This window comes from Barbus barbus, assembly GCF_936440315.1.
Source record: "Barbus barbus genome assembly, chromosome: 4".
Classification (NCBI taxonomy): Eukaryota; Metazoa; Chordata; class Actinopteri; order Cypriniformes; family Cyprinidae; genus Barbus; species Barbus barbus.
The window spans coordinates 33,467,570-33,589,465 of NC_136732.1; the positions used below are offsets into that span (position 1 = coordinate 33,467,570).

At 38.0% G+C, this 121,896-nt stretch overlaps 8 protein-coding genes across 14 annotated transcripts; 5 read left to right on the forward strand and 3 right to left on the reverse strand.

Moving 5' to 3' along the window:
* Positions 1-27,023: 27,023 nt before the first annotated feature.
* Positions 27,024-27,882, reverse strand: LOC306868755 (nuclear protein 1-like). Its single transcript, XM_079415087.1, has 3 exons — positions 27,748-27,882; positions 27,391-27,528; positions 27,024-27,311 (listed from the first exon to the last, which is right to left on the reverse strand). Exons 1-2 carry the CDS (start codon positions 27,845-27,847, stop codon positions 27,401-27,403), a joined length of 228 nt encoding a protein of 75 aa, XP_079271213.1. The 5' UTR covers positions 27,848-27,882; the 3' UTR covers positions 27,024-27,311; positions 27,391-27,400.
* On the forward strand, positions 27,540-38,816 carry LOC306868754 (SAGA-associated factor 29-like). Of its 3 annotated transcripts, none has more exons than XM_079415084.1 (10): positions 27,540-28,065; positions 31,887-31,966; positions 32,080-32,155; positions 33,653-33,725; positions 36,413-36,477; positions 36,566-36,695; positions 36,811-36,957; positions 37,065-37,100; positions 37,576-37,738; positions 37,988-38,816. In XM_079415084.1, the coding sequence occupies exons 1-10, from the start codon at positions 28,062-28,064 to the stop codon at positions 38,102-38,104; spliced, it is 891 nt and encodes a 296-aa protein (XP_079271210.1). In that variant the 5' UTR covers positions 27,540-28,061; the 3' UTR covers positions 38,105-38,816. The 3 variants fall into 3 exon arrangements, with proteins under 3 accessions (XP_079271210.1, XP_079271211.1, XP_079271212.1); XM_079415085.1 differs by lacking the exon at positions 27,540-28,065 and adding an exon at positions 31,399-31,580; XM_079415086.1 differs by lacking the exon at positions 27,540-28,065 and adding an exon at positions 31,611-31,664.
* A 4,648-nt stretch (positions 38,817-43,464) lies between these two features.
* LOC306866342 (NFATC2-interacting protein-like) lies at positions 43,465-47,055 on the forward strand. The gene is made up of 9 exons (XM_079411481.1): positions 43,465-43,510; positions 44,084-44,197; positions 44,348-44,402; positions 44,765-44,876; positions 45,075-45,158; positions 45,382-45,628; positions 45,790-45,934; positions 46,191-46,300; positions 46,377-47,055. Exons 1-9 carry the CDS (start codon positions 43,499-43,501, stop codon positions 46,536-46,538), a joined length of 1,041 nt encoding a protein of 346 aa, XP_079267607.1. The 5' UTR covers positions 43,465-43,498; the 3' UTR covers positions 46,539-47,055.
* A 2,055-nt stretch (positions 47,056-49,110) lies between these two features.
* Positions 49,111-65,077, forward strand: LOC306861997 (protein spinster homolog 1-like). Its single transcript, XM_079404563.1, has 13 exons — positions 49,111-49,360; positions 51,097-51,306; positions 52,751-52,816; positions 52,916-53,052; positions 53,248-53,399; positions 54,175-54,241; positions 54,443-54,585; positions 55,393-55,545; positions 56,280-56,469; positions 56,604-56,669; positions 57,383-57,481; positions 57,578-57,746; positions 64,074-65,077. Exons 2-13 carry the CDS (start codon positions 51,099-51,101, stop codon positions 64,142-64,144), a joined length of 1,521 nt encoding a protein of 506 aa, XP_079260689.1. The 5' UTR covers positions 49,111-49,360; positions 51,097-51,098; the 3' UTR covers positions 64,145-65,077.
* Positions 65,078-66,572: 1,495 nt separating this feature from the next.
* LOC306862023 (uncharacterized protein) lies at positions 66,573-81,968 on the forward strand. The gene is made up of 12 exons (XM_079404605.1): positions 66,573-66,938; positions 69,482-69,586; positions 77,139-77,181; positions 77,319-77,353; positions 78,647-78,692; positions 78,774-78,832; positions 79,175-79,262; positions 79,379-79,446; positions 79,555-79,602; positions 79,699-79,755; positions 81,421-81,502; positions 81,606-81,968. Exons 2-11 carry the CDS (start codon positions 69,484-69,486, stop codon positions 81,495-81,497), a joined length of 624 nt encoding a protein of 207 aa, XP_079260731.1. The 5' UTR covers positions 66,573-66,938; positions 69,482-69,483; the 3' UTR covers positions 81,498-81,502; positions 81,606-81,968.
* A 108-nt stretch (positions 81,969-82,076) lies between these two features.
* Positions 82,077-98,062, reverse strand: LOC306862006 (ataxin-2-like protein). 3 transcript variants are annotated; one of them, XM_079404575.1, is made up of 24 exons: positions 97,755-98,062; positions 97,418-97,515; positions 96,345-96,384; positions 94,680-94,736; positions 94,254-94,325; positions 93,803-93,974; positions 93,600-93,718; positions 93,366-93,457; positions 92,095-92,322; positions 91,653-92,008; positions 91,480-91,566; positions 90,230-90,340; positions 90,079-90,147; positions 89,931-89,992; positions 87,467-87,828; positions 87,292-87,361; positions 87,051-87,200; positions 86,884-86,947; positions 83,979-84,139; positions 83,734-83,863; positions 83,524-83,633; positions 83,165-83,347; positions 82,727-82,901; positions 82,077-82,498 (listed from the first exon to the last, which is right to left on the reverse strand). In XM_079404575.1, the coding sequence occupies exons 1-24, from the start codon at positions 97,773-97,775 to the stop codon at positions 82,437-82,439; spliced, it is 3,051 nt and encodes a 1,016-aa protein (XP_079260701.1). In that variant the 5' UTR covers positions 97,776-98,062; the 3' UTR covers positions 82,077-82,436. The 3 variants fall into 3 exon arrangements, with proteins under 3 accessions (XP_079260701.1, XP_079260702.1, XP_079260703.1); XM_079404576.1 differs by lacking the exons at positions 97,418-97,515; positions 97,755-98,062 and adding an exon at positions 96,979-97,104; XM_079404577.1 differs by lacking the exons at positions 97,418-97,515; positions 97,755-98,062 and adding an exon at positions 96,554-96,666.
* Positions 98,063-98,282: 220 nt separating this feature from the next.
* Positions 98,283-114,468, reverse strand: LOC306862032 (uncharacterized protein). Of its 3 annotated transcripts, XM_079404618.1 has the most exons (12): positions 114,115-114,455; positions 113,826-113,866; positions 113,049-113,206; positions 110,845-112,882; positions 110,088-110,189; positions 109,515-109,606; positions 109,193-109,278; positions 108,764-108,916; positions 104,494-104,705; positions 104,059-104,233; positions 101,724-101,814; positions 98,283-100,212 (listed from the first exon to the last, which is right to left on the reverse strand). In XM_079404618.1, the coding sequence occupies exons 4-12, from the start codon at positions 112,516-112,518 to the stop codon at positions 100,191-100,193; spliced, it is 2,607 nt and encodes an 868-aa protein (XP_079260744.1). In that variant the 5' UTR covers positions 112,519-112,882; positions 113,049-113,206; positions 113,826-113,866; positions 114,115-114,455; the 3' UTR covers positions 98,283-100,190. The 3 variants fall into 3 exon arrangements, with proteins under 3 accessions (XP_079260744.1, XP_079260745.1, XP_079260743.1); XM_079404619.1 differs by lacking the exon at positions 113,049-113,206 and having other exon boundaries at positions 108,818-108,916; positions 114,115-114,468; XM_079404617.1 differs by lacking the exon at positions 113,049-113,206 and having other exon boundaries at positions 114,115-114,468.
* A 4,796-nt stretch (positions 114,469-119,264) lies between these two features.
* LOC306866307 (heat shock 70 kDa protein-like) lies at positions 119,265-121,196 on the forward strand (the record flags this gene model as incomplete). The annotated part of the gene is made up of 1 exon (XM_079411407.1): positions 119,265-121,196. The coding sequence occupies one exon, from the start codon at positions 119,265-119,267 to the stop codon at positions 121,194-121,196; it is 1,932 nt and encodes a 643-aa protein (XP_079267533.1).
* Between the last annotated feature and the right edge of the window lie 700 nt (positions 121,197-121,896).

The following is a 121,896-nucleotide window of genomic DNA, read 5'->3' on the forward strand; positions in this document are numbered from 1 at the left end:
GTATAAGCGATTTGTGTGTATTTCTGTATGCTAGTGTGTGTGTGTATGCATGCTGTGTTTCTGTGGTCTTAGCTGCTGTCCGTGCAGTGTGCTGCTGTGGTGTAAGGGTTCTCACTATAGTTACATGTGCCAAGGGCAGCATCTGTCTCTCTCCTTCCATATAATTTGCTCTAATGATGCCTAATGATACATGCGTGAGAACACACTCCTACACACACAATACAATATCAGAACACACACGCACCACATTATCAGAACACGCATTGTAAAGTCAGAACACACACTTCCTCAAAAGATTTTATTTTTTGAAGAGGACTCACTGATCTTATTCCATCTTAACTCTGTCTAACTCTCTGGCTCTGGGGGGATTAAAGAGGGTCTGTAGCATGAGCAGTCCTTCATTTGTGCGTTTTTCCTCATTAAAAATCTCTCCTGGCTTGATCCCTTTCTTTTTCTATGCGTTCCACCCTTTTCTCTTCCCACTCCCACTCCTCTGTCTCCCCCCTATTCTTTCTATCTCCTTCCGAAGGATTTTTGTGTCTTTCTCTGGCATGCTTAAATATATGCGATTGAGACAGAGAGAATGAGAATATTTTTGTGCGTTATGATCCTTCTCTTTCTTTTGTATCACCTTGGCTTGTCCACCTCTTTGGCAGGTGTGTGGCATATTATATTGGCTGCTTGTGAAATTGCTCGTGTTGTGCCCCTCTCTTAATACAACTCTTTTTAGGATGCTGTCACGCTGATCAGAGAGGCTCTGCGGCCCAGATGTAATGAAAGCCGAGCTGATCGTACACGGTGAAGAAAGCCTCCTGCTACTGCGCTGGCCTACCATCCCAATTAACCAGACTCATGCTACCGATCAGCCCCACAGCCTCAGTACATGATCTTTTTATCTGAGAACGCACTGCTGTTAACATACTCAGATCAATGTCTAATTGAACTGCTCTAATTAGGTTCTATTCATTTATTGTAAGCCGTAGAGGTAAAGTGGTAGAGTTGCGGCAGCACTCGATCAGAAAAGGCGTGGGGTAGTTTCTCATTGTGGAGAACTAGAGTTGCTATTAAGAAGAATTAAATTAGTGGAGTTCAAAAGCTGGCCACGTAGACAGCATGGGTTTTGTTGCGTTGGTCATGATTCATATTTCATAACTTGCAGCGTGCGGATATTACATGATCACTATCACAGGATAGACCTTATCTGTTAATGTAATCATTAAAACCGGCACAAAATATTAAGCAATATGTTGTTGCTCCTTTAAGAACTGTTCTGACGTAGTTGAGTTTTGTGATGTCTCACATTTTGGACTTAAAATAAGGGTTTGGTGTGTATTTCTCTGCACACTGAATCAAAGAGGCCTAGTTTTTATAGGTTTTTTTTTATTATAAAATTTTTTTCAAGACCTGGTGCATACTAAAAAAGGACATGTGCTTTTCAGAAATGCCAAATGTTTGTGGGTTTGAGTGTGACTTCAAAATTTCTTTCTAAATTTTATAGAAATACAACAGTGGAAACTGTCCTTGCACAGTAAAGCTACTGATTTTAATGTCCTCTGTAACGGCTTCGGGTATTAATGCATGTTTTCACCTTTTGTGGACAATTAGTGTAACATGTCCAAAAGTGCATTAGTGCCTAACCCTAACCCTAAACCTTAATTGCAATGTGTGTGTGTATATGTGACCTTGGACCACAAAACCAGTCTTAAGTCGCTGGGGTATATTTTTAGCAATAGCCAAAAATACATTGTATGGGTCAAAATTATCCATTTTTCTTTTATGCCAAAAATCATTAGGATATTAAGTAAAGGTCATGTTCCATGAAGATATTTAGTGAATTTCCTACCGTAAATATATCAAAACTTTATTTTTGATCAGTAATTTGCATTGCTAAAAAATACTTCATTTAGACAACTTTAAACGTGATTTTCTCAGTATTTAGATTTTTTTGCATGCTCAGATTACATATTTTCAAATAGTTGTATCTCGGCCAAATATTTATTCAGCTTTCAAATGATGTAGAAATCTCAGTTTCAAAAAATGGACACTTACGACAGTGGTCCAGGGTCACGTATGTGTGTGTGTGTGTGTATACTGTGGGGGAAAAAATTATTAAAATATTATTTGATCCCCTGCTGATTTGATTTTGTATGTTTGCCCACTGAAAAAGAAATGACCAGTCTATCATTTCAATGGTATGTTTATTTGAACAGCGAGAGACAGAATGACGACAGAAAAATCCAGAAAAATGCATTTCAAAAAAGTTATAAATTGATTTGCATTTTAATGAGTCAAAATACTATTTGATCCCTATCAATCAGTTAGATTTCTGGCTCCCAGGTATCTTTTATACAGGTAAGAAAAAGCATCGCCATGCAGCTTGGTGCGATTATTCGCAAATGGAAGAAACACAAAATAACTGTCAATCTCCCTCAGAGTGGGGCTCCTTTCAAGATCTCACCTCGTGGAGTTTCAATGATCATGAGAACGGTGAGGAATCAGCCCAGAACTACACGGGAGGATCTTGTCAATGATCTCAAGGCAGCTGGGAGTCTGGAACCATAGTCACCAAGAAAACAATTGGTAACACACTAATCCTGCAGCGCCCGCAAGGTCCCCCAGCTCAAGAAAGCACATACACAGGCCCGTTTTGAAGTTTGCCAATGATTCAGAGGATAATGAAAATATCTTATATAGAAATACTTATTTGACTCATTAAAATGCAAATCAATTTATAACTTTTTTGAAATGCATTTTTCTGGATTTTTTTGTTGTCATTCTGTCTCTCACTGTTAAAATAAACGTACCATTAAAATGATATACTGATCATTTCTTTGACAGTGGGCAAACTTACAAAATCAGCAAGGGATTAAATAATTTTTTTCCCCATTTTATACACACACACACACACGTTGGTTTTTGTGGTTTATGGGGACTCTCCATAGGCGTAATGGTTTTTATCCTGAACAAACTGTGTGTGCTATTTCCCTACACCAACCCTACACCTAAACTTAGCCCTCACAGGAGACTTTGTGCATTTTTAGATTTTCAAAAAAACACCATTTAGTATGTTTTTAAGCCTTTTGAATTACGGGGACATAGGCAGTGTCTTCATAAACCACCTTCATATTGTAATACCTCTGTCATACCCATGTCATTATACATGGGTATAATTTTATACCCATGAGGTATTTTATGAGGTTTATGAGGAAATTTGTGTCCTCATAAACCACATAAACATGCACACACACTCACACACACACGTATATATTTAAGAAAAAAAAAAAATATATATATTTCTTAAATATATGCATGCATGTTTGTGTGTGTGTATGCATATATATACAGTCATGGCCAAAAATATTGGCACCCTTGGTAAATATGATCAAAGAAGGCTGTGAAAATTAATTTTATTTAAAAAATAAAAAAATAATTTGATAAGAATTTAAAATGGGGGGAAATATCATTATGAAATTAATGTTTTTCTCTAATACACACTGACCACAATTAACGGTACCCTTTTATTCAATACTATTTGAAACCTCCATTTGCCAGTTTAACAGCTCTAATTTTTCTCCTATAAAGCCTGACGAGGTTAGAGAACACCTGACAAGAAATCAGAGACCATTCCTTCATCCAGAATCACTCCAGACCCTTTAGATTCACAGCTCCATGTTGGGTACTTTTTATCCCTGTGTTCACCAAACCCATCTTGAGTGTTTGCTGCTAAAAAGCTAATTTTTTAGTTTCATCTGACCATAGAAGCCAGTCCCATTTGAAGCTCCAGTCGTGTCTGACAACTGAATATGCTGGAGTTTGTTTTTGGATTAGTGAGGAGAATTTTTCTTGAAACCCTCCCAAACAACATGTGGTGATGTAGGGGCTGTTTGACAATTTTTTTAAAAGGTTTTCTGACCCCAAGACTCAACTAATTTCTTCAATTCTCCAGCTGTGGTCTTTGGAGAGTCTTTAGCCACTCAAACTCTCCTCATCACCGTGCATTAGGATGATATAGTGTAGTAAATTAGCTCAAGGGGGAATATTAATAATTAATCATAACTCTTTATAATTAAGTTAATAGAATTAGCTTGATAAAGCAGAATTTACAGTACAATCAATTGACCAGGTCGTCTAATGAACCCTCAGTATTGATTATTTATAAATTCAAAGAAATCTTAATTTCCAGGGTAAGAGAAATACCTTTTTTAAGGTACAGTACTACTCAGAGCATGTAACAAGATCAAAATCGTTAAATTGACTTTGTTGCAAGCAGGGAATCAAAAACAAATACTCATATGTATTGTGCAAAGTTGTATTAACTAAATCACAAACACATACATATACACACACACACACACACACACACACACAACACATACATGGTACATGGCAGTGGTGTAGTCCTAAAGAAAAAAGTGGTTTACTATTACCCAGTCGCCCCCCAACCCCCCGTCCCACCACCACCACCACCAATATACATATATATGTTTTTTATTGTTGTTGGTTTATTAGTAATTTATATAGTAATTTAGTCATATCAATACAGTGCACTCTAAAATTGGTCGATAGATTATTTTTCAAGTAGTTTACAGCATGACTTTCTGTTTGTTCCAGCCCACGTGTCGACTGCATTATTACAGTTCTATATAAACATGTTTCTTTGGAATTATATTCATTGGGAAAAGTGCTTCACAGATACATCTGAATTTAATGTTTTATTTTATGCATTTATACACTGATTGTATTAATTAGGAAGGGAATTATACTTCCTGCAAGGGGATTTTGCGTGTAGGCAGGGCTGGATTGGGGATCAAATTTGGCCCTGGACATATCCGGCCCACGAGTTCCCCCATGAATGCTTTTCTGGGTTATAGAGCCTTCAATTGGAGTAAATAAATAAATAAATAAAACAGGACAGAAACAAATAATGATGGATATTACTGAATTCAAAGCAAATGCATTTTTGTCAGATACAGTGGGGATCGAAAGTTTGGGAATCCCTTGCAGAATCTGTGAAAATGTGGATTCAGGGACTCAAACACAACAATTAAAAAAGGTTCAAACATTCACCGATGTTCCTGAAGGAAACACGATGCATTAAGAGCCGGGGGTGAAAACTTTTTGAATTTGAAGATCAAGGTACATTGTACTTCATTTGTCTTCCAGGAAACATGCAAGTATCTTCTGTCGCGTCACAAGGGCAGTACTAAATGGAAAAATATGATATTTCAACAAAATAAGAAAAATTTGGACATCTTCATCCTGTTCAAAAGTTTTCACCCCCCGGCTCTTAATGCATCGTGTTTCCTTCTGGAGCATCAATGAATGTTTGAACCTTTTTTTAATTGTTGTGTTTGAGTCCCTCAATCATCCTCAGTGTGAAAAGGTGGATCTCAAAATCATACAGTTACTGCTGGAAAGGGTTAAAATATGCAAAAGATGCTGGAAAACTGAAGATTCTGCAGGACCTGGAGGATTTTTCTGAAGAACAGTGCTCAGTTTAACTGTTCAGAACAAACAAGGGACTCATGAACAACCATCACAAAAAAACAGTCGTAGATCATCCAGGTAACCACACATTATTAAGAACCAAGGGTTCCCAAACTTTTGAATGTGGTTATTTTAATAATTTCAGCTATTGTTTTGTCTTGTGGACTATATGTAAACATCTTTTATGGAAAATATCTTACTCAGGACAGTACTAAATAAAAAATAACATGCATTTTGTATGATCTCTCTTATTTTGGTAAAATTATCCACATTTTCACAGATTCTGCAAGGGGTTCCCAAACCTCCGCATGCCACTGTAGACTTGACAATAAAGCAATGATTTTGAGCTAGAATGCAGAACATTTAGGTCTACTTCTAATAAATTCTGTCATCCTTTCCTCACCCTCTGTGTGACTTACTTTCTTCTGTGGAATACAAAAGATGACATTTTGTAGAAAGTTACCAAACCATTTTGCTTACCCCACTGTATGTACAAAATGTCTTGAATTTCTCAAATGATCTTCTTTTTTTATGTTCCACAGTAGAAAGAAATTCATACAGGTTTGGAATGACATGATGTTGAGTAAATTATCATTTTTATATTTGGGTGAACTATCCGTTTAAGAACTTTAATATTTGTAAATAATACACACCTAATTTATATAAGACACTGATATTCATCTTTAATCGTGCTCTTAATGAATCAACATTTTACTTCTATTAAAATTAATTAGAACTAAACATCTAAAGAGAGAAGTTCTTGCTTATAATTAGTATTAGTAAGATGGTGGTCACAAGAAGTAAAACCATGGTAAATTACTATGGTGCTGAATTGAGAAGCCTATGTATTGGGGTTTTCCAGTTTACCTCTTCATGCAGTTTACATTGTCGTGGCTGTTTTCAGCCAGCATCAATACAGAACCTTTAATGTTCTCATATATCACACGAATATAGTAACAATAATTCTGTGTCACATCTGAATGGATGAAGCGACTTGCGCTGTTTATCACTTTATATTGCGCGCAGCTGGCAGATGCATTGCCTTGCGCCGATTCACACTTTTGAAACCGGACAGAAACAGGGGAAATGAGGCTGAGTTGACCATCTGAAAGAACCATCAGTCTCTAATTCAAAGCACAGTATACGATAGCTTACAACAAACCTCTGTGTGGTGAAAGGAACGATACTTGCATTTGACTTGGCTATGGAACAAGAGTCTCGTGAAGCTTATGAAGAAGGTCTGGATGGTTCCATTCGATGACCGAAGTTTCAATCTCTTGAAACTCCGAGGTTGTTCATGACTCTATTGGGGTTGAGAGAGTCCTCTCGCCTAAGTAAGCACATGTCTGGGTGTAAAATGGGGCCTGCTGGCCCTGTGGGCCGCAGTGGAACTGCAGGCCGCAATCCAGAGAGGAAGATGCAGAGACTGCCGGGAGCGGGGAGAGAGAAATGTCTGAGCGAGGGCATTTCCATGATGGTGAATTCCAAGGTTGAGTGAAGATGAACTCCAGTGGTATTAGTCTGACTCTTTGTAGTCAAGAGCTATTTCCCCAGGCTGGGGAGACCGCACACGGCTCTATGTTGGCGCCCGCACTGGCTGGAAGTAGCCATCAGAAGATGGGTACACTGTAGTCATAAAGGGATGGACATGGCCAGCAACAATACTCAGGTAGGCTGTGGGGTTTAAACAATGCTCAATTGGTACTAAGGGGCCCAAAGTGTGCAATTGTCCAATTTTGGTGAGTCTGTGCGAATTGTAGCATCCGTTTCCTGTTCTTAGCTGACAGGAGCGGCACCCGGTGTGGTCTTCTGCTGCTGTAGCCCATCTGTTTCAGGGTTCGACGTGTTGTGCGTTCAGAGATGATATTCTGCATACCTTGGTTGTAACGAGTGGTTATTTGACTGTTGCCTTTCTACCGTGGGGAAGTCGTGGCCTAATGGTTAGAGAGTCGGACTCATAATCCAAAGGAGATTCGAGTCTCGGGCCGGCAGGGATTGTAGGTGGGGGGAGTGAATGTCCAGCGCTCTCTCCACCCTCAATACCACGACTGAGGTGAGACCCTTGAGCAAGGCACCGAACCCCCAACTGCTCCCTGGGCGCTGCAGCGCTGCCCACTGCTCCGGTTGTGTGTTCACGGTGTGTGTGTGTGTGTGTTCACTGCTGTGTGTGTGCACGTTGGATGGGTTAAATGCAGAGCACAAATTCCGAGCATGGGTCACCATACTTGGCAGTATGTCACTTCACTTCACTTCATCATCTCTAACCAGTCTGCCCATTCTCCTCTGACCTCTAACATCAACAAGGCATTCTCGTCCACACAACTGCCGCTCACTGGATATTTTCTCTTTTTCAGACCATTCTCTGTAAAGATGGTTGTGTGTGAAAATCCCAGTAGATCAGCAGTTTTTGAAATACTCAGACCAGCACGTCTGGCACCAACAACCATTCCACGTTGAAAGTCACTTAAATCCCCTTTCTTCTCCTTTCTGATGCTCGGTTTGAACTTCAGCAAGTCGTCTTCACAACATCTAGATGCCTAAATACACTGAGTTGCTGCCATGTGATTGGCTGATTAGCAATTTGTGTTACCAAGCAATTGAACAGGTGTACCTAATAAAGTGGCTGGTGAGTGTATATATATATACACTCACCATATATATATATATATATATATATATATATATATATACTGTTTGTATATATACATATATATTTATACACACATATATACATGCAACGTAAACACACGTTTTGTAAGCATAAACTTTTATTTTGGATACGATTAATTGCAATTAATTGATTTCACAGCACTAGTTAAAATAGAAATTAGTCTTAAAATATATAGAAAAATGTAGCTATATAAGGCTGAAAACACCCTTTTTCACTTTTTGCTGAGTCCCAAGCGGTTGCTGACATTTACAGAATAACTAGTTTGACTGCCTCATGTTATGTGATACTTGTGCCATTTTATACATTTTTATTTATGTAGAAGAGACTGGGAATTGTTATAATCATCTGTGTAACCAATGAGAAATGATCATATAATAGCATAACTCTCCTGAAGTCAACTTTAATGTATGAAGTAAAATTTCACAACTGGTTTATAATATTTATAATGATTGCAAATAATAATTATTTGCAAGAAAGAAATGTTGGCACACATTTATAGCTCTAAAAGCAGAATTTTTTTTATAGGATTTTCTGACCACAATGTGTTGAACAATTTGACTCTTCATCAGACAATGTAATCAGACAAAATAATAATTTGCTGTCATGTTATGGATGTTAAATTACATATCTGGTATCACCAGAATCAGCTGGTTCTCAGATAGTATAACATATCAAGCATTTCATGTAAAAAACTAAACAAAAAAAAAATAGAAATATCATGGCTGAGAAGAATGGAGCACTCTGTATTAATCTACACAAATTAGGGATAACTTTAGTTCACTTTAAGCAATATGGGAATATTATATCAAAGCTTGAGATGTGGCGCAAAAAAACACATTTACAGACATTTAAACAAAATGTTAACATAATTCCTTTCAAATTCAAATGAGTTTTCTGAAGTGCAATTGATTCCACAACACTTTTTTTTTTATTATTTGTGTCTTTGTTTCAAAACAAAGATGGAGACACACACACTCGGCACATTAGGGTTGATTTTCTTCACGGTTTACTTGTGAATGAGAACGTGACTGAATGAAATTAAAAGAGGAGTCGACTTAAGCTTTCAGTGATGCACAGAAGAAAACAAAGAAAGGACAGAAGAGAGATATAGAGGAGAGCCGCTGTTTCTTTTGAGTGACAGTGACATTGACACTAACAGACATCAAAGCGATGATGTCATGTCCCCTAAACCCGACCTGGCTGTCACCATGGTAATGAGTGGCGGCACAACATTACCAGTTGTTACTGAAGTGCACTAGAATACATGCCATTCTCTTCACTTTCTCACATTCCTATTTTAGTCAAACGAAACTCAAATTGAGAGTTAATTGGACTCTGTATCTGAATTCCTGACTTGTGAGATAGCAGAGGAGAGAAAAACATCTTCAAACGGGGATGCGTTAGATCAGGAGAGGGGGGGGTGGTATTGAGAGGGGGGGAGAAGGAAAGGAGGGTCTAAGAGCTTTCCACATTAATGTGTATGAAATTAAAACTGGATTGTTATCCTCTCAATTAATTAAAGGCCATTAGAGACTAATAGGGCCGAGTCTCGTTATTTCAGCCTAGCACTGTTTACCAGCTGCTTACTGAGCAGAAAGAAAACAAGTTACAGGTTATGATGGAGAGAGAAAGAAATTGATGGATAATTGGTTTGGTACAAATAACATGTGAGAAACAGCACCAGGATAAGAGAAGTAAGGTATGGGAAGACCAGAGCCAGAAGGTGAACAGAAAACAGCAAGCAGATTGGAATGACTAAGTGCCATTAAAGCACTAAAAAATAAACACATATTACTTGTGAATGTTTTTTTCAATATCAGGGTTGACTGGGAATACATTAGCTTGAGCTACAGTCTATAACAGCATGTGTAGTTCAATACATGTACAGTTTATTGTCTTAAAGTATAAAATCAAAAGTTGACATATGTGTGTATAAGAATAAAAGGTAACACTTTATTTTAGGGTCTCTTAACTAGTTGCTTACTAGCATGCATATTACTAGAATATTAGCCATTTTTTAGTTGTAATTAAGCACATATTAATGCCTTATTCTAGATGACCTTATTCAACATCCCTAATCCTACACAATACCTAAACTTAACAACAACTAACTTATTAACTATTAATAAGCAGCAAATCAGGAATTTATTCAGGGAAAAGTCGTAGATAATAAAGGGGGAAAAAAAGGGGAAAGGGAAGTGGTGTGTGGCCAAGTATGGTGACCCATACTCTGAATTTGTGCTCTGCATTTAACCCATCCATGTATAATAAGTGTTTAATAAGTGTTCCCTATTCTAAAGTGTTACTATATAAAATTGTGTGTATGAATTAAAAACAATATGCAAATGATAGAATTTTTATAAATACAATTATATTTTTGAGTACAATATATATTTCTAGAAAATGGAATCAAAATGACATATTTTTAATAGTTTCTCATACATGAGAAACATATAATACAGGCAATATATGTGTATAATTTGACTTTCAAGCGATTATTAAAAACAAAATTAATTACTTACATGATGTGCCGATTAAATGAAGAGCAAATTCATAACACATCAATTTGGGATGAGACATTACCCCCCAAAATTTTTTAATTCATTTGTTGTGTTAAATGAGAATAACATGTAATAGATGAGAAAAAAGTTATTTCAACCTAGAAAAAATTTACTATTTAATTTTTTTTTTATTAAATGATTTATAAATATGAAACTAATATGAAACATGCTGTGCCGTTGCACAACAGGCATCCCTAGTTTGAATCCTGACTTAAAAACCTTTCCCGATCACGCCCCCTGTCTCTCTCCCACGTCACTTCCTGTCAGCTCTGATATATAGACAACAGCTTCCTGGTGGTTATCTATACATATATATAGAGAGAGAGAGAGAGAGAGAGAGAGAGAGAGAGAGATAACCGCCAGTAGGTGGCAGCAATTCACACTTGAGTGAGTCATTCAGTCAGTTTTTCAGTCGATTAACGATTCTGATGATTCTGATTGGTCCTGATTCATTTAGAAACTAAGCAAATTAATCTTTATGCATGGTTCACTGAATCACTCGATTCATTCAAAAACGTGAATTCACTCTGTAACGAAACACAGCTCTGTGTTGTTTAGAGACACAAAAACAGACTAAATTTTATCTAAAATGTAACACAATATTGAAATAAAAATCAAAATCACATTTGCAATCGTGCAGATATTTGGGAACAACAGCACTCCTCTACAATGTAATGTAGAGGCTAATACAAAAACAATGGTGAGGAGTGGACACACTCTTTCACATGTGAGTCACACACACGCACACACACAAAGGAAGACTAACAGGCATGACCATTTAATGAGAAATATGGTGACAGGCACATTAGCACATTGACCTTGTGTGCTGATAGGGAGGGATCATGTCAAAGTGTGCCATGTCTAAACACGTAGGCTACTCTCATAAACACAAGAGATGACCCAAGTGGTCTCATGAATGATTACATACACATACACTCTCACACCAGTTGACAGTCGCACGGCCTCTACCGCACATTCTTACTGAAACAGCAGGGGCCTACCAGATGTTCAAATCAAAGAGACATTCATACAAATGCACGAACAAGCACATGAACACACACTGGTGCATCTGCATGTCTGACATACAGAGCAGAGTTTCTGACTCTACGCGCACACTTTGCCCCCATCCGTCTTCACTCACGCACACACACACAAACACACACACACATGCACACACACACATGCACCATGAGGAGAGGTAGACTATGGTCTCTGTGGTCTCTTTTGGAATTTCCAAAGGCTTGTTGCTAGGCAACAAGAGGAGCTTCTTTACCCGTAGTGATACGATGAGGGGAAAGGATTGAGAGACGAAGGGGGTGAACACAATACTTTAAATGTAATTTTAACTACTCCACGAAGTTACTGATACTCTGTTACGTTTACATCTATTTTTAATACAGTTAATCTATTTTGATTCATTCATTTGCCATTGCCATTGCCAAGTCCAGTGCCAAATGTATTAAAGTAATAGTTGATCCAAAAATGAACATTTTCTGAACATTTACTCGCTTTACTTATTTATACATTCATAATGTAATATGTATTTAATTCTTCATTGGAGCAGATTTGGAGAAATTTAGCATTACATCACTTGCTCACCAATGAATCCTCTGCAGTGAATGGGTGCCGTCAAAATGAGTTCAAAACATCACATAAAGACATAACAATAATCCACAAGACTACAGTCCATCAATTAACATCTTGTGAAGTGAAAAGCTGCATGTTTGTAAGAAAAAATCTAACATTAAAAATCGTTGCTTCTGGCCAAAACGTTTATAATCCATAATAATGCTTCCTCTAGTAAAAAAAAATGAACACAGATTTGTTTAGAACTGTTTTCTCTTTTAAACAGTGCTTGATCTGTGCATGTTTCTCTCTTGATTCAGATGAAACAACTTTTTTCACTAAAGAAAGCAATATTTTGGATCAAGGATATTTAAGATGGAAGCAATTTGAAGATAAAAAAAGCCTTTATGATGAATTTTCTTATTACAAACATACAGATTTGTTTTCACTTCACATGATGTTAATTGATGCACAGGAGTTCTGAGGATACTTGTGAATTACTGTGATGGTCTTTTTTCTGCTGTTTGGATCCTGACGGCACCCATTCACTGCAGAGGATCCATTGGTGAGCAAGTGATGTAATGCTAAATTTCTCCAAATCTGTTCTGATGAAGAAACTAACTCATCTACATCTTGGACAGTGTTGGGGAGTAACTAGTTACATGTAACAGAATTGTTTATGCTTTATTTTTTAAGATGAACTGTTTTTCCAAGGCATTGTTAAATTACAGTGTTTTTTGTCATTTATAGCTAAGATTTGATTTCAAACCAAAGCTATTAAACTATTTCTTGTTAGACTTAATTTGCATGTTAACATATTTGCATGAAAATGTCTTACCATTATGTACTTGTTTGTTCTGGTGATTATGGGAAAAGAAGAAAAACGGATTGCAGTGCTGCAGTGTGTCGGAGAATGACATAAATGGATTATCTTGTGTTTTGGTACAAGCAAAGTGCAAGGGGGAGGTGTAGAGGAAACAATTTCTTTCCTTCCACTGCATGTGTATATAGCAAGATGAATAAGAAGTTGTATAACTGTGAGTTGTATAAATATGAGTATAATTTCTATCCCTCGCAAAATTAAGTGTTTCAGACAGTCATGTTATCTTAGTGATTACTATTTACTGAGTGCTGCTAGTTCAAAGGTCTTGTGAGACACAAGATATTTCAAGATTTCGATATGTTGCGTAATAATCTTGCATTTTTTTCCTTATTGTTCTATGTTTTTTTATATCCTAGCTACAGTAAACCTCTCTGAGCCTTTAGGCTGCAGATAGCAGCTCTTTACTCTTGACCTTCACGTGGTGATATAATTCAAAGCACATTTGGAAAGAGAAAATCTGATCAACCTACAGATTCCTGTGGCCTACTGACTGATTAAGTTTTAATCTAATGCTTTAGTTCTGTGTGCATATCTCTAAATGTTATATTAGCCTAATATAGATCTTTCAACATTTATGGACTCCATTTAAAAGTGCCTACATAACTCATCATAGGCAAAACTTATTTTTTCTATTTCGTATTCCTACAGTTCCCTATCGAAAGGGAACTCCAGTTGCGTCGTCATTCTTTATTGACGACTGCTAATAAGGAAACTCAGAATCTTCTCCTTCAGCGACGAGACCATCTCTTCTCACTTGTCTCCGCTCACGAATCACATTAAAAAAAAAAAAAAAGAAGAGAAAGGAATGGTGCAGTTACGGAGCTGAACAACCGGGTTTGAATGATCCCACGCTGGCAAGAGCCCGCATGCTTATTCTCCCCCAACACCTTTATCCACCAGTATGTGTTTTACAAGTGAGATTAGCGCCCCTCTTTCAAGATTCAAGATTCAAGAGTTTTATTTGTCACATACACAATTATACAGAGTATAACCAGCAGTGAAATGTAGGTCAGGTCCGCTCCAAGGACAGTGCAATTATAAAGTATACAAATATTAAGAGAAGAAAAGTAGAAAAAAATAAAAGAATAAAATAAAATAAAAGATAAGATAAAAAATATAAATATGCAGGTCAGTATGTTGTTGACTTAAATAGTAATAAGAGGAATGTGCAAAAATAATGTGCAAAAAAGTTGTACAGGGTATTTAAATAGCAGCAATATGAGGTAGAGAAAAATTATGAATAGCTTATTGATATGGTGATATTTACATGGAGTCAAGTGATGTTATGACACAGAGTTAGAGTTTAGGAGCCTGATGGCCTGGGGGAAGAAGCTCCTCCTAAGTCTCTCAGTTTTTGCCATCAGGCTACAGAAGCGCTTACCAGATGGAAGCAAAGTGAATAGACGGTTACCAGGGTGATTTGAGTCCTTGAAGATTTTAACAGCTCTATTTTTGCAGCGTTTGAGGTAGATGTCCTGCAGAGAGGGGAGAGCAGACCCTGAGATGCGCTCAGCTAAGCGCACAACTCTCTGTAGTGCTTTGCAGTCCTGATTGGAGCTGTTTCCATACCACACTGAGATGCACTGAGTCAATACACTTTCTATGGTCCCTGAATAGAAAGTTTTCAGGATTGCTGGTGAGACCCTGAATTTCCTCAGCTGTCGCAGATGGTACAGTCTTTGCCTGGCTTTCTTAACCTGTGTTTGGATGTGTGTAGTCCAAGTCAGGTTCTCGGAGATGTTTACACCGAGGTACTTGAAGCTGCTCACCCTCTCCACAGGGGTCCCACTGATCATAAGAGGAGTGTAGGGCTGCTGCTGTCTCTTCCTAAAGTCCATGATCAGCTCTTTAGTTTTGCTCACATTCAGAGAGAGACAGTTGTCCTGGCACCATGATGTGAGACTCTCTACCTCATCCAAGTATGCGGTCTCATCGTTGTTGGAGATGAGGCCCAGAACCACAGTATCATCAGCGAATTTGACAATAGATGTGGAGCTGTGAGAGGACACGCAGTCATGCGTGTAGAGAGAGTAGAGCAGGGGACTCAGGACACAGCCCTGTGGGGCTCCTATGTTCAGAGTGATGGAGTTTGAGGTGAACTGGCCAACTTTCATCACTTGAGGTCTGCCGGTGAGGAAGTCTTGAATCCAGTCACAGAGTGAGGAGTTTAGGCCGAGGTCTGTGAGTTTAGAAGCCAGCTTGATGGGGACTATAGTGTTGAAAGCTGAGCTATAGTCAATGAATAGCAGCCTTACATAATTCCCATTGTTGCTGTCCAAGTGTGTGAAGGAAGAGTGGAGGACGTGAGAGATGGCATCGTCAGTGGATCTGTTTGGGCGATAGGCAAACTGAAGAGGGTCCAGAGTATCAGGGATGGAGGAGCAAATGTGGCTCTTTACAAGTCTCTCAAAAACCTTCATGACTATAGATGTGAGGGCAACTGGGCGATAGTCATTCAGGCAAGAGGGTTTATTGTTCTTTGGCACAGGGATAATGATGGATTTTTTGAATGAGGTGGGAACCACAGAGGTAGCAAGGGACTCATTAAAGATAGAAGTGAACAAACCAGCCAGCTGATCTGGCAGGACCTCAGAACACGGCCGGTTATCCCATCAGGTCCGGCTGCTTTCCTGACGTTCACTCTCTTTAGCGCCCTCCGAACCTCATCCTCCGACACGGTGATTACAGGATCATCGCTGCTCTGCCTGCTGCTTCCTGACGCGCTGGACGGCAGAAACGCGCCACCGCCGTTACCATCGAAGCGGCCGTAGAAGATGTTTAACTCATCAGCCAGCGACGGATCTGCTCTCACCTCCGCGGAGGATTTGTTTCCGAAGTCACAGATGGTCCTCAGTCCCTGCCACATCCGTCGAGAGTCGTTGAGCTGGAAATGAGACTCAATTCTCTCTCTGTATCTGTGTTTGGCGGCTCTTACTGCGCGTCGGAGAGCATAGCACGATGCTTTGTACTCGCTCGTATTCCCAGACAGAAGAGCCTTATTGTAAGCGGCAGTGCGTGTGTTAACCGCGGCACGGATTGTTCTGTCCACCCACAGTTTCTGATTGGAGAATGTCCTTATCGTTATTGTTTCTGTAGCTTGCTCGGTTAGCGTGTTTACAAAACTTAATGCTACATCCGTGAACTCGCTGACGTCAGAAGAACTCGCCCGGAACATGTCCCAGTCGACGTCATCAAGCGCCGCCTGCAGCATAGTCTCTGAGTGGGAGGACCAGCGCGTCACTACTCTCTGCACCGGAGGTTCCTGAACGAGCCTTTGTTTGTATCCCGGTGTTAGAAAAATGGCGGCATGGTCCGATTTGCCAAAAGCCGGTAGCGAGCGGGCTTTGTAGGCATCCTTGAACTGAGTGTAGCAATGATCCAGTGTGTTTGGTCCTTTAGTTGGAAAGGATACATGTTGATAAAAGTTCGGCATGACCTGCTTGAGGTTGGCTTTGTTAAAGTCCCCCGCGATGATGAAGGCAGCGTCAGGATGTTTGTTAATGTAGCCGCTGAGCACATCGTGAAGCTTAGACAAAGCCAAGCTGTGGTGGAATGTACACAGCAGTAACAATGATCGATGAAAACTCCCGGGGCAGATAAAATGGGCGGCAAATAATGGAAAGATGTTCCAGATGAGGCGAGCAGGAACGTGACAGAATGGAGATATTCCTGGGATCACACCATTTCTTGTTGATCATGAAACATACTCCTCCACCCCTGGATTTACCGGCCTCTGCTGTTCTGTCCGTCCGAAAGACAGAGAAGTTATCACTTGGCATTACAGCAGTGTCCGGGACCGAGGACGAAAGCCACGTTTCTGACAAAGAAAGGATGTTACAGTCCCTTATGTCCCGTTGGAAACTAATCCTGGCTCTAAGATCGTCCATCTTATTCTCCAAGGATTGGACATTAGCGAGGAGAATGCTTGGAAGAGGAGGACTGTGAGCCCTTTTCCTGAGTCTGACTTGAATTCCAGCGCGCTTCCCACGGTGTTTCTTGATCCGTCGCCTCGGGGGGGTGTTGTTTATCTCCGCGTTCCGAAGAATCTCCAGAGGCCACGAAGGTTCATGGATAAAGTGTCCTGAAGCAGGTTGGTGTAGCGGTTTCCAATGTCCAAAAGTGTTTCTATGTTGTAGGTGATCAGTGCCGACGTGAGATGTGTAAAAAGAGAAAGTAAAACTAAGTAAAAAAGAAAGTTGAAGCAAAATCTCAGTGAAGCGACCCGAACGGCGTCCGAACACAGCGGCGCCATCTTGTTAAGATGTGTTCAGCAGGTCATCTTGTTAAGATTGAGCCCCTCGAGCGGCTCAATCTCTCTAGACGGATCAGAGTAAGAATGCTGTAACCAATATCAGTTTGCTGACAGCTTCGCATTTGTGTGTGCGTCGCTGAGGCTGCGCTCACTGAGACAGGCCGCTTTCACAGAAAAAGCGCGAGTTTGTCCCTGCACCGCTCACAGATCCCCTTCTTCAATGAAGATGGCCCCGCAACTCTCGCGCGTCAAAAAAATGGCAAACTTGTGAGTTTTGAGCGATCAGTCATGAGTGATTTATGTCGGCACAGTTCCTGCGTGTTTCACTCTTACCGCAGCACTTTGATCTGCCAGTGTATTTTATACGTGAGGATCAGCGCCCTTCACTTCATCGAGCAGCTCTGTCCTTCTAGGCGGATCGGAGTAAGGGCTGTCACTGTTCGTATGTTGAGCATACGAACATACTGTTCGAGATGGCGCCGCAGATGGCAGCTACTGTGCATTGCTCTTCAGTGTTTGTACTGTTTTTGTTTGTTTTTCCTGTTTTTTTGTTACTCAAATACGATCAGTTTTACCAGGGATGACCTGCTGAACATTCGGCAGAACACACCACAAAATCTTTTACCGGATTTTGACTACCCGCACGTTTTGCTGGACATTGTAGTTGGCGGAGCCGTAGCTCTGGTCAAACGCTTCAGGAGGATGCGCAGACGGGGAAAGCGAGCCGGCGTGCTCGTGAAGCGCGGATTTCGAATGCATTTGCCTAGCATCCATTTGGTGAATCTCCGCTCTCTACCCAACAAAACGGACGAACTCCTTCTGCTCTCCCGGACAAACAAAGATTTTTCTAACTCTGCTGCTCTGTGTTTCACGGAAACCTGTAAATGGCGACATACCGGATAGCATACTACATCTGACTAATTTCCAGCTGATCAAAGCAGATCGGGACACGGAATCAACGGGGAAATCGTTGCGGCGGCGGGCTTTTACATCAATGAGAGGTGGTGTACAGATGTAACTGTGTTAAAGAAGATGTCCTGTTCAGATCTAGAAATGCTTTTCATTAACTACAAGCCGTTCTATTCGCCGTGGGAGTTCTGCTCGTTCATTCTCGTGAGTGTCTACATTCCACCGCAAGCACACGTGAGCACAGCTTTACAGAAACTTGCTGATCTGATCACAGAGAGTGAGCAACAACACCCAGACACTGTTTTAATCATTCTCGGGGACTTTAATAAAGCAAATCTCTCCCGCGAACTACAGACAGCACATCACATGTCTAGCTGGCCCCCATCTTCACACAGATCTTCAACAGATCACTGGAGCTGTGCGAAGTCCCCTCATGCTTCAAGCGCTCCACCATCATCCCCGTCCCAAAGAAACCCAAAATTACTGGACTTAATGACTACAGACCTGTGGCTCTAACATCTGTGGCCATGAAATCTTTTGAAAGACTTATCTGAAGGACATCACTGGACCCTTACTGGACCCCCTACAGTCTGCCTACAGAGCAAACAGGTCTGTGGATGATGCTGTCAGTATGGGACTGCACTTCATCCTGCAGCATCTGTACAGACCAGGGACTTATGTGAGGATCCTGTTTGTGGACTTCAGCTCCGCTTTTAACACCATCATCACGGACACCCTTCAGAATAGACTAACACAGCTCTCCGTCCCCACCTCCATCTGTCAGTGGATCACCAGCTTTCTGACAGGCAGCAACTAGTGAGGCTGGGAAAATTCACATCCAACACCCGCACCATCAGCACTGGAGCTCCTCAGGGCTGTGTTCTCTCCCCACTGCTCTTCTCCCTCTACACCAACGACTGCACATCTAAAGACCCCTCTGTCAAGCTCCTGAAGTTTGCAGACGACACTACACCGATCGGCTTCATTCAGGATGGTGACGAGTCTGCTTACAGACAGGAGGTTAAGGAGCTGGCTGTATGGTGCAGTCTTAACAACCTGGAGCTGAACACGCTCAAAACTGGGGAGATGATCGTGGACTTCAGGAAAAAAAAACCTGCACTACCCTACTCACCATCATGAACAGCACTGTAACAACAGTGGAGTCATTCAGATTCCTGGGCACCACCATCTCTCAGGACCTGAAGTGGGACAATCACATTGACTCTACTGTGAAAAAGGCCCAGCAGAGGTTGTACTTCCTTCGCCAGCTGAGGAAGTTCAGCCTGCCACAGGAGCTGCTGAAACAATTCTACCCCACCATCATTGAATCTGTCCTCTGCACTTCAATAACTGTCTGGTTCAGCTCAGCTATCAAATCTGACCTCAGAATACTAATTCAGCCTGAGGACTGGTTTCTGTCTGTGGATCTGAAAGATGCTTACTTTCATATCTGAATAATGCCCCGTCACAGACCATTTTTGAGATTCACTTTCGAGGGAGTGGCCTATCAATACATGGTCCTTCCATTGGACTGTCTCTGGCCCACGCACTTTTACGAAGTGTGTAGACGAGGCTCTTTCCCCTCTGAGACAGATGGGAATCCACATACTGAACTACCTCGACGACTGGCTAATGCTAGCCGACTCAGAACGGCAATTGATCACTCACAGGTCGTTGTTGCTCAACCACGTAGAGCGTTTGGGGTTGAAATGCGAGCTTGGATAACACCGGAACGCTCCCTGACTATCCAACGAGTGGCGGCGTCTTTCAAGCTGGGGGCTTTGCATCCCCTCAAAGCATTTCAGAGGATGCTCGGCCTCATGGCTGCCTCCAGCTCAGGCTGAGGCACTCTGTACGAGGGCAACCCGGCGTACAGCTCCTGGTCGACCCACGAGCGATGCTTGCATATCAACTAACTCGAAATCATGGTTTCAGCCTCCTCAGTTATTCCCCTGGGCCTGCTACACAGGTGGCCCCTTCAATATTGGCTAAAAGCCCGCGTTTCGTCCCACGCATGGTGCCTGGGCTGCGCTTATGTCAAGGTAACCCATCTCTGCCTCAAAGCTGTGGCCCCTTGGACAACTCCTCGCCTGTTTCAATTAGGCGTACAGTTGGGGACGACCTCCAGAAGGAAAGTGATCACGACAGATGCTTTGGGCACAGAAAGAACTCCTCTCACTACAAGAGGTTCATATGCCGGGCAGACTGAACCAAGGAGCGGATATGTTGTCAAAGAACAATGTAGTTCCAGGGGAATGGAATCTACATCCTCAGATGGTTCGGATGATTTGGTCAGTTTTCGGCAAGGCAGAGGTCGACCTCTTTGCCTCCGGAGACAACTGTCACTTCCCAACTTATTTTTCAAAGCAGTAGGATGCTCTGGCCCACGATTGGCCCAACACCTGTCTGTATGCCTTCCCTCCGATCGCCTCCCAGGTTATCAGGTGAATCAGGGAAACAAAATGCTCTCTCCTCCTCGTGGCCCCCCTCTGGAGGAACCAAGCCTGGTTCCCAGAGATGATCCAGCTGCTATCTGCTGCACCGTGATCAAGGCCACTAAGGAGAGATCTTCTCTCGCAAGTGCAGGGCTAGATTTGGCATCCCCAGCCGGAACTGTGGAGCCTTCACGTCTGGCCACTCGACGGGAGTCTAGTCAACTTCCAGCGAGAGTCGCTAATACGATTTAAGAGGCTAGAGCTCCATCTACACGACGCCCTCAAGTGGTCAGTCTTCAGTGACTGGTGTTCAGCACGTAACCAGGATTCATGTGACATGTCCCACGTGCTAACCCTTCTGCAAGAGCTGCTGGATAAGGGGAGCACCCCTTCCACGCTCAAGGTCTATGTGGCAGCCATCGCGACGAATCATTCTCTCGAGGCTGGCCGGACTATTGGCAGAATTTAGTTGGTCATTAAGTTCCTTAGAGGCGCTCGGCGGTTGAATCCTCCTCGCCCTAAGACTATGCCAACTTGGGACTTGTCCATAGTCCTGAGGCCCCTCCATAGTCCCTATTGCAGGCGAGATATTGAAACTTTTCCTTCATGACATTATTGTCATCATGACATCCAGTGAGCGTATGACGCTTGACGTAATCGGGCGACATTTCACCGCTAATATTTTTATTTTTTTGTTTTGTTTTGCTATCACTTATATTATGGCAATTTGTCTTATAGCAGTGCCCAGTGTATACATTTATTTGTGGCGGCTTGTCACAATATCAAAACTGACCGCTACAAATAGATTTTCCAAAAGGCTTATACTTCGTTGAATAAACTGAGCACTGCGCGTTTCAAAAATAAAATGCTGCGCGGGTGTTTTTATATGAATGTATCTTTTAAAAGAACCGTCCGTTTTCTTCAGAAAAGCTTTGATGTCAATTTTCATTTGGTCTTTCCTGTAATGGCTGATAAAGTAGCGCTTATTTGATTACAGTCGTTACCGGGGAAACAGCTATATATCACGCTCCAACAGCGCCTCCTGCTGGCAGAGAATCAACTTGCATTTGCTAGTCTGTGGGAAACACTGGTGTCTGTCAGCAAACATAAACAAAAAAGCATGCTTCAGAACTGTTTTGAGAAGGTGCTTAAGTTTTGAGCCATGTATTATTACTATGAATTAGGCTACTAATACTATTACTATCTTGTGCCCTGCAATAACCATTTACGCAAACTCTCTTTTGATATAAAGGGAAAAAAAGAGAAAATCGGCCCAAAAAATCAGCATCATATATCGGCCATAGGCTGCCCTGATTTCTAAATATCGGCATTGGCCAGAGAAAAAACATTATAGGTCGACTTCTACTGCTGACACTTAAATTAATTGTTTTGCCACTTTTGCACTTGTTATTAAAGTATTTTGAATGCAAAGGTAACCTTTTTTTTTTAAATGAGTGTTTATTTGTTATATGTTATGTATGTTTATTAAAAACACATTTTGTAATAACCAATTGTTCCGGACCTTTGACACTGATGAAAATTCAGATTTGGACCTTTGAATGTAGACTTTGAGAACCCCTGTTCTACAGTTTGGAAGTCCCTGCCCTGCAGGCATGGGTGCTATCTGCTTAGTGCTACTTTCTCCCTTCGGGCCGGTAAGGCTCATGACAAGCAGTCCCCCCCACTTCTCGGATCTCTTTATAGCTTGGACTCACGAGGTCCACTCTTGAGCGTGCCTTAGCTGAGTTCGCGGGGCAGGCTTAGTTCTGCTTCTGCTTATAACACGGCGCTACTGGATGCGTTCCCCACTAGCAGTCGTCAGTAAAAAATGGCGATGCAACGGGAGTTCCCATTCGATAGGGAACGCTCTGGTTACTCGCGTAACCTCGGTTCCCTGAGATAAGGGAACGAGCATTGCGTAACTGGCTGTGCTATAACTGCACGCGAATCGATGGCTGTCGTTTCAGTCGATGATTCTGTTGAAATGGCGCGCTGGGCCGACTCCTGTAGCAGTCGGCTCCGCCCCTTCTGGCGGGCTTGAGTGCCATTGGTTTGTGCAGCTACACAAACATTAACAATTCAGGCTTCAGTAACAGAATAAACGAAGAGCGTCTCGCTGCAGCCTGCGGTGGACATCCAACCCCGCCCACATCCAAGCGTGACGTCACAAGCCACGCCTGTGTCCAAATACGTCACATACCTATTATTTTGCACCAGGAAAAAGCATCGACAAGAAGATAAGCCTAATTGTTTGCAAACCGAAGCAAAAGAAGTTTGCTGTGTTGGTAAGTAAAAAAAAAAACATCTTTTGTCTTTAGGAAGACTTAAAACGTTGACAACTTGAATGTTTGTGTGCATATGTAAACAACAGTTCAGCATGCTTATGTGTTTTGAACTGTACACAGGCACGTTATTACTTAGATATCACTAATATATATATATATATATATATATGTATGCGTGTTTGTTTGTGTGTGTGCGTGTTTGTGTGTGCGTGTGTGTGTGTGTGTGTGTGTGTGTTATCCAGCAAGAAGTGAAATGATGTGGTTCCTCAACCAAGATACTGTGGAAGGGTACCGTGATCAGTGTCATTAAAGTATAATGTGTGTGGGGAGAGATAAATACATATGTGAGAGGGATAGAGTGTGTATATGAGTAGGTAAGAGTGTTATTTAGCTATTATAAAAAAAGGGTTATTAAAAAAATTGCACATTCAGTTAGTTCATTTTATGTCACAAAAAAACAGTGCACTATATATTTATTACTGCACTGATTCTTACAACATATAATGAATGTTGAGTTAATGTGCAATTTTTTTATAACACTCATCTCACCCACTCACAGATATGTACTCCCCCCCACACACACACAAAAACAGTCACTCACATACAGATGATATTTTTAATGATATACACTGATCACAGTAACTTGGTTGAGCAACCACATCATTTCACTATGAATTGCAGGATAACTCTGTGTTTGTGACATATTATCTTTGTATTATTCTATATGAATGGAAAGATCACATAATGATTGTCAATCTTTGTCATGTTTTACAGCATTCTACACATTTGATGCAGAGCAGTTCTGCCGGGATGAGGTGTTCCTGCTGCAGTTTCACCAGTAAAGAAAGGTCTGGAGGAACGGTGGGAGCATTTCTCTAGATACTGTAGTGATTGATTTTTGTGGTTTAAAATCATAAATATTCTTGTATGCAAAATTATGAGGTAAATACTATTTAGTATGACAAATATTTAGTGGACCAACACACATGTATTCTGTATTTTTAACAGGAGTGCCAAGAGGACATAAAGTGGAAGTTTTTAAGAGACATTGGCCCAGTGTTGTGCTGGATACAGAGTCACCGTGAGTTATTCTGTGGGGAGGTGAAAGGGCCTGCCTTACTCCAGATGGATGGTAAAAATCAACAAAATGCCATCAAAGACTACCTGGGGTCGAATCAGATGAAGCAAGAGATGTCTTTTTATTAATCTCTCAGGACCTGCAGTGGGACATTCACATTCACACTCTCCAAGAACTGTACTTATCCAGAGTGAGCAAAAGGGCTGGTAAAATCACTCTGGACCCCTCACATCCAGCACACTCCCTCTTTGAACTGTTACGGTCTGGTCGACGCTACAGAGCTCTGAGCACCAGAACGACCAGACACAGGAACAGTTTCTTCCCTCAGGCCATATCTACCTCACAAACAGTTAAATGTTCTCCCCACTGTGCAATAAAACATGTGCAATACCAAACTATCCATACTTATATTTATTATACATATGTTTTTGATTTAATATATCATACATCTATCCACATTCCCTTGCATAATTTGTATATTGCACATCTGTACAATACAATATTCTTATTGTTTGAGTATCCAGAGGAGCTGGACACATTCATATCAAATTGTGTTGCTGAACAAGGCTTGAAAGTCCATGCCATGTTTCTGTGAATAATCTAACAAAGCAAGGAATCTCTCTGTGTAGTTTATGTATGCATGTGTACTGCATTTCAAGAACTGTTTATCTGATCATTCAGCTGCTCATTTATGATAGTTGAAACATATCTCTTATAGAACATATATTTTGTAAAAAAATGTATTTAGTTATTTTTGTAAAATAATAAATATAAAAATACCTAATGAATCAAGGGATGTCTGTTTATTGATCTTTAAATATGTGGAGGACCTGGACACACTTCATATGAAGTTTTGTTGATGAACAAGGCCTGAATATCAATGCCATGTTACTCGTTATAATCTATCAAAGCAAGCAATCTCTGTTCAGCAAATGTATGTGTCTCTACTGCATACTGTATGGAGAACTGTCAATCCTTTCATTCAAATGTTAACACTTGATAAGTGGAACAACACAACTTTAGAAAATTAAATGGCAATTATAAATTATAACAATGTGTTGTGACTTTTACAATAACGTCTTTATAAAATTAAACGACGATTATAAATTATAACAATGTGTTGTGACTTTTACAATAACAAAATCTAATTATCCCTTTTAAATGTGATAAATCTAAAAGGTGTCTTATGTAGTTTAAAATCGATAGTAATAAATGAGAATTTATCTCATTACAATAAGGTTGAATAAGGTAAGGTGTAGAGGTTTTTTATTACAATTAGCCTAATTTAATCAACCTTAATCATTTAATCAAATTTAAGTGTTTTACAGGCTCTTGTGATGAGAAATCAGCTCTGTACATTAGACATATTAAATATATTACATTTAAGTTGTGCCATTTTAGCCTAGACATCCTTTAAACAAATAAGAAAACGTGTATTAGTAAAACGAAAGGCAACATTATTTTATTTAGATCCCAGAAACGGCTGTAAATTACTTGGACAAAACGTTACTTCCGGGTTTCTCGGGGAATAACAAGAGGTGACGTATATTATAGGGCGTGGTTTCTGACGTAACGTTTTGACGTGGGCGTGACTGTATTGGTATGGGCGTGGCTTGTGACGTCACACTTGGATGTGGGCGGGGTTGGATGTCCACCGCAGGATGCAGCGAGCCCTACTTGGAAGAAACAGGAGTTTCCCCATTAGCAGTCGTCAATAAAAAATGACGACGCAACACTTGTTCCCTTATCTCAGGGAATCGAGGTTATGTGAGTAACCGGAGCGTTTCTTATTCAGTTCATGTTTATTGAACAGTTTTGCTTGTGAAACTGCCTGTGATTTAATGTTATGCAGCCACAATTGTGCATCCTGCAATTTAATTGTTCTTTTCAGTGCCCAATTACTGAATGCTTGATTTGAAATTAAGAATACTGTTTATGAAATATGTTATGAAATATATGTACTTTAAGAAGCTCACAATCTCTGCATAAGAAATTGTGGCAGTGTATGGTTGCATCTGTTTATTCCACTTCTCGCTCCTGTTGAAAAGGCTACTAATAAAGTCATATTTGTTTTGAACTGCTCCCTATACTGCACATGCTTTTCAAAACGCTCTTAAATGAGATACATGGTTCTTCTGGGTAATCCTCTGTGCAAAATTCATTTCCAAGTCTTATTTCAGCTCCACATCTCTTTACCGTTTCACTACTGCCCTCTTTCTGTCTCGAAATGAGAAATTGCTCTGTGAGGATTTTATGTTGCATTGACAGATCATTTTCACCTACATTGTGACTTTAATGTCAAACACATGACAGACTAAATGTGACCCTGGACCACAAAACCAGTCTTAAGTAGCACGTGTATATTTGTAGCAACAGCCAAAAATACATTGTATGGGTCAAAATTATCGATTTTTCTTTTATGCCAAAAATCATTAGGTTATTAAGTAAAAGTCATGTTCCATGAAGATATTTTATAAATTTCCTACCGTAAATGTCAAAACTTAATTTGATTAGTAATATGCATTGCTAAGAACTTAATTTGGACAACTTTAAAGACAATATTTGATGTTTTTGTACCCTCAGAGTCCAGATTTTCAAATAGTCAGCCAAATATTGTTCTATCCTGATGTGGGGTCACACTTACATTATTGTGCATCAATCAGAAAACAAGTGGTTTTAGTTAAATGTGTAAATGTTTAAATCCCACAGCATGCCACAAACAAAAACTACATATTACTAAATGATCTTCTAAATAAACTTTTTATAATTTGATAAATGCTGTTCAGTTAAGGTAATGTTTTAAAAAATGGATATGTAGTGCATGTTATTTAAATATATATCTGTTACTCAAAGTAAAAGGTCAGTGGAGGGTGTCAAAGAACTCAGGTCAAATTTTGATGGAAAAAAAGTGGTCTTTATTAAAATAACTTTTACCAAAACACCAAACGTGGTCAAAGCTATCGTTTAAAACGTGCATTCAACATCACGAGCATATCGGTTCCTCTGAACAGGTGCTCGTTCTGCAGGGCCCATCTCATACACAAGAGCGGTGCGTCTCTGACAAAACCCTGCGCTTCACGAGGCACTGTCCCGCTCAGAGGCGGATCCCGCTGCAGCTCAGCGTCCGTTTCCCGCAGAGACAGACACCTGTGGTCGCTTGCCAGTAATAGCCGTCCGATTCAATCTACAAGACAAACGTGACTGTTAAATAAACATGTTTTCCTCTCAGTTGTTAATCTGGAAAGATCGGGTGTTTCACACACCTCTTCTGTGTCACTCTTTGGACTTCTTCTCAGCATTCTGGAGCTTCTCCACGATTTTGCGCTCGTGTCCCGCAGGGCTGTGTTTGTTCGTGTTACAGCTCGCCTCCTTCTTCGTCCTGCCCTTGCGACTAGCGCACTCTGTAGTCAACACAGACAAAATAAAAACTATAGTCAGTAGGCGAACTAGACATTATGGAGAAAGTCGATAATGCACGAAAGCTCTTTAAAAAGTAATTAGTGTTGCCAAATCCACAAAAAAGCCGTCATGGCAACACCGTAGTTCTCTCAAAAATATTTTACTTTTTTAAAAATTATTTATAGAGTAGCCTAATAATAATAAAGCGTTTTAAAACTTACCGGTATAACGGTCTGTTAAGTTATAATATTCATATTCATCGTAGTAGCGGTCCTCAAAAGTGGTCGGCTCAATGTTTTTCACCTCAACGTGGTTGCTCATTTTATCAGCGATTGGCGAAACTTCTGGAGCAACAGCGGATAAACACGAGCAGAAGTTATGCAAAAATATGCAATGTTCAGTTAAAGATGTGTTTCTATAAGTCTTCTTTCTTGTCCTCGGTTCAGCTTTGTTTACGAGCCTGAAGTTGCCTGCTTTTAAAGACGTCGCTCCGCCTTGGGATGGGTCAAAACCACCAGAAGCAAAGTTGCATCAGATGCGTGAGTTAATGTTTTATCAGCAGACCTCACCTACTGCCAGACAGGATGTCCTTCAGAGCAGATGACATTGTTTTTGTTTTGGCTAACACTTTTGTTTCATATTTTCACTTGCTATGGATCTCCAAACTTAGGCCTGACTGACTGTTCATGCTGTTCTTTTTTCATTTCAAGAAGACAAAACAACACATTTTAAACGTTTCAATTAGTCTAATATTTCTGTTTTCATTAGCTAAATCTCTTTCTCCCTCAGTCTGAGTGTGTTTACTTATATCTGATAAAGGTTAGAAAGATTAGATTAATTTAGTTAATGTTTGTCTTCCTCTTTTATTTACACTTGACCAAGCATTGAGACTTCTCACGTCCCTCTGTGGACTGTGACCCACTAACCTCCTCTATTTTAAAGAAAATATTGTCTTTAGGGAGTACGAGACTCATTTCAATAGCCTTTTGTGCAACTGTCTATTTTCAGACTAAAAGGTTTGCTTATTCACTGTTGGAGATCTACTCCAGACGATTAGTTTGTCAAAACAGGGTATTATATAATTTGACCGACTATTATAGGAGATTGTCTTTGAATTGCACCTGCTGGGAAAACCAGCAGAAGAAATGCTTTGATTTTATTGTAGTGTGAGTTTAGCTACATTCAAAATGTCTTATCTATTCTAATTCAGTTTATTCTGTGTGTCAGTGCTGCTTGCGTGCGTAATAGCTGTAAAGACTCATCGAATGTGTGTGAAACCAAGCATGACAAAATGCACTACAGTGCTACTGTCATCAGCATAGAGGATCATACGATGCAATCTGCCACAACTGGCAAAATCCACATCCTCCACTGGCAAAGCGAGGCCCAATCCATCATCCAAGATTCACTGCAGTCCGGCCACAAGCTGTTTTGTTACTTGCCGACGGGCAGTCATTATTGCACCATCAAAGCAAAGACTAGCAGACGAAAGCTTCCACCCTATTGCAGTTCATAGACTAAATAACATTTTATAGGACATGTTCAAGGTTTTCTGCTAGTTAGCATGGCCCTGTTAGTCCCTGCTGATACCATATACAAGATTCAGAAGGCAAAAAGCATCTTTTCCCATTGAAAGCCATTCAAAAGGAATTTACATTTAGTCATTTAGCAGATGCTTTTATTCAAAGCGACTTACAAATGAGGACAATAGAAGCGATCAAAACCAACAAAAGAGCAACAATATGCTCAGTCTCAGTTAGCCTAGCACATGTAGCAAGTTTTTTTTTTTTTTTTTTTAAGAAAACAAAAAGAAATCTAGTGTTTTTTAAATTAATTAATTTTTTATTAATGTTAATTAATACGTTTAAATGTTCTATTCATCAAATAATCGTGAAAATTCTGTGTAGGAGTAGATTACATTTATAAATAGGCTACATTAACATTTGAAAACAGTTATTTCAGATTGTAATAATATTTCTCAATAGCTGTAAAACAATTCTAGTTTTTGATCAAATAAATGCAGTCTTAAAAAGCAATTTGCCCAAATTCACCCATATATTTTACAAGACTGACTATTTTAGTCTTTCTGCTTCAAAATGTTTAATTCAGTGTGTTATTTGCTGTTTCTTTGTAATCATTACAAATTGTTAGAAATTTCTGTGTGAAAATTGTTTCAAATCCTACACCATTTTTCTACTATGCTGTATATTTTTATAATCTCTCTCGTCTATTAATAAAGCAATAAGCCCTGTGAAGCCATGCTTTATTGTGAATTTATCATTTTAATTAGTGAATTTATAACAGCTAAGGGGCGTTGTTAGGCACGACGCAAAGCAGAGTGTTTATCTGTGTAATGTTGTTTTACTTTTTTTCTCTGCATGCTCTCATTTTGCACTCCATTGTACAAACACATATGGCCATAAAGTTCTCTACTCGCAATGGAATTTGGCAGAGGTCTGTATGATGACTGCTGTGGATATTTTTGGGTGATGTAGTTTACAGTAAGACTGCTGTGGTTCTGTGCTGTTGTAATGACAGAGTAAGAGTAGAGCACAAGAGATTCAGTTTTTCTATGCACTCAAATATTCCACGACGTATGTGTATGTGAGCGCATGAGCTATGTGAGAAATGAGGGAGGTTAGAGATTACAGAATTTATTTCTTCTTCCAGAGCCAAAAACAATCCTGAGGAAGCACATGAGTAGAACACACTACAGTGTTTTTTCTCTCTTTCTCTCTTTGTGTAGCTCTCTAACTATAGTGCTCTTAATCTGAGTTGATTCTATGTTTTCTCAAATAAAACAAAACCTTTCTTCTCTCTGACCTCTTTAATTTTGTGCTCTGCTTTGGTACAAATTCTTCTCTTTTCCTTTCCCTCTTCAGCCTTGTCTGTTTGCCTTGGCTTTCAAACTGATATCATGTGAGAGTGAGGTGTTCTGTACAGTAAATATTTACAAAGTTATTGGCAGAGCCAATATGCATTCAGCTATGAAAACATAACAAATCTCTCTGCTTTTCACCATCCTTCTTGCCCAGATCAGGATTTCTTTGCTAGATAAACCACAGCTTATCTGTCTGTTTTTTTTGTCAATGCCCTCATTAGTGTCTCTGTTGAAAATTAACTCCATATTATCTCATCATTCACAGCCTTTGGACACAGTAGAGTTCAGGTCAGATATATGAGGGCTTATTACTGTCTGAAAGATCTACTCTCTTTTCTTTCATTGTTGCTTTTCCACTCATATGGTCTCTTTATGTGCCATGCATTTAAACTTGGGCCCTTTTGCTTTCACTATATCATTGTAGAGCTTTGTCAAATTTGGTTTGGGTATTAAAACATAAATAGCACCAGCTAAGCAAGAAACAAAGAATTTTAACCCTCCACGAAACCAATTTACACATGGTTCTTGAAATAAACACTGTTAAGATAGGGCCTTTTTTTCTAAACAGAAAAATGAATCAAAAATGCACAATAGCTATAAATAAATGAATGTGAAATAATAATGACAATAGTAAACATCAAAATCTAAAGATAACCCAATCAATAACAGAAATGTATGCACCTAAACATAACCCTTAATACACTATCTAACCAAATATGTAGGTTAGTGTGGTGATAGTGACGATAATGCTAAAGATAACTCGTGATGTGATTTTGGGGCACATTGCATCTATCATTATCTTTTGATTATATAATGTGTCCTAAATATCATATAGTGGCAATATATATCATAATATAAGAGTGTGATATGTTTTAGAAAGAGGTGCATAATTTAAACCATGTGTTAGTGATTTATCTCTCTAAAAGACTGATAGCAAAGTCACCAGCATTTCTTCCACAACAAGGCGTTTTGAAAACATGCCATGAAGTTTGTCCCTTCAATGTGTCCGTACGAGGCCTAGCTCGAAAGCTAGCCAATCAATGCAAAGAGAAAACAAATCCTAAAATTGGTTTAGGAAAGCGAAACTGTAATAAATAAATGTTTTTCGTTCATAGTTCGTGCACTAATGCATAAGGTGCATCTGGAGGGCATCGCTGAACTGTGTGTTTGAGGGTGAGATTCATGCTTTTCTCGCTTATCTGTGTCGCGCGCGGAGGGTGTGATCTGAGCTCGCTCCAGTCAATGGCGCTCTGTTATGTTTGTGGATTTGAACTACATAAATTACACCTAAACCTAAATGCATTATTATTAGAACTATTGCATTATGGCACTATTACTTTAGTTTTGTGCAATGTTAGTGGTGCCGTTTAATTGGATTTCTTTTATATTTAGGGTTATTTTACATGTACATTTTAATCCCAGTCTTAATAATTGTGGTTAAAGCTAACCGAAATAACTAATATTTTTTCTTTCTTGCAGGTACAATGGCTTTAGTGTCAGCAGACACCAAAATCGCAGAGTTGCTGAATGAGTTGCATCAGCTCATAAAGCAAACTCAGGTGAGCACTACTCTGTTGACCCATGCATGATCACTGTAGTTTGGGAAAGACCTCCTTTTTGTACACTTTACCCCCATCCAGTGTTTATACCCTAATCTCTCTTAAATGCACAGGAAGAGCGATCAAGAAGTGAACACAACCTTCTGAACATCCAGAAAACACATGAAAGGATGCAAACAGAAAATAAGAGTAAGACGCGAATTCCTATTGAATTGTTTACAATGAGAAAAAGTCACATTAATATTAAGGTGGTAATTGTAATAATTGCATAAAGAGGATAAATAATGTTCAACTTTTTAATTTTTTTTATTTATTCCTTTATTTAACCAGGGGAAGTCATATTGAGACTATAGTCTCTTTTTCAAATGGTCCCTGGCCAAGAAAGGCAACACTTAAAAATAGAAATAGAGAAAGAGAAACAAACAAACAAAGCATACCACATTATACAATAACATAACAGCACCACAAAAACCATACCACAACACCTAACAAGAACAAAAATGTAATACAATAACAAACAAAAATATATATCATAATAACCAAGACATCATACAACAAGCAATATAAGAAGCCATAGGCAGAATACAAAAACAAAACCGTAACCTATATACAATCACACTTATATCTGAAGGTTTTTGTGACTTATTTAAAATCATTAAGTGTGATAAAAGTGCTTAGCTTCAACTGTTTCTGCAGAGCATTCCAGGTTGAAGGGGCTTTATAACGGAAGGCAATTTTACCAAATTCAGATTTTTCAGCAGGTATAGTAAAAAGAATGCTATTTTTAGACCTAAGATTGTACCTATTATTTTCTACAAAAGAGAAGACTGATAAATAAGAGGGCAATAATCCTATCACTGCCTTATAAATAACAATAAGCCAGTGATGCTGTCTACGAATTGAAAGTGGAGGCCAACCTGATAAACAGTATAAACTACAGTGATGTGTAGAATACTCAGCCTTAATAACAAAGCGTAAGGCAGAATGGTAAACAGAATCCAGTGAGCGTAAAACAGACTTTGCTGCATGCATATAAAGAATACCTCCATAGCCTACAACAGACAAAAAGGTAGCAGCAACAAGTTCCTTTCTTACTTTTAAATGTCTATAATAAAATCTTTTTTACCAAGTTGTCTACATGGGGTTTAAATGAGAGATTTTCATCTAATAAAAAACCCAAATAATTGTAACATGACACTCTCTCTGGTCATATAGAGTGACAATTTGAGGCAAATCCTGTATATAACTAAAGTGAGTGAATAACATAAATTTTGTCCTTAGAATTTTGTACCAATTTTAAATTAAGTAGATTTTTTTGTAAAGTTGTGAAAGCATCAATTTCTTTAATGCCTCATATGGAGACCTAGCAGTACTGTATATGATAGTATCATCCGCATAGAGGTGTACAGCCGCATCTACATTTGTACAAATATCATTTATGTAGATTGTAAACAACAAAGGCCCTAATATGGAACCTTGAGTGACTCCAACTATTAGTTCTGTCTCCCCTGACATAATGCCTTCAGAAGTGACATACTGAAATCTACTAGACAGATCGTTTTTAAACTATTCAATAGCATTAACAGACCTCCCAACATTGTCAAACTAGATCTCTCTTGTATTTATGAATTTAATTTCTTGTCTGATATTTCCGTTCCACATTAAATCTGCTTATATCTTCCTCAGCTTCTCCATATTATCGGACAAAACTGAGGGGTCTTTACACTACAGCTAAAGCTGATGCTGAGGCTGAATGTGGGTAAGTTGATGTGAAAGTTGCTGCATTTTGGCTTCCCTTTGCAACTCCTTACATCAATTCAAAGGATGCAGCTTCAGTTTAAAAAATACTTATTATAAAAGATGATTCACTAAATGATCTGTTCTTGACATTATTATTTTCATTGTTGACTATTCTGTTTTCTTTTTACAAAAAAATCTGGAAGATCTTGAACATTTTGTGGTTGTATAGCCCCATCTTGTGGAATTTTGCCCAAGGCTCTCAGATGTGTGCTGACTGGAAAGACAGACTTGAATATTATTAATCCTATAAAAGCCAATGCATCATACTTGATGCACACATTTCTAAATTATCAAAAAGATCAAAACTTTTAGCAAGTAAAAGTTCTTTTATTGCAATTCCATAAATGTCTACCATCAGGTCGTGGTACACAAGTCTTTTTGCTATGAAATCTTTACTGATTTTTATCAAATAAACTCTTAAAACATTAACTTTTATATTGTTAGCAATATTTCAAGATGCACACTTACTGGATTGAGGCAACTTAGATTTATGTTATTATCCTTACATCATTGTTATTTATTTTTTACAAAAGTCATGCTAACATGCAAGTATCAAATATAATAAATCAGGATTTTGAGGAAAAATTATTTGTACATATCCTAATCATTATTGTATTGTATTGCATTGCATTGTATGTTTTGTCACCCACAATAAAAACTGCAGACCTTTGATCATAAAACTACAGGTACATAGGTACACAAAAATGAGAATATCATGAAAAAGGTCAATATTTTTTGTCACTCATTTCAGAAAGTGAAACCCATATATTATATAGATTCATTACACAGAGTGAAATATTTCAAGCCTTTATTTCTTGAAATTTTGATGATTATGGCTTACAGATAATGAAAACCCAAAATTCAGTGTCTCAGAAAATTTGAATATTACATAAGATCAATAAAAAAAGGATATTTTAAACAGAAATGTCAGGCTTCTGAAAAGTATGTTCATTTCTATGCACTTGGTTGGGCCTCCTTTTTCATGAATTACTGCATCAATGCGGCGTGGCATGGAGGCAATCAGCCTGTGGCACTGCTCAGGTGTAATGGAAGCCCAGGTTGCTTTGATAGCGGCCTTCAGGTCATCTGCATTGTTGGGTCTGGTGTCTCTCATCTTCCTTTTGACAATACCCCAGATTCTCTATGGGGTTCAGGTCAGGCGAGTTTGCTGGCCAATCAAGCACAGTAACACCATGGTCATTGAACCAGCTTTTGGTACCTTTGGCAGTGTGGGCAGGTGCCAAGTCCCGCTGGAAAATGAAATCAGCATCTCCATAAAGCTTGTCAGCAGAAGGAAGCATGAAGTGCTCTAAAATTTCCTGGTAGATGGCTGCATTGACTGTGGACTTCAGAAAACACAGTGGACCAACACCAGCAGATGACATGGCAGCCCAAATCATCACTGACTGTGGAAACTTCACACTGGACTTCAAGCAACATGGATCTGTGCCTCTCCACTCTTCCTCCAGACTCTGGGACCTTGATTTCAAAATTAAATGCTAAATTTACTTTCATCTGAAAAGAGGACTTTGGACCACTGAGTAACAGTCCAGTTCTTTTTCTCCTTAGCCCAGGTAAGACGCTTCTGACGTTGTCTCTGGTTCAGAAGTGGCTTGATAGTCCTTTTCCTGAAGATGTCTGAGCGTGGTGACTCTTGATGCACTGACTCCAGCTTCAGTCCACTCCTTGTGAAGCTCTCCTAAGTGTTTGAATAAGCTTTGCTTGACAGTATTTTCAAGCTTGCGGTCATCCCTGTTGCTTGTGCACCTTTTCCAACCCAAATTCTTCCTTCCAGTCAACTTTGCATTTAATATGCTTTGATACAGCACTCTGTAAACAGCCACACCTTTCAGTAATGACCCTCTGTGACTTACCCTCTTTGTGGAGGGCGTCAATGATTGTCTTCTGGATCATTGCCAAGTCAGCAGTCTTCCCCATTATTGTGGTTTCAAAGAACAAGAGATACCCGGAATTTATACTGTAGGGATGGTCATTAATTGAAACTCAAATGTAAATATTCTAATATTTTGAGATACTGATTTTTGACTTTCATGAGCTGTAAGCTCTAATCATCAAAATTAAAACAAAAAACTTTTGAAATATTTTACTTTACATGCAATGAATCTGAAATACATGAAGGTTTCACTTTTTGAATTAAGTAACAAGAAAAAATGAACTTTTTCACGATATTCAAATTTTTTGAGATGTACCTGTAAGCATTTACATACCATTTTACAAAGTCATATTACTGGGAGATATAGAGTTAAATCTGATATTTATTGGCATTTTATGCAAGTAATCTGCTATACTGTTATTAAAATCTCATTGATTTACATTACAAGCTATCAGAATTTCATCATATTTTTGGACATATAAAAACTGCACCAAATCACACATTTTTGCGCACTATGGGCCTCTGAAAAAAAAGGATGTGTTTTTCTACTCCTTGAGTATGAGCTCCATATTCTTCTATGTTATACTAAATAAGCCAAATAATCCTGATATATCAAATATATTCAAAATTTGTTTTGACCCCAAAGGTTTAATAACGGTTCCATTTTAAGAGATAACATTTTTCTAACCATTACTTAATATGTCAGGTTTTACAGCATTAATTGATCAGATTTATATGCATCCCTCCCACAGTATACTTCGCCGGGCACTTGACAAGATTGCCGAAATTAAATCTCTTTTGGAGGAGAGACGGATTGGTAAGTCTTGGATATTAGTTTGTAAACATGTTCATCTGCATGTATTTGGACAAATGTGGAAGCTAATCAAACCCTTCTCTTTTTGCAGCTGCCAGGATGGCAGGAGTGTATAGTGACACCGACCCACCCAGAAAGACCATGCGCAGAGGGGTACTGATGACCCTGTTACAACAGTCAGCCATGACACTTCCTCTCTGGATTGGCAAACCTGGGGAGAGGTATTCAGAGTCTTCCACATTATACTTTCTTCATTTTAGAAATGCTTATTTAGTCGGTGAATAATGAGTCAAAATTGTTACATTTGACTAATTCATACCTGCCTTACTCCCTCAGTCCACCACCACTGTGTGGCGCTATACCAGCAAGCAGTGACTATGTGGTGAAACAGGGTGACAAGGTGGCGGCGCGCGTAAAGGCCGTGGATGGTGATGAGCAGTGGATTCTTGCGGAAGTTGTCAGCTACAATCACTCCACCAACAAGTAATCATTTACCAGTTGAGCTCCGCAATGGAGCTATTTATTTCCTTAGTTTTAGCTTTTAAACCCCATTGTGTAAAATGTAACATCATGATGATATTTTTTATCAGGTATGAAGTGGATGACATTGACGAAGAGGGTAAAGAGTAAGTACAGATCCATTATTCATGATTTTCACCCTCATATGAATTATAACACTACTGTTGAAAAGTTAATTTTTTTTAAAGAAAGTAATTTAGCACGGATGCATTAAATTGTTCAGATGTGACATTTATTCATTGCATTTTATAATGTTACAAAATATTTATACTTCAGGTAAATGTAGATTCAAAAGTTCCTGGAAAAAATATATCACTGTAACCACAAAAATATTGAGCAGCATAATTATTTCCAACATTGATTAATATTTAGATGTTTCTTGAGCATATTAAAATGATTTCTGAAGCATCATGTGACACTGAAGGCTGGAGTAATGACCATCATAGGAATAATAAACACATTACAGTTATTGTAATAATATTTCACAATGTTACTATTTTACTTATTAACTCCAAACCTTTGAACAGTAGTGTAATTCCAGGAGTGCTTTACTCAAACGCTCTCATTTTCTCACTTATTCAGGAGACACACGTTGAGTCGTAGAAGAATAATTCCTCTTCCACAGTGGAAAGCAAACCCAGAGACCGACCCAGAGGCCCTGTTCAGTAAGGATCAGCTGGTGCTGGCCCTCTATCCACAGACCACGTGCTTTTACAGAGCTCTGATCCACACACCGCCACATCGGGTGAGCCCAACAAGAATGAGTTAAAAAACTGATTGAAGTGATTAGAGGCTTCAGAGACACTTGAAGTGTTGAAGGTTTTTTATCACTCTTATTGATGCTACAGGGAGGTTTGTAGCAGTGCTTTTCTAAAGCCTTCGAAACCCTTGTTAGAATATTTTTTATTATGGGTTTTGTTGCATCACTAGACCAGGTATATATGTATATAAGAATAATTTACCTATAATTTGATACATCTTATGTCTGTTCCAGCCCCAGGATGACTACTCTGTTTTGTTTGAGGATACATCTTATGCTGATGGCTATTCTCCACCTCTCAACGTCGCTCAGCGATATGTAGTGGCCTGCAAGGAGAACAAAAAGAAGTGACAGAAAAATACAATATGGGACATTATTTGCAAAAAGATCCTGCATGATTGTTGTGATTGAAAACAGGATATTGTGCATCGATTCTGTTTTTATGTGCTTTTTCCCCCATTTTCTGTTACCATGTACATAGTATTGGTATATTTTCTACTGCATCTTTTGTTTGCTTTTGTGAATCTGAATGCAAGGGGATCCAACTGCAAGTGAATTGGGATAAAGTAATAAACCCTTTATATGTGAATTAAAGGTACACAGATTTCAAATCTATTGTCTGTATTTTCTAAAGGCCAAATAGTGCATGTTTTAAATGTTAATGTATCTTGTAAAGGGCTTGTAACCACCACAGTTATTCAGAAATACACGTTCACGTAACAGTGGTCAATAATTTCGTTTAATTTTTTAATGGTAGATTCTTTTAAGTTTTTTTTATATTCATCTTGAATATTTAATTTCGTCCTTGATCTTGAGATAAATTCAATCTTGAAAGATGAACATTACACGACCCCTTCCACAAGTGCATATAAAAAAAATTGAATATCATGAAAAGTTTTTTGTAACTTATTTCAAAAAGTTAAACTTTCATATATTCTAGATTTATTACATGTGAAGTAAAACGTTTCAAAAGTTTTTTTGTTTTAATTTTGATGATTAGGGCTTACAGCTAATGAAAGTCAAAAATCCAGTATCTCAAAATATTAGAATATTTCCTTAGATCAATTAAAAAAAAAAAAAAGGATTTTCAAAACAGAAAAGTTCAAGTTCTTTACAGTAGGTTCATTTATGCACTCAATACTTGGTCGGGGCTCCTTTAGCACAATCTCCAGCATCAGTGAGGAATGGCATGGAGGCGATCAGCCTGTGGCTCTGCTGAGGCACTATTGAGCCTTCAGCTCGTCTGGATTGTTAGATCGACTGTTTCTCATCTTTCTCTTGAAAATATCCCATAGATTACATATGGGGTTCAGGTCAGGCATGTTGGCTGGCCAATCAAGCACAGTAATATCATGGTCAGTAAAGCACTTGGAAGTGGTTTTGGCAGTGTGGACAGGTGCTAAAGTCCTGCTGGAAAAGCAAATCAGCATCTCCATAAAGCTTGTCAGCAGATGGAAGCATAAAGTGCTCCAAAATCTCCTGGTAGACAGCTGCATTAACTTTGGACTTGATAAAACACAATGGACCAACACCAGCAGACATCACGGCACCCCAAATCATCACTGACTGTGGAAACTTCACAAGCAGCTTGGATTCTGTGCCTCTCCAGTGAAGGAGTGGATGCCAATCTACAATGGCCTTCATAATAATATTATAGTAATTCTTGTGTGATTATTAATCAAGTTATAAATCAGTATTTAACCTCATAGATTGCAGTTGATTGAATAAAGTTATTAGTTACCACGTATTAGTAGTAAACACTAAGAAATGTATGTATACTGCTGTTGGAATGTGTCTGTGTCCCTCTGATGTGAAGAAGCGGTCCTCTCCATATGTTAACTTCTGTTTTCTCCTCTCCAGTTAAACAGGTCACTGACTGCCTCGGCCATAGAGGTCATTGGGGCCTTGTGTACCCGAACATTTAGGTTGTTTTATATGTCTGTATGTAAAAGAATAAGCTAAATATGGTCTGAGTCTTCTCTCCCTTTCTCTCTCAAGAGAGAGACTCACTGACTGTGTATTTTGGGAAGAGTACCTGATAAGAGAAATAAAGTAGCTACCCAACCTTGACAGAGATCAGTGTTTCTCTATGTATGTGTGTTGTTATCTGTCTGTGCAGGACCAGTTGCTACCAGTCTTCAGGGACATTCACAAACAGCATCCATGAGTAAAGACCATATGGGTATCTTCCGTCACCCTGGTGTCCAGGTGGCAGATATACGTCTTAGGAGAAGAACATTGCGTGTGACCTTTAATCACTTGTCATCTAAACAACCTTGGGAGATATGCTTTATTAACTTTATGCACATCTGTTAAGATTTTGCTTGTTTTTCTATAGTCTGACAAATCAGAATCCGTTTTACCAATGCATTGCCAGAACATGTACGCAGAGCGGCCTACAAACTCCATCGAGAGTGTTGAAGCTGACTTTTCACGATGAAGCACTATTTTCTTCAGTAATTTTTTCTTCAATTGATTGCATCTCTGACTGCTGGTCTTCATTCAAGGTCCTTGGGTTTCAACTGTAAATTCCCCTACACTAGTCTTCCTCCAGACTCCAGACCCTGATTTCCAAATGAAATGCAAAATTTGCTTTTATTTGAAAAGAGGACCACTGAGCAACAGTCCAGTTAATTTCTCTTTAGCCCAGGTAAGACGCTTCTGACGTTGTCTCTGGTTCAGAAGTGGCTTGGTAGCCCTTTTCCTGAAGACGTCTGAGCTGGTGACTCTTGATGCACTGACTCCAGCTTCAGTCCACTCCTTGTGAAGCTCTCCCAAGTGTTTGAATCAGCTTTGCTTGACAGTATTCTAAAGCGTGCGGTCATCCCTGTTGCTTGTGCACCTTTTCCAACCCAAATTCTTCCTTCCAGTCAACTTTGCATTTAATATGCTTTGATACAGCACTCTGTAAACAGCCACACCTTTCAATAATGACCCTCTGTGACTTACCCTCTTTGTGGAGGGTGTCAATGTTCGTCTTCTGGACCATTGCCAAGTCAGCAGTGTTCCCCATTATTGTGGTTTCAAGGAACAAGAAATACCCGGAATTTATACTGTAGAGATGGTCATTTAATGAAACTCAAAATTTCTAATATTTTGAGATACTGGATTTTTGACTTTCATGAGCTGTATGCTCTAATCATCAAAATTAATACCAGAGGTGGACAGTAACAAGTAAATTTACTTGAGAAAAGTACACCTTTTGAGAATCTGTACTATATATTTTTTTTTTCTGGAAACTTATGACTTTAAATTCACTACATTTGAAAGACAAATATTGTACATTTCACTCCACTACATTTCTATCAAGGTCCTCAAAATGGAAAGTCGTGACTATGTAACAGCTTTGAAAGTCAGTGGGTGATTTTTTTCTTCTCCAAAATGTGTCTTTATTTTTTTCAGACAGTTTATCAGTAATCACTCTTGTAGGGCTACATGAAGTGATTTCCCAGCATTTTTGAACACTGACCAGTTGCAAATGTGATGTTTATTTACAACAATTCAATAATAAGAAGTTAATATTGTGATATATATTAAACACAATATTGTCTGATGTTGCTACGTGAAAATATTACCTATAAAGCCACAGAAGAACTGTTGCGCATCTCCTAATAAAACACTAGCCCCCGGTTTCACAGACCAGGTTTAAGCCTAATCCTTGACTAAAATGTAAGTCTAAGCTGTTTCAACTGAAAGAAACTTGCACTGATTGATCTTAAAATATATCAGTGCCTTTGTTTAGTCTCAAGATGCACACCTGCAATGTTTTTTTTCTAAGTACGTTCATAAAAATGACTTAAATGTCCTAATTGAACTATGGCCTAATCCTGGTTTACTCTAAGCACTGTCTGTGAAACCGGGCCTAGATGTTTGACTTGAAGCAGCAGCACTGCACAGACCGTTCTGTGTGTGACAACAAAGTACAGCGAGAGCGATTAGACAGCATTTTTAATGTCAAATAATCTTGCTGTTTTGCTTTTTTTGTTAAAGCAGTGTTGCTGTTGTAAAGTTATACAGCTACAGTTGTGTTGCTGGGTTTTAAAGCAGGTTTAATTTTTTTTCCTTCCTTATAATTCTGTATTTACAGCAATTTCACTGTCCACTCTGTTCAAATGTGGATGAATGGCTACACAGATGTGTGCACACACTGTCAGAGCTGTGTGAGATCACTACCATCCTGCTTTTGTTGGGGTGGGAAAGGGTGTTAAGTAATTTTATTTTTTTTGCTCTCCCATAGGTTTTCAACATTCTTCAATAAGCTCTTTATTCCAAAGATACTACAAGCTAGTCAGTGTATTCAGTAGGTGTAATGTATTGTAAGTTGCTTCAGAGGTATTGAAAGTATTACGTACAACAATAAAAAAAACAGTGCATTGACATAAAAATAGAAAATGAACTTGTGTTACTTTACTTCTGAAAAAGCAAGTACTTCTGTACTTTTACTTAAGTAAAAATCAGTCTTTACAACTTTTACTTGTAATGGAGTAATATTTGACCAGCATTATCTGTACCCACATGGAAAGAACCTATATGAAGATATATGCGCATATATGAAACCTATATGCAGTATATATGCACATATATGATAACATATATGCTGCATATATGCGTATATATGCCACATACAGGCAAAATTGAGGTGCATATATGTGCATATAAAGGCCATATAGGTCTCCTGTATTGCTTCTTTATATCCACATATAAGCCCTATATGTACATGTAAATGTAAATTTCGACATTTTGGGCTTTTATTTATGTTGTCTAGCAGCTATGGATTTTAATAATTTTACTAATATATAGGTAAACATATAGGTGCATATATGCACACATATATATACATGCATATATGTACCTATATAGGTACATGTATGCACGTATATGTGTACATATATGTATGCATATATGTGTACATATATGTACGCATATATGTGTACATATATGTGCATATATGTACATATATGTACATATATTATAGTAAAACGGCCAATTTTATATATGTCACATATATTAAAAACATATATCAAAACCTATATTAAAACATATATGTTTATATAGGTTATTTCCGTGTGGGTACTTTCACTCAAATAATGGAGTTGTGTACTTTGTCCGCCTCTGATTAAGACAAACAAACAACAACAAAAAAAACTTTTGAAATATTTTACTTTACATGTAATGAATCTAAAATATATTAAAGTTTCACTTTTTGAAATAAGTTACAAAAAAAAAACTTTTTCACGATTTTTTTAGATGCACCTGTAGACCTTTTTCTAGTATTGTATTATAGAGTGAAGCTGTTATTAGTAATTTCTCTTCTGTTTTCTGTTTAAAATAGTTATATAAATGATCTTAGCCTAGGAAAAATTCACCTTTCACTACAACATTCACCTCATCAACGTAAGAATCAATGGAATAATAAAGTTTTTTTTAATTGCAAAAAAAAGTAACATTCAAATAATAACAATACAAAATATAAACAAATAAGAGAGAGAAATAAAAATAAAAAGATATAACTCACATTCAATTTGAACGAATAAGGATATTACAAAGTACCAGGGGGATTGAAGGGTGTGTCATGGTATTTTAAACATTTCACAGACTTTTTGTTTTTTAACAGTCTCATTGAACAAATATAAAAGTCAAAGTCAGAACAAAACAAATTTAACAATGTAGGAATAAAGTATTCCGTGAGCGAGCCTTTGTTACGTGACGTCACGCCCTCGCCGAGAGCGCGCGCGGAAACCAAACATGGCTGAAATGGTGAGATCTCGTTTATAACAGTTACACAGCGTTAACTTTAAAGAGTTGTAGCTACTCTAATTCTGCACATTTTACATGGACACGTTTGAGAAGTTATCGTCAGAAAACAATCCTGAATATGTATTACGTTATCTATAACTAGCCTATTGTGCAATATAGCACGCGGGCTAATCAGTTGTCGTTGATTAATGAACAACAACAACAGAAAACATGCTTTTGTTCAAGTAAACGTGCAAGTTATAACATTCCCCAAAGTTTTCTGTAACTCACAGAGCACCAGTTTATAGGTGAATAACGTTACGATTGTGCATGTGTTTACACTGATCAATAAACAGAACAATAACAGTCATTTTACTCCGTCTCAATTGGAGTTAATAGTCGTTTAATCGTGGTATTAGTCGTTTACAGAACGATTTCTGTTGTGATCTATCCATCAGTAAAACCTAATTTGCAATTCTGCTTAAAAGTTGCGATTGACAAGCTAGACAGCTATTAGATGTATTTTACAAATTTAATTTCAGTTTAAATCCATGAGATAATATGGGAAATTTGTTGCCTTTTTCCTTATGTCAGGTAGCAGACAGTGAGGGGGGTGTAACTGTATCAGACCCTCCAAAACAACTCCCCAAACGCCGACGCATCCTCGACGCTTCCTCCATCACAACAGTACCTGTTTACTCCAACAAGGTGAGTAGATCCCGCCTGCTTGACTTCAAAGACTTTCCTGACTGAAAAGAATATTCTTCATGACCTAATCTAAATGCATGGGGATAGATTTGTTGCAAGGTGCAAACATATGCTAAAAGATGATTCAGATGTTACATTATTGTGTTTTAGGTTAACAGCTCCTTAAATCTGAACCCAATAACCTTCAAACACGCCACTCTCACAGGTATGATATATGCTAACATTTTATTTTAGACGTATATTTTTATTCAGCAAGGATGCATTAAATAAATCGAAAGTGACCATAAAGACATTTATGATGTAAAAATTTTTTTTGATTTTTTAAAAATTAGTTTTTACTGTATTATTTTTTTTTTATCAAATAAAAGCACACTTAATGAGCATATTCTTTCAAAAACATTTGAAAATGTTCCAACCCCAAACTTTTAAATGATATCAGTGTACATCTGGCCTTAATTTTTGCTTTCTGTGAGCGAGGGTTTCTCGTCACTCTTTATTATAGATATTTATTTTTTTGTGAGTGGGATTAATCCGCACCATCCTCACTGTTTTCATTTATTGTATCAGATGAGGAAAAGGGTGGTCCTCTGTGGTCTCCTTCCCCACCTCGCACAGAGAGACGGCCAATCAGCATTGATCTGAGTGGCTCAGAGGAGGAGCCAGAACAGACTGAAGCTCAGTAAGTACACAGGCTGACTTTGTTTCACCTTGATACATAAAAAGTGCATCATTATGCACCCACAATCGATGTTATTTGTTTTTGTGACATCTGCCTCAAAAATTGCTCTTTGACATTAAAATGAATCATCTGATGATCGATTAGCCTACCCTAAGCTGTGTTCTTTCATCTAAACCATCATCTTCCTCACCTCCCTAGGCAGGTCCTCCGTTCCCCCTCTCCACCCCCTCCACCATGTAGTCCACCAGTGAAACGGAGCAGACGGGCAAACCCAAAACTACAGTCAGTGAAATAATATAATAAGACATTTCATAAAATAAGACATTTCTTGATGATCTCTCTTTTATATTGAAATTCTCATGCAGTTTTTAGTGTTTTAATGCTCTCCTGACAAACAATGATAGGAAACGGAAATTAATTATTAGATATTATATTAGAAGTAATGAAATGAAGAGCTAGCCAGAGATAAGCAGATCTGACATTCTCTCTCTCATCTCTGTCCTAGAGAAATCAACAGGAAATTGGATGCGATTGGCTCTCTGGTGTGTCTCTCGCCTGAGCCTCAGGAGCCTGTGGTTGAATACAGAAACTCTCCGTCTCCTGTGAATGACGACGATGATGACATCATCATCATTTCTTCTAACAGCAAAAAGAAACTACGTCGCCAAAATACTGAGGATAGAGACTCTGCGCGAGAAATTTCACTAAAATTTCGCTGTCGAACGGAGTTGCATAAAATCCCAATCCTGTCTGTAAGTGGAATGGAGACACTTGTTTATGACGTATTGCTCGATAAGTGGCGTATTTTTTTTGGTTGAAAAGACTATATGAATAGTTACTTTTTTAATCAAACTGGAAAATGAATGTTTACTTTTATTGACTTTTATTGTATGTATGTGCCTTTTGATTGCAGACGGCTCCTTTGAGTAAAGCTGTGGAACAGTTGGCCAACAAACTCAATGTCCGACCGAGCCAAATTCTGTTGTTAAAGAAAGATATCGATCTCCCTATTCGCTCGTCCGTCAGTGAGCTGGGTCTTGGCATAGCTGACATTATAGGTAATAGAAAGCAGTAGCGATTTTGAGCTGAATTCATTAGCATGCATCGCAGTGCACTTACACAGCGCACCAGTCGGGTTCCAGATGTAAAAGCTCCATTCATTTTCTCCACAGGGAAATGATTTTAATGCTAATTGATAAACCTTTAAAGACAGACCTGTTGTGAGTTCTGGTACATGGAAACATTTTTTTTAAATGACACATAAAATCCTGCAGCCTTCATGCAACTCCTTTTCGTCTCTGCTGACTTTCCCAGATTGTGTAGTAACAGAGAGTAAACAAGAAGAGAGCGACAAAAGTAATGTCATTACTGTGCGACTGCAAGGCAAAGAGAAAGCATCTGTGCAGGAGTATTCCCTACAAAAGGTGTGTACTGTACATCTTATGTTTCTGTGAAATTGATTTAGTACTCAACTGTTATAGTTTTTTTATTTTTTTAAAGAACGCTCCTCTAGGGTCAATCCTTTCTCAGTATGTCTCTGGGTTGAGCGCCAGTGCTGGATGGAAAGCCAAATTTGTCTTTGATGGGTCAAGGGTCTCATATAATCAGACTCCAGCTGACCTGGACATGGAGGACGGTGACGTCATTGAAGTCTGGTCCTAAACGCCCTCAAATATTGATGTTCTGTACTTTTTCGAAACCATGTTCTGTATGCAATGTAACGTGTAAAATGACATGGTTTCTGTGGTTCGTAAAAGATTTGTAGAGGAGATCAGACTTCTTTTTAGACCTTCTCATCCCTTAAAACAGACCACAGAATTTATTTTTTTAAGGTTTCATGAACGATACACATTTGATGTGTTTGAAGACATGCAAAAACAATATAAAGTTTTACATGTATATGTGTATATACAGAAGGATTTATTTAAGGTTTTTTTTAATATAAAGAGTTTACTTGATTGAAAGGATTATAATAAAATGACAAATTTGATAGTTTTTGTTGCATGTAGTACTTGTCAGTTTTCTAAAGGGCAATATTTGCTCCCTGGAGCTGGTTTTCAGAGGTATGTTTATCCTTCTGAGAGCATGTTATTTTTATTTTAAGAAACAACACGAGTTACACGACACACATTCATGTCAAGTAATTCAACTTAATCAACTGTAATAAATTATCAACTGGAACAATTATGGCTGTTACCTATAAAAATAAATCAATGCCAATTGCTAGAGTACCTGTAAACAGGATAACATTTGCCTCTCAGGTTGTAAAGACTGATGTCTATGTTGGCACCAAACTTACGATAGGCAGATTTTACTGAAAAATCTGATAAGGAAAATTAGGATAAGTAGGGTATTTTGTCACTTTCTGAGGTCCAAGGGTTATTTCTGACCCAGCTGCAGCCTAAATTGATGGCAGCAAATGTTAGCTTCACACTCGAGTGAACTCAGGTTATTGATCAGCTCTAACAATTAATCACTGCTTTACAATTAGTTTGTGCTGATAAAGCACCAGCATTAATCAGCACAAAAAGTAGAGACAAATGAAAGGCTCAGATTCACTAGTGAACATCTAGCATCTTTTGTCTTATTAAAGTAATTTTAATTTTCATAATGTACTGAAGAATACGTTAGTTTTAGACCATCCAAAACAATTTTATAGAACTGCCATACCATCCATTCACACAGTCACTGAATTACAAGCAGAGCTGGGTAGATTACTTAAAAATTGTAATCCGTTACTGATTCCAAATTACATGACAAAAATTGTAGTCGGTAACGTAATCCATTACACATTTTAGGTAATGTAATCAGATTACTTTTGACCTAACTCATTTATCACATTGATTTAAACAGGATAATCTTGTACCATGATGTAAAACTACAAAGAGTGAGAAAATATAAGATGTGGTCTATATGTTAATTAAGTTCTGACACCCCTTTGAGGTAGTTCTCTCTGACCCACATTCTACAATTGGTGACCATTTGCTCAGGATGGGATCATCCCAAATGGTCTACAAACAACATAACTGTTGACTTCCTTCTTCTCTATAATAATTAAGCCATTTTGGGAAATGAGCATGATCAAACATATTGTGGAGTCTGGGTCGAGGCTGACTATAGTTTCTTACACAATCAAAACAATTCACTTACTAAAAAATAATTATGTTTACCTGCACGCCATATGACCATAAAACAATGTCAGAGAACATGCGATACTTAATTATTAAAATATTTATTTTGTAATCTCAGGGGTCATTGATTATGGTTTCACTTTTTTAACTTTAGTTGGTGTGTAATGTTGCTGTTTGAGCATAAACAACATCTGCAAAGTTACGATGCTCAAAGTTCAGTGCAAAGGGAGATATTGTCTTTTACAGAATTACTGGTTGACCACCCCTTTAAAGTAAATATATTAGGTGAAAGAGGGTCAGATGACAAAAAGTTTGAGAATGTCTGCAAATAAGATTTAACGAGCATTTGTGCATTTTAATGAGTTTGAAAGACAAAAGCCTTTCAATAATACACATGGCTGTCACCACCTGATCTCTGTGTGAATGTCCACAAAACTGTACTTTCTGAGTGTATATAAGCGGTAGACTATTTTTGAAAGGAAAATTTAAAAGAGGAATTAGAGAGAATAAATGATCAATAATTTTGCTATTTTGTGAATAATATGTAATCATGTAATCAATAAAAAAAGTAACTGTAGTCTGATTACGAGTATTTTAAAGCGTAACTTACTCTAATTACAAGTACTTAATTTTTGGAATCTGATTATGTAATCCAGATGACATGTAATCAGTTACTATCCAGCTCTGATTACAAGCAGTGTTGGGGGTAACGCATAACAAGTTACGTAATCAGATTACTTTTCAAGTAACTAGTAAAGTAACGCATTGCTTTTTAATTTACAAGAAACATGTCTTAGTTACTTTTTCAAATAAGTAACGCCAGTTACTTTCCCCCCCATTTGTTGATTGACAGCTCTCCTGTTCCCATGTTGAGAAATCCCGAGTAAGATGTTACTGTAGTTCTAGAATAAATGTGAACATGCATTAATTCATCTTATTTACAACAAAAAACTGATTCAGTATTCCTCAAAATGAATAAAAACAGTGCAATGCACCTCAGAACGTGACGTAAACCTGCACTAACTAAATGTTAAAAAACACAAATATCCTTTATGTACTTAATTCCATTTTATTAACCAATGTCTTTGCTACTGCATGCTTTCACATGACTAGCGAGCGGAGGTACTGCGTCATTCTAATATGGCGTCGTGCTGAGCTTGTAGATCATCAACAAAACATAAAGTCGGTCCGCTGCTCAGTTCGCCTCGAGACCCTCCACTGCGATTCAAAAATGTCCACACAGGAGGTAAGGTAAAGATAGCGTCCTGAAACGTCGTGGCAACTCGGAGGGAGCCCAACAGCGTCCAGAAAAAAACTTTGAGGACGCCTCTGACTTCGCTTTGAATTTTCCAGGTAAACAACAACAGTAACGTTATAGATACGAGGACTGATTGTGGAGCAGTAAACAAAGTCTCGGGAGACAGTTCATATCTCTCTTTAACACAGGTTTCGTGGTTTGCATGTCTGCGTAAACAATGTTAAATGAAAGGCTGTTCTGTAGTTGTGAATGAATGCTGTGCACTGGGTGTGTTTTAAACAAATAACGTTATACCACCGTGGGAGCTTTCCATAATAACCACATCTAAAAAAGAAAATGCAATGTTTGTGTTTTGTTGTTGTTGTTGGCACCAGTGTCAGTGGAATATGTTGCTTAACCAGCTGCATGTCTACATAAACTAGTATTGGGTCAACATCAAGCATCACATGCTATCATCAGTCAGCAAAAACCGGTGTTGTGCCTATTTTCGACTCCCTGCCAAATTATTACCCCCCTCGTTGAAATCGCTACCTGATTGCCTAATCCTAACCCCACCCCTAATCCTAACCCCTCCCCCACACCTAACCCTAAACCTAGCTATACTAGGGGGGTAATAATCTGGCGGGGGTCAGAATTCGGCACTACACCGGGTCTCTAGTTGGATTTAACCTACAACCTGAGTTAAAGGATACAGACTACTGAAAGTAGACAGGGATATTTCTGACATGTTATCTCGCATAGCTGTTTAGGTTTGGCCACTTAAATTCATTTACTGATATGCAGAAACTCTTAATGACTGTTTTAATCAAACCTAAACATTTACATTCATATATTATTTACTCCAATCCTGCATGCACGCAGAACTTTCTGAGCCCATAGTGTAATGTCTCTTTCAGTGTTTTTTCTTCGTTACTGTATTCACATGACATTGTGGTGAGATTAATTCCCATCCCGAGAATGTGCCTACTTCCCTCTCCACGTGTTTCTTAACTCCTGACAAACTAGATTATAAATGTAATTCATTCTTTCTATCTCCGTAGAATCTATTCTAGAAAAAAGGTTTCGGTGCTTTAGAACAAAGAACTCTTTGGCAGTATTCTTATTTTTTCTATATTTTAAATGTATTATCTCACACAAAAATAAACAGTGGGGATCAAAAGTTTAAACTGTAATTTAAACCGAGAATAAATGTTTAAAATTGTATAAATTAATAATAAATTGTTAAAATAAAAACACAGAATGATTGTGACAAAATGAACAAGAAAAATGCAGATCCTGCACTATTTTGTGGTCAAGCATTTGTAATGTCTGCATTTTTTCCACTGTAAACAAAGTAATGATAATATAATTTATGAAAGAGCTTTTTATTTTAAATATGCAAATTAGATGCATTTTGGCTTTGTTTTAAAAGACTTTTGAACCCCAGTGTACATCCTCATGTGAGGATGAGATTAGCATGTGATCAATAGTCTGTTTGTAATCAGTGATAGACTTTGTTCTTTTCTTTTTTTTGTTGCTCTTAAGCATTTAATGCCCGAAACCGTGAGTCAGTCTTCAGTTTTGCTTTCCGTAAGGATCTTTGATTGTGGTAGACCAAACCATCCATGTTCTAGAGATGTTTTGTATCTTCATACATGACATGCAATATTCCATTCTCTAGGCGCAAAAAATGTGCTGGTAATGCCAAGGTCATGGGTTTGATTCCCAGGGAATGTGTGAATTGATAAAATGCAGTGTATGCCGCTTTGGATAAAAGCATCTGCATATGTAAATGTAAACTCTATACTGGCATTTTTTGTTCTTCATTAACTTCAATGTTTTTCTGCTGCAGTGATGTTAGGGACAGATGTTTCTGCAGACACCACACCCTTCTTCTCAGATGATAATGAGGGGGAGGGGCCAACCGATAATGGGGTGGGATCACCTCAGCCCGAGGAGGAGGAGTCTGCCAGCGGAGTGTCTGATAGGAGGGCTAAACTGACTGTGGCTGTACTCTGCTACATCAACCTGCTGAACTATATGGACCGATTCACTGTGGCAGGTAACCAGCGCTGTTAGATTTCTGCGCATCAGTGCTGCTGTACAATGCTGGATCCCTTTTGATTCAGATCAAATGCACAAGCAAGACACACAGCAGTAACACCCATACACGGCATGATTTATGTTCATGATATCAGATTATGCTAGCCTGAATTGTTAATTTTGAATCGGAGGGCTTTTAAATCACGAATTTTAAAAATACCAGCTAATTTTGTTTTTCTTTCATGTATTGTTGACTAATGCAGTGTTATTTTAATATTATTTATATACTATCTATTTAAAAAATATAGTGCATTTTTATATTTTCATTTGCAATTGAGGTTGTTTTAGTAATTTATGTACTTCTGTCATTTTTATGACTTTTTGTGTTTTTTTGTAATATTTCTGTTTAGCTTACATTTAATTTTTAGTTTTAGTAAGTTTATGATTTAAACTTTACACTTATTTCAATTAATTGCAACAGCAACATTTCTAATTTTGGTTTTTAAGTTTTAAAGGGATAGTTCACCCAAAAATGAAAATTCTGTCATTAATTACTCACCCTCATGTTGTTCCAAACCCGTAAGACCTTCGTTCATCTTTGGAACACAAATTAAGATATTTTTGATTATTTTTCCTGCATTGACTCCATATCCTGCGTTATTTTTGTTTTCTTTGTGCACAAAAAGTATTCTTGTAGCTTCGTAAAATTACGGTTGAACCACTGATGTCCCATGGACTGTTTTAACGATGTCCTTGCTACGTTTCTGGACCTTGATTGTGTAAGGATCCTTGCTCTCTATGGAGGGTCAGAGAGCGCTTGGATTTCATCAAAAATATCTTAATTTGTGTTCCAAAGATGAACGGAGGTCTTATGGGTTTGGAACAACATGAGGGTGAGTAATTAATGACAGAATTTTCATTTTTGGGTGAAAATTAATCCCTTTAAGTTCATCTAACATTTGTATTTTATTTCAGCTTTATTTTTTATTTAGTTTGATTTTCAGTTTGGGAAAAAGATTATTATTACTTATTTTTTTAAAGAATTATTTTTGGCGTTTTTACCTTTATTTGATAGGAAAGTACTTAGACAGGAAGCGAAGTTGGAGAGAGAAAGGGGGATGGGACTGGGTAAGGTCCACGAGCGGGACTCGAACACGGGAAGCCCTAAGCGCAACGGCACTAATATGTCGACACGCTGCCCACAAGGCTGTTAACAGGGGAAATTATATTTAATAGTTTTAGTTAACAGCAACAACACCTCTGATGAGGTTTATACACATACTTTTGCTATTAGTAATAGAGATTTTGTGGAAGGCAAAGAGATTTGTTGTTTCCAATGACTGTTTGAGATCTAAATATCTGTAGAAAGATTTCATTATTGTTTTACAAAACATATAATGCACAATGGTATTTTAATTCTTCAGTCAAAAAGCTGTGATAACCGTAAACTTCCTGTCTTGCAGGTGTACTTCCAGACATTGAGTTTTTCTTCGGCATTAGTGATGGAACATCAGGACTACTTCAGACAGGTGAGCGGATTCATACCATCTCAAATATTATTATATTATTATTATTCTTATTATTATTTATTCATTTTTCATTCACTTTGATTCTTTATTCCTTTTTAGTCTTCATCTGCAGTTACATGTTCTTGGCTCCTCTGTTTGGATACCTGGGTGACAGGTATAACAGGAAGTTGATCATGTGTGTGGGAATTTTTTTCTGGTCCCTAGTGACGTTAGCCAGTTCCTTCGTTGGAAAAGATGTAAGTCCTACATTAAACCATTCAGACTTTTAGACGAATGCATACAGGTTAATCCTACCCTTTATATTTGAATACAATTTTACACAGATACTTTCTTTATATTTCAAAGCAACAGTTTTCAGTCTTCTTTACTGACGTGTGTATTTTAAAGTGTGATACTGAGAGAGTAAGCTAATAGGATAAATCCTCTCTCAGCGTTTCTGGGCGTTTTTGTTGACGCGAGGGCTGGTGGGTGTTGGGGAGGCCAGTTACTCCACCATTGCTCCCACCATCATCGCTGACCTGTTCATCAAGGAGACGAGGACCAACATGCTGTCCATTTTCTACTTTGCAATCCCAGTGGGCAGGTGGGACAACACATCCACACATTCAAACAGAACACTGAGTGGAAATACTGGTCTTTGAGTTATTCACACTTCAGCTCTATGCACATTCATAACATGGTTCGATCCTCACACTCTGCCACATGCAGTTACATTATCAGTTTACATTATCATGTTTTTCCTTAACACCAAACAAAGTTGCATTTATATGCTTCCAGGCTGCTACTGTTGAGCGCCTCAGAGAAAGAACTAGTCACTGGATATAAAAATTTTTATGAGAATAATTAAATGCATTGACTGACATAAGGCGTACTTGGCCAGACTTTTCCAAAATCTACAGACAGCCTTATTTATGGATAAATCACTTTTTTATTTTTTCTCATGTAAATGTTGTGTAATATATGTTCATTCAAATTCAACAATTATTTGCGATTATTCTATTTGCTTTTATTAAATTATTGTAAAAACTTGTTCAAATGTTTGGTGTTGGTAAGAGTTTTATTAAAAAAATAAAAATCTTATGCTCAGCAAGGCTGCATTTATGTGATCAAAAACAGTAATATTGTGAAATACTATTACAATTAAAAACGATTTTTTATTTGAATATATTTTAATTTATTCCTGTAATTTTGAAGCTAAATGTCCAGTAGTCATTTGTGCAACAAACCAGTTTGGCTGCTTAACATGTTTGTAGAGACCATTACATTTTTTCTTTGATGAATTCTTTAAGCATAAGCTGCAGTGTGGACCAGACCTGATCCCCATTCTCATTCAAATCTGCCGGCCTTTCTTTCCTCAGTGGTCTGGGTTATATCGTGGGCTCAAAGCTGGATGATGTGGCTGGGGATTGGCACTGGGCTCTTCGGGTATGTCTGCAGCACCAAACCTCTCACTGTTTTTCTGTCTCTGGGTGGATTATAAAATACATGCTTATTGCTTTCACCACAAAATCACACTGGGAGATTAAATACAATGATAACAATTATCTGTAATTTTCTCACTTATTCTCACTTTCATTTTCTCTCTGCCTTTTTTGTTTGCTCTTTTCGTTGGTTTCTCTTTTATAGGTAACTCCTGGTCTGGGGCTGCTGGGCGTGATCCTTTTGTTCTTTGTAGTTCAGGAGCCAAAGCGGGGTGCGATCGAAGCTCATCCAGAGCACACGCTGCACAGAACCAGCTGGCTGGCGGACATAAAAGCACTCTGCAAGAAGTGAGTGTCTGAGAGCTCATGTTGCCTTTAAACCCTCATTAAGATGTCACGGCCTTTGCATTCGATTTTATGCATGGAATTTTTCAATATCAGATAATGCTGCTTGACTGGCCTGAGGTGACATCACCGCAGCCTCTATCTGAGATGATAAAGGAAATGATAAAATATCTAATCACTCACAATCACAAGTGTTTTTGTTTTTTTAGATATAAGGGTAATAACCATTGTTCTTGGTGGCTGCTGTTGTAATGCATATATATTTTTAACAATATTTCAGCAAGTTTTTGCCCATGCATTGGAAGTCAGTAGGGTCAAAAACAACAAAATATTTCATTTCAGTATTTTCCTCGGAAGAAAGTCATATGAAAGTATGATATATTAAATATTACAATTTCGAGTGCCATTTTTCTACATTATTATATATGTCATTTATGTAACTGTAAGCTTTGCTGTCACAGCAATAAATTACATTATAAAATAAATTCAAATAGATAAGTTTTTTTTTTATTTTATTTAAGTATTATTTCACAATATCACCTACATTTCACTGCTGGTTATACTCTGTATAATTGTGTATGTGACATAAAAATCTTGAATCAATATTACGGTTTTAATTTGATCAGATTTCTTTCAAAACAATTATCCTTAATTATTTCACAATTTTGACCAGTAGTGTAATATAGCATAAGCTGGATAAGTGATATATATGATTTTCCAGCTATTAGTTGTGTGGTTATTTGCAACGACTGAATGTTTCCTTTCTGAACTCAATGTCTCTCTCTGTCTCCCTCTTCATTTCTGTTTCAGTCCAAGTTTTGTTCTGTCCACGTTTGGCTTCACGACTGTGGCCTTTGTGACAGGATCACTGGCCCTGTGGGCCCCTACCTTTTTATTCAGAGCGGGCGTCTTCACTGGAGAGAAGCAGCCGTGTTTAAAAGCCCCCTGTGACAACTCTGACAGGTGTCAACCCCTCATACACACCACCTCATTCTCTCAAGATACACAACTTGACTTAGGCACACACTTTTGTGTTCTGTTGACGTCTTTGTAGTAGGCCCGTGTCCGACAGCTCATCAGAATTACCGGCCCGAGTCTGTCTTTTTTCCCCCTTCTCCCAAAACAGCTTATACTACTGTTTCAGCTATTAAAATAGTTCAGTTTTGTATGTAATGGCAAAGTGATTGTATTTCGTTTAGTTATTTTAAGTTAATTTAGAAAAACTTTTGGAGCATTTTTTTATTCGTTAAATGTAAGTTTTTGATTTTTAAAGTAACGACCAAGCGGAAGCAGCAGACAGAGTTGACCATAGCCTATGTTTGATCAATTTAGCTTTCTCAAATCATCACGACTTGTCTAAAATTAAATCTATAGTTATAAAACAGCTCCACAATGTTAGTTTAAATGCTTAACCTAGATAAATGTGCACTGACGCATATCCAGTCGTTTGTGCGGAGTGGAAGCTGAAGCACGCTTTACAGAACATGGATGCGCCAGAGTGATCACTTGCATTGGAAACATTTGCCACTGCAAGCCAGTCAGGACCCGACTGACGGGCTTGCAGACCTCTACTTTGTAGTCTTTAAAATGGTACTATTATGATTTTACAACAGTGTGTTTGCACATGCAGTGTTGTAAATATTCCTAAATTAAACACATGCACTAATAATGTTCTTCTTATTTCCTCCGCCCTGCAGTCTGATTTTTGGCGTCGTCACAGTTGTGACGGGCATCCTAGGCGTAGCGAGTGGCGTGCAAGTGAGCAAGAAGCTGAGGATCAAAACCTCTCGAGCTGATCCACTAGTCTGTGCTGCAGGACTCCTCCTCGCTGCTCCGTTTCTCTATCTGTCCATCATATTTGCTCAGGCTAGCACTGTGGCCACATATGTAAGTCACTCATTTGACCCCGTTTTATCCAAAAGACCTTTTTTTTTCCAGGAAGTGTTTCTGTTTTCAGTGTGATTGACCTCAGTGTTGAATGTAGGGCAGTTTTATGCTGACCATAATTTTGTTCCCATCAGGTCTTTATCTTTCTGGGTGAGACATTCCTGTCTATGAATTGGGCCATTGTTGCTGATATCCTTCTGGTGAGTTTCCCTTCTTTCATTTTATCCACTACCAACTCAAAAGAATATTTTATTTTTTCACTCACCCTCATGTTTTTGCCAACTTGTATGCTCTTGTTTTTTCCGTAAAACACAAAAGTAGGCTTTTTTGAAGAATTGTTATTTATTGCCATTCAACAACATGGTGTTCAGAGTGCACAGATTGTCAAACTCTAAAAAGGACAAGAAAGCACCATAAAGTAGTTAATATGACTGGCACACTATTATCAAAGTCTTTTAAAGCAGGGGTTCTCAATTAAAGGGCTTCTAATGGGGGCCACAGAATGACTTAAAATTATTTAATTATGTGTTTAAAAAAAAGTTAAAACAAGAAGCTAAAAACAGCAAAAATCAAGCTGAAAAGGATTTTTTTTTGAAAAACATAATCTAAATAAATATAACAGAATCACAAAATGAATCCTGTTTACTGAATTTTATTTCAACACTCCCAATTTCTGTTAATAAAAAAAAAAGACTAGCATTGCTATAATTGCATACCAGAGGAAATATTTTGGCTAATATGGTCTTTGAATATTGTGAAACACTGTTCTAAAGCCATTTCATATCTTTACAATGCTTTAGAAATGTCTTCTTTTGTGTCCCAGTGAAATAACAACAGCATATGATTTTGAAACAGCATGAAGCCTCTTTCTTAATGTTCTCGTTTCTCTCTCTCTCTCTCTCGCTTCTCTCAGTATGTTGTGATCCCCACACGGCGCTCCACAGCAGAAGCCTTTCAGATTGTACTCTCGCACTTGCTGGGCGACGCTATTAGCCCTTACCTCATAGGAGTGGTACGTCAATCTCACCATTGCTCACAAAAAGTTTTTCAAAATTCTTTTTAAAAAACACTTTAGGTTGCATGTCATGTGTTTTTTTCCCCCTTTAAGGTGTCAGACTCGATAAAGAAATCAGACTCGTACATGTGGGAGTTTCGTTCACTTCAGATGTCACTCCTGCTGTGCTCCTTTGTGGCCGTGGGGGGCGGAGCATTCTTCCTGGCCACGGCCCTCTTCATCGAGAAAGACCGGCATCTGGCAGAAAACTACGTGCCCTCCGGTGAGTGAGCTCACTGATGACATTACAGTCTTGTTTTAGATTTAGAGGCCATTCATATTTCCAAAGAATTTAGTCATTTCAGGACATTCTTGGAAGACTTGTTTGTTTGTTAATTTTGTTTTTTATACTTTTATGCTTATTAATATGAGTTAAATACATTTATTGAGTCTATGACCTCTTGTAGATTAATAGGCTGTTCTAAATGTTCTCTTTGCTCCAAATTAATTTTCAGAATTTTTAAACCATCTAGAAACATTAAGATATTTGAGGTATCTTCTGGAAACTCAGAAGAGTACAAATTAGAGTAATATTCTTTGAAAGTGTCATTAATTTCCTTGGGGTCCATTGTTAGTTGTTGTGCTCCGTTTCGAATCTATAGAATTATTTTAGAAGCTGACTGACATTTTATCTGATGTGCTAGTATTCGGCTTGCTTTTTCCCCATGTTCATAAAAATAATTTTTGAATAACTCTTCTGAAGGAGTTAATGAGACGTGGCTATCTATTTTTGCTATGGAATCAATGAGTTGTAATTTTGCATTCTTTAGTTTGTTGGTATATGAAGAATAAGATATGATTTCACCTCTGATGACTACTTTAAATGTTTCCCGTAAAGTTGATGGTGATACCTCTTCATATGTGTTTGTAGCCAAAGAATTATCAATTGCTGTTGATATATATGTATGAAATTTTTTTGTCTGCCAACAGAATTGGATTTATGGGGCATTGGTTACTGCAGAGAGTAAATCGTAAATCTAAAAGTAGTGGGGTGTGACCCGATATTATAATGGCAGAGTATTGAGTTTTTTCTAATGAAGGAAGTAGTGTTTTATCAATATAGAAATAATCTATTCTAGAGTAAGAAGAATGAACATGAGAGAAATAGGAAAATTCTCTTTTTTGTGGAAATAAAATTCTCCATGGATCCAAACATCCTGTTTGTGCCATAAAAGTAGAGCGAGCTACAGATAATTTAGATTGTGGCATTGGTTTTAGATTTGAACGATCGAATTTTGGGTTAACAACACAATTTAAATCTCCGCCAAAATTTTTTTGTATGTATTTAAATCTGGTAGATGTGAGATGATTTTATGAATGAAGTTAACATCGTCCCAATTTGGGGCATAAACACATACCAGGACAACAGGGACTTGAAACAGATATCCAGTCACGATAACAAAGCATCCTTGGGGATCAGAAACACATTTAGATACATAAAACTGGACTTTATTATGAATTAATTGTTGCTCCTCTTGTCTTACTGTTGAAATGGGAATGAAAAATCTGTCCAACCCATGGTTTTCTAAGTCTTACCTGATCTGCTATTTGTAAATGCATTTCTTGCAGAAACGCTATATCCGTTTTCATTTTTTTGAGATGAGCGAAAATATGGCAGTTCCCCCAGTAATCCCTCAAATTATGTTGTGTGGTGAATAAATAATGTATAATAGTGTTGTGTGTCCACGTTTATTGTGAAGTGTTCATGAAATGGATTGCCTGAGCGAAGAAACTGTTCCTGTGTCTGGTCGTTCTGGTGCTCAGAGCTCTGTAGCGTCGACCAGACGGTAACAGTTCAAAGAGGGAGTGTGCTGGATGTGAGGGGTCCAGAGTGATTTTGCCAGCCCTTTTGCTCACTCTGGATGAGTACAGTTCTTGGAGAGTGGGGAGGGTTGTACCAATGATTCGCTCAGCAGTCCGGACTACCCTCTGTAGTCTTCTGAGGTCAGATTTGGTAGCTGAGCTGAACCAGACAGTTATTGAAGTGCAGAGGACAGATTCAATTATGATGGAGTAGAACTGTTTCAGCAAGTCCTGTGGCAGGTTGAATTTCATCAGCTGGCGAAGGAAGTACAACCTCTGCTGGGCCTTTTTCACAATGGACTCAATGTGATTGTCCCACTTCAGGTCCTCAGAAATTGTGGTGCCCAGGAATCTGAATGACTCCACTCACAGTGCTGTTCATGATGGTGAGTGTGGGGAGAGCAGGGGGGTTTCTCCTGAAGTCCACGATCATCTCCACAGTTTTGAGCGTGTTAAGCTCCAGGTTGTTAAGACTGCACTAGACCGCCAGCTCTTTAACCTCCTGTCTGTAAGCAGACTCGTCACCGTCCTGAATGAGGCCGATCAGTGTGGTGTCGTCTGCAAACTTCAGGAGCTTATAAAATGCATTATGTGAATGCTTGGCTAAAGACATGTGTCTTTAATCTAGATTTAAAAGGAGAGAGTGTGTCTGAACCCCGAATGTTATCAGGAAGGCTATTCCAGAGTTTGGGAGCCAAATGTGAAAAATCTCTACCTCCTTTAGTGGACTTTGCTATCCTAGGTACTGCGAAAAGTCAAGAGTTTTGCGACCTTAGGGAGCGGGTTGGATTATAGCGTGGTAGAAGACAAGTTAGGTACGCAGGAGCTAAACCATTTAGGGCCTTATAGGCAAGTAATAATATTTTGTAAATGATACGGAACTTAATAGGTAGCCAGTGCAGAGACTGTAAAATTGGGGTAATATGATCATAATTTCTTGATCTGGTAAGAACTCTAGCCGCTGCATTTTGGACTCTCTGTAGCTTGTTTATTGAAGATGCAGGACAACCACCTAGCAGTGCGTTACAATAGTCCAGTCTAGAGGTCATGAATGCATGAACTAGCTTTTCTGCATCAGAAATGGGTAGCATGTTTCTAAGATGGAAGAATGCTGTTTTTGTAACATGGGAAATATGATTTTCAAAGGACAAGTTGCTGTCTAATATAACACCCAGATTTTTTACTTTAGAGGACGTAACAGTACATCCGTCTAGTTGCAAATTGTAATCCAAGAGATTCTGTGTACTGTTTTTTGGTCCAATAAGTAATATCTCTGTCTTATCTGAATTTAATAGGAGGAAATTATTGTTCATCCAATCTTTTACACAATCTATTATCTTAGTTTAGAAGTTTCATCTGGTCTTGTTGAGATATATAGTTGAGTATCATCAGCATAACAATGAAAACTAATCCCGTATTTTTTAATAATATTACCAAGAGGCAACATGTATATTGAAAATAGCAGAGGACCCAGGACAGATCCTTGTGGTACTTCATACTTTACTGGTGATAATTGAGATGACTCCCCATTTAAATGAACAAAGTGGTAGCGATCGGACAGGTAGGATCTAAACCATCTTAAAGCCTGCCCTTGAATACCAGTATAGTTTTGTAATCAATCTATGAGTATGTCATGGTCTATAGTGTCGAACGCAGCACTAAGATCAAGTAAAACTACATTTATTCATTTAGCAGACGCTTTTATCCAAAGCAACTTACATTGCATTCAAGTTACAGTTTTTACATTTTTATCAGCTCTTACTGATAAAACTAGCAATGAGATGCAGCCTTGGTCTGACGCAAGAAGCAAGTCATTTGTAATTTTAACAAGTGCAGTTTCTGTACTATGGTGAGACCTGAAACCTGACAGAAATTCTTCATAGAGATAATTTTTTTGAAAGGAGCACAATTGAGCAGACACAACATTTTCTAAAAATGTTTACATAAACGGAAGATTTGAAATGGGTCTGTAATTTGCCAGTTCATTAGAATATATAATATAGCACATATGTGGTTTCTTAATAAGAGGCTTAATAACCGCCAGCTTGAATGGTTTTGGGATGTGGCCTAAAGATAACGATGAGTTAATAATATTGAGAAGCGGTTCTTCTGCTACAGGTAACAACTCTTTCAGTAGTTTAGTGGGTACAGGATATAATAAACATGTTGTTGGTTTAGATGCACTGATAAGTTTATTTAGCTCTTCCTGTCCTATAGTTGTAAAGCGCTGCATTTTTTCTTTGGGTGCGATGAATGAAGCTGAAATACTAGACGCAGTAGAATCTACATTTGTTATTGTATTTCTGATGTTATCTATTTTATCAGTGAAGAAATTCATACAGTCATTAGTATTAGACTTTGAGGGAATATTTAGATCGGGCGGTGTCTGTTTATTTGTTAATCTAGCCACTGTGCTAAATAAAATCCTTGGATTGTTTTGGTTATTATCTATGAGTTTGCGGATATGCTCTGCCCTGGCAGCTTTTAGAGCCTGTCTATAGCTGGACATACTGTTTTTCCACGCAGTTCTAAAAACTTCCAAGTTAGTTTTTCTCCATTTGCGCTCAAGATTACGAGTTTCTTTCTTGAAAGAATGGGTATAACTGTTGTACCAAGAATTAAATAAAACGAATGCTTTAAAAATAACTATATCTTTTACAAGTCATCCTCGTAGATAGATTCTCCACTTAAAGATAAGTTTAGATATTCTGGTTGTCCTTAGGCATTGACCCGTTGGTCGTAGAACTGTTTCTCTGCCTGAGGTGAATTGAATATGAAAGTTTGTTCTTTGAATGTCACTCTCAAACGAGCTGGGTAAAGCAGCTGGAATCGTATTCCTTTTTGGTAAAGTGATTGTTTTATGCTGTTGTATCAAGCGTGTTTCTTCGACAGGACAGGGCAGCGCTGAGATCCAGATATATTCGGACTGCATTCCCCTTGTACTGGATCTCATGACTCCTTGACCATCGGAGTAGCCTCTCTTTGTCTTGGAACCGGTGGAAGCAAACCACAAATGGATGTGATTTTCGGCCACATGTCGGTTTTTGACCGGGTGATCGGTGAGCTCTCTCCAGTGTTGGTGGTTCATCGAAAACTTCTGCTCCCGTCACCTCCTTTAGCATTTCAGAAACGAACTTAACGAGATCTTGATTATTTTCACTCTCTTCTGAAATATTAACAATCCTCAAGTTGGATCTACGGGATCTGTTTTCCAGGTCTTCGATGCGGTCAAGCAAGGACGAGTTTTGGGTTTGCAGAGTTTTGATAACTTTTTCTGCCGCTATCAGCTTTTCAAAGTTTTCCCCCGACTCAGGATTCCATCGTCACCAAACGGCCTTGAAAGTCATCCACCGTTTCTTGTAATGCATCTATGGAACTTTGCAAAGGACCAATAAATTCTTGAATCAAACCACAAGTGTCTTCTCTGGTACTATTTCTTTGTTTTTTTTGTTCAGAAACTAATTGGTCCATGGAGACAGGTTTAATAGTCTCAGTCGCGGATTGTTTCTCTGCATTATGTTAGATGAGGTAGCCATGAGGTAGCCATGGCTGTTAATTTACCCGCTATGCTAACGGTTGATTTCTTGGTCAGCAGAGCTGAGGAGTGAGCTTGCTTTTGTTTGGAGTTGCTCATAGTTCTGCAATGTCTTAAGTAACTATTACTGTGATTATTGATCTTATTTGTCTTATAAATTTTGAAACTTAAAGGAATGGATCGGGAGCCCCCGTTCTCAAGCTGTTCACTCCTTCATTGCTATACCGGAAGTGTCCAATATGAATTAAATAAATAGATTTAGTATATTTTTATATTTAGCTTAGGTTTTAGTGTTTTTATGTTATATATTAATTAATTATATACATATATTCTAATTCTATTCTTTAAAAAAAAGCTTGCCCCTTTTAGATTTGCACTAGCTTCTGTTCTTTTTGTATTCTATCTTATTTGCTTTCTTTTTATTTATTATACAACTAACTAAAAGAAAAAGAAAAAAGGTCTCTAACACTAGCTTGCTCGATTCTTTTTCTATTCTGTTCTCTTTTAATTTATTATATTAAAAAAATAAAATAAAAATAACTTGATACGTGTAATGCGTTAAGCTAACTGAAACTTTTTATAGCACTTACATATCATTACTCTTGTTGATTTTGTTGATTGCTCTCTTGATTGCTTCCATTGTCCTCATTTGTAAGTCGCTTTGGATAAAAGCGTCTGCTAAATGTAAATGTATATTGTTCATATATATATATATATATATATATATATATATATATATATATATATATTTATTGTTTATCTTTAATTTTAATTAACTATAATTTTAAAATTAATTTATTTTTAGTACTTTACAACTCACTTCATTTAGATGTTGGTGCAACATTTCTAAACATTTTTAAGTGTATCATGATATATTTATATTTTATAATTTACTTTATTTCAATTAATTATAACCTGCTTTTAAGAAGGAATTTTAAAAGAGATATTCCTGGTTGAATACAGCTTCAGTGTCTATGAATGGCATTTTGTGGCTTGCGATCATAAGTGCATTACAATAAATGCATGCTTTTAATCAATTATTAATTTTCTTTTTAGTCTCTTCATTAAGCAATATGCTGACCGGTTATGTCATCTTTTCCATTTGTTGGTTTTGGCTAAATCTTTAAATACAATTCTCAGTCACTTAATTTGTCAGGGTCATTACAGGTACTTTAGAAATCTAATATACTGATGTGTCTCTTTATTTTTCAGATGACGCACCGATTGTTGTTCCAAAGAGAGGGAGGTCCACTAAAATATCAGTGTCGAGTGTTTTAATTTGAGATGACTCAAGGATTTGGATTGTTCGCAACACGGGGAGCAACACTGGCCTAGGCAGACAGAGCCAGTGCCATCAGCAGCCAATCCTGGAGCACTAATCACTGATTGGACTATCTCCACAATAGGGAGTTTTATAGTAATTTATTATGCTTATATTTTTGTTTATATCCTTAACACCGATATTGATTTGAGAACATTTTGAATTAACAAAAATATCAGGAACGTCTTACCTGGAAGTCCTGTGTGCCGTTGACCATTCTGCCTTCCACCCGGATGAGTCCTTTGGGAGGAGACAGAGGCACAAAGAAGGTTATATAAAAGTTTATATGTTGAAGATATTTCTTTTATCTGCTTTTAATTGAAACTCATCGAGCTGTGTTTTACAATTCATGTAAATTATATTTGAGATGTTTTTATTGGAGGGGATCTCAAGTGATTTTTCAAATTGCTGTCTATAGGTTCTTGAGTCAGTTAACTAAAACCAAGCTACTCTCCAAATGCTGTTGCATTTGTTTTCATCAAACCTGGACTGTGACTGAAAACTAGCAGAATCAGACTGAGCTTGAGCAGCACTGAAGCCTGTCTGTGATCTGCCTTTACAAACTTCAGTCTTTCCTCATGTATTACTATTTTTTTCTTCTATGCTAACATTTGAGATTATAGTCTTTTAAGAAGTACACATAAACACTAATGCTACCATGGCATGAATCACACATTAATTCATTTGATTATATCTACTTATATATTTGTTGCAAGGGCCTGGTTCAAGGCATGTTTTAATGTGCCATTTTAACTGTAAGAAACTTTTTGTTTTTAAATGAAAGCAGTTTGTTGTGCATTCCCTCTGCTGTTGTTGTTTTCTAGGCTATCCGTTTGAGTTAATTTGCAAATTGTTTTGTAACTTTTTTTAATATTAAATGAGGAATTTCATCTAATTTGTGTATTTTTGATCATGTTAAAACATGCTTTAAATCTTTAACAGCACATCGAAATAATGGCAAGTATTTTTTATTTCTGCTATATATCTTTCTCTGTCTTTTGCATGATTTGCGATCTCTCTCTCTCTCTCTCTCTCTCTCTCTCTCTCTCTCTCTCTCTCTCTCTCTCTCTCTCTCTCTGCCTCTCTCTCTGCCTCTCTCTCTGCCTCTCTCTCTGCCTCTCTCTCTGCCTCTCTCTCTCTGCCTCTCTCTCTCTGCCTCTCTCTCTCTGCCTCTCTCTCTCTCTCTCTCTCTCTCTGCCTCTCTCTCTCTCTCTCTCTCTCTGCCTCTCTCTCTCTCTCTCTCTCTCTGCCTCTCTCTCTCTCTCTCTCTCTCTCTGCCTCTCTCTCTCTCTCTCTCTCTCTGCCTCTCTCTCTCTCTCTCTGCCTCTCTCTCTCTCTCTCTCTCTCTCTCTGCCTCTCTCTCTCTCTCTCTCTCTCTCTCTCTGCCTCTCTCTCTCTCTCTCTCTCTGCCTCTCTCTCTCTCTCTCTCTCTCTCTGCCTCTCTCTCTCTCTCTCTCTCTGCCTCTCTCTCTCTCTCTCTCTGCCTCTCTCTCTCTGCCTCTCTCTGCCTCTCTCTCTCTGCCTCTCTCTGCCTCTCTCTCTGCCTCTCTCTCTCTCTGCCTCTGCAGTGGCAGGAACGATGATCATAAGGTTTTTCAGTTGCTGTGGTTTCCTGTTTGTAGGTGGGATATAGAGATGCAAGTTTGTTTGGTAAATTTGCTGTGAAAATGAGTCTCGTGAATGAATTATGAAAACCGAAGCACCTAAACATGCATTATCTTTGCAGTGGAACATTTCAGCAGATGATGTTGTGCTGTTGAGAATACAATGTACCAGTATGTCATTCCTGTAATTTGTGTTTGTGTAGGTTACAAGAACACCACAAAATACCACGAGTAGGAGGCAAGATTGAGAAATTATGACTCATTGTCCGCCATAACGAAGCAACGAATTAACACTTATAGTTCAAATCATGCAAGGTTTTTAACATGCATTTTTTAACTCCTCCTCATGAAACAGAGAAACACCTGTGTTCTGTGACACTTTATTGAGACATAATATGAAGCATGAATTATAGCTCAATTATTGGCTATGGGTTTTAAAAAAAGACCTATTAAATATTGCAATGGGACACCACAAAAGTATGATTTGTTCTAATGTGGTCATTGTAATGGTCAATGTCAAGTTAACATACTACATTTCTTAATCTATAAGGTTTAAAGCAGGTTTTACAGAAAATCATGCCTTAACGACTTTATCCTTATGAGTTTAACATCTAACAATTGATAAAATTAAGGAAAAAAAACTGAACCTTCAGGTATAAGAGATGAAACAAGAAGCGAGGTTAAATGAGCGAGAGATCAGCCAGTTACAGAGATAAAGAGAGCGAAAAAAAGATGCTGACTGGTGCAAGCGACGGAACAACTCTTTCTATGAGCCTATGAGGAGGCAGAGAACAAGTGCAGCGAGGAAAGAAACCTAAAAGTGAAGCTCTTTGCGTCAAAGGCCCTGTAGGTCAGGACACACCTCAGCGGCTCATATGAAATAGTAAAACTTAGGGAATTAACTTCAGCAGATATGAGCATATTAAGCAACTGATACTGGGATTGCTTAAGTTTGGGTTGGGAGGTGAACTAAAGGGGAGAAATTGAGGAAGGAGGAGGGAGGAAGAAGAAAAATGGTGGCACCTTCAGTGTGAGCTAGGTGTGATTTGTACCATCTGCAGCGTGTGTGAACTGGTCGGCAGTTTGGTTGCAGGTTTCTGCTGAGCATAACGTGTGGTGTCTTGATTGACTTGATTGCTGCTACTGATACTGGTAAGCCTATTACTTTATTTTCTCTTCACGAAAAGTGTTACTTGGAGAAAGTTTTCTGTGCCGATACAAAGAGATTGAGTTTGAATACAGTAATAATCATTCATATATGATTTTTTTTTTTTTGCCAATCACCCTTTTCATTTCTACATACGGTAAAAGAAAGGTTTCAGTCAGTGCAGTGCTGATGACCTTTAGTTTTCTTCTATGGAAGTATCATGCCACTTAGCACCAACACGATTAACGCAAGGTTTCAAATTGCCATGAAAATGAATCTGTTATTCATCTTCCTCAATTTTGGGTGCTCGCTTCATATTAAGATGATTATTGTTTCAAACGATTCATGTTTTTTGCCTTTGGAAGACAGCAAACATAACTTTTTGCTAAAAAAATATTTATTTAGATGCTAATTGACATACTAATTGACTCTAAATGTTATATGGCTGTAGTGTGATATAGATGAGAGGGTCAAGAGGTCTTCAAGCGCAAATGAAACCTTATCACGTTCACTATCCTTCGTTAAGCCAATTACCTTAACATTCATGCCTTTTTTCATTTATAAATTAAATTAAAATGCCATTTTTTTTCTCACACCGATATAACTGGCAGTAAAGCATGTGCTGACCATTATTACATCATCTTATGCAATGCGTCCTGTTTTTGTTGAATGTATAATAATAAAAGTGCATGATAAAGAGCGTTATAATGGTGAAGAGTCCATGATTTGATTTTCAAAATGTCTTTCATGTCGGTTGCTCAAGGCAACTTTGCTTGTATTTTAGGTAAGGCTGCCATTTGCTCTGCTTTTTTTTTTAATTCTGGGTAGTAGTTCTCTATAGCTTGACAGCTCTGGAATTAAGAGAGGCCCAGACCATAATGTGTCGTTTCTTTTCACATCTAACTGCAAAATACAGGAAATCCGTTTCCTGGCACTGAATGCAACCACAGACAGCCACACGCTAACGTGTGTAAAAGCTTGCAAGGCAGGTGATGCTGAGTGAATTTTCGCAGATTGAGAATTTGGCTAATCAAAACCAGCAAATGTTTCTTCTGAAAAGCACTGACCACTCAGAGATTGTTGTATCTGTTAAAATGCACACAGTGATCCATGCTGCGGTAATCAGGAGTTTATTTTATCTTTGAGTGTTATGCATAATAGTGTTAATTAAGCAGACTGCGTTTATCTAAAGTAAGTGCATAATGCATTGCCAAAATGACTATTCGGAAAAAGGAATTGATATACATGATGTTTATACTTAAGTGAAAGAAATATCTGATAAAATACACTTAAGGTGTTTTTATGTCCCAGATTTTTTTTTTTTTCACTTTTTCTGTTGTCGCATTAAATTTATTATTTATGTTTTGGTTTTCAAAATCATTTTAATGTGACATTTTTATAATCATACTTTCAAAATGTATATTTCCTGCTTTTTAAATTCTTTTGTGCATATATATTTTCAAACTCAAACTTTAAGTATTAAAATGTGAAAATATAAAAATGCATCATCAAAATTTGAGGATTACATATTTAAAACTTTAATATTATAAATGTTTTTTGTACTAAAATTAGACGTGATGATGAGTGAATAAAGAGAAATCAAAGTAAAACCACGTTATTTAAATATTTTATGTGTTATTTGCAGTTGAGCTGTAAATTTGGTTGAATTTCGCAAAGTGTGAAAATATTTCATTGTGCGCATTTAGGATGCCCAAAATGCAAGCTAAGAAATGATCCGTAGCATGTGAGTCCATCATCTTATTGCAAAAATATTTAAAATGCAATTTCCACCACAAAACGATCAAACAATGCATCATTCGAGATGCAATATAAATGACATTGTGAGAATTTAGGATATGAACTATTTGCCATTATTAATAGACCAATTAATCTTTATTTTCTGAAACAGAGACTGTATATAGATTAGAAGTGTATTTAATTTGAAAGGGACTTCGAGCTATATTTAAAGAAACATCTTTATACTGAATATAAGTGTTCTCTGAAAACAAGTCCTTATGCATCACTATCTGACTTCTCGGTTAAATGTATCCTGTTTTACTGATGTTGAGATGTTTTTACTGGAAAACAAGATGATACTGATTAAGAGCAGGATTACTGACATTTACAAATGACGATTAGACATACTAAACGATAAAGTACACAACGATAAAGTAGGAAAGATGCAAGCTATATGTCCATGGTGGAGATCAGGGCAGCTCTTCGGTTTTAAGAATTAAATGATAAGGAATAAATGATCATGAATAGTGTTTAAAAGAGCTCATGGATGGAAGATCTGCGTTTTCATCTGTTTCTTAAAGATTGTGGGAGACCAATACTTATAACAAAAAAGAGCAGCTCTGTGGTTTCATTTGTATATTTAAAACAGGTCAACTTAAAAACAAATGTAATGAGTTCACCTAACTTTTCATTTATACAAAATGAGTATGAAACATTTCCCAGGTTTAGTCACACTAACCACAGATTCAGAAGAATGATGTTGCTCTCCGCTGAGGCCTAATGCTGTCATAAATCGATGTTCTCTTCTCAGTTATGGACTCCACTGCACTGCTGTCTGTGGTAGGCGGGGCTCTCTTCCTGTCAATCATCCTTGTAGCCAGTCTTTGTACATACTGCTGGGGGCATAAACAACCAAGTAAGGCCTCCTAAATCTTATCTGTTATCAAATATTTTATGTCTCATCAAAGCTTTATGTTAAAAAGGATGCTTGTGGTAAATTCCGATTCAAATAAATGTAAATACTCACAACATGGTTTTGCACAACTAGCCTATAACAATAACCATGAGAAAGATTTGTATGATGTACACGCACATTTATAATCGAGCTACGGAATCTTTCTGTCCAAGAATACACAACGCAATAATAATAATTTAATAATTGTTCATTTATGATACACTTTGTTAGAAGCTTGCACCTGCGATTGTTGATCAGTTACACTGTAAGAAAAATGGAAAAGAGACTAGTAATTTTCCAGGACATTATCCATTATGACCCTGTAACCTGAAAACACAATGCTTCATTTAAAATACAGGTTAAAAAAAACATAGTAGCTCTTTTCATAGTAGATTGTAGCATACTAACTACTAATAGTTAAAGCCAAAGACTATAGAAATCCTCGAAAGGGACTTTAAAGCATAATTGTTGAGAATGTGTAGTATTACTACTAGCTATTAAATTTAATTTTTTAATGGTAATCATTCAAAAATGTGTGTTCAATAATTCAGTGTATTAAAAATACAGTTATTTATATTTTAATATTATATTATGCATATTATTTTACAAACAGATCTAAATTAACATTTTTTGCTGAGATTTGATGTCACAATTTTGCATCTCGATTACGCAATGATGTAATTGTGCAACGGTTGGCCTTTCATAACTTTAGCAGCTTTTAGCAACAAATTGACCTTCCTTTAACAACTTCCTCAGAAAATGAGTTGGCAACACTGATTTGAGTGCGACCTGAGGTAAGATGTAGGCTAATCAGCAAAACATGAGACAATTTAGCAATATTTGCCTGCTGTTTTCAAAAAATTAATTTATTAATTTTCAGGGATGCAAACTACTTCTGGCCTTTTCTAATTTCTCAGATTTGAATGCCATTTACATTATTGGCCACAGTGTAGCTAGTCTACATGGAAACATTAACGTGGCCGTTTTCAGCAGACATAAGATAACAGTTTGAATGTTTGTGTATCGTTATATTTCTTCCGTGATTTCAGGTGTCTAAGAAAATGTTTTTAAACAACTGTGAAAATGTAATTCTCAAACTTACTGTAGAACATTGTAAATCTGAAGACTTTCTCTTTCAAGTGCCATGATTAGGGAAGTTCTTAATAAGATATTTTAATGTACATGTTTTAATGGTTTAACATTTTTTTTTTTTTTTTTTTTTTTCTGTGATCAAAGCTGAATTTTCAGTATAATTAGGTCTACTCCAGTCTTCAGTGTACCATGATTCTTCAGAAATAATTCTAATATGCTGATTTGCTGCTTAATTATTTTCAATTATTATTTGTGCTCAGTTATTAAAAATGGTTCTTATTATTAACAATACTGAAAACTATTTTTGTCTCTTTAATATTTTTGTGGAAACTGTGGCACTAACTTTTTCAGGATTATTTGTTGAATACAAAGTTAAAGAACAGCATTTATATATACAGTGCCCTCCATAAGTATTGGAACAGTAAAGACAAAATTGTTCTGTTGGCTGTGGAGTCAAGACATTTACAAATATGATTAAAAGATGAATATGAGACAAAACTGCAGAATGTCACATTTTATTATTGGGTGATTCAACACATAGATGTTTTCCCAGCTAAGAAGTTCAGCACTTTTAGAGTTTCATCCCTCTATCTGATGTGAGCATAAGTATTGGGACAGTTGCCTCACAGGTCTTTCTAATTGATCAGCTGTGTCCTGTTGCATTACTTCTTCAGATATTAAAAGCAGGGAATGTGTCGTATCAGTTATATACATTACTTCTGTATTCTGAATCTTGCATTCGATGATTTGACACACAAACCAGGATGAAGACGAGGGAGCTGACTTTGAGAGAAAGGCAATCAATTTGGATGCTAAAAGAAAAGAGGAAGTCTTAGAGCTATAGCAAAAACAAAGGGCATGGAGAAATCAAGAGTTTGGAAACCACCAGCGACACCAGCAACCAACAACGACCTGATCGGCTGAGAAAACATCAGTAGTTGATGACAGACAAATCATAAAAGCTGTGAAAATGAATCCTAAAAGACGTGTCTGTAAAATCACCAACAACTTCCAGAAAGCTGGGGTGATGCTCTGACAATCTACTGTCCTCAGGAGACTTTGACAGAATTACAGATGCTACACAGCAAGATGCAAACCTCTGACCAGCACCAAAAATAGAAAGGCAAGACTAGAGTTTGCAAAAAAGCTCAAAGGTGAGACAGAAGAGTTTTGGAATTGTGTTTATGGACCGATGAGACAAAGATTAAAAATGTGGAGGAAAAAAAGGGAACTGCAATGATCCCACGAATACAGCCTCATCTGTAAAGCATGGTGGAGGTGGTGTCATGGCATGGGCATGCATGGCTGCCTCTGGAACAGGCCTTCTCAACTTTACTGATGACTTAATGTATGATGACAGTAGCAGAATGAATTTGGAAGGGTACAAAACCATCTTGCCTACCAATATTCAAGAAAATGCCACCAGATTCATTGGGAAGTGCTTCATATTGCATCAGGACAATGACCCAAAACACCCTGCCAGTTCAGTCAAGGAATTTATAAGGGCAGAGAAATGGAAAGTCTTAGATTGCCCAAGTCAATCTCCAGATTTAAATCTGATTGAACATGAATTTCTCCAGCTGAAGAGGAGAGTGAAGGCAGAAACTCCCCAAAACAAGCAACAATTGGAATTAAATGCTGGGAAAAGTATTTGAAAGGATGAGACCAAGAGTCTGGTGATGTCTATGGGTCACAGACTCACTGCTGTGATTGTGGATCTGCAACTAAATAATAGCTTTTAATCTTTTATATCTGCCTTATGTTCAACTGTCCCAATACTTATGCTCACATCAATGAGTGGGATGAACTCTAAAAGTGCTGTTCTTTCTATTTGGTAAAACGTGTTGAATCACTCAATAATAAAATGTGACATTCTGTAGTTTTGTCTCATATTCATCTTATAATCATATTTGCAAATGTCTTGACTCCACAGCCAACAGAGCAATTATTTGTCTTTACTGTTATATATATATATATAATTTGTAATAGGTATATCTTTACTGTCAATTAAATAAATTTAATACAAGATTCAAGAGTTTTATTTGTCACATGCACAATTATACAGAGTATAACCAGCAGTGAAATGTAGGTAAGGATTACAACCTTGTTGAATAAAAGTATTGAATCTTACTCCAGACTGAATGGTGATTTATCACATTTTCCACAAAAATATGAAGCAGCACAATTGCTTTCAACACTGATAATAATAAAAAATGTTTCTTGAGCAAATCAGCATATTATAATGATTTCTGAATGATCATGTGACATCATCTGAAGACTGGAGTAATTATGCTGAAAATTCAGCTGCACATCACAGATTCTATTTTATTTGTTTTTTTACTGTGTATTTGCATAGAAAACAGCTATTCTAAATTGTGACTATATATTTCACATATTACAGTTTACTATGGAAGCCCGTTTCCGCCAATGAATAAAAAATAAAACAAGGTAATTGCGACTTTTTATCTCACAATTCTGACTTTTTTTCTCGCAATTCTGACTTTATTACTCGCAATTCTGACTTTATAACTCGCAATTCTGACTTTATAACTCGCAATTCTGACTTTATAACTCGCAATTCTGACTTTATAACTCGCAATTCTGAGATATAAACTCGCAATTCTGACTTTATAACTCGCAATTCTGACTTTATAACTCGCAATTCTGAGATATAAACTCGCAATTCTGACTTTATAACTCGCAATTCTGAGATATAAACTCGCAATTCTGACTTTATAACTCGCAATTCTGACTTTATAACTCGCAATTCTTACTTTATAACTCGCAATTCTGAGATATAAACTCGCAATTCTGACTTTATAACTCGCAATTCTGAGATATAAACTCGCAATTCTGACTTTATAACTCGCAATTCTGACTTTATAACTCGCAATTCTGAGATATAAACTCGCAATTCTGACTTTATAACTCGCAATTCTGAGATATAAACTCGCAATTCTGACTTTATAACTCGCAATTCTGACTTTATAACTCGCAATTCTGACTTTATAACTCGCAATTCTGAGATATAAACTCGCAATTCTGACTTTATAACTCGCAATTCTGAGATATAAACTCGCAATTCTGACTTTATAACTCGCAATTCTGAGATATAAACTCGCAATTCTGACTTTATAACTCGCAATTCTGAGATATAAACTCGCAATTCTGACTTTATAACTCGCAATTCTGAGATATAAACTCGCAATTCTGACTTTATAACTCGCAATTCTGAGATATAAACTCGCAATTCTGACTTTATAACTCGCAATTCTGAGATATAAACTCGCAATTCTGACTTTTTTTCTCACAATTGCGAGTTTATATCTCACAACTCTGACTTTCTCGCACCATAGCAAACCACTCTCCGTGTAAGGCTTTTGGACGCGGTTGGACAGTAGCCTACCATTACCGCCGGGCTTTCAGAAAAACATTCTTCATTTCTTTATAGTTCTGAGTTTGAGGCAGCTTCTATCGCGTTATTTTAATAACAGCTGTCAAGTAAAGCGCGTATTATTGTAACACGAGAGTGGATATATATGAATGCACGCAGGTGGATTTCCTTCACTCTCGCATAAAGCGCGCTTTCATCTCTATGTTCTTGCTATAGAATTATCTTATCTCCTGTATTTAATGTTGTAAGATATCGACCAAGCAAGACATCCCCAATGAAAATTATAAATAAATTATAAATAAATGAAAATTATTTAGTCAATTATATATGAAGAATTCAGATGCAAAAGCTTAAATGCCATCTGAAATCTTCTTCTAAAATTAGTATTTTTCGTTTATATTCAGTTATTTTACTTTAATGACAATGAAAAGAACCTGTTCCTGAGAAAAATGCTCATTTTAGAATAACATTTCAGATGGCACTTATGGCTTTTGCATCTGAACTCTTCATTGACTAAATAATAATAATACAATTAATGAATCCTTTATTTATAATTTTCAATGGGGATGTCTTGCTTGGTCGATATCTTACAACATTAAATACAGGAGATAAGATAATTCTATAGCAAGAACATAGAGATGAAAGCGCGCTTTATGCGAGAGTGAAGGAAATCCACCTGCGTGCATTCATATATATCCACTCTCGTGTTACAATAATACACTCTTTACTTGACAGCTGTTATTAAAATAATGCGATAGAAGCTGCCTCAAACTCAGAACTATAAAGAAATGAAGAATGTTGTGTCTGAAAAGCCCGGCGGTAATGGTACTGTCCAAACCGTGAGCGCAAAACACAGAAATAAAGAAGAATGAGTAATTTTTATGTTTGTTCAAAAATCATATTCGGACGCAACATTCATCTAGTTCAATATATAGTTCAGCTAATTGAACAAAGTACTGCAAAGCCTTACACGGAGAGTGGTTTGCTATGGTGCGAGAAAGTCAGAGTTGTGAGATATAAACTCGCAATTGCGAGAAAAAAAGTCAGAATTCTGAGAAAAAAAGTCAGAATTGCGAGTTTATATCTCAGAATTGCGAGTTATAAAGTCAGAATTGCGAGTTTATATCTCAGAATTGCGAGTTATAAAGTCAGAATTGCGAGTTATAAAGTCAGAATTGCGAGTTTATATCTCAGAATTGCGAGTTATAAAGTCAGAATTGCGAGTTATAAAGTCAGAATTGCGAGTTATAAAGTCAGAATTGCGAGTTATAAAGTCAGAATTGCGAGTTATAAAGTCAGAATTGCGAGTTTATATCTCAGAATTGCGAGTTATAAAGTCAGAATTGCGAGTTTATATCTCAGAATTGCGAGTTATAAAGTCAGAATTGCGAGTTTATATCTCAGAATTGCGAGTTATAAAGTCAGAATTGCGAGTTTATATCTCAGAATTGCGAGTTATAAAGTCAGAATTGCGAGTTTATATCTCAGAATTGCGAGTTATAAAGTCAGAATTGCGAGTTTATATCTCAGAATTGCGAGTTATAAAGTCAGAATTGCGAGTTTATATCTCAGAATTGCGAGTTATAAAGTCAGAATTGCGAGTTTATATCTCAGAATGGCGAGTTATAAAGTCAGAATTGCGAGTTATAAAGTCAGAATTGCGAGTTATAAAGTCAGAATTGCGAGTTATAAAGTCAGAATTGCGAGTTTATATCTCAGAATTGCGAGTTATAAAGTCAGAATTGCGAGTTATAAAGTCAGAATTGCGAGTTATAAAGTCAGAATTGCGAGTTATAAAGTCAGAATTGCGAGTTTATATCTCAGAATTGCGAGTTATAAAGTCAGAATTGCGAGTTATAAAGTCAGAATTGCGAGAAAAAAAGTCCGAATTGTGAGATAAAAAGTCGCAATTACCTTGTTTTATTTTTTATTCATTGGCGGAAACGGGCTTCCATAGTTTACTGTATTTTTCATCACCATAAAATTCTTTATCATATAAAAAAAATCTCTTGTCAAGAAATCGAAAGGCACAATAAAAGCAGTCCACATTCTAAACATTTCAAGTCGTAGAGCACAGCGTTGTTATATGGACTGATATTATGGTAGGCATTTAACTTTAGTGACATTAAACTGTCCCTCTATGTAAAAGAGATCTGTAAAAATATTATTTACAAATTGTCTAATTAATATCTAATTATATTAATATTTAACTTGCATGGTAAAGGTTTCTGTGAAAAATCTCAAGATTTATTCCAAAAACACGATGCATGATGGGATAGACTACCTCGAATAGCGCTCCGGAGATCTGGAAAGGTCCTCGAGCCGAACTCAGGACACTCGTAGCACAACGACACTGTAAAGTGGATGTAAACAAATGTATTACTTACAAGCCAATTGTAAAGCATCATACATAATTTAAAATCTATTTAAATGTATTTCAAAATATTAAAAAAAGAATGGTCAACAATGCATTTAAGTTTCAAAATATATCTAGGCTACGTAAACAGTATATATAAAATAGCCTAAAATATAATAAATTAATAGTATATACATATTTGGCCATTTTTGTAGCCTATATTTTCAAAAATATATTTGAAAATAAATAAAAAATGTACATTTTAAAAGTATTGTATTATTAATGAATGTAAGTATAAGTATTAATCAATATGTTTTGACCTCAATATAGTTCAATCCAAGAAAATTCATTCACACGCCTTAAATTATTAAACATTAAATCGTTAACAACAGTTTTGATAGGCTATTCCATCCACATTTGGGTTTAGCCTAAACGTAGTAGGCGGCCACAGTAAAAATGTATTTTCTTGCCCCTGAAATAGGCTACATTTTGAAATATATTTTGGTACATGAAGGATGCAACACAATTGCCTATTTTTTTCATTTTCATAAATCTTTTTCAGTTAGCTTCACTTTTCACAGCATATATTTAGCATATTTTGGCCAGCAAAAAAAACGTTTTTTTTATGGGATGTAGTTTGTTTCTTGGCTATATTTTCTTTCTTTTTACAGCATCCATCTACCAGAGGTCCAGTGACTCAGAATACAACCCACCGTAAGAAATCAGCCTCTGTCTTACAGGATCTGACAAATAAAGGATACACAAATCCAGTCATAATTTTCATACACTCACATTATATAATTGGTGTGTGATTTATGTGTGTTGGCTCAACATTGTCTCTCTTCTTACAGATCAGGTTTTATGGTTCGGCATCCCGTGTCAACATGTAAATATATTTTCCTCTCTGCTAACAAAACAAAACTCACAAATTGTTGTATCTACAGAGATGGGCAGTATTTCAAATACATGCATTTAAAATGTGTATTTGATATACAAAATACTATTTTGTATTTAAATACATTTAATCTTAGTATTTTTGTATTTTCAAAACACATTAAATACTTTTTTGCCAACCAACCTCTTTATTACACAACTTAAAAATAAAGGTGCCAACAAACAAGTGATGCCATAGAAGAACCATTTTCAATCTTTAAAGAACCATCTCTTTGTGAAACAGAAAGGTTCTTCAGATGTTAAGACAAAAAGGTTCTTCTATGGCCTCGTGAAGCACCTTTATTTTTAAGAGTGTAGACTGCTGATTTCCTGTATCAGCTAGTTCAAACATGCCACTTTCATGCATGTGAGCTGCAGCTGTATGACTCCATCTAGAATTGGCTATCAAAATGTCCTATTTCCAATTTCAGAAGTCCTGATTACAAGCATGTCGCATTCAAGTGCATTGCTGTTGGAAAGAATAAGAATCGTGGAGGACGCCAGGTTTCCTGGGAAAATCTTATTAAAGCCAAAATCATAGATATTTAAGATATTTAAGATATTTAATTTTGAATCAAATGTAGCAATCCATTTGTTGAGAGTGCTATCTTCACAGTTAGCTTGTTTTCAGTCAAATACATGCTGTTTTGCTGTGTATAAACCATTCAAAATGCTTGAAATGGTTATTGCACTATTATGTGCATGACTTTAACATTAAAACAAGGTGATCTTGCTTTTGTGGGAAAAAAAGCATACCTGTCCCAGCAGGTAAAATGAACTTGTGAAATGAACTGGACTTTGGGGGTCAATCGTGCTCAAGCATGGATCAGATCCCCTATGAGTACATCCTAAATCTAAAATAGCAGATAGCACACCACAACTATAACCATAACAGCACATAAAATGATGAATGATAAAAACACTGACAGCCAATTGGCATTATTTCTGCTTTAAAGAGCTCGAGCATTTAAAGTGACAGATGACACAACTGCATTGTATACTTAGAACACACTAATAAAGATATATTTATAATTATCGTTCTTGGTGTAAACAGGCCTTAATAGTGTTACTTCACTAGGTGGCCAATTTCAAATGTATTTTCAAAATACTGGATTTGTATTTAAATACATTTTTCCACACAGTATTTAGTATTTTTATTTTATTTTTATTTATTTTGTGTATCTGCATATTGATATAAATATCTGCATAGCATAAATAGTGCTTGTCTCATCCTTTTATTATTCAGATGAGCACCATACGGATCATTCCAGAATTGGACCTTACCAACTCAAGTGAGTTCACACACAAACACAGATGTACAGCACACACAGACGTGTCGTGTTTCAGTGTGTTAATAATCACTCTTTCCTCAGTTCACTCAGTTCACCATCTATTACTGTCACAAAGGTGCCCTCCTGTCCTCCCTCAGAAAGTGAGTAACACACAGTCATCGTGACATTTGAGACAATATGCTCATCTAATATCTTAAATATAACGGGGAATAAAAAGGTACCACTGTCTACTGCTCCATTACTACAATTCAAACACAAAAAATGTTTAGCTTTTGAATATATACGCCTATATTTTTAAGGTAACTGATTTCAGTTTATTTCTTGTTCTTTTAATGCATTTCATTGTAATTTTGTATTATTATGTGTGATTATTTTTATATTGTGACCTGTGAAGCCCTTTCAGCTACACTTAAGGTGCTATGCAAGTACATTTGAATGAGTATTATTATTATTAAAGCACACATTTCTTATTGTCTCTCTAGCTGAAAGTCAAGCCAGTTATGTGAATCAAAACGGCGAGGAGGGAATCAACATTCATGTCGATGACCATGGTCAGAAAAGTGACTACATGTAAGAGCGCACTTGCCTCGTCCCAAATCTTCACGAATAATTCGAAACTACTAATCAGGCCAAAGATGAATCATCATCCATATAAATCTGATGGAAAACATCTTTCTTTTCTCCAGAGATGTTCTTCCAGATTCTCCAAACACGCTGTCTCAGAGACCCAGCAGAGCTTCATCCCAGAGCTCAGGTAGAAGATCTGAGATTAAATAAGAATAGCAATCTATTTATTTTATTATAAATGCATTTGTTAATCAAGTCATAACATCCTCTGATATTGTTGATGCTAACTTTGTAGGAGAACCTTACATAAATGTAAAAAACGAAGATGATGAATCCGACTCAGGTACTACATGCTGAACATAAATAATAACCACACATCAATGCTGCGATGCATATCCTAACTTTGTCCTGTATATGCTGTGGGATTGTTTTTTTATAGACAGTCCTGAATATGAAAATTGCAAAAATTCTCCAGACCAGAGAAAAGAAACCTATAGTAAGAAACCCTTTCTTTCTTTTTAGATTAATAGCATATATTAATTTTACAAATTATTTTCTGCTAAGCAGTAAGAACTTTTTTTCCCTGCTTTGCCTTTCACTCCTCATCTACAAACATGGAAATTATATATATTAAGCACATACACGCAGGCATTTTTGAACAGTACGTTTTTTTCTTATGCTCACCAAGCCTGCATTTATCTGATCCAAAATACAGCAAAAGCAGTAATATTGTTAAATATTTTTACTATTTAAAATAACTGCTTTCTATTTGAATTAGTGCTGTCAAACGATTAATTGCATCCAAAATAAGTTTTTGTTTACATAATATATATGTGTGTATATTTATGTATATATAAAGACACACACATACAACATATATTTTGAAAACATTTACTTGTATATATTTACATTCATATAAATTATATCATATATAAACAACATTTTTCTTGAATATATGGGTAGTGGACATGTCAATGGTGAATGATCAATTGAGAAAAATTAACATTGAAGATAAACCTCTCTCATGCTATTTGTATGTTAAGGTTTTTTGCTGTCTCACACCATAGGACACAGTCCAGTTTTTATGTCAACTACCCATATACATGCATGTGTGTGTATTTATATATACCAAAAAATATATACACACTACACATATGTAAACAACTTTTATTTTGGATGCAATTAATCATTTGACAGCACTAATTTGAATATTTTAAAATGTAATCCTGTGGTCAAAGCTAAATTTTCAGCATCATTACTCCAGTCTTCAGTCACATGATCCTTCAGAAATCATTCTAATATGAGGAGGGGGGGGGGATTAATCATTTTATTTAGCAAGGATGCTGATGATTGATCAAAAGTGATGATAAAGACATTTATAATGATACAAAAGACTTCTATTTCAGATAAATGATGTTCTTCTGAACTTTCTGTTCATCAAAGAAACCTGAAAAAATTCTACTCCGCTGTTTTCAACATAAAAATAAATGTTTTTTGAGCAGAAAATTTGAATATTATCATATACTTGACCTGTACATACATAGTTGTCTATTATATATAGTTTTTTTTGCTGCTTTGTACATTGGTTATTGGCTATTACTTGTTATTTTGTTTTTATTACCTGTGTCCTGTCCTGTTACTGTCTTTCTGTTGCACTGTGGAGCTTCTGTCACTACAACAAATTCCTTGTATGTGTAAACCTACTTGGCCAATAAAGCTCATTCTGATATTAGAATGATTACTGAAGGACCATGTGACTGGAGTAATGATGCAAAAAAATCAGCTTTGAAATCACAGGAATTACATTTTAAAATATACTCAAACAGAAAAGTTATTTTAAATAGTAATATTTAAGAATTTTATAGTTTTTGCTGTACTCTGAATCAACTAAATGCAGACTTGGTGAGCAGAAGAGACTTTAAAAAAAACTAAATCTTGCTGTTCAAAAACTGTTAGTGTATAAATATATCACCTTAATATTTTAAATGTATCTTTTCCAAATTCAGGTTGCTCTTTGATTAAAAAGCGGGGGCTTTACGAACATAATAGCAAAATGTATTAGAACAAAAACAAAATGTAGTATTTATAATTTATCAAACAATTATATAGTTTATTTATATGATCGGCAATTATTTGAGTATTCTTTGTTCCTCCTCAACAGGCTTGTCCCGTGGAAGTCAAAGCAGTGATGAACTGGGCATCTCCGATTATGTCAACACAGACCCTAAATTACAATAATCAAGGTGCGGTGTAGTTCTCTAATTTTACTGCGAGTATCTTGATATTTTGGATTGTCCATTGAATGGAACAGAGAAAAAAAAAATCTTATTCCATTTTCCTCTTCAGGATTTGCCTTTTACAAATAATGACAGTTAACAAGGCCAGAAACCTAAGAAGCATCCTGACTGCCAGAGGAGTTGAATTTTGAAATGCATCACCAAGAGAGCTTTGAACCAGTGTCACCTCAGAAAACCTCCTCCCTCAATCCTTGTGACTGATTTGCTGACGATACCTGAGAATGTTTTTAGTAGTTTTTCTTTTCTTTCTAATGTTTGCCGTTTACAGCATACTGCATCCAGACATTTGCTTTCAAATATGAACTTTTTTTTTAAAATCTGCCATGTAATATATAGCTTTTTGTCTGAAAAATAAACCTGTTAGCTATTGGTTTGTAAATGGTGAAATTTACAATAAATGTTTTACAGTTCATATGGTGTATGGTGCTACAATTTGAATAGAAGTTGTAATTATGGTTGAGAAATGTGTGTAGTAAAAAAAAAAAAAAAAAAAAAAAAAATTCAAAACACGAGACAAAAGGAGAGTTTAAAAATTTATTTTTATACACTTTATTTTTAACCATTTATTTGCTTATTTAATAAGGGAGGACAAAGGGAGAGGTCATTGTATTTTTATAAAAATGTCCCTCATTCCTTCCATTTTTGTTTCATCTCACTCGTTCCCTCGTTCTGCTTTTGACACCATGTGTCCCCGTCCACTCAAATTAAAAATAAAAAGGAAAAAAAATAAAACGAGCACATTCAGTCTTGCCAGAGGTATCTAAAACAAAATCTGTTCAGTTGGATATGTACAAACAAATATGCGATCACACAGGAGATCCAGATGGGGACGCTCTGTCACACTGTGGTGATCCGCACAGTTTCAGTCTCTGCCGCTCTGTCAGTTCCCAGGAGGGTGGAATGGAATCTGCTGGGGAGGATGAGGATGAGCCTGCACTGACACTGAGGGGAGCAGAGAAATACACAAATTAATAACTGAATAATAAAAGTAATACAAATAAAATCTTGGTAAAGTGCATTTGCACATTGCTGTATTTTAAATAGCAGTTAGATCTAATGTTCAACTGGGGATTGGATTCTATAAGCTTGTCGCTTTCAGGGCACAAATTACTTGACTGCAACAAACAAACTTGTTTGATTTTTTATTTTTTTTGTTTGCAAGAAACTCACCCTGAGGTCCAATGTAGGTGTAGTGCTGGTGGTGGGGTCCCTGCTGGGGTGGAGGAGGCCCGTGCTGGGGGCCAGAACCTTGCTGAGGGGGACATCCTGTATGAAGCAACATCACAGGTGGAGGGCCATGACCTCCTGAGTGGTGAGGACCCGAGAGAGCACCTGGAACATGGGTCTGAAAGAACGATAAGCGCAAAAAAAAAAAAAAAGTTTACTAAAATGGTTGACAGAACACTTGGTAATGATTCAGATGTTTAACCCGCCTGTTATGCCTTGCTTTGTTGGATTCTCTGGGACACCAAACAAAACAGTAATATTATTCTATGAATTTTTAAAATACAGTTTATTTTTGTTTATCTCAGTCACATTTCTGAACTGGACTGTTCAGAAATGTGACTGCTGATATGGAGGTGTTTTGTGCATTGTTACAATCATCACCTGTGTCAGCTGTCCTAGAGAGGAGTAGGGGTGAGGCAGGGGCTGGTGTCCCGGCAGGCTGTAGCCCTGAAGGGAGTAGGAGGCCTGTGGCGAGTTGTGCCCTGGGGGCAGGTTAGGGGGCGTGGGGGCTGACAGCGGCCCAGAGTGATACAAAGACTGAGGCTGAGGACCAGACTGACCAGACTATAAGAAGAAGTCAACACAGTACATATTTAGTATAATTATTGAGAGCTAGTGACATTTTAGGGGGTCTTTTGTAGAAGTATTTAGTGAAAGTTCTTTGAGTGGGAGTTTATGGAATAGATGTGTAGATGATATGCCAGTTTTGGGTGGATTGGTTGACTGGCAGGCGGATGTACCTGTCCTGGACTGGGGGCGGGGTGTTGAGGGGGCTGCTGGTTGCCTGTGGGGGTGCTGGAAGGCTGAGGATGATGCATGGAGCCAGAGTGATGAGAGAATGACTGTGGAGCTGAAGAAAGAGAGAGAACAGTTGATAACACTGTATAAGAATTATATACACAATGAACTAAATCCAGTCTATGATAAAAAAAAAAAATAAAACACCTTACCATACATCCCCTGCTGAGGGGCTGGTGGTCCTTCAGTTTGACCAGGGTATTGGGGGCCTGGGGGACCCAGGGTCTGTGGGTGCCCTCCTGATCCAAGCATTCGTGGTCCACCCTGGAGCATAGAGTACATCTAGGACAGAGAGAGAAATAAGTTGTTGTTTTTTAAATAGGAGGAGACAATTAACTTAATTTGTTTGAGAATATACTAGAATCACTTGTTCTACTGGAAACGTGTAGGCTGGTACCTGTCCAGGGTAGTGGGGCATTGCTTGTATGACCTGGTTGTACTGCAGATACGAGGGAGGGTAAGGAGACGCCACCAGAGGAGGTCCTGCTGCTGATGCCGCAGCCTGCATCATAGGGGGCGCTGAAGAGCTGTGGTCTGGACGAGGAGTCACCACAGAACCTGAGACGGGTGAAGAAAGTAACACGAGTATGACCCCATGGCCCAATGTTCATACTATCCTTCCTTAATAGTATGTGAGATTAGAATAAGTGCGTGCCAAAGCATAGTATGTTGAAAAGAGTATTTCCTAAATGTCCCCGTATGGTCTCCTATATACCATTACACACTCTGATAGCTATAGGCCTTTATGACAGTCTGCGTGTCGTCACATCCGGCTCCGATTAGTAGCGCAAAATGAATTTTCCGCCTAATGGACAGATGCTAGTTTGTGAAGAAAATTAAAATAATTTAGTTGGACTTTGTTATAAATGTAAATATTTTGTGTCAATGTTTATTTATACTGATGCCCGACCATGCATGTCATCCTTTATATTACAATGTAACATTACATGATGGTCAGCGTCATGAGATTAATGAATAGCAGCATGATGCTCAAGTTACTCCCAGAGGAATAATCGGACTGATTTAGATTCATTTTAAAGGGATAGTTCACCCAAAAATGAAAATTGTCATTAATTACTCACCCTTATGTCGTTCCAAATCAAAAATACCTTAATTTGTGTTCTGAAGATGAATGAAGGTCTTACTGGTTTGGAACGACATGCGGGTGAGTAATTAATGACAGAATTTACATTTTTGGGTGAAATGTTTGGTCTCGTTCTGTCTCGCGTATCTTGTCAGTGTCTGCGCTTGCTTGGCCATTTGTTGTGGAAAAAAATAAGGAAAGTGTCCAGCTAAGTTCAATTAGTATTTTGTTAGATGAAGCGTGAAGGCCTCCTCGTGTGATGACCATCGACTCCACCGGGCTGGGACACCGGCAAAGGACATAAGCATCACTTTTTATTTCTCCTCTTTACTACTACTTGTTTCAGTTTTTATAACCATTTCTTACTATGTGTAAGTAAGTTGTTGTTTTTAGCATGTGTGTTTGGTAGTGTTATTTCTTAGGATTACTGATAAACTATACTGTGGTGATTTGTATTCGTTATCTATTTTAAATTTAGTTAATGTCTGAATTTGTCTATATAGGTCTTTTAAGTTTAAGTTTTATTTAAATTGAGTTCTCGATATAAAAGACCCACGGCTAGCAGGTCAACATGATACTTTTCTGTGTTAACTGTGACAAGATGAGCGACAGGTCAGTTTACAGTGACAGGGTGCGTGTAACCATGCATCAGAGTGGTCCATTAAAGATGCAATTGGTATGACATGATAGTATGTCCCAAAGCTTGCCTACTCATCTACTACACACTCAAAAGTGCGTACTTTCCTAACCTAAAGAGTACATCAAGTAGGCACACTGGGATGCAGCATGAGGCACTTACCATGAGTAGATTGCAAAGGGCCTGAAAGTCTTATTTTAAATGTTTTCATTTTATGTTAGTCACAATAACTATAATAATAAAATTACAAATAATGAATATAATAATGAATACAATTTTTTTTATTATTTTTTTTATTATTTTAAACAAAAGTATTTATAGCTGCAGTCTGTAAATTTTGCTTCTTTGGTCACAATCTCTGTTTGAAAACCTGGAATTGCAGTTAATTGCTAAATTATCTTCCTTGCGTGGGCTGTACTCCAGCACGGATGAATCTAATGTTTTCAGGTGAATGTGTAGCTGTCAGTCACCGCACCGGTGTGGATGTTCACTGTACTTTGCAATCATGGATTCTAGCCTACGTCTTGGAATATGACCCAAATAAGAATTTTCACCATATATTGCCATCTGAACAAGTCTCCCACATTTGTTCTGACCAACGGAGGAAAAAAGCATTACCATAAATCGCACTACCAATGGAGATTAAATCTAACGATCGGTTAGTTCATATCACATCGAACCGTGCAAATTATTATTGATATACTTTCTCAAATTATTAATGTTACTATACTCAGTCACGCAATGCTGATGTTGTGTATTAACATGTAGATTTCAATTTCCGTACAGTCTAATTGTCATGCCAATCGAATTTCATATTAAGAAATTATTCAAAACATTTCACCCAAACATTCAAAACAAACACCCAAAAAGCAAATTATGCTCCCTTCCAACTGTTTAAAAAAAAAAAAAAAAAAAAAAAAAAAAAAAAAAAAAAAAAGTACAAATCATGTGTAATCCCAGGATATCTGTAATCAGAAGCACTTTTAAAAGTGGAATGTAATTTAATATCATTCACATGCGTTTCATAAACAATACTTTCTGGATCATGATCCGCCATCAAAATGATTAATGTAATTATTCCAGCTGCTGTGAGAAGGCAAGCGATCTGCAGGATCCTCACGTGCAATAGCCTACTAGCCGGGACAACTTCTTTATGTTTACAGACGTGACGTAATGACACAGTGCCATGCTCGAGTTTCCTGCAAAAACCTACCCGTACCACTCAAATTAGAAAACATTATTATAAACTAACCGTTGTGAATCGGGCTAAAGTAAGGCGATAGTTTTGAACACTGGCTGGTTATGTACTTGCTAAAATATTGATTTTGGATCATTTTTAACCCCCCCCAAAAAAGGTTACGGACTGCAGCTTTAAAATAAGCCCTGTATTAAAATTTCATGCCCTGCAGTTTAATAATATAGTAATAATAATAATAATAATAATAATAAATCATCAAAAAGGATTTAGCCCCTATTATTGTTGTTAATATTTATATAAACTTAATACAGAAAAAAGTTAAGTTTACGCAAGTATCAATTACATCATTAGTACAACCAATAAAAAAATATAATAAACATTACCTTTTGTTCTTTGGTACTTCCCTTGACTGACAGTTGTCATGGGATATGAGTACATCTGAGGTGCCTTATAAAAGGAAAGCGGAAGAAAGAGAATTCCAATTTGCAAACCACTCTAGAAAATTCTTGAATTTTGTCTGAAGTTATCCATGAGCAGTAGGGATAGAGACCTGAACAGAGTGGCCCTGTATCTGTATGGGTGAGACATAGCTCAGGTACTGAGTGTTGTAAATGGCTCCCTGGCCTGGCGGGGGCTGCAACAACACCGTGGGGCTGGGGGGAGTTGGCCGCGGCGGGGTGGGAGTGGCTGAGGGCTTCACCTGCAAAGAAGACATGACACCTTGGCTTAGCACATTTAATGTTTTAACAGCTATATAGAGGAAACTTGATAGGGAAAAACAGTGCTCTCACCATGTTGAGAGGAGCCTTGATGGGGTTAAACTCTTTGGCATTGGGGTTGAGTGTAGATTTCTTCACTTGACTGCGTTGGAAATCATTATGAATTGCATTAATTACCAACAGACTTAACATGCTACACACTAGTAGCTATCAGTTGTAACTTATTACCAACTAATGTTCTACTCACTCAGCCACGCCCTCTGGTCTCTCAGAGGCATCGGGTTTGCCCTCCTCACTGCCTGGGGTTCTTGCAGGCTGGGGCGTCCCTGATGTTTGCCCTTCCACAGTTGGATTTTGCAAGGCAGGGCCAGACAGGGCAGAGGGTGCAGAGATGGGTGTGGCTGGTGGAGGGGTGGTGGTCGCCACCCCCTCTGCATTTGTCTCTCTGCTTCTCTCCTCTGCTGGAAGGTCTGTGGCTGGAGTTGTGGGTGGGGCTGTTTTAGCTTCTGTTAGAGGGGCAGGGTCTGTTTGTGTATTGTGGGCGGGGTTTGCTTGAGCAGAGTCAGTGGTCGAAGTTTTGGGGCTGGAAAGGGTGGAGTTTGATAGAAGCTAAAATCAGGAGGAGAAAAACAAAAACAAAAAACATTTAAACTTTAGTTAAACTATAGATATGCTGTTTTCGTTCAAATCAAAGCTTAAATAAATGTAGAAAACGTATCCGTGTTGTGCGGCTGACACAGAACAGCATACGCAGTTTGCATTCATTGGATAATCTCCAAAATGGCACTACGGTGACTCGGAGGAGACGAATTGAATAAAGTTGCTATTTGTGTTTTCTTTATAAGATTATATCTATAGAAATAATATTGAGTAGGGCTGTCAAATCGATTAATCACATCCAAAAAAGTTTGTGTTAGCATAACATATAAACAAACAAATACACACATTATAAATATATTACATGTCTTTCTTAAAGGGGGGGTACTATAGGGTAACTATGCTGTTTCATGCATTCAGAGTTGTTTACACTGTTAAAGAGTTGGATTCTCATGCAAAGCATTGACAAAGTTTCAAAAAACAATTTAGACGTATAACCGTATTTCTGTGCGGTGGGATTTTCTACATGGACACTGTCGTTTTCACCACAAATTCTGCTGTTAAACAATTATCTTAAGTTTAAATAAATAACCAGACCGTATGGTGTTCTGTGTATTTCTAGGTGCTTGGTAGGCCGTTGCTAGGGTGTTCGGAGTGATTAAGGCATTAATGTGGGTGGTGATGGCGCAGTGGATAAGACACATGCCTTTGGTGTGAGAGACCCGGGTTCGAATCCACTGTGAGACACCAATGTGTCCCTGAGCAAGACACTTAGCCCCTAGTTGCTCCAGAGGAGTGCGACCTCTGACATATATAGCAATTGTAAGTCGCTTTGGATAAAAGCGTCAGCTAAATGAATAAATGTAAATGTACCGTATTTTCCGCACTATAAGGCGCACTGGATTATAAGGCGCACCTTCAATGAATGGCCTATTTTAGAACTGTTTTCATATATAGGGCGCACCGGATTATAAGGCGCATAGAATAGAAGATACTGCAGTCAAACGTTTGACTGGGTTTGCGTTATGCATCCACTAGATGGAGCTGTGCTAAAGGGAATGTCAACAAAACAGTCAGATAAAGTCAAACTTTATTAAGCGTTCTGACAACTCCGTTCACTCCCATGGTAACGTTGTTCAAACGATGATGTGCATATTAACAATAATGATTAACGATCACACCGGTGTGATTAGAACCTTCAGTGAGTCACGTCATCAACTGCTGAATTCAAATCTGCTTTCGCGCGTTGGCTGCCGAGCGCTTGTCATATTATCAGTGTTTTCAACCATATAATGCTTATTTTAGGTTTCAGACATTTAAAAACACATAAGTACTAGCAAAACCATACATTTATAGTTTGTAAAATACACGCTGATGTCTATGGAAGCAGCAATAATGATCGTTACAAATATAATCTGACAACATGTTTTATTGATATCATATACAGATTGTGTAGATAACTTTAAAGATAACTTTGCTCTTCTCCCAGTTTAACCGGAGACTTACTTTAAGGTTTTTCGGGAAGAGAGGATGAATTTACATGGTCTTATTCCCACAGCTCGGATTCAGCGCGAACAAACATGGCGGCGCCCATCACCCGGTATAGATCAACTAACACGGTGATTATAAAAGTATTTAAACTACCAAATAAATTTACTTGCACATATTTGAGAATCGGAATATCAGATATTTCATAATATTGTGAGTATGTTTGTGAATATTAATAATAAAAAAAAGAAAAAACGAAGTAAAAGCGATCCATGTGTCATACAGCGCTATTGTTGCTGCGGTGTGTCACATGACAAGCACGACGCGTCGCCATGGAAACAATAAGGCTATACATTCAAAAATAACGGTCGCCTGAAAAAAAACTCACGCTGGGTGCTCAGCTGGAATATTTTAAACTCGCGTGTGAAACGGATATATATAAGGCGCTCCGGATTATAAGGCGCACTGTCGTTTTTTGAGAAAATTAAAGGCTTTTAAGTGCGCCTTATAGTGCGGAAAATACGGTAATAGTGGTTGCTTACTGGCTCAAGTCCAATGGGATCAACCTCTTCCAAACACCTATTCTGGCTTAATTATAAAAAATAAAAAAAACAACTAAGACTTACCCTAAAATCATTACCAAACTTGCGAAGGTCCTCAAGTTGTTGTCTCTGCTGGACTGCAGAGACTATGAAAAAAAGAAAAGAAGAAAATTTTTAGCTAAATGAAAAGCACAATGAAATTACTGAAAGAGCAATAAAACTTCAGGATTACCTTTGCTGCTCTTGCCCTCCTGAGGACTAGCTGGACTCTCAGTCCTTTCCTTTGACAGGATTTCATTCACTGAAGTGACAGGAAGAGAGTCAGATAGTTGGACGCATATACAATTAACAGTGTGTAACGACACAAATTTATAACATCTCACCATCTGCAGTGAACAGAGGGGTGGGGCCAGTGGGTTTGGAGGTATCCAAGTAGGTAGGATTAGACAGAGGAGAGTCCTGGGAAGGAGCATCTGGTTTTGGGGAACGAGAGACTGGAGAAAGAGAAATCATGTTAATTAAAACAAAATTATAGGGAAGAAAGGTTGGAAATACACTGCATCCTTTAATCATTTTTAACTAATGAAGGATATATTTAACTGATCAAGAGGTGATAGGCAACTATAATGTTACAAAAGACTTCTATTTCTAATAACTATTCTCTTGAACTTTATATTCAAGGAAGCCTGAAAAAAGGATCACGGTTTCCACAAAAATATTAAGCAGCACAACTGTTTAACATCAATAATCATAAACAACTGTTTCTTGAGCACCAAATCATCATATTGGAACGAGTTCTGAATGATCATCTAGACTGGAGTAATAGTAAATTACATATTAAAATACAGAAGTTACTTTAGAATACTAATTTAACAATATGACTGTTTTTACTGTATGTTTGATCAAATGCAACCTTCTTACAGATGTCAAACTTTTTAAAACAGTTTCGTCCCCCAGGCAATCTACCTTACGAACAGTTAAATGTTCCCCACATTATGCAATAAAAATGTGCAATAACCTTCTATTTATTTGTTACCACCTCCATCCAAGCACATCCCTGCATCTTATTCTATTCCATCCCATCATCTATAGCACAACTATACATACAATTTATTTATTTTACAATTTATATTACGTGTATTTTTTATCATCTAATTTTTATTGTCTGTGTGTCGTTGTCGTCTGTGTACTGGAAGCTTGTGTCACTAAAACTAATTCCTTGTATGCGCAAGCATACTTGGCAATAAAGCGCTTTCTGATTATGATAAAAGTACATTATAAAATTGTTAAAAAAGACGACCTGTGACATATGAAATAATCTTAATATTAAAATAGTAACATTAAATAACTGAAACTAGCATAATTGAATTAAAAGGGAATAAAACCACTGCTGAACTATAAACACACTTGAAGATCTTACTAATTTGCATCTAGGAAGTAATATAAGAAAAAGGTTGCATTGTTGCAGGAGATTGTATGTAGTCATTACTAACCCACTGTAAAATATAAAGTGCCCAACAATGGACAAGATTAAAGGCTGAAGATAATCCCTTGTTAACAACTTCAAACGTCAAAAAGACCACAAAGCTTGATTGAACATGTGGGTCTATTGTGTGCATGTGTGTATTTTAACCTGTAGGGGAAGAGTGAGAGTTCGAGGTACGCAGGTTTCTGTTGGTCTGTCCAAGCCTTTGAGACTTAGGTGACATTCTGGATGACACTATAAGAGATTGATGCAATGTTCATTAAAACACAGGGCGGAAACCATCACAAAGATCAAAAACATGTCTCTCACGCACAACTTGCCTCCATTGACAGGCCGGGCCGAGTCTGAGAGAGACTGTGGGTGTGTGAGCGAATGTGGGAGTGTGTGTGGGGAAGGAGGGCTGGAGTGACCAGGCTCTGAGGGGCGGGGCTGTGTAGGCGGGCTGCTCTGTGATTGGTGTGCAGAGTATCCTCCTCTGACGGACAGAGGGCTGCTCCTATCAGTGGGAGGAAGGGTCTGACCACTACCAGAGGGGAGGGGTCTAGGTGAGGAGCTTGAGGGGCCAGGTCTATTTGCCCGATTAGGCAGGGTGGATACAGCTCCTCTTTCGCCCCTGCCAGAAACTCCCATTTCTCTCTCCCTTGCCCTCTGGGGTAGAGGAATGTACTTGCCCTCCCTAAAACAAAGATACAGACAGCAATGTTCATCAGTATACCAAGGACAAAGACTAGATGAGATAGTGATAAAAAGACTGTTTCGAACCTGCTCCCAGCACTGGAGAACCCAGGACTATCTCTTCCTCTTTCTCCTCCATCACGTTCTCTGTCCCGAAGCACAGCGCTGTATTTGTCTTCCTCGGTTCGTCCCTCATCGTTCTCCAGTGCCGCCCGGTGGCGATACTGCAGACTGCCCTCAATCTCACTGGCCAATCGGGCGGCTCGAGCTTCTCGCTGTCTGAAGCCCTCAGAGCTGCCCCGCTCCAGAGGAACCCTACAAGAGACAGGCAACAGAACGTGATGTTGACTTGAAAGCAGGATCGGAGCATAATTATTTATTTTTTTACTTGAGACCTGCGCATATTCACAGGTGCATACTGTGACTTCAGTAAACAAGGCTTCGTTACGCCATAACAGTTTTGAAATGTGATTTAGTGATTCACAGCTAAGGTGCAACATCTGTGAACTCAAACCAGTGTCTATGTGCTTTTTTGTCAAAATTGGGAAAAACCTAAAATGACTTAAAATACAAAGCATCTTTTTAGTACATGTATGCATTAAAGAAACACTCCACTATTTTTGAAAATGGGCTCATTTTCCAACTCCCCAAGAGTTAAACAGTTGAGTTTTACCATTTTCCAATCCATTCAGCCGATCTCTGGGTCTGGTGGTAGCACTTTTAGTTTAGCTTAGATCATTGAATCTGATTAGACAGTTAACATCTCGCTTTCAAAATGACCAAAGAGTTTCAATATTTTGACTCTTCTGTAGTTACGTCGTGTACTAAAACTAATGAAAAATTGTGATTTTCTGGGGCCGATATGGCTAGGAACTATACTCTCATTCCGGCGTAATAATCAAGGAACTTTGCTGCCTTACCATGGGTGCAGCAGGCGCAATGATATTACGCAGTGCCTGAAAATAGCCCCCAGCTATATTGTATAATCTTAGCACACAACGGAACAACAGAAGAGTCAAGTTCTACATAGGAAAAATATCTAAACTCTTTGGTCATTTTTGAGCGAGATGCTAACGGTCTAATCATATTCAATGATCTAAGCTAAGCTGCAGCTAAAAGTGCTACTGCCAGACCCGGAGACCGGCTGAATTGATTTGAAAACGGTAAAACTCCACTGTTTAACTCTTGGGGAGTTGGAAAATGAGCCTATTTTATAAACATAGTGGAGTGTTCCTTTAAGACATATCATGATTTATGTTTTTCCATGCTCAAATTTAAGACCTTTATAAAAAAAAAAAAAAAAAAAAAAAAAAAAAAAAGAGAGAGAGGAAAAAAAAAAGCCTGAAACATCAACGTACGTATACATGGAGAGACTGGAGTCATAGGTGGACTTCACCCCATAGGCCTCCTCATTGAAGCGGAACATCTCGCTGGCATCCCAGCCATTGGACTGAGAGACAGAAAATGGCATGTAAAAAGCTTCAAGCATGTGCAACCTAAAGAAATTTTTCTTAAAAAAAAAAAAAAAAAAAAAAAAAAAAAAAAACTTGATCACATATGATTGGATATACAAGCATGTTGGTGGAACTCACTGTATCTGCATCTAGGTCAAAATTTTCTCCGTTGCTATCGCCACCATCCCACCTTTGAAGGACCTTCTCTCGGTGGTCACCATTTATTTTTGAACCAATTGCAGAGTCCGTAAAAGTGTCTGAAAACGTGCACACAAAGCCTTACATTTCTATATTTAACAACAATACACATGTATACTACTTCTACAGAGTCATATACACACCTCTGGTAGCGTAGTTGAGGTCCACATCTCTGCAGATCATAGTGACCAGGTCATTAGGGCCAAAGATCATGGTGTCCGTGATCTCTTCTCTCCTGGGATGGACTGGCGTGCCTCCGCCACCATCTCCTTCTTCACTTTTGGCTTTGTGCACTGCGTCCACTGCCAGCTCACACTAAAAACAGATACTGAGTGAGACTTGACCATACGTTAAACTTCACGAGGCTGTGTTCAGATAGGCCACAAAAAATTAAATATAAAATAAACAAATAAATTAGTCAATTTCAAAGATCAAATTTGGATGAATCTGAACTGGGTCCAGTGTGAACAAAGCCTATGATTCTAGATTTCAGGTATTCAAATATAATTAAGATCAGCAATTTTAAACATAAGATTCAGAAAGCAAATTCAATGCAGATGTGCCTTGTCAGTAGATTTGGAACGACTAACTTACACGTGAGCTTAAAGTCTTGAAGATTCCCTCATATACACTGCCGTTCTTCACCATAACGTCGCATCTGGAGCCCTGAGGAAAAGATTGCATACACGTCAAGTATTTTATAGCTTAATGCTGACAACAAATTAGAGAAGATGGTATGAATTACATAAAAGCAAAACAACTAAAAATCTAAATATTTCTTATTCCCCCCTTTTTTCCTTTGTCGAAACCAGGTTACCACGGTCTAGACAAGCTAGGACATAAATTGATACCGATTCTTATCCAGTAAATCACAAGCAAGTCACGGGCCCTTCGAATAATCTTGTGGGCCCTGGAGTCAAAGTCTGTGAACCACTAAATAGAAGCTAATCAAAGAAGGGTGTTTTCAACAGCCATCAAATAAACAGAAAGGTGAACAAATTATTTCATGCCAAAACTCACCACCACGGCTGTGAGAAAATGGAGCATCCGTGAGTTGTTGTACACACCCTCAAACACCTTTAAAAAATAAATAAATAAATACACACAAAAAAAAACCATACAAATATCTTTGAGCATTTGGCGGTCCAAAAATGCAGTAAAATACTTAGAGGCAGGTACATGCACACATATACATCAAAGGGGGCTTCTTTTTCTTCCTCAAGAGAAAGTGTCCTTTTTTCTAGGGAGGTTTTTTTTCTGTTTGTTTTAATAAATGAATATACTGTATGTATATATGTGTGCGTGTTTGTGTTTTTGCGCACAGCTTTCCCTGTCAAACAAATGCAAATCTAAATATTTGGTCGGGTCGGGAAATGTTGAGACTTTGTCGAGTTACGATACCTTTCTCCCCTCCGCATCTCTGCGCAGCACAGCAGTGTAGCACACATTGATCAGCTGCACATCACACCACAGACAGGCAGAGAGCCGCAGAAGTGAAGCCCTCCCTCCCTTTCCAGTTGTTTGTCTTGGTGTGGAGGTGAGTGGTGATGAACAAAAGACTAAGCTACCTGTGCCTCAAATTTACAGCTAATTATCCTATCCATGACTCCTGAGAGCTACCAAGTTAGCTAAAGTTTAACTAAGGCAACAGGAAGTCTAATAGGTTAGACCAGTGCATGTTCTTTTACTGCATGATTCAGTTTATTAAAATTAATTTAGAATGATCACAAAATTCAAAATAAGGGGGCAGAAATGTAAATATTTATATAATTTCATATAGTTAATCAGTATCACGTGAAGACTGACTGAAGACTGAATTTAATATTAAGCAACGTACGTTTTAGACGCAATATTGACTGTTTTTGCTCTATTTCACCAACAAATATAATTCCAATGTGTTCCTAAATGAATCAACCCTTTAAATGATTTGGTTCAGTCACAATGTCTCACAGTGGCTTGCTGCCGCCTACTGGCAGTTTTAATTTCACATTTAAGTCTCTCTTTTTTTTTATAAATAATTTAAAACATCCGTTTTATGTTTAAAATCAAAACAGTATTAATGCATTCGTAACTGCAGGCTAAATACATTCACGTCCTGCATTAAACAGTGAGTAAATGCATCTAAATGCCCTTTTTAATGCAGCTTCTGTGTTTTCTCTGCATTGCAAAGGTGAATTTTGTTAATACAGATATAATTTGCTTGGTAACAGCCCAAATTACTTATATTATTGACTGATTCAATTTAAGAATTTGACTGAAAAGATGCACACTTAAAAAAAAAAAAAAAAAAAACTCATAAAAAGGTAAAAAAATCAGTTTAAACTTATTGAAAGATTAATTTCCATCACTGCTGTGAACTGATCACCACACAGAATATGCAGAATATCAAAAACTAGGAGTCACCTTAAGATATCAGCACAATAACACACTCAGTAAATATAATCTAATAAATATCGTAATCGACCAAATCCCAGAAAATACTCTGATATATGTTTGTCAATATCGCACACCCCTAATATATTTAACGTTTTGTTTATAAAAAATTCATAAATAAGTGCCCTTTTTTCCACTTGAGCCCCTGCCCCTCAAAATGTCTGTGCACATCCCTGCTTAGAGGATACTAAGACATCTAATAACCTTAAAATGGAAAACCAAGAGTCTAAAAATGTACAAGCTTTTACGTACAGGTGGTGACTGTGAGGGAGTCTTCACGGAGTTTCGGTTTCTTCATGGAAAAAAGGAAAAGAAAACAATCATTAGTAAAAAAAAAAAATAATTTACATAAACACGTGTGTGTGTGTGTGTTGTAGCATGCAAACCATGAGGAACGCAAAAGACAAACAATCATATCAATAGCAGATTTCTGCACATTAAGCATTTCTTGTATATATTACCTATATCAAATCCGTGGATAAACGTGCTGTGTATGCGTGCAGCTAACTAGAATGTGAAACACAGCCCCGGTGCTTCAGGCATTGCTCTACTGCTACATGTATGGACCGGACAACAATTACAACACCGCGAAGCGCGTGGTAAAACAAAAGCACAATCAGACACGAGTAACAAAATAACGATCGGACTGAACCTGATTGCGCATCATGACACAAATATTATTTTGCAATGTCAATGTGTAAACAAAGGCAACCAAGCGCGTGCTTTAATTGCGTCAGCCCGCAAAGCGGGTTATCGGAGCTGGCTAACAACACGAGCAGATGCCGAAGACAAGACAAACAGCTTGACATTACCGTGCCCAAACGCACACATTTCGCGCCCCTCGCTACAATCAATCAAATCGATTAGGAAATACGAATGTTTGTACTTTGTCACGTGCATCCCGGCTCTTCTTTCAAGGCGTCTGTCTAAAATGGCTCAAGTCGAGCACAATACAGAATCATATGGGATCGGAAAACAACAACAAAACACTGCTGACGACCCGCCTCCGAGAGCAGTCATAAGCTGGAAAAGATGGCAATCGATTAAAATCTAAATTCTATTGGTTCACAACATTATTTCTGGGCGGATGTCTACCGATTGCGACAATGTCTTCCATCATTGGCCCAAAATCGTGTCACTCAAACATTCTTCGCAGCGATTGGCTAGTGCTCCTGCCAATTTAACAAGGGTCGAAACAATTGGTGTTCTAGGCTTGGGAGCAGATTATGTATGTGCCGAGGACACGCCCCCTTTGACCGGTAGGCCTCGTGTTAAAATGCCAATCCGCGGACTTTCTGAGCGGGGCAGCCCGACTTGAGCGTTACCTTCCCGGGGTGGGTCTGTTAGAGTTGCTCCCCGGAACTGAAGAAGCCATTGACCCTGAAGTTCCATTGGATGTTTTGCGGCCGCCGGGTCCAGGTTGCTGTCAGAAAGCACAACGATTCTTAAATGCTGACAAATTAAGCATTGAACAAATTTACGTAACGTTATATTTAAGAGTCTAGCCGAGTGCTGATGGCTAGCGGGTTTACTAGCACGCTACGTTAAATAAGAAAGTGGAAGCTTAACCATAACATCTATTATGAGTTTAAATATCCTCGATTGTATGATTTGTAATTTTTTTTTTTTTTTTAAAGTTACATTTTTTGTTGCGGTACTCACGTTCTGTCGGCGAAAAGACATAGCTAGCCGCTAACTGAGTTGCCCGCTAAATTCGCCTTGTTCCTATGACAAGCTAGGAGGTGGACTAGCCTGCCTGCGGTGGTATTTTTCTCGACTTTCCGCAGCGTTCTCCGATCCGCACGAGCGCGATCTCCGTTATAACCCGAGGTCCAGTTCAGTACGATATTCTGTGACGAACAGAACACGAAGAGCCTTATTTTTCTATTAAATATTACCGGCACCGCGTCTCGCGAATTAGCCAGCGATAAACGCGAAGGCTGTTTTTTCAAAAACCCTCGATTGCCATTGGACGACGGCGTAGGACGTAGTGATGACGCAATGGCGTACAAGAGCCGTATCACGTCGACAGCCGCACGTAACGCGTGCTGTGCAAAAGAGTCGAAAATTCTTATAAGTGCAATAAAATCACATTTCTCATTTCACTATCTATCTATCTATCTATCTATCTATCTATCTATCTATCTATCTATCTATCTATCTCACAAACACAACTCAGACAAATTGTTTCAGTATAATTATATTATATCATATCATCATCATTTAATTCAATGTAGTACCTGAAACTAATTACACAGAGTGGGCAACATTGTCCACCTTAACAGACGGTCCCAGCACAGACAGACAGAGAGAGAGAGAGAGAGAGAGAAAAGAGAGAGAAGGCACAATAAGAGGTTTAAATAAAGGGTCAAACGGAGGTGCACGGGGCAAATGGAGAGAAAACAAATCATACCAAATGATTTGTAGGATCAAGAAGAGAACAACTGAAAAAGCCGAGACAGAACTGGAGAAACAAAACAGGAAAATACCAATGCAAGCACTGAACTGGATGGCAGACACCGCAAAATGACTGATCGAGGCACAAAATCAAGAATGACTGGCACAAAACGAGAGGGAATGACAATTAACAACACGAAAAGGCACAAGAAGAAAGGGGCTCTTTATCTTTTCTTTTTTTTTTTTTCCTTTTCAAAAGTTTTCCTGAAATCAGTGGAAACCGAAGCAAAGTTTGAAGGAGACAGAGTGAGATTAGAAGAGATACAAAAGGCACACAAAATTAGAAACAGAAAACAGATTTTGGAGAACAAATAGTGTGTTCATATAGTCAACAACCAAAAATAAAGGCATTTTGAAACAAAACAAAAAAAATAATACTATTATTTGGACAATTATTAAATTCTAATTATCATCATCATCAGTTATTATCTTTTTCGTATTCAATAATTTCTCTTTTAAACCAAAGGACAGTCTCGCTCCCTCTGGACTCTAGCTTCGAAATAAATGCAACAATAAACCCAAAGACTGTAAAGCTAAAAGGAAGGGTAGGATATAAAGACAGAGAGGGAGAGCAGAGGAGCTGGGTGACAGATCAGGACTCTGAGGTAATAATGGAGTCTATGGAGATGTTTAATACACTAATTAACCTTAAGAAGTAATACTACTGGACTTCAGAGGACTGGGCTTGCTTGTTTTTGGCAAAACTGGACGTTGTTAAGCCCGAGGCAATGTCTGCTACTGAACTAACAAAATCAGTACAATTGAAATGAACAGGACAAAAAGTAACTACTTTGTGACATTCGCAGTTTGTCAGTGGCAGAACAAAAAGAAAACAACTTAAAAAGCTCCAGTAATAATAATAATAATAGTAGTAATAATAATAAGAGTGCTGGTGGGTAACAATCTCTGAACATGTATAAATTTACGCTCACATGAGGGGAAAAAGAAACTCTCTTCGTATAAGTGTGAAGGGTCAAAGAATACTAGACATCTGAATAATCAATAAGTGAGTCCGACACTGTAATGACTTGAAGGACTCTTGAAGTTGCTAAAACACGACACCAGCTCAGTGGCGGCGCTGAAACTTTTGTACCTTCCTATGCAGCAGCACCTGAGGAACATTCGCACTAACAAACACTGGAGAACAAATTAGTAACGTTTTCACAACGTACCTCCAATTTAGTGTAGTACCGTTACTTAGTGTTTAAAAAAAAAAGTACCGTCAGTATCATATATGCTTATGTGTTTGGGCGTCTCTCTCTCTTTCTCTCCATCTCTCTCTCGCACCGTGAAAGCTCATGTTTAATAGTGTTAATAACTCGGTCGCTCAGTTCTTCCGCTGGAGAATACTGATTGTGAAGGGCTCTCCTCTTCCTCCTCTATCCCACTCCGTTGTTTTCCCCTTTTTAGAAGAAGGAATACTGGTTGTCGATGGCTCTCGCTCTCCCTCCTTCCCGCTCCTCGCCCTCCACCCCTTCCAGCTGGAGGAGAGGCGGTTCGCGCTCCCGTTCCTCGCACTCCTCTGCTCCGCTGCTTGCTCCACCTCCTCCGGCGGCCTCTGTCTCGCTCCCTCGTTCCTGCGGCGGGGTTGGGGGCGGAGGGCGTCCCGGAGGCAGAGGGGGAGGAGGTGGCTGAGGAGGACTACGGGGTCTGCTGGTCAAGTCTGAGAACAGCAACAGAGAGGAGAACCAGCAGAGGAGGAGAGAGGAGTGAGAATTAAATGTGTAAAAGACAATAAGATGCAAAGTTTGAGGAGAAAACCTCAGCTATGACACGTGCTAGTAATGGAATCGGTCAACACACTGCACACAGACTGTTACACCCTGCCTCCACTAAACAGCCGTAAAGAGTCACTGATTGATTGAAACATCCTGAATCACGTTTATATGGAGACGGCGCTCGCGGTCTACAAATGTGTGACATTTAATAAAGATTACGATTAACGCAAGCTATAGTGAGCACATGTTAAATGAATGTGTTACCCTGCGCACACATTTCAAGATGGATGTGTGCAACTGAAACCCAGCTGTGAATGAGGAAGTTAAGCAGACAGATATGCACTGACGTGAACGGATGACCTGTCGCTACTCTTATTCCAACGAGCTTCATCTTCCTCACATTTCCTCAAAATGTTTCCCGCAATTTACTCTTTCATCTACTATCACAGATGCCGTGAAATAAAAATGGACCCCTTTTTACGTTCTTAATACGGTTTCCTCATCTTATTATGCAAATGTTTTTATATTTGTATAATTTGGGGAAATGTAGTATCTCTGTACATTGGAAACTCTGATGATTCAATCCAGTCCCACCCCACATTTTTCTCATTAAATATATAATTTCACTAGGAAATGAACTACTATTTAAAAGTTTAGGGTCTGTGAGTTATGTTGTTGTTGTTTTAAAGAAATTAATAGTTTCAACAAAAGACATTAAAAGGTTTAAAATTATATTCAAAAGGTTTTAAATAGATCCTGTTCTTATGAACTTTCTATTCAAACAAATTAAAAGTTTACAGAAAATACGAAGCAGCACAGATGATTTCAACATTGACGATAATAATAAAATGTTTCTTGAGCAGCATATTACACTAGTCACCATTTGAAGTGGATCAAAACCTTTCATCAAAGCTGTCCTAATACCTAAAATCAAAATGCGTTCTTGTCTTAGGACAACTTTGATGAACTTTTTTGATCCACTTCAAATGTTGACTAGTGTAAATGATTTCTGAAGGATCATGTGCCACTGAAGACTGAAGTAATGATGCTGAAAATGTAGCTTTGCCATCAGAGGATTAAATTACATTTGAAAATATTCTAAAATAGAAAAAGTTGTTTTAAACTGTAATATTTCACAATATTACAGTTTTACTGTATTTTTGATCAAATAAAAGCAGCCTCGGTAAGAATAAGACTTGCTGACCCCCAAAATTTTGAACAGTAGTGTCATTTAAAAGTTAAATGGGTTGTAACTGCTTAAGGTATGATAAATTAGTTTCACATGACCATTTCCTTTCTTTATCTGACTCGAGCTGTTTTTGGTGCTGTACCTTTAATATTTTTGTGTTTAATTTAATAATTTGTTTAATTTAACCCCCATGTACCAGCATGATTTTATTTCCTTCTTTCAGACCTTTTCTGTCTATCTCTCTCTGTTGAATCTGGTCTCACTTACACACAGTCAGAGATGGGGGTTGATGGAGAGTCGGGGTGGCGCGTGGTGATGACATCACAGACTGTGGGGCGGCTGCCTGCCCTTTCCCGGCCTGCGAAGATGACCCAACGACAAACAACAACAGAAACAGCCAATCAGAGCTCTGATATGCACTATGGAGAAAGCTTGAGGCTGAAGCGGGACGAGAGGAGGGAGAGGAGCAGAGGTACGGTATGAATTAGTATGTGACCGGAGATCAAAATGAAGGAAGGCAACGGTGATGGGAAGAACATAGATTCATGTTAGAAAGAAGAATGGAAGATAGTAGAAGAAGAATAGGAGAAAAGATGCACTGAAAGATAAGTATAGATTTAGTGTCTAGGTGATAGAAAGTGTTGAAAAGGAGATACAGGATGGAGAACGTGAGGAGGAAATAGTAGGTAAGCTGAGCTGAGGAATGTTTTCAACGTTTCGGGAGGAGTTTAGTGGGGTACTATGACAGGTCAAGCACACAAAAATCAAATCATTGTCAAAAAGCAAAAGCAAAGCCATGCACAGCCAGCCAACAGCAGACTCTGGCAGCAGCGATGGATCCGTGGACCGTGTGTGCTCGAGTAGTCATAGCAGATGCTTGCACAAAGTGTCCTTTAAAAAGCATGCCGTGACAGGAAGTGATCACACACGGGGTGAGTGTTATCTCTGTGACAGGTGCGAACAACTCATGCAGTGGCCATGTTGTTTATGAATACACACATACACAAATACACATATGATCACTCTCCAGATTCATCCCACTCACATGACACACATAAAAGCTCGGTGCCAAAGACTGTGCGCGCCACTAAAATCTTCCCAGGATTCAAGACAATCAAACTGACAGAGGATGCCTTCTAAGAAATATTTCTTGTTATTTTTTTCCTTTTATGGGACCACCAGGATCTCCCCCAAACAGCTGTTTAACTTAAGATGTGTGTCTATATTTTAGGGCTGTCAACTGATTAAAATAATGTGATTAATTGCATCACTTTGGCATAGTTAATGCAATCATACTACTCTGACAATATTTCTGAAATGGTATAAAATGCACAGGAAATGCAAACATATGATAACATTTGATATAATAATTCAATAGTAAAACAAGTTGAGTCATAGTTTATGGATAGTTATGTCACGTGTGGTGTGAAGGTCCAGACTCGTGTATGCATTAACACTTCTATGCATGGCAGCGATTCACTCGTTGGTGATATTTCACGCCTTGAGTATCAATAAGAATTGAATTTCACTATGCTAAGAATGCAAATGACTTTACCTTTTGCTAAATATATCATCTGGGTTTCATTTATAAATAAATATCACGTAAAAAGGGTCTCTCTCTTTAAGATGGCTGCTCTGCCAGAGACTTGTATTTCAAATCAGTTTCAATCAGCTTTGAATTTTCTGAGCAGTTTTTAAAAATATCTCAGAACAGAATTATTAAATTGTCAAATTATAAATGCTACCAGCGATTGCTTTAAAATCATAACATCGTTATACATTTAATCACAAGTATTACATTCAAAAACCCCTTGTATAATTCAGTGTATAAAATATCAATTAGTCAAATAAACTAATAAACAATGTGTTATTTTAATATTTCCTATATTTGTTTGAAAGGAGACAAGTTTACCAGTAGTATGGAATGGATACTCAAATCACAAACAAACAAACAAAAAAAAGTTAACATTAGGATGACAACCTTTCCATTATATTTTATTTAACAAACGTTTGAAATTTGAAAGAAAATTAAAATGTGAAAAAACTCCCATTGCTGCTTGACAGCTGCTGTAATAACTATAATTAAAGGGGTCATATACTGAGAAATCAAAATTCCCTTGATCTTTTGACAGATTGTACTATATAAACATCCTGTAAGTTTCAGAACTCAAAACGTTCTCATTAGTCTAAAAACAGCTTGTATTGAAGCCAATCTGCCAAAACGACAGTGGAATGTACCAGTGTTTGATGTAATAGTGTGGATAAGCACCGTAAATAACGAGAGAGGCAAATGCAGGTCTACACAGAAATCAAATCAGAGAGTTTATTAACCTATTAACCTCAGAGAATAGTACAAAATAAAAAAGGCAGTTCATGACCCTTTAAATATTTAAATAAAGTCACGGAAATATAGTCAGTGTATTTATATCCATTTTTGTTTTATCCATTCAGCTGTTCTGAGGGAGATGCAAGTAGCACCCGTGATCACTTAACCTGCCTGTGCACTCACAAATTATCTGGCATCTAAAAATGCAGCGTTTCCCTGTTATCTATGCTCTGTTGTAAACCCTCACGCCTTAAAGTTGAGCCCACCCTTCCATACCTGGTTGCCGGACATTCGTGGCCCCCACAAAGCTGATAAGGGTGACATCAGAAGCGCCCCCAGACTCCAGGGGAATGGGGTGCACACGGAAATGCTCCAGCATGTCAAAAATGGACTGGAACCAGAGATGCTGCACACGACACTGTCCATCCTCGTTCAGGGAGAGACGCAAGTGCTGAGAGGAAGATGCCAGAGAAGAAGGAAGAGGTTATGTGGTTTTGAGACAAAAACATATTGATATTCCTCATCAGATGTACACTGCCACTCAAAAGTTTGAAAGTAACAATTTTATATATATTTTAATTATATTTCACAATATCTTTACTGTTAAACAAATAAATGGAGTATTGGTGAGCAAAAATAAACAAACAAAAAAAAACACTGATTTCAAACTTTTAAACAGTTTTGTAAATAATCACCCCCATTGGCATTTACCTTTGCTTTGCCCTGGAAGTTGAAGGTGAGGACATACTCCCCACGCCGTGTCTCACTCTGCCTCACAAGGAACACTCCATGGCTGGCCATGCCGCCCGCCAGCACCAGCTGGGCTGCCTTAAGACGGGAGAGTGTGCCGTGGAACCATTGACACTCACTCAGAGGATGTTCCACCGTCTCTGAAACAGAACCTTCAGAGAACAGGAATGACCCTGTGGAAAACAAGGAGCAAACTGAATACCTCTGATCTCCGAGTTAATGTCAAGAGCTGGGATTCAATCTATACACTATATGGACAAAAGTATTGGGATACCTGATCATTACACTAATAGGGACTTTAATGACATCACTTTCTTTTTTTTTTTTTTTAGGCATGTAGGTAGTGACTGGGGATGGCTGGTGTTTGGGGAGATGGCGGGGGCGGAGGGCTTTGGACCCTGTTGCCCAGCAGCATCTATCCCTGGCACTCCCATTGTGGCATGACGTGGGCTGGGGATTTAAGTTTAAATTATGGTATGTTGTAGCCACAGCGGGATCGGAGGCAACCCCTGCCCCCATCCCCAATTATTCAACATTTAATAATTTATAATTTAATACTATTATTATTACTACTTGCCCTCTTCATTGTCCTCCACCCTTTCCCAGTTTTAATGAAATCATTATTATTATTCTTGCTAATAACATTTGTTGTCTCCTTTATTATCATTTGTTTATTTATTTAGTTTCTTTTTTTTTTTACAAGTTTTACTACTTATATCTGCTATCAATCTATTAAGATACTATCTCAGTTGTATGCTTCCTCCCCCACCCCTAGATGCAATGACATACACACAGGCACACGCACACACATAAACATGCATGCTCACAGACATATGAATGCAAATACAGGAGCTAATCAGAACGGACTTGTAATGTTGGATATCAGTATACAGGTACAGCTCAAAAAATTTGAATATCGTGAAAAAGGTCAATATTTTTTGTCACTCATTTCAGAAAGTGAAACCCATATATTATATAGATTCATTACACAGAGTGAAATATTTCAAGCCTTTATTTCTTGAAATTTTGATGATTATGGCTTACAGATAATGAAAACCCAAAATTCAGTGTCTCAGAAAATTAGAATATTACATAAGATCAATAAAAAAAGGATATTTTAAACAGAAATGTCAGGCTTCTGATAAGTATGTTCATTTCTATGCACTCAATACTTGGTTGGGCCTCCTTTTTCATGAATTACTGCATCAATGCGGCGTGGCATGGAGGCAATCAGCCTGTGGCACTGCTGAGGTGTAATGGAAGCCCAGGTTGCTTTGATAGTGGCCTTCAGGTCATCTGCATTGTTGGGTCTGGTGTCTCATCTTCCTCTTGACAATACCCCAGATTCTCTATGGGGTTCAGGTCAGGCAAGTTTGCTGGCCAATCAAGCACAGTAACACCATGGTCATTGAACCAGCTTTTGGTACCTTTGGCAGTGTGGGCAGGTGCCAAGTCCTGCTGGAAAATGAAATCAGCATCTCCATAAAGCTTGTCAGCAGAAGGAAGCATAAAGTGCTCTAAAATGTCCTGGTAGATGGCTGCATTGACTGTGGACTTCAGAAAACACAGTGGACCAACACCAGCAGATGACATGGCAGCCCAAATCATCACTGACTTTGGAAACTTCACACTGGACTTCAAGCAACATGGATTCTGTGCCTCTCCACTCTTCCTCCAGACTCTGGGACCTTGATTTCCAAATGAAATGCAAAATTTACTTTCATCTGAAAAGAGGACTTTGGAACACTGAGCAACAGTCCAGTTCTTTTTCTCTTTAGCCCAGGTAAGACGCTTCTGACGTTGTCTCTGGTTCAGAAGTGGCTTGGTAGCCCTTTTCCTGAAGACGTCTGAGCTGGTGACTCTTGATGCACTGACTCCAGCTTCAGTCCACTCCTTGTGAAGCTCTAAGTGTTTGAATCAGCTTTGCTTGACAGTATTCTCAAGCTTGCGGTCATCCCTGTTGCTTGTGCACCTTTTCCTACCCAAATTCTTCCTTCCAGTCAACTTTGCATTTAATATGCTTTGATACAGCACTCTGTGAACAGCCACACCTTTCAGTAATGACCCTCTGTGACTTACCCTCTTTGTGGAGGGCGTCAATATTCGTCTTCTGGACCATTGCCAAGTCAGCAGTGTTCCCCAGTGGTTTCAAAAGAACAAGAGTTACCCGGAATTTATACTGTAGAGATGGTCGTTTAATGAAACTCAAATGTAAATATTATAATATTTTGAGATGTTGATTTTTGACTTTCATGAGCTGTAAGCTCTAATCATCAAAATTAAAACAAAAAAACGTTTGAAATGTATTACTTTACATGTAATGAATCTAAAATATATGAATGTTTCACTTTTTTTAAATAAAAAAAATGAACTTTATCACGATATTCTAATTTTTTTAGATGTACCTGTATATGTTTGTTTGTCCAAGTGATTCTATATTTGGCACATGTAAATATTGTCACCTTCTTTACTTGCATAATAAAAAATAAAAATGACATCACATTCACAATAAACACATAGACATTAATATGGAGCTGTTTCCCTCTTTGTAGCTATAACAGCTTTTTGCATTTTTATCCAGTAGAGCATTAGTGAGGTCAGGCACTGATGTTGGACCAGAAGGCCTGGCTTGAAATCTCACAAACCATGCGCCTCTGCACCCGATGACCCCGCTCTATGACTTCATGCTGCTGTTCCTAAATGCTGCCACATGCCAATAATACAGCTGACTGTGGACTATCTAGCAACATAGAAATTTCACAAACTGATATACTGAGAAGGTGGCTTCCCATCACAGTACCACACTTGAATTCAGAACGACCCATTTTTTCCACAAATGTTTGGGTCTGATTAAAACACTAAAATTCAGTAATTAAGAGGTATATTTTTACCTGGATTTTGCAACACCGCCCTATTTAAATGTTTAAAAAATGCATTAAAATATAAACAGGATTAGGGCAACATAGATGTCAACATGGTCTCTACCAATATGTGTGTGTGTGTGTTTTGCATAGCGCAGCACCTGTGGCTAGGGATGGGTATCGTTAAGGTTTTAACGGTATTACTACTCTTACCGATACTGCTTATCGATCCGGTACTTTAACGGTATTCTTATCGGTACTTTTTGTTTTACTGTTTCTTTATTCATATTCTTACAGTATCTTATCTTATGTATATAAAACACTAAAAATGCCTGCACTTCATCAATTTGTAAATGCACCAGTGTGCAGGTATTTTTAGTGTTTTATATACATAAGATAAGATACAGTAACAACATGAACAAAGAAACAAAGTAAAACAAACTGACAAATACAATAAAACAAACACACAAACGAAATTAAATAAACAGTGCTTTCATTTTTCAATGAAGGTCTACTAATATTAATGTTCAGGTAAGTAATAGTTACAAAAGTAATCAAATGTAAATGAGCACTGCATAGTTTTCACTGTATGTACTGATGGATTTATGTTTATTAAAGCTATAACGTTGTTCAGATTAAGAGCTGTGGGTGATTTTCTCTTTGCATTTTGTTCTTTGATTAACATTGATGGCTCAAGCTCCAGTCTGACACTTTAAGACAATATACTGACACGCATCGGATTTTCTCCCAGCTGTTCTCGTCCACTTAAAACATAAAAGTGAAGACTCTCATAACCGGCCATTTTGACACATTGTGTGTGTATTTTTTGGCATATTTTTGTGTGTTATTTCGACGCGCCCGAAGCTCAGTGTACTTTGCTTGTCCGTTTTGGAGCACGCCGCCGTGCAGGCACACGCGTGCACACACATTTCAGCCTGAACAGCATCACTTGTGCAGATTGTACTTTCAACGTTTTACTATCAAATATGTCCTGCAATGTAGCAACAGTAAAGACGGCATTTTATAACAATCACTGATTGAGCTGATTCAGATGTTAAGTTTTGGTTCGGAGGAACGAATCCGCGCCGCTATGAAGGGAAGGGAGTTGTGCTAGAAGAAATGCGGCTATAATCCTTGCAAGCCAAAATCGAAAAAATAAAAAAATACTTAGCTTAATATAACAGCCACAGGCCTAAAGTGTGAGCAGATGTTTGAATAGTTGGTTCTCTCTTCTATCATAATTAAACAGGACTTTCATGTTGCGTGTGCTGAAGCTCAATACCGACAGAAGTACCGATAACGTCAGAGCTTAATTTCGATAATTTATCCCCGAGACCGATTTAATACCGAGTTTCGGTACCCATCCCTACCTGTGGCATCAGGAGTTTCTGCAAAAGGTGTGCTAAGACCGGCTCCGCCCCCACCAAGCAGTCGACTGTCCGATTCATCAAGAGGGGCGCGGGGTGGCAACTCAGGAGGTAGAGGCTCCAGCTGAGGAGAACCACCAACTCCACCATAGCACACTACAGTGAAAACACATCAAATAACAAATCCATCACCATCTGTAATTACTGATAAATATTTGTATTCATCTATACTGCTAAATATAAATATTTCAATTCAGGATCAGATATTTTTAATGCTTGTTAATCACAAAATTGCTCCCCTCTCTTTAAGCAGTTTGCGTTAGGTGGGCTGATTTTAGCACTGGCAAACATCACGCAAGCACAAGTCCCATTACACATACTATCCTGAATGCAGCTGACCACTTGATGGTGACATCATCTCCAAACGCTTACCTTGAGACAGGCGGTCGTTGAATTCTGGCGTACTGCTGAGGTCGGTGAGAGCACTGCCGCACACTCCCTCAACATCCTCTTGCTCACTGAAGAGAAGGGTCAAGGAGTGCATTTGAGATCTGAGTTTTGACTGTCATACATGTGAGCAAACTACTAAGAACGATCTCATATGTTAAATAAGGTAAATGTTTTGTATAGCTCTATGTAAAGCGACCTTGAGCAATGGAAAGGCGCTATATAAATAAAACTACTTCTTCTCATTATAGCCTTTCAATATACATTGTGGTTTCACTTTTTAATGATTCAAAACACAAAGTCTTACCTCAAACAAATGGCGTTTCTGATGTCACTAAGCCAAGCTCTCATCTGAACCGCATCTCTGGTCTCGATCACGTACTGCACCTGACCTTCCAGCTGAGAAAAACACAAACAAATCAAATGTGCTGATATGCAACGTGGTTATTTTTTTTAATGATATGGATCTTTGAGAACAATACAGGATGCAAAAGTGATGCACAATCACAATTTTGATTAAAATATATAAGAATTCTATTATATCTGTATAAAAATATACTTAGTGGTGGTGAACATGTTGCTTTTTAACCACCAAAAGAGTTTCATTTCTTAAACAAGAGGCATTTTTCATCCTGTAATTTATCTATACAAGAAATCTAGAAGTGATATATATAACAAAACCCACTTTGTATAATGAAATGCAATTATCAACAAAGCTCATCAAACGTGCTGTATGTGTGTACAACCATTAATGAGACACCACACGACAGTGGCAACAACATCTGTTACATATGTAAAGCAAAGTTAAGGTACAGTTCTCACATCATTATTGCAGATTTGACTAACTACTACAGACAAAAATAGAGGTGTGCTGACATACCTGTAGAAGGAAGGTGTTCTCTTTGTCTGGCACCTCTATGGCTGTAGTGCTCCTCACATCAACAATAGAGCAGCACGGGGCAGTCAGTCTGGGCTTGGAGGACTAGAAGTATTCAAAAACATAAAAATATATAAATGGTTTACAATTTAAGCTATAATAAAACAAACAGCTAAATAAATATACATACACTACTGTTCAATAGTTTGGAGTCAATAAGATGTTTTGCAAGAAATTAACACTTTTATTCAACTGATCAAAAGTGATAGTAACGGTATTTATCATATTACAAAAGATCTCAAAGAACCGCTTTTCTTTTGAACTTTCTATTCATCCAAGAATTGTGAAGAAAAGTTTCACAGTTTCAACAAAAATATTAAAGCAGCACAACTATTTTCAACATTTATAAGAAGAAGAAATGTTTCTTTAGCACCAAATCAAAAATGCTGAATATTAGAGTGATTTCTGAAGGATCATGTGACGGTGAAGACTGGAGTAATGACTGCTATAAATTCAACTTTCCAATTGGAGGAATATTACATTTTAAAACATATTCAAATAGAAAACAGTCCCTTTAAAGTATAATAATATCTCACAATATTAACGTTTTATTGTATTTTTGATCAAATAAATGCAACCTTGGAGACTTCCTTCAAAAACATTAAAAAGTCACACTGACCTTTGCATATGTAAATAAAATATTGTATGTAAATACAAATTTCCACACAATGTACATAAGAGCAGAAATCATCTCACTCACCTTAGGTGGAATGTAAAACTCCAGGAAATACTCCAGCCCTCCATCCCCTCCGTCCTTATCTCGTTCTTTCAGAACTAGACGGCACTTGTGCCAACGCATCCCCCTTCTGCCTGCAGCTCCTCCCATGGCCGTGGGATGTCCTGGCGCTGTGCTGTCCGTGCCATGGTGCAGCAGTCCAAAGGAAAACCCCGGGAAACCATGAGTGCTGGCAAACTCGTCCGAAGACGAGGACACAGTTACACCTCCCTCCCGTACCAGCCTGCCCATCTTCCTCGGAGCACCGATGCTGCTTGGTGGTAGCGACGAGGGCGACACGGCCGAGGAAGGTGGAGCTGCGGCGGACAGAGACGGCGGCGGTGAGCGAGACAGTCGTAGTTTCTCCAACCGTTGACTCCACTTCTCCTTCTCCCCATCACCATTGCTTCTCCGCCAGTCACGGGCCTCGGACAGCGAGAGGGAGGTGGCGCTACTGGAGGATGATGGGGGCAGTGAAGAGGACGACGAGTGAGGGAGAGAGAGGGGAAGGGAGAGAGAGACAGGGAGAGACGCAGGAACGCCCTGTGAACCAGAGTTCCTCTTGCCGTCTTGCAGGCCTGTAGTGTAGCTGTAACTGGAAGGAAGTGGGGCGGAATTACCCGAGCTGCAGTTCTGAGGGGCGTCACTGGAGGAGCTGCGCCAGTGCAAGATGCCTCGCACGCTCCCTCGGACACTGCGGCCCACGCTGCGCAAAGAGAACCGTTTTTTTTGTTTATTCTTGGAGTGACCTCTGATGGGTGTCCCATTGCCTTTTGACCCAGAGTTTGCTGGTGTGCCAGAGGGATTGGAGCATGTTGGAGTCTGGCTGAGATCGGCTCTTTCCAAGGTCGTATCACCCTCACCCTCGTTGTCCCTTACTACATCCGTCTCCACCTCCTCTCCGGTGACAGGCCCCACCCAACTGTCTTCCTCTTCTTCCAGGTCTTTGTATCCAGGCTGGTTATGTTTGACCACTATTCCCCTATCCTCCCTCCGCCCATTATTCCCACCCATAGAGGAAGAGCATGACGAAGAGGAGGACGGTGGGAGAATCGGAGTAGGAGCATATGAGTCCTGAAATGTTCCGGCGCTCTGAAATCGCTCCGTGCCACGGCCCTCCTGGGTCAAGACCGGTTTCGGTGCAGCCCGCATGTGAGTAGGCGGGCATGGGGTGGAGGCTTCTGGCAGCAGCAGGGACGGAGATGCTGCGTCCTCTTCCAGTGATGTAACGTCAGATTGGGCGACCCAGCTCACCGTTCCTTCCCTACCGACACCGGTCCCCTCGAGCTCGCTCTCGAAATGTTGAATGAATCTATCTGTAAAGCGGCGGCAAAAGGCAGCTGCCGAATCAAGGGAGTAATTTGGGTTCTCCTGCAAGAAGGCCCGGAAATGCCGGGCGAAGTCACTGGCAGCTACTCGGGCGTGGAGCTCACAGAACTCGGTCCAGCTAAGGCAGGGAGACGGAGAGGGTGTGGGTGTGTCGGATAACGATGACAAGGGCTGACTGGCAGGAGTTGGAGGAGGCAAGGGTGGGGGTCTTGTGGAGAGGGGCAACAGTGATGGAGATGGAGGAGAAGGCGATGGAGATGGGGAGGGCGGAAGGGGAGACGAATTAGCCGCAGCCCGTGGACTGGGTGGGGTTAAGAGGGAGCCGTTCATGACTGACTAATAAGTGATCAATTTAAGACCAACCGATCCTCAAAGATGTCAGGAACAACATATGTATGGGGGTCGCTCGATCTGCTCATCAGGCTACGCTTTTATAGTAGACATGAATTTGGAAAACCTGACCGAAAAATGTGGCCTGAAAATGACTGATAATTGTGGTAATAGTTTTCCCCCATTTAAAGAAAATTATTGGATTCTAAAATATTCTATTCTCACATTCTACACAAAATGTGTAAACGTGTGTATGGGGAGTATCACTGAATTGTGTCATGAGCAGCAGGATGAGCTGATGGTAGTTCTCAGGTGATCTCCGGATTTAAGGCTCTGCGAGGATCCCGTGGTAGGGATTTGTGACCTAAATGTCAAATAAAGAGAGAAATAGATAAATAAATATTGTTTTCAACAAAAAGTAATAATCATAAATAACAATGTGGTCTTAACAAACAATTCTTTAAAACATTACAGTTAAAGGGATGGTTCACCCAAAAATGAAAATTCTACATCATTGTCAGATTACAAACCTGAATGAGGAGATATATGGCAGGATAGAAAAAAAAAAATAGCACAATGAAAGTGAATGGAGACTGAGGCGATCTTTCTGCTTCACTTTTTGTATTCCACAGAATAAAGTCATACAGACTTGGAATATATAACTTTATCTATATATCTTTCTGTCCATCTATAAAAAACAAAACAAAGTATATGTAATAAATGATAACTTAAAAGCACATGTTCATGTCATGTAAACAAATGAAATGTGCTCATTTATATTCTATAGAAATTTACATTACAATGCTGTTAAAGCATAATCTAACAGGGCTGCGTTTCCCAAAAGCTGACCTTAGAACCATTGTCAATCAATGCAGCTAGATCAACTTAGACCAACGATGCTTTTAGGAAACGCAGCCTAGGATGTTTAAGTCTAGATTCTGCTTTTTAGCACAAATGTTGGCTTTAACAATTCCCACTAAGCGTTTTATGAACATTATAAGTCTAAGCTTTGCAACACTTCCAATGCTGCAAATGTGAAATGTATACATTTTAAGTGTCATGCATGAACGATATGTTGATGAAAGCGTTGTTTTGCTTTGAGATGGGAGACTCAATACACCTGATACCTTAAGAACTTGCTGAGCGATAATTTCTCATTTATATTGTTAAAGAGCCGCATACAACCAAGAACTATTGCTTCTTGAGCATTTGAACCGAAACCGAGACATTGATATGAAACCAGTTAAGACGATTTACATAAGCGGAAGATGCTGTAATTAGGTTCATAAGCCCCAGTGATAACTCACCATCTTCAGGCCAGTGTGTAACGCGAGGACGGTGCAGTTAGCTGTAAAGAAACACACCAAGCATAAACGTAGTTACAATAAAATTAAACGATATGGGAAACCATACAAGGCCTAACAACTCGCTTCGCCAAACTAGCTGTCTGAAAGAAGTTTAATTGTCACAATACGCTCTCACGCTGATAATGTCAACACACCAAGCTAACTCGGGCTAGCCAGTTTAGCTCATGGAAACGCTGACTAGGTTGCTAACGATCTCATGCAATAGAAACAAAATGTCAAATTAACTCACCTTTTTGCACAAAAGACGCAATTTGTTCGCTGGCGTGGGTGAAATCCGAAAAAGATTAAGTGGAAATGTGTATTGAACTAGCCTGGTGCTAACTAGCTAACCCAGCAATGCTAATAAATGATCAAGTTTGAGCTGCTGGTCAGCTAGCTGGCTGTATTGCTAAGCAGGCAGTGTGTATGTCAGTATTCAGATTAATATCCATCACCTCTCCGTCTAGCTGTCCCCTGTTGATGCTAAACTTATTGATGGTATCTATTTATTCATAAGCGCTTTGCAACTGCTATTGTTGCAGGTATATGAATGTTTCTCTGCCTGCTGTCCCAATCAGTCTCTCGCGATATACTGGGAGAGGGTGTAGGTTGGGGGACAGGGAGTGTTGGAGAAGGGGGATTTTCAATGGGAGAGAAGAAAACAAAATCTGAGCAAGAGGGATGTGCACTTTTTGGAGCAGCCACATTGGACAGTTGTGTAAAAAAGTAAAAGAAGGATAGATGTCATATATGGAGGCTGTAATACACTGAATTTGAGATTGCTTCAGTGAAAGATGCTGTGCTCACTGAAAGCTATTCGAGGACTGAGAATATGAGATACTATGTGAAATACATATAAAATCATGTTTAACCCATCATAATTACATAATGTACTTTTGTGTATCTGAGTACATGACTATAGAATATTTGATTAATTTGATTCCAAAATCTCTGTCCTGCAACAGACTTTTTGGGACTTTTTTAAGGCTATGGTGCATCCCACTCCCCCTTTTACATTGTGTGTATTCACAGCATGTGTTACTGTGTACCCATGGAAAATTTGCAGGGAAACGTCAATAGAATATTCTGTTTATTTTTGTTTACATCAGAGAGGTTGGGAATTTGAGCTCTAAAGGGCAATAGAGCACAAATAAACATTCATTAGTTTTAAGTACGCTGACTCTGCTTAAAGAACACTTTCTTCTCCTCACACAGTAAACATTGCAGTCAGAGTAGAAGAAAAAAAGGCCAATATTTTCCCACAGAATACCATATTCTTTAGGTATAGGTTATGATGATGAGCTTGTTGTCATCAGAGATCAGCAAAGTATTTGCATTTAATTTGATCTCTTATTTTTGTTAAATAAGTCTGTAGTTAACAGACTTATTTTTCCTGCAAATTGCATAAAACTGATAAAAATGTTTTAAAAATACCATTCACTTAAGCATACTGTTGCAGTGATTCATACATCAACCACAGAAATTAGATATTTTATTTTAATTTTAATACAGTTATTGCTATTATTGGTCGCACCACATGACGAGTGGTCGCTCCAAATGACAAAAATACCTTATATCATTAAAAATCTATTTAATGAAACATGTGACAAGTTCAGCATATGGCATTAACTGCAGTCATTTTTTTGGACCCAGTTATTTCTAAGCTTGCAGCTCAATTGACCTTTTCGCCAGGAGTTTGATTAACAGGCAGTCTGACATATTATAACGCTGAAAAACAAACCAGACAGTAAATTAACGTTGGTGGACTTGAACTTGAAAAATGGGGTGTATTGACATCTTTTCACGGTTGAAACAAGATACCTTCTGATGTTCATTCATGATTATTTCGTGCTATAACTAGTAAAGTTGAAGAGATGATCGGTTCATGTGCCGCTTGAACTGAGGCGCTACAGCGATCTGTCACAACATGTTAAAGAGCCAAAAAAAAGTATTTGTTGTTTGAATTTCTTTAAAAAAATGACAAAATTTGAACACTGAGACTCTGTTTCATATTAAACGTAACCAGCTCTGTCTTGTCTGTCAGTGTCCTCTTTGCTCCGTGATGTATTTATCAATGCGTGAGAACATGATGCGTGGCATAAAAGTGCCATGGTTTGTTGGACGTAGCAACAGTAACTAAGGGGGTGGGTCTTTGCGAAAGGTCAATTTAGAGTAGGGGGAGGTTGCTGGCTCAGGTTCTGAGATGACAACATGAACATCTTTCTTATAATAGAAAATGACCTCTGGAGTTTGTGCTAGACTGCAGGGTCAGATTTAACATGCTGCCTATGGTGAGCGTTTATTTTACTTTGCTTGGAAGTATAATCTGGTAGAGTAGATTAAAATAGTTATTAATAAATAAATAATAAATTAGTAATAAATGCATAATTACCAAACTAAAATTACACGCGCTGAATTATTTTTTTTGCATTTTATCTCATACTGTACAACATAAACAGTCTGAAATTAACCAAATTGCATAAAAATATATTCCAAATTATACTAAAATAAAGCATTTTATGTATATAAACCATCAATTGAATATAAAAGCAAAAAAAAAAAAAACTGGCAATCTGGGACATATATCTATATTGGAAAACACTCTGCAGTGGTCGCATCACATGATATTTGGTCGCACCACATGATATTTTCTAATTCAATCAAAATTGATAAGCACAGAATTGGTCACCTAAACAAAACAAGCTAGCTTCCCACAAAAGGTCACTATGAAATTTATAATGAAAATAAATAATTGCAGAAATAACTTATTCATTAATAACTAATTCATTGTTTTTTGAGGTCTTACCACATGATATCCAAATGTGATAACTACATACCAGCTGTTAAAAATATATATATATTTTTCAAATTTGAAAGAGAGTTACAAACCTGCCTGATGCTTCCATGGGTCCTTGGCAAATTCATATATGATGCAAAGTCTTATCTTTGAATGGATTTCAACATAAAAGTCCCAAAATGGTAGTTTCTTGACAGTCGCACCACAAAGTTTGTTTGTATATTATGACGGAAATATAAATACAAATGCTGAAAATTAATCTGAATAAATTTAGAGTAATTTCAAAGATGTTGACAAAAAAAAAAGTTATGGCTGGATGGTCACACCACATGATATTTTGACACTTTGAATAACAGAAATATAACAAATAACTAATGTTTTTTGAAAAGTTAAAGTGAGTTCATACATGGGAGAGGCCCTTCATATACACGGCATCTTTTTATGCATTTAAACCAATTTTTAACTGATAAAATTCATTCGGACAGAAAATTTAGGCGTCACGTCATTGAACCATATACTGAATCTTATGAGGATTATTTGCAGGTAAAATGTAATAGATTTGTATTAACTCTCTGGTATTATGCTGCATACCAGATCTTAAAGTACAAACAGCCCCGTGGGCCGTGGCAATAACAGCTATCAGATTTCTTTAACAAACTGAATTGAGAGGTTGTTGTCTGTAATCAGACATTCTTAATAAATAAAGCAGGAGATACCGTTAACTATTTAAAACCGTTTTGCAGAAATATTTATCACATCATTTGAAATGTCCTAGAAAACCTTTGCAAGATTTACAAGGCCGTTATCTCTAATATAAAGATGGCTATGCATGCTGTTTGAAGTTGTGAAATTAAAAGAAATCATATTTTCTAATGGTTAATATTCTCTTGCGGACAGGTGTATGTGACAAACGAAACATTGTCTCTCGTTCACGTGCCTTTAGTGCCCTCTAATGACCACGGCTTAACAAAACAAGTTAACGCTTAAGAATAAAATAACTAGGCAAACAATAGCTTTCATGAAAACATTTGTTCTCAATTTATCTTGTAATTACGTTTGACGCACGTCAGTGTTTTACTGGGAAAGTGATTTATGAATGTCAGTCATTCCAGGCATATCATTGATCATATGCTCTGCCTCTGGATGATAATAAAGATATGTAATTTAATTATACCTGGAAAATTCATTATGCTGGAAATATTAATAAATAAAAACCCAGCAACAACAATAATCAAATATTATACAATGTTTTAATTATTTATTTTGAAATAGTTTTTAAAAAGCGTTGCACGATTGTCATAAATACATCCAATCTGTGTTTAAGTTACAGATTAAGTCGATGACTGAATGTTGATAATGATGATATATACATGCAGCCTACGTACAAGTAAACGTTTTTATTTTAAAGACTAGAATGCGAACGCTCCAGAAAGTGCGAAGGTTCCAACTATGGGCGGAACTTTCTGTGTTTTGATCCTTTCATTGGTCAATTCACCACGAGCTTTCGAGAACGTGACAGAATGAGACCGACTTCTGTATTTAAACAGCAGCGCAGGTTAGGAGCATCAGTGTTTCTACAGGACCAACTACAATGACAAAGACTTTCTCTGAGGAAATCAAAATCTAAATCTGCTGAAGACGCTACAGCATTTTAAGGTAAGCATATTTCTATATCATTCTTGTTTAGTTTTTCTTTATAAATTCGCTTACTATTAAGTGTGTATCTGTTTTTGTCTCAAAGATTAGTTCAATCTGTATCACCAATACTGGTTCTTTAACACTTTGTGAACACTATTAACATCAGTTAACCCATTATTTTTCATAGACATGAAAATATCAACATAATGTGTTTTAGTAGTAACCCCTTGAAATAATCAATCGTTATTTATTTATTTATTTATTTTATGGAAAAGTGTGTGTTTTATGGTTGGTCACAATTGTGACCGGTGGGATAATGTGTATACTGAAATTTAATTATTGACATTTTATATTCTTATATATCTCAGCCCAGTTATTAACCCGTTTTAAACTTTCACGTTCAATGGTTACATAAAAAACCCTATGCAACACTGAACTGGTATACTAAGATACAAAAAAAATAAAAAAGTTGAGTAAAGATGTTTACTCATTCTGTGTCCACACACAACAAAACTGAATAATTGTGAATTCATATATTAATACTAGACACCTTAAAGATAATGTGTACCAAAAATCTTTGTTATATCTTTATGTTGACATATATTACTAGCCTTTACTTTTGGAGCTTGATGCAGCCATCATCTTCTCAGGAAGCAAACTGCTCTGGTCATGTGACAATTGACACTAAACATGTAAAACTGCACATATTTAATTGAGACCCTTTATTTTTTCCATATTTGCAGAAAATGCACTAAAACACCAGTCAGTAAGATTTTTAGAGCTTTATAAATGAAAAACGTTTTTACGGTTACTATTGTGACTGCTGTGATTAAATGGGTTAACTATAAAGATAACTAATTTCATATAATTCAATTTTTATACAATGTGTAAATGTTTTATTTAAAAATAAATATTTATACATTTTCTATTTTCTTATAGTTAGGTGTTACCTACCTGTGAAAAAGATGTCGTCTACAAAAGGAGTTGCTGTTGGGATTGACCTGGGCACCACCTACTCCTGTGTGGGGGTGTTTCAGCATGAAAAAGTGGAGATCATCGCCAATGACCAGGGAAACAGAACAACACCCAGCTATGTTGCCTTCACAGACACTGAGAGGCTCATTGGAGATGCAGCTAAAAACCAGGTGGCCATGAACCCCAACAACACCGTGTTTGACGCCAAGAGGCTGATCGGCAGAACGTTTGATGACCCAGTTGTGCAGTCTGACATGAAGCACTGGTCTTTCCAAGTCGTCAGTGATGGAGGAAAGCCGAAAGTTCAAGTTGAATACAAAGGAGAAAACAAGACATTTAACCCTGAAGAGATTTCCTCTATGGTCCTGGTGAAGATGAAGGAGATTGCAGAGGCTTATCTGGGGCAGAAGGTAACAAATGCAGTTATCACAGTTCCTGCCTATTTCAATGACTCCCAGAGGCAAGCGACTAAAGACGCTGGAGTAATCGCTGGACTGAATGTCCTGAGAATTATCAATGAGCCCACAGCTGCAGCCATTGCTTACGGCCTTGACAAAGGCAAAGCTTCAGAGCGCAACGTCTTGATCTTTGACCTGGGCGGAGGCACCTTCGATGTGTCCATCCTGACCATTGAAGACGGCATCTTTGAGGTGAAGTCCACAGCTGGAGACACTCATCTTGGTGGGGAGGACTTTGACAACCGCATGGTGAATCACTTTGTTGAAGAATTCAAGAGGAAGCACAAGAAGGACATCAGTCAGAACAAGAGGGCCCTGAGAAGGCTGCGGACAGCATGTGAGCGAGCCAAGAGAACCCTCTCTTCCAGCTCTCAGGCCAGCATTGAGATCGACTCACTGTACGAGGGCATCGACTTCTACACGTCCATCACCAGAGCGCGCTTTGAAGAGATGTGCTCAGACCTTTTCAGAGGAACACTTGAGCCTGTGGAAAAAGCCCTGAGAGACGCCAAGATGGACAAGTCTCAGATTCATGACATTGTGTTGGTTGGAGGATCAACAAGAATCCCAAAGATCCAGAAGCTTTTGCAGGATTTCTTCAACGGCAGAGACTTGAACAAGAGCATCAACCCAGACGAGGCAGTGGCTTATGGTGCTGCGGTTCAAGCCGCCATCCTCATGGGAGACACATCTGGAAATGTCCAAGACTTGTTGCTTCTGGATGTTGCACCACTATCCTTGGGCATTGAGACAGCAGGTGGAGTCATGACACCACTCATCAAACGCAACACCACCATCCCCACCAAACAGACACAGACCTTCACCACCTACTCAGACAACCAGCCCGGTGTCCTGATCCAGGTCTATGAGGGAGAGAGGGCCATGACAAAAGACAACAACCTGCTGGGTAAATTTGAGCTGACAGGAATCCCACCTGCTCCACGTGGAGTCCCGCAGATCGAAGTGACCTTTGACATCGATGCCAACGGAATCCTAAATGTGTCCGCGGTGGACAAAAGCACTGGAAAAGAGAACAAGATCACCATCACCAATGACAAGGGCAGACTGAGCAAAGAGGAGATTGAGAGGATGGTGCAGGAAGCAGACAAGTACAAAGCTGAAGATGATCTGCACAGAGAGAAGATTGCTGCCAAAAATGCCCTGGAGTCTTACGCCTTCAACATGAAGAACAGTGTGGAAGATGAGAACCTGAAAGGAAAGATCAGTGAGGACGACAAGAAGAACGTTATTGAGAAATGTAACGAGGCTGTCAGCTGGCTAGAGAACAACCAGCTGGCTGAAAAACAAGAGTATGATCATAAGCTGAAAGAGCTGGAGAAGATCTGCAACCCAATCATCACCAAGCTATATCAGGGAGGGATGCCAGCTGGAGGCTGTGGAGCTCAGACACGTGGCAGTTCAGGGGCCGGTGCTCAGGGGCCCACTATTGAGGAGGTGGATTAGGTATGAGATGGGCAGTGTAATTGATTTTGTTCAGGTTTTCTTCTTAATTCCAGTTACATCATTTTTGGATAATTTCTTTTGAATGTTGTTGTGGACCACTGCTGAATGTCTAGTGCATTGTATGCTGCATTTTGTTTTTGTGGAGAAGATTATAATATTGTTAAAAGATTGCAGTTGAACATTTAAATTTACATTTGAAAGATTGCACATAAAATGTTTTTTTGTTAGATGTATCTATTCTGTCACATGTTATAAGAAATGCTTATGTATACGCATGTAAGACTGCTAATGGTATTTTTCATGTATTATCTGCACTTAACAAAATAAATAGAAAGTGTTCAGCATGCTGACTGGTGAAATGTGGAATTGTTGAATCTGTGTGCATTCCAGTTGTAGGCATTAATGTTGTGCCATATTCCATATGAAGTGTTTTTTTTTTGTTCAAGACTCTGAACATTCTCAATAAATTATAAAAAAAATTAACAAATGTTAAGATGTTTTTTACTTAATGTTCTTAAAGGTATAAATTGATTGACTCGCCTGAGCTACTGTAACTCTATTTTTAGTTCTATCAGTTATTACTTACTTTATTATTACTTAAAGGGATAGTTCACCCAAAAATGAAAATTTTGTCATTTACTCACCCTCAAGTAGTTCCAAACCTGTATAAATGTCTTTGTTCTGGTGAACACAAAGGAAG

Coding starts and splice junctions, on each gene's coding strand:
- LOC306866342 (XM_079411481.1), top strand. Junction 45,159..45,381: donor CGGGCAAACCCAAAACTACA/GTCAGTGAAATA, acceptor TCTCTGTCCTAG/AGAAATCAACAGGAAATTGG. Junction 45,935..46,190: donor TGGCATAGCTGACATTATAG/GTAATAGAAAGC, acceptor TGACTTTCCCAG/ATTGTGTAGTAACAGAGAGT.
- LOC306868754 (XM_079415084.1), top strand. Junction 31,967..32,079: donor AGCTCATAAAGCAAACTCAG/GTGAGCACTACT, acceptor TTAAATGCACAG/GAAGAGCGATCAAGAAGTGA. Junction 36,696..36,810: donor ATTGGCAAACCTGGGGAGAG/GTATTCAGAGTC, acceptor TTACTCCCTCAG/TCCACCACCACTGTGTGGCG.
- LOC306862006 (XM_079404575.1), bottom strand. CDS start 97,775: ATGTCTTTTCGCCGACAGAAC. Junction 94,737..96,344: donor CTCCCTCACAGTCACCACCT/GTACGTAAAAGC, acceptor TATTTTTTAAAG/GTGTTTGAGGGTGTGTACAA. Junction 94,326..94,679: donor ATTTTCTCACAGCCGTGGTG/GTGAGTTTTGGC, acceptor TCTTTTCCTCAG/GGCTCCAGATGCGACGTTAT.
- LOC306862032 (XM_079404617.1), bottom strand. CDS start 112,518: ATGAACGGCTCCCTCTTAACCCCACCCAGTCCACGGGCTGCGGCTAAT. Junction 110,190..110,844: donor AGTTTTACATTCCACCTAAG/GTGAGTGAGATG, acceptor GAATACTTCTAG/TCCTCCAAGCCCAGACTGAC. Junction 101,815..104,058: donor CACGAATGTCCGGCAACCAG/GTATGGAAGGGT, acceptor TCATCTTCGCAG/GCCGGGAAAGGGCAGGCAGC.
- LOC306862023 (XM_079404605.1), top strand. CDS start 69,484: ATGGACTCCACTGCACTGCTGTCTGTGGTAGGCGGGGCTCTCTTCCTG. Junction 78,833..79,174: donor CTCCTGTCCTCCCTCAGAAA/GTGAGTAACACA, acceptor TTGTCTCTCTAG/CTGAAAGTCAAGCCAGTTAT. Junction 79,447..79,554: donor AGCTTCATCCCAGAGCTCAG/GTAGAAGATCTG, acceptor CTAACTTTGTAG/GAGAACCTTACATAAATGTA.
- LOC306861997 (XM_079404563.1), top strand. CDS start 51,099: ATGTTAGGGACAGATGTTTCTGCAGACACCACACCCTTCTTCTCAGAT. Junction 51,307..52,750: donor GGACCGATTCACTGTGGCAG/GTAACCAGCGCT, acceptor CCTGTCTTGCAG/GTGTACTTCCAGACATTGAG. Junction 56,470..56,603: donor CTAGCACTGTGGCCACATAT/GTAAGTCACTCA, acceptor TGTTCCCATCAG/GTCTTTATCTTTCTGGGTGA.
- LOC306868755 (XM_079415087.1), bottom strand. CDS start 27,847: ATGAGCAACCACGTTGAGGTGAAAAACATTGAGCCGACCACTTTTGAG. Junction 27,529..27,747: donor CTTAACAGACCGTTATACCG/GTAAGTTTTAAA, acceptor TGTTGACTACAG/AGTGCGCTAGTCGCAAGGGC.